The sequence below is a fragment of the Microcaecilia unicolor genome, chromosome 3 (assembly GCF_901765095.1).
Source record: "Microcaecilia unicolor chromosome 3, aMicUni1.1, whole genome shotgun sequence".
Lineage (NCBI taxonomy): Eukaryota > Metazoa > Chordata > Amphibia > Gymnophiona > Siphonopidae > Microcaecilia > Microcaecilia unicolor.
The window spans coordinates 372,607,661-372,724,215 of NC_044033.1; the positions used below are offsets into that span (position 1 = coordinate 372,607,661).

The 116,555-nt window shown below is 43.7% G+C and overlaps 1 protein-coding gene across 1 annotated transcript; it reads right to left on the reverse strand.

Annotated features, from left to right (window-relative positions):
- Positions 1-236: 236 nt before the first annotated feature.
- On the reverse strand, positions 237-94,302 carry EIF2B4 (eukaryotic translation initiation factor 2B subunit delta). The gene is given in 14 exon segments (XM_030198585.1): positions 237-3,232; positions 7,260-7,440; positions 9,291-9,468; positions 22,215-22,342; positions 26,618-26,721; positions 26,837-26,912; positions 27,684-27,787; positions 27,790-27,800; positions 30,660-30,751; positions 32,665-32,747; positions 40,205-40,411; positions 42,823-42,973; positions 65,607-65,647; positions 94,186-94,302. Coding segments are annotated over 14 exon segments (1,647 nt in total). The 5' UTR covers positions 94,277-94,302; the 3' UTR covers positions 237-3,032.
- Between the last annotated feature and the right edge of the window lie 22,253 nt (positions 94,303-116,555).

Here is a 116,555-nt window from a genome sequence, read left to right on the forward strand (position 1 = left end):
CAAATGCAATAAATAAATAAAATAAATAAATCATGCTAACATGATTTTGTGGGCTAGCAAATCTTTTTAAATATAAATTAAACCTCTTCTTACTGTTGAAGATCCAAGATTCCTTTTCCCCTTCTTGTGAAGGACCAGGAATTATTTTCCTATGTTAGTGGGAAAGACACTATGGTTTGGCACCCAGCCCACACTCTCCCCCATTTACTAAGCCGTGCTAGCAGTTGCTGTATGCTAATGCCGACACAGCCCATTCACACGGCTTAGTAAACAGAGTATTCTGTGTCTTGTGGCATTCTAACATCTCCTTTATAAAAATGTTCATTTTATTGAGACTGTAAACCACTGTGATTTTATCTTGAACAGATGTATATCAAGTGCAGAATAAACAATCCTGCAGAGACTATGAGGGATTAGCAGATACTAGCTTCTATAGAAGCTACCTTTTCATTGATCGAGAGTCAGATGTGCTGAATAATACCCAACAACAAACCCTAAACTTTCAAAGAAAATAATGTATTTAAAAGTTATTTCCATCTTTTCTTAACTTCCGAGGTTATATTTTACAGTTATACCTTCGGTTGGAATGCTGTGACTAACTGGATTGAAGTACACTTCTGTAACATCTCTGCAGCCACCAGGCTCCTCTAATAAGGACAGAAAAGAGGGTACCAATCTGCAGAGACTCCAAATTTAAAAATAAAGAATTTCATGTCACTTTGCAACATGAACTGTACCTCCTCACAGTCACCAATTACAAATTTATAAAGAACATAAGAACACAATAGAAGTGTTGGCCCTGTAGAGTTCAGATGTGTTTTCAGAACATAAGAATAGCCATACTGGGTCAGACCAATGGTCCATCTAGCCCAGTATCCTGCTTCCAACAGTGGCCAATCGAGGTCATAAGAAACCTAATTAGTAGCAACGTTTCATGCTACCAATACAAAGGCTTCCCCCATGCCTTCCCTTTTCCTATCATTTCTCCCTCCACCTCCCCCTTCATGTCTGTCCTTCCAGAGGAAAAGGCACCAGGTTATAGTAGATGGAATGGCGAGGAAAGGAAAAATATAAAATCTCCTTGGGTTTATGACGATAGGGATATAAACTTGGTAATGTTCTTATGACCAATGCAACTCGGTTTTGAAAGAAACAGACTAGATGGAAATACCCTTTTGAAAATTAAGTTGCATCTCTAAATTGTTTAAGGTCTATTTTGTGTCAAGAAGGGGATAGGGATTAGGAGAGTCAAAAAAACAACAACGGAATGTTAGGAATTATTAAGAAAGAAAAAGAGAATAAAACAGATTATTATCATGCCTCTGTACTGATCCAGTGGTGTGACCATATCTTGAGTACTATGTATAGTTCTGATTGCCCCATCTAAAAAAAAAAAAGAACGGTGCTAGAAAACGTTCAGAAAAGTGTGACAAAAAATCCCCACCTCTCTTATGAAGGGAGGCTAAACAGGTTAGGGCTCTTTGAATTAGAGAAAAGATCATTGACTGCAGATATAATGAAGGTTTCTAAAATCATGAGAGGGGTAGAATAAGTAAACGGGGAAAGTTATCTATGGGGAAGTTATATATTAATGTATGTAACTTTGTAAGTCTATGTGCTTTGAAAATGAACCTCAGTGTCATAGGATGTGATCAAGATGTCTAGCAGAGCTGGATACCAGAAGAGTCCAACAACAATTAGTTGGCAGAAGTGGAGAAAGCCACATCTTATACCTGAACCTCAAGAATAAGGAATGGATTTACTTTTGTGATATGATGGGATACAGAATGCTGGGCTTGGCAGTTATTTGGTCAAACCAGTGTGATTGTTATGTTATGCAGACATTCTAAAAATAGAGCACTCACAAGGCAGAGCAGGTTGAGGGGTTCATTGTAGGGTGGATGGTGTCCTGTTCACTGAAGGAAGGACCTCCAGACAAACTGTCACACAGGCAACCGTGGTAGAGTGCTTTTAAGCGTGAGCCTCAACCCTGCACACTATTACTGAATTGCATACCATCTGAATCTGTAATAAAGTACCATTGCTTTATGGACCACACTTAAAACTTAAACTCAACCCATGATAGCAAAAGGGAACTGGAAATTCCTCCAAGTCCCTCTGATCCATTATGCTCATGAGATCAAATGCTGTCATGTTTTAACTGCAGGTGGAAGACATGAGCAAAGTTAAACTAGAAAGAAAATAGGGTGGGGGGTTACAAAAAACTAAGACACAGACTGATGCCCTATCCCCTGTGTACCAGCAATCTGGCCTATACTTTGTGAGTCTGTCTGTTCTTTGTTCCCAGAACAGTATTATTGTCCCTTCTGGTTCTGGAAACAGTTCCTCACCTTTCCTTAGAATGTTTACACATATCACTGCAAATACAGTACATATTTTAGAAAACCCAACTTTAATCTTAGATGTTGTACTGTCGCCTATATTGCTGGCCCAAGCCATGTGCTCTAGCTGTAGAGAGGTTATTGGTATCTGGGACTTACTCCAAAAGGACAACAGATTTGAGTGTTAATCCCTGTTCTAAGAAAGCTTCTCTGTGTAGTCTTGGAAAACTGACTACATTTATCCAGCTTGATCCTTCTGAATGTAACAAAATAATAACAAGAACAAGGGAAGATCTAATATTTCAGAAGCTTTAAGACTGCTGACAGGTCATCTACCCTAGGCAAAATAGCAACAATGTGTGCTCCACAGGAGACTGCACAAAAGTTACCATATACATTCAATTTAAGCATCAATACCATAGGAAATTAGTTGTTCTACCCCTCAAGTGCCTAACTCACCTACCCAGCATGCTATGCTGTATATGCCAGCTGCAAGGAGTAGGGATATGCATGGCAAATACAAGCTCAGAGGGGGAAAGCAATCTCTCCAGTTGCAGCCAGTGTGGGCAGTTTGGGGCCCTGCTCTGAAAATACAAAGGGCATTCCTAACCAGTAATAATACAAGATAGTAGCAAACACACCATGGGTTTATTCAACTAGAGTACATATACAATCCCCCTCCCCTCCCCCCTACTGCTCCACATTCTTTACACGCAGGACCACAGGGACTGAGGTACATGGAATCATTCCCAGGTCTGTGATGACTAGATCCACAAGGTCAGGAGGTGTGACATCATACACCAGGTTTAAGAGACGCAGGGATGGGTTTTGATGCCAGTTTTCCAGCTGGGCCTTTCCCTTTCGGGTCACAATGAGGTCATCAGGATCATCTATATAACAGGGAAGAGGCAGTAAAAGAGGGATTAGTGACTATCTGAAGGGCAGTACTACTTTTCTGTTTCCTCAGATGCAGTATATTTCAGCACTGGGCTACCAATCAGTTCGGTTTTCAGGATCTCCCTAATGAATATGCATACCATCTCTACTTAATGAGTAAGTTATTTTCAATCTAGTTACAAAAATTAATACCACCCTAAAAAAAGTAACTACAAAACCTCTTTTCTATACAACTTTATTTGATTTAAAAATAAATAAATATATATACAGTGCACTCCATTTAAGTGCACATCGGATAAGTGCTTGCTCTGTTTAACTGCATGCCGTACTTCGGTTCTGTTTTTGGCGCCATCAGTTTCTATGGGGCCAAACTTCGGTTTAGCACACCACTGATAAGTGCAAGATTCGCTTATATGCATGGTTTAAGACCGCTCCTCTGCAGGAAAGACTCGGCATTAGCGCGCGCACGCACGGAATATGGAAGCAGATTGGCACATGACAAAGGGGCGATAAATTTTAAATCTCATTGGTTAACTGCCACAGGCAGAATAAGCGAAAGAAAGTTGTTAGAGTGTACACTGGAGTAGTCGTCGTCAACACGCAACTGTAAGACTTTAACACTGGCTGAACGAATAGAAGTTCTTACAAAATTAGAAAACAAAGTCAAGCATCTATTGCTAAAGAATATGGTGTCAATCCCAGTCAAATTTCACGTATCTTGAAGCAGAAAGACCAGCTTCTGGAAGACTGGAAAAACAATACAAATCCACACAGGAAACGTAAACGGGCGAGAAAAGCTGAGGATGTAGAAGATGCTCTTCTTCGGTGGTTTTCTCAAGTCAGGAGCAGATAGTTTCCTGTCAGTGGTCCACTGCTTATGGAGAAAGCTAATCAGCTAGCTGAAAGTCTTGGACTAACTGAATTCAAAGTCACTGTTGGATGGTTGGAAAGATGGAAGGAGAGGAACAACTAGGGTTGCCATATGGCTCCAGAAAAAGGAGGACAGATTGAGCCATTCTGGGTTTTACTTCCTTTGCTTTCAATGGAAGCAAAACCCGGACTGGCTCAATCTGTCCTCCTTTTTCTGGAGCCATATGGTAATCTTAGGAACAACATAAAATTCAAAAAAACGCATGGTGAAAAACAAGACGCTGATGACTTTGGTACTGAAAATTGGGTTGTTTAAGTTCTTCCTACCATCTTGAACGAGTTTGCACCTCGTGACATTTTCAATGCTGACGAAAATGGTCTCTACTGGCGAGCGATTCCTGATGGAACACTTGCATTCAAACAAGCCAAAACTACAGGAAGTAAAACATCGAAGGACCGACTGACGATCCTCCTTTGCTTCAATATGGATGGGAGTGAGAAGTTGGAACCACTCGTCATTGGAAAGAGCAAACAGCCCCGTTGCTTCAAGAATGTTAAGCGACTTCCTGTGTCATACGAGGCTAACGCAAATTCATGGATGACTGGGGAAATTTGGAAGCAGTGGCTAAAGAAGTTAGGCATAAAAGCGTCAGATTTCGTTGCTTTGTGATAATTGTGCTGCTCACAGTGATGACGTCAGGCTGTCTAACATCAAGGTGGTCTTCCTGTCACCAAACACTACCGCTCTGATCCAACCTATGGATCAGGGCATAATAGCCAATTAAAAAAAAAAACATTATTGGTCTCTTGTGCTACGTCGTCTGATGAGCGTTATGGATGACCAGACTGGCAAGGATAAACGTGCTGTTGAACTGGCTCGTAATCTAACACTGTTGGATTCCCTACATATGCAGAAAGAAGCCTGGAATCATGTTACACAGACAACCATTGTGAACTGCTACAAGCGGGCAAGCTTTGTTAAGGATGTGGAGAGGGACGAAACAGATGCAGCTGTTGCAAACGCGTCAGATGAACAGGCTATTGACATCCCAGCCAGTGTTACTGAAGAGGAGTTTCATCACTACGGAGCTGTTGATTACGATCTACAAACAGCTGACGACAGCACTGATGTCCAGATATGCGCCTACACACAGGCAACGGCTGATGATGAAACAGATGATGAAATGAGCAGTGAGGCACATGCTGACAAAATTCAACAACCTCCTGTCACTTTTGCAAGAGCACTGGAGAGTCTCAACACCGTGCGGGCCTATCTGGAGGCCACTGGATGTACTACTACTACTACTTGACATTTCTAAAGCGCTACTAGGGTTACGCAGCGCTGTACAATTTAACATAGAAGGACAGTCCCTGCTCAATGGAGCTTACAATCTAAAGGACAAATGTACAGTCAGTCAAATAGGGGCAGTCTAGATTTCCTGTGCTATGACAGTTTTTACCGTCTGGCAGACGTAGTCTATGGAACTCACAGACACAATAGTGTACAGAGGACTATGACTGATTACTTCAAGTAAGCCTAACGTCAATTAACGGAGACTGTATAACGTCAGTTAACGGAGACTGTATACTGTACATATGTTTATCAGATGTCAAGCTTCTTTGGGTCACAACGGTTAAGTGCATGCTCCGGTTAACTTCATGTATTTCTTTGGTCCCATACCCTTGCACTTAAGCGGATTGCACTGTATATATATATATATATATATATATATATATATATATATATATATATATATATTAATCCTTTATACATTAAATCCAATACAGTTTTCCCTTGCTTATTTTATCAAATACACACTTTCACAACCATTCACTCTCTACCAAACTAAAATGCTATCACACACATTCCCTTAAGTGATGATATGGACACAATTGTATATTACATTCACTATACATCAAAATAAATTTTTGCAGCATCATGCCTTAGCATCCAGTTCTCATAAGTGTCTCACATTTTTCATCTCTGCTTCGCACCGTGGTTGTGTGCCTCTTCTGTCTTTTTGCTCTCTATCTGGTACACACCTGAAACAAAGTTTTACCCACTGCTCTGTATTCCATGGGTATTCCATGTGCATAGCCGGTGCAAGGGCACAGTGCACCCTAGGCAAATCTTCAACTTTAGGTGCCCCCTCCCCCCACCCCAAGATTTTGATAATTAAACTCAACAATCTTAGCCATCCCAACCTAGCCCACCCACAACAATCCTGGAAACATGCATAATTGGGCACCATACTTTTAAATATTAAAACTTTTGCCTTGTATGCGTTGGTGTGCTCACTCTCCTTGCAGCTAAAAGTAATGGCTCCGAGTCTGTGTGGCTATCAGGATCTATTTTGCTTAAACTGTTCCCTACACAATGGCCTATAGTTTTGTTTAATGGATGGGTTGCCCCTGTCCATGTGGTGGTGACAAGCCCAATGTGCAAAGAAAGCCTCTTGTGACTTTCATAATGAGATTTGCCTCCTATTGATTTATTTAACCCACTAAAGAATATATTTTATACAGTAATATAAAGGTATACCTCCATACTCCTTGATACAAAGATTTGATTTTTTTTACTTCTAAAGAACAAAAATGAACTTTAGATTCACTGTGTGTAATCACTGCAGGGGTCAGGAGAATGTGCAATTTTGGTAACGTCCCTATTCATCTACAGAGGCAGATAAGTTTGTCATCAACAGTAGCCCCTCCAACCTTCTCCCCATGCTAGCCAAATTATAGCTGGCTTGACTGGGCTATGTAACCTTAGAAACTTAATTCCTTAGCTGCTTATTTTTTCTCTCTGCAGTACTCTCTCTTTCCCTTCCACCTCCTCTTCCCCAAGTTAGCACTTTTAATTTTGTTACTCTAAACTTGTAAACTGCTTTTCCCCCCTTCTCTATGTTCATATTTTTTAATTTTATTGTAAATCACTATGATACGCCTTCTGCTGTCATTAGAAGTGTATCAAGTTTTGCTAAATAAAATAAAATAAAATAAAATGACTAAACTTGCTACAATTCTACAACAACATAGCCCCTGTTCCATCGTATGAAGGCAATCCAAAACTTCTGATGTGCTCTGAGGAAGCAGGAGGGACAGTGTGCACCTCCTATGTCAGAGGCAGTCAGGGCAGCAAGTGGTCCTTACCCAGCTCATTCGAAACGAAGGAATCGGTCTGAACACGCTCACAAAACTTGTATGTCTCACAGCACACCAGGACTGGCACGTTATATGCTTTAGCCACCAGGGCGATCTGGGAAGTGCCCACCCGCGACATCACATAGCCATTGGCCAGCAGTGCATGGGCTCCCAAAAATACCTTGGAGACCTGTTAGTTAAGGAGACAAAAAAAGCATACCAGGATCTGCAGTTAATCACTGTGTCTGATCCTGGCAGTGAGGCCACACCACATACCCAGAGATTTAATGGCACATTCGTATGATGATCACATGACATAGCTCAGCCCGTCTCATTTACAGGAAGTTTAGTCTGTGCCCTTCATCAGAATATTGTATGTGTGTACTATCTCTCATCTCTATATCTCTTATATATCTAACATAACATAGTAGGTGACGGCAGAAAAAGACCTGTACGGTCCACCAAGTCTGCCCAACAAGATAAACTCATATGCGCTACTTTATATGTGTACCTGACTTTGATTTGTATCTACCATTTTCAGGGCACAGACCGTAGAAGTCTGCCCAGTACTAGCCCCGCCTCCCAACCACAGGTGCTGCCACCCAATCTCTGCTAAGCTTCTGAGAATCCATTCCTTCTGAACAGGTTTCCTTTATGTTTATCCCACACATTTTTGAATTCCGTTACCGTTTTTATCTCCAACACCTCCCGCGGGAGGGCATTCCAAGTATCCGCCACTCTCTCCATGAAAAAAAACTTCCTGACATTTTTCTTGAGTATATATAAACAATGGTATGGCAGCTGTGGGCTGTCTGTTGCTGAAGAGCAGTGTCACGTGAACTATCTGCACATACTGGGAGTAATTCTATGAGGGGCAGTAAGAATGCAATGCACTAATTCTAGTTTTTCATTTTAAAACAGTGTAGATGTTCAGACATGGTCTACCAGGCTCTGGTATTGATATGGGAAGAAAATATCTTTGGTAGAGAAAAGAGGTTTGGGGGGGGGGGGGGGGGGGGGGGAGGAGTTATGGTGCCTCGGTGAAAGCATGTTGCAAAATGAGAAAGTCGCACAGGATCTAGAAAAGGGCTTTAAAAGACTATACAGAACTCAATCAGGGCCGGCGCAACCCAGTGAGGTAAGCATGACAGGGGGGCGCCGACCTCCGGAGAGCGCCACAAGCCATGCTTACCGCCGTTTACCTCAACTCCCCGACAGCCCTCGTTTCGTTCCTATGCCGCCCTGGGGGGTTTAAAATCTTTGACCTCAGTCGCAGCGGCCGCGTCAGTGAAAGCACTGCTCGTCTTTAGCCTTCCCTTCGTTCCCTCTCAGTGTCCCGCCTTCTTCTGACGTAATTTTCTCTTTTCACGAGGGCGGGACACAGAGAGCATATATGTACATGTGGTAGAACCTTTTTTGGGAGGAGACTGGGAAAGAGCTGGGTAATACTTGGAAGAGTTTGGCAATTGGAACCTCTGCGGTGTCTCCTGGGGTGGACAAGTACTACTCATTATGACCAGTCTGTCAAACAAGAACTGCTTTCTTATTTAGCAGTTACCAATTGGAAATCAGATTCTCCTCCCACCCTAAATCAATGGAGGAGGAAACAGAGGAAATTAATTTGAATATTTAACCTTAGCACAACAAGACAAAAATAATAAGGCATGGGAACAATTGGCCCAATTACGGGATTTAATTACGAGCTGGGCAGGAAAGTGGGGGAGGAAGGGATATGGAGAGGGGGGGGGGGAGAATATGGACATAACTACAGAAATTTTGAACAAATGATTTGTGATACTTATATTGTTAAAAGAGGGGGGAATAAGCTGGATTACATACTATGTTTGAGAGTTTATATTTGGTTGCAGTGTATTACTAACTGGATAGGCTGCTTTCCTGTTTTGAAAAATCAATAACACACACACACACAAAAAAAAGATTAAGGCACATAACCCTCATGGAACAAAGGATCAGAACAAGGAAGTGGGGTCCCTCCCTCCACCATTTTTCCAGTTTCCTTCAAGCAGTCTCCTCACTCACCTCTCGTAACACATAGGATATTGCTGTAATCATAATGTAGGTGCAATGGATTCCTTTGCGCACCAGTCTGCGCAGTGTCTCGCGTCCCTCCAAGCGTGGCTGACTATCTGCTACAATCACACGGAACTTGCGGCCATTGGCATGGGCGTTGCATATTGTGTAGTTCACTAGAGAGGAGCTAATGCAAGACATATTTGTTAGAAACCTGTGCATATCTTGGGCAGCATTAATAACAATTTACCACACTGTCACACAGAGACAAACACTGGTCAAGTGCAGCAAGAACTGCTGGACAGGAAGTGAGTTAACTGGAGGTAGCACCCTCTGTCAACTCTATTAAGGAGAGCCAATGTGTCTCCTTGAGTTGGACATCTTTTATTCCTTCAGAGACCTGTCTTATGTACAACAGTGGTCAGACCAAATAAAGGTATCTGCACATTGTGAGAACAATTTTGAAACTGACTATAGGGCTTATACCCCCATGGCCGCAACCTCATTTTCAAAAGGGAAATGTGCCAAGATTCATTTTTATAAAACAAAATATATAAACAAGGAACAGAGAGAAAATAGTCAACAAGCCACATAGCCCAATCTGTGAAAAAAAAAAAAAAAAAAAAGGGCGGTAACCCCCATTTAAAAGATGGCAGAAAGACCTGGTGACAAATACATAAGCAGCAGAGGAACTAAGTCCCTGAAAAAAATCACCATCACAGGTCAGAAAAACTCCATCGATATATATATATTTTTTGTTACATTTAGCTGAGAGGACCCAAAAACTTCTCAAAAAGGATCAATGTAAACCAGTGACCAAATAATTTCACATAACAGTTGTAACACAGTTCTTATATACAATCACTTACGAGAAGTAAGTAATACACTAGCTCAAAAAGCCAAGGTGGCTCAACTGATAGGATCCCTCCATACATCATTTTCTCTTTTTGACCTAATGTATTTACTGCTTGTAAGTGATTGCATATAAGAACTGTGTAGAAAACAGCACACAGCAGTCCAGTAGATGTAGAAAACGTGTAATTTACTAAAAGCAGAGCAATCGACATGGCCACGTTTCGCCTTTGACAGGCTGTGTCAGGGGTAGGGCGGTTAATTTATAACATGCAATATTAAAAACTAACTTAAGTAAAAAAAGTACAAATTAAAATAAAATATGTCGTTCAAAATACAAAATAAAAACACATTACTTAAATTTACACAATATGTGATGTGCAGCGGTTCATAGTTAAAACAATATATAACAAACATATAAAAGTTTAAAATGAAATGATTCAACCAAAATATAGGTGTAAAAGGGGTCCCAAATAGTGTCATGGCAGGCAAACTGCATACATATTTAAAATGTTTTAAAGCAAACATGCATTTGGGTAAACAGCAAGCAGTTAGTGAAACACTCAAAATAACACATACCTAAAGGGGACTTGTGCACAACTTTCCCCAAAAGCCAAAATCAATCTCAACCTGAAGGAATCATTTGTGAAAATATGCTGCACTAACAATATCAAGGGTCCGATATTGAAAAAGAGTTACTTGCAGCACTTTCCAAACAAGGAAGCAGCACTTCTCCTTAACAGCAGTAATGCAGAATCTGCTATGCTATTTTCAGAGCTAGCTTTATTGTTCACAGCTGAGGTCAGAGGAGAGTTTAAAAAAAATCTGTAAAACATCTTAAAAAGTGCAGGGAAAGACTTGGGAATACAGCGAAATATTGCTAAAAGACAAGAAAATTCCTTCAGGGGTGGAAAACATTACAAGTAAGATATTTTTTAACACTTTAAAAATCGGGACAATAGCGATTTTATTTTTAAAGTTTATCTTTGAAGAACCAAACATAAAAACACAAAACATAGACTCTGCCCTCCTAGAATCTCTAATTAAAATAAAAAGAGCTACAAAAATGGCTTAAAAATTGCTAAAAAAAACGGTCATTTTTTAATGCGTTCCAGCAGCCACGTTTCTTGTGTTCCAGTAATACTGATGACATCGGTTCACAGCAAATGACATGGAAGAAAAAAAATAGAGAGAGTTGCTTAGCTATAACAGTAGCTCTCTGTGGACAGATCATCATCTAGCCACACAACTGAAGTGACGTCACAATGACATTGCTGACCAGGCCTTTCAAAGCTCAGAAAGCTCCAGAAGAGCTTTCGGCGTATGTTCCTGTGCTCCCGCCATACATACATACTGTACTTACTATATTACCCCGCCCTCTGCCTCAGTTAGTCCTGAAGCTGGCAGGCAACTCTGGCTGGGTTTGTGTGGCTAGATGACCTTCTGTCCTCGGAGAACCCCGTTATAGGTAAGTAACTCTTTTTTTCTCCATGGACAGTAAGATCATATAGCCACAAAACTGAAGATCCCAAGCTAGAACAGGAAACAGTCATCCAGTGTAGTGCAATCCTCCTTCATGCCTTCTATCAGATCTTTCACTTTGCCACCAAATAGATTCTTTCCAGTACAAGGGGTGTGTACCACCTTTTCATGAACATATTTTAGAGCTGATGCTCTCAGCCAGGCCATGTGTCTAGCTGCTATAGCAATAGTAGATCCCCGCACCACAGTATCATAACTGTCATTTGCCACCCTAATCATACCTTACAGCAATCTTCTAAGCTGTCCATTACAGAGCATAATAAACTAATGTTCTGCTCTGATAAGCCTTGTTCCAATTTACTAAGATCATCCGTAACTGTATAAAGATATTGAACATAATGGTAATTATGTTCTGCAATACAAGTTTGTCCCATAGAATTTTGATACACACGCTTTCCCATTAAATCCATGCATTTTAAGTCCTTTGTAGGAGAATGATTTGTACATTCCTTGGCTGTTTTGTTTTTCCACATAGCGGATTTGACCACCAGAGAATTGTGCGACAGTTGTTGAGTACTATGCCTCAGCGTATCTTGAACTCGGTACTTGTTGTCTAATCTAGGTATGGTAAGCCTAATGGAATAAAGAGTTAACCAGATTTGCTTGTGCTGCTCCTGCAGAATATCATCAGTTGGAAGCGCTACAGATTCTTTAGTAAGGTTCAAATATTTTAAAATTGTATGTCGGTAGTCCTTTGTAGAACTTTGTGAAGCTATAGGCAATAAAGGAGCTTCTGCCATCTTAGTAGAAATTTAGGGTAAGAAGAGCCTTCTTGTGGTGCTTGCACATTTTTCTGCTTAGGAGAGAACTCATGAGTAAATTGTTGAGTAGATTTTTGGGCTGATGAAATTTGTAGGTTGGCAAGACTGAGCAGGAGTACAGAGACCTCAGGATGGAAGATCTAGATCTTGAGAAGATGAGGTTCACACCGACCATGCCCACTTCCTTACTGATGATGCAGACTTGTGTGAATGTCTTGATTCATGTTTTGTTTCTGAGCACAAAGACACTGGCTCCTTAGGCAACTGCAGAGTATTGGAAGGAGCAGATGACATTTGGGGTAGAAAGTTGTAGCTATTGTTGCTTATCTTGAAGAAACTGAGCTAGTAACTGCAATATATAGGAAGACACATTGTCTGACTTGAGGATGTGAGTGTCCAGAATGCAGAGAAGACTCAGTGGTGAAGCAGAGCACTGATGAGACGGGGGTGGGGGGGGGGGGGGGGAACGGCCACACTTACTGGAATGTGTGGCCCTAGAAGATACCCAACAGGACAAGGAATGTCTTCAACAGCAGTGATGTGCATGGTGTGACTGATGTCGACTCCGTGAATAAGATTGCCTTCTAGAGCAACTGTGAGAGCTGACTGGAGATTTTAGAGGAAACAGGGGCTCTATTTCACTTCAGTGAAGGAGAATCTGACCTGGTGTTTAGCATCAAAGATCTGTCTGTATGCATTCGATTGACGTCATCCTGACTCATCTGCATGTCTTGTATAGGCATGTGCAAAAAGACATTGACAAGAGTCACGGTACCAAATGCTCCTTGCATGATATTGTGGTTGGGATCCTGACCCCCGAGTGGCATTGCATGGGAGAGAACAGGGTCCGTTGGAGCTGTGACTACAACAACAGTGGAAGCATCAGAACTCTGTTTCTCATGGATGAGTCTGAGTGTGGGAACGCTTCTTCTTGGAAGAGCCAGATGTAGATGACTGATCTGTAAGAGAATGTCGACTGAATAAAGTCTTTTAATTTTAAAGCGTGAATTTCAAGCGTTTTGGGAAACATTCTTTTGCAGTCTGGGCACTTTTCAACTAGATGTTGCTGCCCAAGACAGGCAAAGACACTCTCCATGAGGATCCATAATTAACATTTTATGAAGAAATACAGCGCTTAAAACCCAGTTTTCGACATCAGGAAAATTAAAGCGGTGTAAAATTAAATTCACTAATGATGACTAAATAAAATACAATAAATAAAAAATAGTAATGAGAAAACAGATATAAATAACTCATGAAGGGACTTAAAGGCTCAGCAGGTCTTACTGCTACCGCGGATTAAACGAAACTGAGGTGGATGGCAAGTAGGACAGTAAGTACAGTATGGTGGGAACACAGGGACATATGCAGAAAGCTCTTACAGGAGCTTTCCAAACTTTGAAAAGGCCGGGTCAGCACGTCACTGTGACATCACTTTAGTTGTGTGGCTACATGATCTTACTGTCCACGGAAACTGCTGATGCACAATGTGGTGAAAAACATAAAAAGATAAAACTGGCTTAAAAATGGGGTGGGGTGGGGGGGTAAGAGCTGACCTAATGGGGTTAACAATACTAATCAATCATATAAATTCAAATGCATACAAATGCCATTAGGAATAACTTCTCAATGAATATATGAATATAGATAAATAATTTAAAGGATAATTACATAAATAATGTATGAATAGAAACAACTCAAATATATGAATAATGACATACCGTAAGAAAATAGATAAATGTACAAATAGAAACAAATATCCATAGAGATCAATTAGTTAAATCATGCATATATACCGAAATATAGATAGCCATATGGTCATCTCTCAGTTATCATTGTTTGAGAGCTATTACAAAAAATCCCCCCAGAAAGGTCTGATTCTAAGTTCAGACTATTTGGAGTTTACAGTGTTATATCTAAATATAAATCTTGCTCCTCTTGTAATAATAGTCTGCTATCATCTCCTCCTCTCCAATGTCTTTCAATCTACCAGGAAACATAACTCATTAAAATTGTGGTGATAGGACACCAAGGGGCTCATTATCAAAGCACTTAGACTTAAAGTTCCATAGGTTACTATTGGGCTCATTTTGAAAGAGAAGGACGCCCATCTTTCGACATAAATCTGCACAAGGACGCCCTTCTCCCAGGGACGTCCAAAATCGGTATAATCAAAACCCAATTTACGACGTCTCCAACTGCACTCCGTCGCAAAGACGGCCAAAGTTCAAGAAGGCGTAGCGAAAGGCGGGACTTGAGCATGCCTAACACTGGGACATCCTTGAACCATAATCGAAAATAAACAAGGACGTCCCTGATGAACACTTGGACATTTTCACCCGGACCTGTTTTTATTACGACTAAGGCACAAAAAGGTGCCCGAAATGACCAGATGACCACCGGAGAAAATCGGGGATGACCTCCTGTTACTCCCCCAGTGGTCACTAAACCCCCCTCCCACCCTCAAAAAACATCTTTCAAAATATGTCGTGCCAGCCTCAGATGTGATACTCAGGTCCGTGACAGCGCACGCAGATCCCTGGAGCAGTTTAAGTGGTCCTGCAGTGCACTTCAGACAGGCGGACCCAGGCCCATACCCCCCTACCTGTTACATTTGTGAAGGAAACAGCGAGCCCTCCAAAACCCACCACAAACCCACTGTACCCACATTATAGGTGCCCCCCCTTCACCCGTAAGGGCTATGGTAGTGGTGTATAGTTGTGGGTTTTGGGGGGCTCAGCACACAAGGTAAGGGAGCTATGTACCTGGGAGCAACTTATGAAGGTTGGTTTAGGGGGTAAGATAAGAAGCTCAGTTTTGGTCATGTTTAGTTTCAGATGGCTGCGAGGACATCCAGGCAGCAATGTCAGATAGGCAGACTGATACTTTGGCCTGATTCCTGCTGAGATTTCTGGTGTAGAGAGCTTGTCCGAGAGTCATCAGCATAAAGGTGACACCGAAAACCATGGAATGAGATCAGAGTACCAAGGGAAGAAGTACAGATGTAGAAAAGAAGAAGTCCCAGGACAGAACCCTGAAGTACACCAATTGATAGTGGGATAGAAGTGGAGGAGGATCCACCAGAGTATACACTAAAAGATGGGAGAGATAAGAAGAAAACCAGGAAGAGCTCTGAAATCCAAGTGAGGACAGTGTATCAAGGAGTAGCTGTGATCAACAGTGTCAAAAACAGCAGATAGATTGAGAAGGATGAGGATAGAATAGAGACCTTTGGATCTGGCCACTATAGGTCGTTGAGATTTAGCAAGCGCTGTTTCAGTTGAATGAAGAGGGCGAAAGCCAGATTGAAGTGGATCAACAATAGCTTGAGATGAAGAAAGTGAAAAAGGGCGGTGAACAGCACGTTCAAGTATCTTGGATAGGAAAGGGAGGAGGGAGATGGGGCGATAGTTGGAAGAACAGGTAGAGTCCAATGAAGATTTAAGGAGTGGTGTGTCTACGGCATGTTTGAAGGCATCAGGAACAGTTGCAGTGGAAAGTGAAAGATTAAGGATATGAGAGATAAAAGGGATGACAGTAGGAGAGAGAGCGTGCTAAGCAGATGGGTGGGAATAGGATCAGAGGAACAGGTAGTTAGTTTCGAGGAGGAAAGAAGATATGCAGTTTCCTCTTCAGCGATTTCAGAAAGGAAGAAAAGGAGGCAGGGGTTGGATGGTTTGAAGAACGGACAAAGGGAAGGAGAGGTGAAGGTGACTTGGTTGAGAATTCAAGTTTAATCTTGTGAACCTTATCATGAAAGTACTCAGCCAGAGTCTGGGGGAAAGTGAAGGGGAAGGTGGAGGTGAAGGCACTTGAGGAGAGAGTTCAGTGTGGCAAAGAGACGTCGAGGGTTTGAGCCAAGAGAATTTGTCAACTGGATGTAGTAGTTCTGTTTGGCAAGTAAAAGAGCAGACTGAAAGGAGGTCAGCAAGAATTTGAAATGTATGAAGTCAGCATGGACATGGAATTTCAGCCAAAGGCGTTCATCAGAGCAGGCACAGGAACATAGGTATAGGATTCTAGAGGTCAGCCAAGGCTGGGGCTTGGTACAACTTACAGAATGGGGAATGGAGGAGCAAGAGTATCCGGAGAGGAGGAGAGAATAGGAACAGACAGCCTCATTAACAGACTTAGGTAACAGTAGTTGAGAAGAGATGTCAAACACTGGAGGACAGAGTAGAAGGGTCAATAGCCTGAAGATTCCTAAATGTATTGGTTGAAATTGGACAGGACTAGGGAGAAGGCTGTTTAAGTGTGAAAGTTATCAGACGATGGTCAGAAAGGGGGAAGAGCTGAGGCACAGAAACTGGAGAGTGAGCAGTTTGAGAAGATAAGATAAAGACAGTGGCCATTCTGGTGAGTGGAGGCAGTGGAGCACAGTTGAAGATTGAAAGAGGATGTTAAAGCAAGAAACTGAGAACCATAAGAGTCAGAGAGATCATTAGCATGAATGTTAAATCCCCAAGAATGAGGGAAGGAGATGAAGGTTCAAGAAAGAAGGAAAGCCAGGAGTCAAAGTCAGTGAGAAAGGAAGAAAGGGACTTACCAGGGGGTCGATAAATGACTGCTACTCGGAAAGGCAGAGGAGTGAAATAGACGGATGGAGTGCACTCACTCTACACTGTAGTTCCTCAATACCTCTCCACTCTTCTCTCTCCCTACACTCTTCCCCGGGAACTCCATTCATTGGGTAAATCTCTCTTATCTGTACCCTTCTCCTCCACTGCCAACACAGACTCTGGTCCTTTAATCTTGCTATCCATCTCTGGCCATTTTCAAATCTAGGCTAAAAGCCCACCTTTCTGATGCTGCTTTGAACTCCTAACTCTTTTCACTTGTACAGTACTCATGTCTGTTTTACCATTCCCACCCTTAATAATTCCCTTATCTCTTATTTGTCCTGTTTGTCCTGATTAGATTGTAAGCTCTTTCAAGCAGGGACTCTCTCTTTATGTTCAAGTGTACAGTGCTGTGTATGTCTAGTAACATTATAGAAATGACAAGTAGTAGTAGTAAAATTGTTTCTTATTCAGATAACCAGCTTGCTTCCCAAGCTTTAAGATAGAATCAGTTTTCTTTTTCAACGCATCTGTGGGGTCTTTCTTCCAGAAGTTTGTAAAAATTAACATCCTGAACTTGTCTGTCAATTTCCTTAATATAATCTTTCTTATTGAGAACTACAACTGCTGCTCCTTTATCTGCCTGCTTTATGACAATATTCGAATAATTTTTCAAAAAGTCAATAGCTTTCTTTTCCTCTCCTTTTAAACTGAAGAAATGGTTTTTATTTCTTTGTTCAATCTCCTCTACTTCTTTCAAGGCTAGTTTTTCAAAGGGTTAGAATTGCCTGGAGGATTCCAAGTACTGTGCTTCTTGACTATAGAGATGTCAACGGATGGAGCAGATTCGTGGAAAAATAATCAATTATCTTTAGTTTGTGTGTTAGTTTGAACAATCTATCCTGATGTTCAAAGCATACTTTGGAGTGGGCACAAAAGACATCCCTTTCTCAAGAACAGATATTTCTGACTTATTCAACACATAATCCGACAGGTTAATATTTCTTCCAAAGCTGTTGTGGGACTATAAGTTAGGCTCCTGTCTTGATTCCTGAATTGTTGTATCCTGGACCCCCCCCCCCCCCCCCAATCCTGTGAAGTAGGGTAACCTCCATTTCGGTGGTCTTTGGGATTTTGGTGTACCTGTGGTCGACCCTTCTTCCATAATTTCCCTAACTGACCCTTTCTTCCATACATCATTTTCTCTTTTGAGCATTTACTGCTCGTAAGTGATTGTACATAAGAACTGGGTTACAACTATTATCTGAAATTATTTGGTTGCTGGTTTCACTGGATCCTTTTGAGAAGCTTTTGGGTCCTCTCAGCTAATTCTGATGGAGTTTTCTGACCTATGATGATTTTTTTCATGGCTTAGTTCCTCTGCTGTTTATGTATTATGCAGACTACAGGGCGTGTGGCTGTCGGCTCTGTTGGTTCTCCTGCCCCGGAACTGGAAGTTGACATCAGAAGGGCAGAGGACCAGAAGAGTTGACAGAGTTGACTGCAGCTCCATGACTGCTCAATGCACCCTCTTACTGCTTGCACCCGGGGCGGACAGCACCATCACCCCACCCTTGGTACGCCACTTGCTAACGTTCAGTATGTGTATATATGGTAGCTGAAATGTGCAGCCTGGGTCCCACTAACCTGAATAAAAAGAGACCTTAAGGATCAAACAGTGCTGAGAAGGCTTTTATAAAACTGCATGGTTGTGTATACATAATACGTAGGAGCCCAAAACCTTCTTCATGGCTCACTTCATCACAGCATTGGGAGCGTGTTCCTTCGCTTCTGTCACTGTTCATTGCTCAACTTCGCCTGTCAGTAACATGGCAGGTTCAAAGCGCTCATCTTCTTGTGTTTCAAATCTATTGCACTGCCAGTAGCAGACGAAGCTGAGCAGAACAATAGTGGTAATGATGGAACAAGCTGCTGCCCTATGTCGAAGGTTCATGGTGATTCTGGGGCAGGTACAGGACGAGGCAGGTGCTAGAAGCTGGGAGAAGGGGCCGATTCTCATGCTGGGGGCTAAGACTGAGGCTGATATGCAGGAGAAGGTGGAGAGGGACAGATACAAGGGTAAAGAGGAGGAAAAGGGGGGGGGGATTCAGTGAATACGGGAGGATCAGTGAAAACTGGAGAAGTAGTAGGTGGACAGATGCTGGGAAATGGGAACAGGTATGAGGGGAAAGGTAGGTGCAATGGATGCTTAGGAAAGGGCAGAAAGGGACAGAAGGGCATCTACCCCTCTTTCTATAATCTTGCACACACAATTTCATGCTTAGAGTGAAAATTGTACTTGTAGATTATAGAATACTGCAAGTTATGTGGTAAATTAATTGGTAAATTGGGTGCTATTTGGTGCCATTACTGGGATAATTTGGAGTTAATTGGCTCTAATTGCAACTAATTTGCAGTTAGGCACTTAACTGCTCTTAATCGCTATTGTAGAAACTTAACACACAAATGCTATAGCAAGTAACAGCAATACAGCGTGCATGTGGGAGCGGCAAGGGCGGACCAGGGGACTGCCTATCACTTATGTACTAAGAAGATTCTAGAATACTGTCAGTTAATTATGGAACTGCAGCATTTAAAAGCCATTGACATGGTGTAAGCAGTTGCGCTTAAAATGGTGGTGTGTAACTGCCAAACTTATGCTAGTATTCCATAACAGCAATTATGTGCATAATTGCAGATACAGAATTTGCTCTTAGCATGTAACATCCCGACACTGAAATTCTGGTAACTTTTTCAGAATTACCCCGTACTGTATAGTTGGGTATGCGGAAGAGCAGAACATTAAGCTCTAGGCTGTCTGTCTTCTGGTTTTCCACCCAAATTCAGAATCTCTGCCTAAGACTGGTTGTGGATTGGGAGTATGAGCTGACACCCACGGTGTGCGTGGAATTGTGTGAGAGTGAGGAATGGGGATTGTGTAAGGTGAGAACTTAGGACTTAGAAAAGGGATAATGGGAGTTTAGATCGATCTGGGATTAAGGAAGACAGTGAGGACTAGGGACTGTATGGAGGGGTATGAGTAGGGTTGTGAGACTGAACATATAAAAAAGGAAAGTAAAGATGGTTTGAAAGACCTGAAGGGTTTGAGGAGGGGCTGCAAGGCAGCTGAAAGAACAGAGGGCTATGGAGAGGGTGTGAGAGAAAGGGAGAAAACAGATCTTCAAAAGGGTGAGGGGCTAGAAACGGGATACTGGTTAGGCGATAAGAAAGGGACTGAAGGTAGAGAGAGGATGAGTTAGGAAGGAGCTGGTGTGATGAGGAGATGAGAGGCAGAGAAAGGAAGATGAGGTGGCTGCGAAAGGGATAAACATAGAGGGTGAAATGGGAACCAGAAAGTGGGTGAAAGATGGAAGGGAGAGTAGGAGGATAGGGAAGAAATGAGCTAAAGATGGGGAATGGGGGGACTAAGAAAGTAAGAGCAAGAAATCAAAAGCTGGCAAATAGGTGAAAGGTGAAAAGAGGGAGACTGAAGACTGGAGAAAGGGACAAAGAAATAAATTTAGTTAAAGGCAAGATACAAAGATAGATGAGAGAATGGAGCAAAATTAAACAGAAGGAAGGATCAATGTATGAAAGAAAGGGAGAGGGAATAAATAGGAAAGGAAATTAAAAGAGGGAAATGGACGATAGAACAATGTTTACTACACTTTAGGCCACAGGGATTGCCACCATCATAATATCAATTGGCCACCACATTCCTGGTAGCAAGTAAAATAAATGTGGCGGCAGCATGGAGAAATCCAGTGGCCCCGCCAACGATAAAGGTGATACATAAAATGGATTACTTCTACCAGATGTCGAAATTGACAGCGATTCGAAATGGACAAATGAGCCAATTTATCAAGGTATGGGACAAATACAAAGCATGGAGAGCACAAACTGGGATAGAGCTTGATGCTCCTCAGCTAATTGTTCCTCGGATGTGAGGACCAAGGACTATGAGAAAAACATACTCCAGATCGGTAGAGACTCTAATTCTAACCAACCAGGATAACTGTGTTATAATATGAACAGCGAGGAACTCCTTTAAAGGAGATAGGGAGGAGGGAGGGAGGGGAGGGGGTACAAGGCGGGGTTGCAAGAAGGACAGGTTATTAGATATATTGAATGTTAAATGTTGGATTTGATGACTGTATTATGTTAAATATTTGACTTTTTGATGCTATGCTGTTATAATTCAAGGCATATATAAAATAAAAACAAAATATAAAAAAAAAAAAAAAAGAAAAAAAGAGGGAAATGGGATGGGACTTGATACATTTCTGTGGTTACAATCAAAGTAGTTTACATATTATATACAGGTACTTATTTTGTACCTGTATTAATGGAAAGTTAAGTGACCTGCCCAGTCACAAAGAATTGCAGCAGGAATTGAACACAGTTTTCTAGGTTCTCAGGCCACTGCACTAGCCATTAGGCTGCTACTCCACTCCTGGGAAAAGAACTTAGGAGAAAAACAATAAGAGGAAGTGGTAAAGAGAGACCAAACCACCAAATTGGAAAACTAAAAGTAGCTCTGTCTGTATTTTTAGATTGTAAGCTCTATCGAGCGGGGACTGTCTCTCTGTGTCAGGTGTTCAATGCTGCGTGCGTCTGGTAGCGCTATACAAATGTTAATAATAATAATAATTCATACCACAAGATTGGCCCCAGGATGGGGGCTCAAAAGCAAAAGCTGGCTCGGGATGCCACAAACTCTTGAGCCAGCTCGCTATTGTATGTAGACATTTTTAAGGGATTAGGAGCCAGCTTTGTGGGTCCAGTAAGTGCTGAGCACCCCCAATATTAAGCAAGCTCCTTCATTGTGTCTAGGGAGAGAGGATTTGTATTGCCATTTGGCACCCCCCAATCATTTTGAAATGCTGGCTCCTATCTCAGGGGGGAGGTTTGGGAGGCACGGCGCTGAAGTTGTGGCATACAGAATACACACACACATCTTTGGTACAGGGGTACATTGGTGCATTTGAATTTATATGCTATTAGGGCTTGTTCTAGGACCCTATTTTATAGTGGCATATAAGCGTCTGCACTGCCTTTATAAAATAGGCACCTTTTTTAATATCACACAGGTGCTCTCTCATAAAATAACACCTAGTGTGCACAACTCCGCCGTCAAACAGAAATTCAAAGCAAAGTAAACAGGCAGCACTCCACAAGCATGCACCAGCATTAGCCTTCCATCCAAGCTTTTCACGTACCATCCGTACACCAGGATGACGTCCTTGTCACTGATCTTCTCAGCAGCTGACTTGGAAATGGCCTGAGCTGCTAGGGTGATCTTTTCCCGAATGTATTTATCTATGGAGTCCAGAAGTGCCCCCTTCGCCTGCATATACAAAGGGCAAAAGGAAAAAAAAACTTCTCTCTTAGCAATGCTTGGAATTGTAAAGGAGTACCTAAAAAGCCTCCGCAGCAAAATGCCAACTCTCTCCCTCCAGCAAGAGAGAGCCAGCGACCTGCACAGTGTAGAAACATCTGTCTGTTGTGAACAGGGGAAAGTTTAGGTACCACAATATAATAGGATGATTAAGAAAGAAGGTAATATTTTCCTCCATCTTAAATCTTCTATCACCATCTATCAACAAAGAAATTTTTTTCTTTTTAAATACAATTTTCAGACCATATTTTATTATTTATGTTCCAATAAAATCATGAAAACAAATGAAACAAAAAATGCACATACTATGGAGGTGGTAACATCGCTTAGAGTATCTGGGTTTTAAAAAGGTTTGGACAAATTCCTGGAGGAAAAGTCCATAGTCTGCTATTGAGACAGACATGGGAAGCTTGCCCTGGGATTTTTAGTATGGAGTGTTGCCATGATTTGGGTTTCTGCCAGTACTTGTGACCTGGCTTGGCCACTGTTTGGAAAACAGGATACTGGCTAAATGGACCATTGGTCCTGACCCAGTATGGCTACTCTTATGTTCTTATGTACATCGATACAAACAAATATACAGTCAACCCAGATTTAATGGACTAATTAGGGGGGAGGAGGTGTCTGTTAAATCAAATTGTCCAGTAATCAAAATAACTGAAAAAATTTACATTTTATATAATCAGTTTTTATATTAAAACCACAAAGTTAGCTATATGCACCATTACCTATATCATGCATAAATACTGTACATACCTATAAATGAATTTTGTTTTGGAATTCTGCCACTTCTGAATTCTGAAATCTGGGCCATGACTGTTCCTAATGTCAGCACTGTCGTTATAATACACACATAACCACCAGCAATTTGTCCGTTAAAGCCAAAATCCATTAAACTGAGGGTTGACTGTACAAATCCAATTTTATTATCTTAACAAAGGGCACAATACCTCATCATGGATAGGATATCCTGCATGGCACTGAATAATTCACTGCATACATTGCCAGTTACAAAAACTTAATGCATGCTACCAAAAGCCTGAGAGAAAAATATTTTGACATTTCTTAAACTGCCCAGTATTGGATAACAACCTGAGATCAAGTAGAAGCCTATTTCCTTCCTGGGGTCCAGCAATGGAAATAGCCCAGGCTCTTGTTTCTGCAATATTTGTTTTCATCATAGCTTGAATGGTTAACCTGCAGCATCCCTTCTGATCCAAGGCCCTGATAGGTCTATAGATTTTTATCACTGTTGAAAATAAAAGTCTGCCATCATTTTGTAAGGCCTTGTGAATCAACATAGCATCTTAAACGATGCAGAATTAAATGAGTAACCAGTTTAGAAAGATATGGTGACACGGAAAGATATGGCAACTTCTATAATGTACAAGACATCAAATGTGCTGCAGCATTTGTCCCAGTTGCAGAGCTCTTAGTTGATTTTGTGCGAAGCCCAAGTATAATTAGCTTTAAGCATGCACATCATACATTTTTTCAGCATTTTTCCACTACCGCAAGGCCTATGTTCCTAACTTTCACATCTACCTGTTAATTCCTTTCTAACTCCAGGAAATCTGTACTAGCAAAGCACTCATGGAGGAGGGCAACTGTTCTAAGTATGTACATTACTTTTGTGCCTGATTTTATATTTCTTGTTGTTCGTTTCTGAATCATTGTAACCAGCCTTGTGTGTAATATTTGAATCTCTCATCTGTTTGGCTGTTAATAAAGATATTTAAAAAAAAAAAGGAATGGCATATATGCGTGTACACGTGCACATAGGTGCTTATATGCTAAAATTCACCTAAGTGCTACTCTGGTAAACACTCAGATTCTACAAGCAGGCATACACATAAGTGAGTCCAGGCAAGACTCACACTTATACACATAAACTTATAGAATACTATGAGTTACATGAGTATCGCTGGTGCTTAGTCACACGCACTTTATTTATTTATAACATTTGTATCCCACATTTTCCCACCTATTTGACATCACTTGGTATGTTCTAGTTGTTAAGAAACCTTTGATCCAGTTAAGTACGTTTCCTGTTATTCCAAAGTATTCTAAAATATTTAGCAGAATTTCATGATCAACTAAGTCGAAGGCACTGGACTGTCGAACTGTAGGAGAAGTATACTCTCTCCCTTTGATATTGCTGCTTAAATTTGGCTAGTAGTCAGTACAGTTTCTGTACTGTGATTAGATCGAAATCCTGACTGTGATTCATGTAAAATCATGAACTTTATTTAATAATCGGTAAGTTGCTTAGTCACCATTCCTTCCATCAGTCTGACTGCTAAAGGATGGATGCTACTGGACGGTAATTGCTTATATCATTTACTTTAGTCACCTGGCTGGCGTAGTGCTTGCACCAACTTACAAGGGATATTTTCACTGTATCAGATGTCCAGTTATAAATTCAGCATAATGCCCCTATTCCAGGGAGAATTATGAGTACAGAAAAAACCTTTTTGCTCTGCATACACATACACACTAATATTCAAAGCTAACTTATCCAGGTGGCAGATGATACATACATATATTGTGCCTATTTTACATGATGTGCATTCGTTAGCACACCTTAAAAATTTTGCCAATTTTTTTCAGAATTATCCCTATAACGTATAATTGGGAATGCGGGACAGCAGGCACTAAGACTTGGGTAGAGATTCTGAAACTGAGTGGGAGACAGACAGATTCTAAGATTGGCTGTGGACTGGGAGTATTAGCTGGGACTCAGGGCTTGCATGGGAATGTGTGTCAGTAAGGAATGGGGATTGGTTAGGGTGAGGATTTAGGGATTAGGAGGGTGGATAGTGGTAGATGAGACTGAGCAGGGATTAAGGAGGACAGTGGGGATTATGTGACTAGGTGGTAGGGTATGAGTAGGGCCGTGAGACTGAACATATAAAAAAAAAGGAGAGTAGAGACAGTTTGGAAGATCTGCAGGGATTTAATTGATTTAATTTATCTTACGTGCCGTTATAGCACAAAGTCTGACCATGGTTTTACGTAACCATAAATAATACATAATTGAGACATCAGAACACCCAACCACATCACCTGCTATCCTTTCCCATATGTAGACACAAACATCCATATCTTACAGTACCTATGGAAACATTCCCAACTCTCTCCAAAAGGCGTTGTTCAGAACTGATATAATATGCTCATGTAATTTTGTACCAGTAATCACTCTTTCAGCCATATTCTCAAGAAACTGTATTTTCCTCAACTGGTATTTAGGCAGGCCTATACAAAACGAATAATAATAATCAAGTCTTGAGGCAATCCATGCACGCACTCGAGAACAGTAAAGTCCACTATGAAATCGGTGGGCACTCTGTGTGGGACTCCGACAGTAATAATCTCCCTAAAGATATAAATGCCTACTTTCATAGTTATTGTGAAAAGGAAGCAATGGCAACAAAAGCCAGCAAAAGGGGAGAAGTTACTTGGGAAACCTATGACAATGAGATATATCAGGATCTAGCAGCAGCCACAATCAAACAGCATATACACCAATGAATACTGCTACTTCTTGAAGAACAGCCAACACCTTTGTTTGGCACCCCTTCTGATAAAGGTACACAAGAAAAATTAGTGGTTAAGTTCCTGGGTTATGCAAATTTGTCTTTCATATACTTCACCTCTTAGGCAAATTGGCCTTCTTCTGGAAAGACTGGCACATTATTGGGGGGGGGAGGGGGGGGATGTGTTTCTTGCCAACTTCCATATATGCCCCCAAAACCAGACTTTACCATCCTAACCTCCACCCCATTTCAAAGTCTATTGGATCACCTCCTAGGCTTGCAGGATTAGGCTCTCCTTTATCTGCAGGCTATGGTTCTCCTTCTGGAACCCTGCATACATGGACACTGAATCCGTGTACTAGATGTTACATGTAAGCAATCTCCTCCTCTACTCATGGGGGACTGTAAACAACCCCAACCCTAGTCAACCAGGGAGTGGAAGGACCAATGTGGGAATCAAACCAGGGACCATAGCACTTAGCAACTGAGCTCCTGGGCCAGCTTTTAATACTTATCTCCAAGCTTTACCTATAATGAAAGCGACCTACCATGGAAGTACATTGCAATATCACAGATACGTTGGCGATCACTGAGGCACAAAGAATAGGAACAACAGAGATGGACAGACTCGAATCTGCATAAACAAGGACATTCTCCCCTTGCCCTCAAAATCAGAAATCTCTCTCACCTCCTCTTCTTTCATATTGCTGGGTATGTTGGATATTTCCTTCTTCAAGTACTTGATGGCGTTGCTCATGCTGACAGAAAGCAGGCGGCAACTGATTCAGAAAGCTATACAGGGGACAAAGAAAAAGGAAAAATGGGCAAAACACACTGGTGTGTGTCTCAGCCTGGTCACAGTTCTGTTCCTGTCTGCACCATCCAAGAAAACAGATTCATCCCTCACCTGATGTAGGGTCCAGCTTGTTGACCAAGTCTCTCGAGAGTTCCTCATTTGGAGGAGTGGAATAGTCTTGGATAACCTGAGCCAGTAAAGAAAAGGAAAGCAAATTAGAAAAGAAAGATATTTCACCTGGAGACAGCAGGGAAAAAGAGACGCATAAAAAAATAATAAACAAATACCTAGACGGATGAGAGAGAGAGAGGCTCAGGAGGTGAGAGAAAATGGAACATTCAATGAGCTATCCACAGCATGTCAGAATGCAGGACAAGCAAAGAAGAAATGAGTTGACATTTGGACCATATTTAGATCCATTCTGATTCTAATCTGTTTTCTGGAGTTTTCTACACATTTTCTGTTTTAAATACAAGATCAAACCAAAAACACAATCCAAAACCCAGACTATGACCGGACTACACTGGCCACTGCTCATATCACAACCGTGACACGGCAGAGATGAAAGATCAGTCCCATCAATGCAGCAAAAGGAACATTAAGATTTTAAAAGGCCACAGCTTCAATTATGGATGCTTCCTTATTACCCTCTGGTACCTGCCTAAAGATTGAAAAGATGACATTTGCCCTCTATGTTCAGACTCGCTGTGGTACAATAATCGCCCCCTGCAAATTATCCTCAGGCATTCCGATAACCCATTATTGATTCTGCCAATATAGTCACTCTGGAATAACTTTATGCCAGACCTTCAATTACCTCTGGCACCAGTCTTTTTGCCCTCACTGTAAATTATTATTTCCTTACATTTTAAAATAAACATACTTGACTGATTCCATCCTCTGCTTTGCCCCTCAAGTGGAGGGGGAAAGTTGGCTCTCACAGACTGTTAAAGTGCACACACCTGTTGAGGGCACGCAGGAGGGCAATGCAGCGAGAGTTAGAACCAGTGATAATGCCTTCTGAGTACTGTAGACCAAGCTGCACCACAGCTGGGTGGATAACGTGCAGGGGATGCTGAGAAGATAGGGAGAAAAAACAGAGGACCGATTAGCAGCTGTTGTAGAACCAGACAATGAATGTATGTTCTGTTCCGATGGACTTGCTTAAAGGAAAGATGCTAACGGTTCAGGTAGGCCCCAGACATCACATTGCTGCATGCTTTATGTGAAAATTTGTTTTTTTAATTAAAGTTTATATGGAAGCATACATAAAGTAGTATTGTTGGGTTGTAATCTTCAGAACATACTATTTAATTAGATCAACATCAATAGCCATTTAAAACACTACCCCACTTCCCCCACCACCTCCCTATATATTATCTGATCCAGTTTCAAGTAGTCCGCACTTTTACAACACCTTGATAATTTTTCCCAGCAATCTCCCATCCTACACCTGCACATTCTTGTTATATACTCTCCTATTCCCTCCACTCAACTCCTCCACCAGACAAAAGGATGGGCCTCAGAGCGCACCATTAGAGGCTGAGCTAGAAGCCTGCCTGACACACTGAAGATTCAGGTTAGGTACTTCCTGGCTACAACCCTGCAGGTAACACATTCCTGCCTCTGACAGCTTCCCCTTCCACCTCAGCTAAACAGAGTAACTCTTTCAGATTTTCCTATAAATTCACCATCAAAGGTGCACATTTAAGACCAAGCTTCTGATCATTCATACTATGTCCCATGTGAGAAAAGAGTTCTGATAAGGGAAGGAGGGCAAAATGTCCCCAATTTCCAGGCCTATCCTCTTTAAGCAAATTAAAAAAAACTTCAGGATTTCTAAGGAGAAGAACCTGTGGAGATGAAGCTCTGTAGAGGGATGTGTTTGTAATACACATGAGCGTGGAAGGCAAAAGTAGAGGCTGACCAAAGACGAATCACCACTGGAGATAAGAATCCAACAGTCTTTATTGTTATACCTAATAATAATAATAATACTTGGTGAACATGATTTGCTAATGCTTCTAAAAGCTTCTGATCTTATTTTGAGCTGTACTTTAAACCTAATTGTTAACAGAAAAAAAACCCTCAACATTATGGCTGATACTTAAATCACATACACTATTAGCACCCAATAGTTTTTTTTTTTTTTTTGTTACATTTGTACCCCGCGCTTTCCCACTCATGGCAGGCTCAATGCGGCAGGCAATGGAGGGTTAAGTGACTTGCCCAGAGTCACAAGGAGCTGTCTGTGCCCGGAATCGAACTGAGTTCCTCAGGACCAAAGTCAAAAACACATAGGTGCTTTTGCTCAGAAATTCTATGGCAGTTAATGCATAAATTCTGGCCAGACAACTCGACAGTCAAACTTTTTTTGTATAACAGAAGCAGGGGACACAGGTTACTAGACAGCAACAACATTCAGCCTCTAGTCAGATAACATAGTAGGTGATGGCAGAAAAAGACCTGTATGGTCCATCCAGTCTGCCCAACAAGATAAACTCATATGCGCTACTTTATATGTATACCTGACCTTGATTTGTATCTACTATTTTCAGGGCACAGACCGTAGACGTCTGCCCAGTACTAGCCCCGCCTCCCAACCACTGGTGCTGCCACCCAATCTCCACTAAGCTTCTGAGAATCCACTCCTTCTGAACAGGATTCCTTTATGTTTATCCCACACATTTTTCAATTCTGTTACCGTTTTCATTTCCACCACCACCTCCCGCGGGAGGGCATTCCAACTATCCACCACTCTCTCTGTGAAAAAAATACTTCCTGACATTTTTCTTGAGTTTGCGGCCCCCTTCAACCTCATTTCATGTCCTCTAGTTCTACCGCCTTCCATAAATGGATAATTTATCTGTCATGTTTCGGATTCCATATTCAGCGGTCCTCCCTGTCATTGAATAGTAGGCAGAGAGGTAAGCAGATCTATCCTCCAATACCTTCCTGACACAATGGTGGGGGTAAATATTCCCTTACTATTTTTAGACAATCAGGAGTCCCTTAGTCCTAAGCACCTGCTATTTACATGCTTTGAGCTTAAAACTCAAATAATTCTAATTAACCCTTTGCATAAACACATCCACATTATTCTTAAACATCTCTAGCTCAATGCAAATGGCAAACTATTTCAGAGCTTTATCTCAAAAGTTGTTGAAAAAAAAAACATTCTAAAACTTCCTATGTAAAGTGAGATTCTATCAGTTTCAGGCTGTACACACAGCTTGTGTCTGGTTCATGTTTCCTACTTCCTGAACAGCTCATTCCTCACACAGAACTTTCAAGGACATACACTATATCATATTTTCTGCTCCCTGCTGCTATGCTCATCATACCAATCTGCCACTTCTCATTGTTCTGTCATCTTCCAGGGAATGATGCCATGTGCATATTACACTCATGATTAAAGCTGTTTGGGAAAACAAGCAGTGCACAGGTGCAGTAGGCATATGGGTCCTAGAGGAAACTGGATTCTTTGCAGGATCTGTGTGTGAGCAATCTCAAATGCTCATGTGCAACAGTTCTCCTGTTCATTGCTCCCTCTAAGCTGAGTGGGAGTCCTTCAGCTGCATTGCTGTGAGTGGGGGCTGGTGCTCAATATTGTGTTTTCAGTCACTAGGGACAGGCAGGAGCCCTGGAGTCCTGCAGAGCTTGCCTGTCCCTCACTATTAGAAATGTGATAGTGAAACAGAACTGCCAGGCCTGTAGGTGGAGGACTCCCACTCAGCTTAAATGGAACAGTGCTCCTGTTGGTTATGTAAAGATCACAGCCTGCAAAGAATCTAACAAGATGTGGGTGCAGTAATGCACTGTTCCTACAGCTCATCACCAACACAGCCTTAGTACATTAATTCGTAGTAAAACCAGTGAGACAAGGTCATGAGGAGAGATGAGACATATCCTGGAATGCATTTGGGGACCACACCTCATCTGCTGTGTTAGAGGGATCTTCCGACTGTACTGCTGCAAGTGAGAAAAGAGGTAGACTGTGGATCCATAACCAGGCCGGAGTGGTACCTGAAAAACACAGCAACCAAGCCACAGTAAATAGAAGCCATCAGCAGAAGCACAGCCTTGATACAGTAAGACTATAATACAAGGTCACAGTCCTAGATAACTAGTTTAAAAGAGGAATATGAACCAAAGACTTCTGAGAATAAAAGGCCTATTACTGCATTCTGAAATGGAGAACATTTAACTCTCAGGACCAGAGAGCACTACAGTTTGAACCTTGAACAAACATATGTGAAGCTAAACAAAGAACTTAGAAATATACACCTCAGCAATATTGAGCTTTCCCACCAAGAAAGGGGCTTTTAACAGGTAGTGCCCACACCCAGGTGCACAGAGAAGGGTCTTGAAATCTGAGGTAATCCATTGAAAAATTTTTCTAGACAGAGTGAAGACAGTTATTAGGACAGTTTTCAAAGGAATCTGCCCAGGACAGAAACAAAAACGGAATGCATGTCATTATATACTACTACTTATCATTTCTATAGCACTACAAGGCATAAGCAGCGCTGTACACCATACACAAAAGACAGTCCGTGCTCAGAGAGCTTACAATTATATGTGTGTTTGCTGTTGAAAACTGAACCACAGTTTCAAGATTGGTCAAGGGTAAATAGCAACAACTCTCTCACTAATGGCGATGTACATTTGGGGTTTTTTTAAAAAGTTTATTTGCACACTTTTCCAGATTACACAATCATGTCTTTGTGACAAAGGCTGTGACCTAATGACTAATATTTAATTGTTGTTTCAATGCTTATGAATGAAAGGTCTCCAAATACATATAATTTCTGAACAGACATTTTATTCAACAGTTACATACAATTTATATAGAACTGTATCTTTAAGGGTGACTTCTCTAGTAGTATAGCTGTGTACTATTGTAATTTTAGTGACATATGTTGTTGTCAGTAGTCACTAGTAGACACATGATTTAGGAAGGTGGTGTGAAGGTTTCATTGATCAGTTAAAGGGGTGCGAGAACAAAAAAAGGTTAAGAATCCCTGAACTAAGGCACTCTTAAAACACCTAGCCAGCTCCAAAGTAAACATAATCTGAGAGGAAACTGTTACCATCCACTCTTCCCAGCCCTACAAACAAGGCGGCTTGGAGGGGGGGGGGGTCCACATGTTATCCTCCCCATGCCGCAAGATCATCTGGAAATGATACAATTCAGCAGCACTAAGCAAGCCTCTATTACATGAATATTCTTTGGCCTTCTGAAGATCTGAATCCACATCTCTTAGGCTGTAGGTTGCTGCTGACTATGGAGGAGCAAATAGATAAAGTTCTGTCTGGGGTTGCGGAAAATGGTATGTGAGCTTTGGGCACTTCCAGTTTGGCACCGGCATTTCAGCACTGCTGTCGGGGCATAGAACTTTTGGACGCCCAAATGGCAGAATCCAAAAGTTCACCCCTCCCCCAACGCACTGACCTCTGGTGTTTGGGAGCAGAAGGGAGCTGCCACAAGTGGTGCCTGTGAGAAGGACAGCTCTACAGAAAAACTGTTCTGTCCTGCCTCACATACACCACCTGGGGCAGCACTCATTTCCATTCTGCTCAAGGACCTCTGTTGCAGCAATGAGCAGGCACGAGCCCTGCTCCTGAGTACCAGAGGTCAGTGGGTCATGGGGGGAACTTTTGAATGTTGTCATCTAGGTGTCTAAAATTATTGTGGCCAAAGGTTCTATGCTCTGACAGCAGAGCTGAAATGCTGGCACCAAAATGGCAACAATCAAAGTTCTGCTTTTTGCTGAAAAGTACATACAACAGAAGCTGAAGTGCAGAGAACTGGCAGCAGCTGGTCAGGGCATGCAAGACTGTGCTGTGACTTGCAGGGCTGCCATGGAGCAGCAGATGAGAAGGACTAAATCTGGGATCAATTGAAAGCCACTCCATCATTTCCTCTGCTCTCATACCTGCTGACCTTCAAGCTTCTTTGCTGATCTTTTCAGAATTGCAAGGTCATTGACTTGCACATGCTCGGGCAGCCGCTTGACCACTGTAATTAAAGAAGACTTCTCAGAATCAGAATGCAAAAGTTAGTTACACAGCAAGCACATTCAAGCTCATGCATGCCTTAGGGTCACGGTGCTCTGGGCTTCACACACTGCATGCAGACACATCCCTGATCGCAAGGCAGATCCACACCGAAGCAGAGCCCTCTGTAACATATCACCTCTTAACATAGTAACATAGTAAATGATGGCAGATGAAGACTTGTATGGTCCATCCAGTCTGCCCAACAAGATAAACTCATTTTACATGGTATGTGATACTTTATATGTATACCCGAGTTTCTCAGGGCACAGACTGTAGAAGTCTGTCCAGTACTGTCCTTGTACTAAATTCTAAAGCTAACGTTGAAGCCCCTTAAAATTTACACTCCAGCCCATCCCTAGCTATTCAGTCACGATCAGGGTGTGGACCGTAGAAATCTGCCCAGCTCCAGTTTTGTTTCCCAATTACCAGCGTCCCAATTACCTCTTGCTTCCTGCATTACAAGATAAGAAGGAGTTATATCAAAATTAAACTATATTAAATAGAATTAGCAAAGCAACCAATCATACCACAATAGAAACATAAATAAGTTGAATCTGGTCCATGTGAATTATTTTTCACTGATGAATTTGAAATTTTAGAAATAACAAGCAAGACGTGCTTATTTAGTAATGAAAAAATATTTAAATATAGCATTTTCATGCAGTGGTGAATAAATGCCGATTGCCTCAATTTGTTTTTAGATCATTTTCTTAAAGCTTTTCATTTGGAATCTGCTTTGGATTACTTACATTTCTTTTGTGGCATAATCAGTCCCCACAGTAATCTTGGTTAAAATAGTTTAATTTTGAAATAATCACTTCTTTATGATGTAGTTTGCAGTATTTTTTTCTTCTCTCTCTCCCCATTACGTTTGTTTATGGCTTCTTTCTCTGCAAGAGTCCTTCATGCAAGATGAAACATAGCATCATGTGTTTGTTTGGTGACAATTATTAAGCATGGCTTAATATGGCTGTCAGTTCTCAGATGTGGGTCCTGCATTCCAGACCAACATAGTCTTCAAAGGTTTAAAAAGAGGACAGCCATCAAACCCAAAAAATTACTCAAAGTACAATTAACAAGGTTTATTAACCCACATGAATATCAATATTTAGTCACAGGCAAAGCCATCTGTAGGTCTACAGAATTCACTGCAGTGCTATATATACACAGAAACATCTCCCAACAGAAGCTTATGTGCAAGTTGAAGACGTTATGTTCACAGCTTGACTTCAATATGTCAAACAGAAACCCTACGGACACCATAAGCCAAGTGAAAACTAACAGTACACATGGGGCAACTTCCTAACAGACTACAATAGTGAAAAGCATACACATACTTTTTACTCCGAGGACTTTCTACATAATTTTCAAAGTAAAAGGACACATTTATTTTCACTGTAAAAAAGATGTCAGGAAAAGCACGCACTCATTTAAACCAGACAATTTGTGTGAACACCTTTTGGAATTAAAAATATGTGCACACGACTGAAAATGCAAAATTATGCCAGAGTTCCAAAATTCCACCTACAGGAACACCTCCCCTGCAGTGGTGGAAAGAATGTGTGTACTTTGAAAATTAAGCTGACAAGTACCACAAACATTTATAGTTATGCTCATTGCTCACTAGTCTTCACTACAAATAGACGTGTTTTTGGTATCAGATGTCATCTCGCACTCAGAACAGGTTATGGCTGAACTGTGGATTTACCTCTTCCAGGCCCTGATACTCAGAACCTAACACTGGCGCTAGAGGCAATTAGTGCTGGCCTTGTGCCGGCGTTAATGTGCACAGAATGTTCAGACAGCACTAGCACAAGAAACAACATGCACACCAAAGATGGCCACAAACTGTATTTAAATGTAGCCAAATGGATATTAATAAGGTCATTTTGTATTCCCTCCCAGTAAGTGGCAGCTGTACCATTAGGCCAACTGAGGTGAGGGCCTCAGGCAGCACTCTTTATGGAGTGGCATCGCCCCCTTCCTTCCTCAACACCCCCCCAAGCCTACCTTCCTTTGAGAACGCAGCAGCAGCGATTTCCATGTACTGCCCTGCCACCAGCACCAGCTTTTTCTCTGTACTGTGGCCCACCTCCAAGGAAACAAAGTTATGTCAGAGAGGTGGGCTGCAGTATAGGGCAGCACATGGGAATTGCTGCTGCCACTGACTTTTGAAAGCAACCAAATAAAAAAGAAGGTAGGCATGGGGAAGGAGTTGGGAGAGAGTGTGGACTTGGGGGGCGGGGGGGGGGGAGCAATGCGGGAGGACTGGGGCACCATATCATCCCTGCTTCAGGCAGCAGATTGCTTTGGGCCGCACCTGCTCCCAATATTTTTTTTGTTACATTTGTACCCCGCGCTTTCCCACTCATGGCAGGCTCAATGCGGCTTACATGGGGCAATGGAGGGTTAAGTGACTTGCCCAGAGTCACAAGGAGCTGCCTGTGCCTGGAATTGAACTCAGTTCCTCAGTTCCCCAGGACCAAAGTCCACCACCCTAACCACTAGGCCACTCCTCCACTTCAGAGAACAGCGCACAAACAGCGCCCTTAATGCTGGAAACTTACTGCCAGGTCAAAAGGTGATGTAGAGTGGTTTGAAGCGAGAATTTCTTCTGGATTTTCTGTTTAAAATCTTTATTGAAAAGCTTATATTTAAAGGCACAGAAGAACGGTGTGTGCTTCACTTCCAGGTTTGACTGGAGATGTGCACAACAGCTGTGCTTACTGTGAAACTCTCGTGTGCAGACACCAGGCACAATCCTCCCCCTTCCTTTTCAGTTTCAAAGAACGCAGATAATATGCATCCATTAGCATTGAGCTTTGGGAGGCTATGTCTCTGCACTGTTCATGCAGTATGGGGTGGGTGCTGTTCGCTTTAGTGCTGGAGTTCCGAGCATCAACCCACCAATATCTGTATTTAAAATACAGCCCGACTTTGTGCATATTTGACAAAAATTGTTCTATGTATGAAAATGTTAAGGCACTTCACATTTTATAATAAATTACATTTTAACATTCTTATTTTAATCTTCTACTAAGGTACGGGTTTCATCTCCTTACTTCATACCATCTGAGCACACTGCTATGGACTTTGCTGCAGCATCAGGAGCGACTTGGCAGGTTTTTTTTTGTAATCCAGTGGCCCCTTTCAGCTACATATTCTGAATGGAGTTATTTAACATCCAGTGCATGACTCAAATTTGAAATCTGTGTCACAATAAAGATCTGACAATAAACGCTAAAGATAACACAACAGTAAATAACAGCAGATAAAAATGAAACAGCTTTATCTGTCCTGTAAGATGGGTTGAGCTGTAACTGATATTTGTGCGTGATACATAAACCATTTACTAACAGATTGTAACTGAATAAATGCTGGAATTTTTAGCTAATGTTTAGAGCACTGGATCTTTAGCAGTTGTTATTCTAGGAACCTACTTTTTATGAATATCTACAATTATTGCTAAGTTTTAATGGGGGGGGGGGGGGGGGGGGAGATTTTCATAACAAATTTCTCTCCACATTTTTAGGATCACCTGGCTTGAGATTCAGGGGCCGATGCACGAAAGTCACCGCAAAAAAAAACAGTTGCTTGTAGATCCCTGGTAAAAGTTTACAATTTAGAAATAGTGAGCAATGATGAAAGAAAATCCCATATAAATGAGATGTTCACAATTATAGTAAGCAGCGCTGTAGGGAAAGCACCAGCGCACGCATACAACAGCCACCTGCTAAGTACCGCATGCGAAGGACAGTCTAATCGCTAAGCGTGGTTGCTATGCGCATATCCATATCGGAATGTTCTATGGACGCTGCTTTTGCTATTAGCTTATCGACCCGTCTTTCCTGTCTCCGGTGCTGAGCTGCTTTCAAGATCTTGGCCAAGAAACAAAGCTGGAGCACCTAAGCAAACAGGACACAATCAAAAATCATGAAGGCAGCACCAATATCTACCTGGATAATGTAATCCTCAGAAGTAGGACTACACAAATAGTGGTTTGTTTTTTTTGCTACATTTATGCTGTAACTTGCCTCAAACCTTGGTGGCATTTATATGCCATAGTATTGCCTTTCTGCGACAAGCCTTACAAACTTTAGGTGACCTTGATACAATCTACTTTTCTCCAAGAACCATATAACAAAATAGCATAGGCTGAGCCAGTCCTGGATCGCTTTGCAAAAACAAACCAGCAATCTGCTCCACTGAGAAGCAGCCATCATGCTATGACAGCTGTGCTTTGCTCGGACTGCACATTTAAATAGAAATCAGCTACTTGTAGTAAATTTGCATGATTCTCAGTTTGCTCCTGCAAAATAAAAAGCATACAGAGCCACTTTGTGCATATCTCGCTGAACACTGTGCTTGCTAAACCTGCTCAAACCAGTCAAAAATCACACATCACTAGCCTGAAAAGTTTGTGCATTGGCTCTTCAAAGAACTTGTATGTTTAATGGCAGCTGCTAATGTACAAGTCTATTATCTGAATGGTACTGGCAAAAATTCCTCAACATTTGTGGCACTATTTGGATAGCACTGGGGCAGAATTAGGGCACAGTGACTAGATATACATTTAATGGTAATATTCAGTCACTATCTGAAGAGCTAAGTGATTTAGGGGGCTTTAGGATTTGGCATTATAATACAGATTTTAGCAGGCGTTAACTGCAAATCTAAAGCCTTTTTAAAGGTAATTTTTTTAACTCAGGACATGTGTTAATGTAGTGATTATCACATGGTAACTGCTAAGATTTAACGTGGGAGCACTTAGTTTGCTTATGAGAGGACAAAAGGCAGAAAGTGATACTGGTCGTGGTGTTTCCCTATTCGAAATATGAGATACTTCCTGTGACTGGGAAGTATCGATATTTAAGTATAGGCATCTTTCAAGTGCAGAGAGCACAGCTAATCCTGTTTCTGAATAATGGGGAGGAGGGTGTCCAGGGAAATCATCCTGAACTTTTCTGTGACAAGGAATTTGCTCAGGGCCCTTTAAGTCTAGGATGCTATGGGTTTCACCACATAGTCCTGAAGAAGGGCAGAGATTTCCTCTAGGCAAGTTGGTGGTTGTTGACACCAATGAAGCGTGTAACCGAGATGGACTATTTGAAGAACCCAGAGGTTACAAGGGGTCACCTCTAATGTAAAATTTCAGCCTCCCCCATACCGGAAGACCATCCAGGATGGTAACTTCAACTGCAGCTATGCTCTCATTGAGCCAAAAGCTCGTCCCTTGCTTTGACTGGGGAGATGGCTGGGGCTTCTGTGGACGGGACTGATGAAGGTGAGAACTTTAAGACTGGGACTGCTGGGCAGAGCGAGGTGGTGGAAGCCTACGCCTTTGGCAGTAGTAGTGCTGCTGCCTAGGCGCACTTGAAAATCTCCTAGTAGAGAAGGATGCAGCTGGAGGCTGCTGAGAAATGGACTGGATGGTTGGATGGTGTTGGTGTGCTTCTTAATGAGGTCAGAGACTTCCTACACCTTGTACTCAAAAAAGATTATCTTCTCAGCAAAGTACATTCACTAACCTCTCTTGAAACACTGGTTCTAGGTCAGAAACATGCAGCCATGAGAGTCTGTGTATCTCCACACCCATGGTAGAGAGTAGCCAATTACTATATAAATGTGCATTCCGAGCAATGTACAGCTGTCTACATCAAAAAGGACCTTCATCGTATCTAACTGCTCCAAATCACCTCCATTAAACTAATCACTGGAGCAAAAACTTTTGATGTCACACCTCTTCTCAAGGCTGCCCACTGGTTATCAATCCAACACAGGACAACCTATAAGATCTTGCTTCTTCTTTCTTGGCACACTTCTCAACACCGTATTCTCCGCCACAGGTTCTTCACTCATTGCAACAACACCTTCTAGACATACCCTCCTTTTGGCACATTAGATACGATACTACCCATAATTCTTTTTACCACTGTTAGTCCTACATTCTGGCATGCATTGCCCATCCAGCTTAGATTGCAAACCTCTTTGAAAAAATGTAAAACTGACCTCAAAAACATTACTCTTTGAAGACGCCTACGTCAACAAGTAGCGATCTTACCACATCTGGGACTATCCCCCAATATGAGCCTATTTATCACCTTAATACCCTTATCTATTCCTTCTAGGATCCACCTTGGGAGTCAGCACCCAAGAAAAAGATCTAGGTGTTGTTATAGATAATACACTGAAATCTTTTGCCCAGTGTGCGGCGGCAGCCAAAATAGCAAACAGGATGCTAGGAATTATTAGGAAAGGGATGGTAAATAAGGCCAAGAATACTATAATGCCTCTGTATCACTCTATGGTGCGACATCACCTTGAGTACTGCGCTGAGTTCTGGTCGTCGTATCTCAAAAAAAGATATAGCAGAATTAGAAAAGGTTCAAAAGAAGAGCGACCAAAATAAAAGGGATGGAACTCCTCTCATATGAGGAAAGGCTAAAGAGGTTAGGGCTCTTCAGTTTGGAAACGAGATGGCTGAGGGGAGATATGATTGAAGTCTACAAAATCCTGAGTGGTGTAGAATGAGTAGAAGTGAATCGATTTTTTACTCTTTCAAAAAGTATAGACTAGGGGACCCTCAAAGTTACATAGAAACACTTTTAAAACAAATAGGAGGAAATATATTTTCACTCAACGAATAATAGTTAAGCTCTGGAACTCTTTGCCGGAGGATGCAGCAACGGTGGTTAGCATATCTGGGTTCCTGGAGGAAAAGTCCATAGTCTGCTACTGAGAAAGACATGGGGAAGCCACTGCTTGCCCTTGGATTGGTAGCATGGAATGTTGCTACCATTTTGGTTTCTGCCAGGTACTTGTGACCTAGATTGGCCACTGTTAGAAACAGGATATGGGCTAGATGGACAATTGGTCTGATCTAGTATGGCTATTCTTATGTTCTGTATCCCCTTTTCATTTCAATAATCATAGTTTTGTTTTCTTTCCCCCCCCCCTTTTTTACTATCCTTTCCCCCTCTTTTTTTTCTCATTTTAATTTTCTTCCTATTTTAGATTTATAAGCCACTCCGATTTTTTATATGTTGTGCAGGATATTAAGCACTAAATAAACTTGGAGATGCAACGTCAAATGTCTCTTAAGTGCCCCTGGCCACTTTCTGCATTCCAGCTGTTTACTGGTGAGACTAAGCATACAGCGTAGCAAAGATGTTAAGCATTTTCTGTTACACTGGCTCTTATTTGCAAGTTTTGGAGATTAAATTTGGACACATTAATACGGCTAAATGCACAAGACACTAAGTAGAGAGCTTCACATGCAGTCCCTCCCTTAAGAAGCGTTATTTGTGGAAAGTATGTGCGTGTGAAACAAAATTAGAGCCAATAACAGAACACTGCATGACATATACCTGTACGAAGACAGGTTGTGTGTATTTCCACTAAACAGCAATCTCCTACCTGACTGCACCTCGATGGACACCGTTTTGGGCTTCACTAGGTTGGGCACTTGGCCAGGTTCCCTCTGCTTTCCTTGTTTAGCAGCCCTTTCAGCTTCCTGCTTTGCTCGTCGCTCTGCTCGCAGCTCTGCCTTGCTTTTCCCAGTTGCAGGTTTCTCACCACTGGCTGGAACAGTGCTGGGTGCTGAAGGCAACAGAGTCACTGGCACTGCACACAAAAAAAAAAAAAGTCACTGATCCTCCGGTAAAGCGGGTGCCTGTGGGGGTCCCAGCTCCTTTCTTCAGAAATCACCAGGAGACACACATCTTCAAAGTAATAGTTAACTAATAAGTCCATAACAAAGTTAACTAATAAAACAAAAATTATGAGAACAGTATAAGATATATAAAAGAAATCAATGTTCTCTCTTTTGTGGTTGATTTTTTAAAGCCAAAAGCACAAACATACTTCATTACTGCTCTAAGCGTTCATAAATGGCAGCAGCCTGGCAAAATGGGCTGTTCTCCAATCAAATGGCATATCAAGTAAATAAATTGCACTGATTGTTATAGTCTTTCAATAATTACATTGTAAATTGCTCACTAGAGTTTAGCACAAGCTTGTCTAACCTACAGCCCATAGGCCAGAATCTAGCCCACCAAGTGCTTTTTTTCTGGCCCCTCGGAAGCTTGGCAATTCTTGTGCCGCTTACAGGATTCCTGCCTCCCCATCATGAATCGGCTCTTTATACGCTTGAGCCACGCAGTGCCAGAAGAACAAATTGATATTGCAGTTTCAAGTCTCATGAGACCAACCCAAATTTCCAACACTATATATAGCTCAAGCTTGCAGGGAGCTTTGTTGCAGTGGAAAAGCAGGAATTTCGCTATTTCTTCTGCAGCTGAAGTTAGGTGAGGAGAAAGAGACAGGGTGAAGGCTAGGGAGGGGACAATGCACCATTGTATTTTGCTACTATTTGACGAAACATGCAGCAAAATATGATAATGCGTGTTTTGTCCCTCCAAATGTTACAAAATATAAAATAGAAATGCAAAACAGAAAATGGCTGGACAAGCCTGGTTAAGCGATTGCTTGCACACATAGCAAACAAACATTTGCAACCTCTCACCAAGGATAATTTCTATGATCTGTGCATACTGCTTATTTTACATAACATTACTTTCACATAGTTTCTAACATCTGCATGTGTTTTTCCCAGTTTCCTATTAGGTCTCTATTGTGTACTAGGCTGCGCATTTGGTTGCTATTCTCTAAACATCTTACGAAATATTACAAAATATTATAGAAAAATTGGACAGGAATTAGAGAATTAAAAGTCTTTTATTCTTACTCACCAGCACAGCATCAGCTTGCCTTCAAACATGCCGTAGTCACACCACTCCTTTAAAAAAAACCTTCATTGGACCCTACCTGTCCTTCCAACTATCGCCCCATCTCCCTCCTCACTTTCCTATCCAAGATACTTGAACATGCTGTTCACCGCCATTGCCTTGACTTTCTTTCATCTCAAGCTATTCTTGATCCACTTTAATCTGGCTTTCGCCCCTTCATTCAACTGAAACAGTGCTTGCTAAAGTCTCCAATGATCTGTTCCTGTCCAGATCCAAAGGTCTCTATTCTATCCTCATCCTTCTCTATCTATCTGCTGCTTCTGACACTGTTGATCACAGCCTACTCCTTGATACAATGTCCTCACTTGGATTTCAGGGCTCTGTTCTTTCCTGGTTTTCTTCTTATCTCGCCCAGCATACCTTTAGTGTACACTCTAGTGGATCCTCCTCTACTTCTATCCCACTGTCAGTTGGTGTACCTCAGGGATCTGTCCTGGGACCTCTTGTTTTCTCCATCTATATTTCTTCCCTTGGTACTCTGATCTCATCCCATGGTTTTCAGTATCATCTTTACGCTGATGACTCCCAGATCTACCGCTTCACACCAGAAATGTCAGCCGAAATCCAGGCCAAAGTATCAGCCTGCCTGTCTGACATTGCTGCCTGGATGTCTCAGCGCCATCTGAAAGTAAACATGACCAAGACTGAGCTTATCTTTCCCCCTAAACCAACCTCTCCTCCTCCCCCATTCTCTATTTCTGTGGATAACACTCTCATCCTTCCTGTCTCATCAGCTCGTAACCTTGGGGTCATCTTCGACTCCTCCCTCTCCTCTGCACATATTCAGCAGACTGCTAAAACCTGTCGTTTCTTTCTCTATATCACCAAAATTTGCCCTTTCCTTTCTGAGCACACTACCAGAACCCTCATCCACACTCTTATCACCTCTCGCTTAGACTATTGCAACTTGCTTCTCACAGGTCTCCCACTTAGCCATTTCTCTCCTCTTCAATCTGTTCAAAATTCTGCTGCACGACTAATATTCCGCCAGTGTTGTTATGCTCATATTATCCCTCTCCTCAAGTCACTTCACTGACTTCCTATCTGTTTCCGCATACAGTTCAAACTAGAGAGCTGCATGGGAACGGGGTTTGCGGGAATCCTGCGGAACCCAAAAATATGGACTAATCCTTTAGAGATGATAAGGAATGCAACTAGAAGGTGGAACTAGTTGGAACTCTGTTGGTCAAGTTGGTCCTCCTGCCACCAGCTTACAACTTTTCTCACCTTGCTTCTGATCCTCAGCATTTGTGACAGGAGGCGGTTTCTCAGGCTCTGAAATGACAAGCCCTTTGTCCTCTTTCTTGTGTTTTTTCTGCTGCTTCTTTTCTTTTCTCAGCCGTAGCTTCTCCTCTTTTGACAGCTCCTGGCCATCCATCTACCAAAATATAAAATCCCAGTTATTCACAGTTACAGAAGACTAAAGTGTTCCAGAAATGTGACTACACCTGCAAAAAGATTGTAGGCAACCTTCCTCTACCTCCCAAGCTGGCTGAAGTGCATATATGAGCTAGCTTACTCTGTAAAAAGGCTGCTGCTGCTGGGAGCTTCTTTCTTGTATATACAACATTAGAACACTGATGCAAGGAAACCCTCTCCTTTCTAAGTAGCAGAACCTTATGATATTATTGACTACACTACTGTTGACATAGGCTACTGGTGCCCAGCTGCAGTGATTCAGGGCACTCTAACAAATTTCAGAGTCCATGCCAATCTAAATCTGATCATAAAAATAGCAGCTTGGCAGTAAGCTGCTTTGAATATTGTAAATGGAATCTCATTTGGATTACATAAAACATATTTTAAATGTAGTTATCTTGTCAATGTGTAGGCATATGTATGTTATGCATCATCAGTATTTCTTTTCCATGATTTAAAAAACTTGGCTCCAATATTTAAAAGCATTTATGTGGCTGGAGCTGGTACCAACCATATAAGTGTTTTTTTGTTTGTTTTAAATCTATGCACTTAAGTACATAAGTATTGCCGCACTGGGACAGATCGAAGGTCGATCGAGCCCAGCATCCTGTTTCCAACAGTGGCCAATTCAGGTTACAAGTACCTAGCAAGATCCCAAAACAGTACAATGCATTTGTGCTGCTTATCCTAGAAATAAGCAGTGGATTTTCCCCAAGTCCATTTCAATAATGGCTTATGGACTTTTCTTTTAGGAAGCTATCCAAACATTTTTTAAATCCTGCTAAGCTAACTGCTTTTACTACATTCTCTAGCAATGAATTCCAGAGTTTAATTACATACTGAGTGAAGAAATATTTTCTCCGATTGTTTTAAATTTACTTGTAGCTTCATTGTGTGCCTCTTAGTCCTAGTATTTTTGGAAAGAGTAAACAAGCGATTCACATCTACCCGTTCCACTCCACTCATTATTTTGTAGACCTCTATCATATCTCCCCTCAGTCGTCTTTTCTCCAAGCTGAAAAGCCCTAGCTGCTTTAGCCTTTCCTCATAGGGAAGTCGTCCCATCCCCTTTTCTAATTCCACTACATCATTTTTGAGATGTGGCGACCAGAATTGAGCACAATATTCGAGGTGCGATCGCACCATGGAGCGATACAAGGGCAATATTAACATCCTCATTTTTGTTTTCCATTCCTTTCCTAATAATACCTAACATTCTATTTGCTTTCTTTGCCGCCGCAGCACACTGAGCAGAAGGTTTCAACGTATCATCAACGACGACACCTAGATCCCTTTCTTGGTCCGTGACTCCTAACGTGGAACCTTGCATGATGTACCTATAATTTCGGGTTCCTCTTTCCCACGTGCATCACTTTGCACTTGCTCACATTAAACGTCATCTGCCATTTAGACGTCCAGTCTCCCAGTCTCGTAAAGTCCTCTTGTAATTTTTCACAATACTCCCATGATTTAACGGCTTTGAATAGCTTTCTGTCGTCAGTAAAGCAAAGATACATACCTGTAGCAGGTATTCTCCGAGGACAGCAGGCTGATTGTTCTCACATATGGGTCAACGTCTGCGTCGGCCCAGGAATTGGCAATTTTGCAAGCAAAATATAAAAAACGTTTTGCCAGAGTCCGCGCATGCGCGACCGTCTTCCCGCCCATCGCATGAGCGTTCCCGATCAGTTTAATCAAAAAGCAAATAAACAACCAACAACTCCAAAGGGGATGTGGGCGGGTTTGTGAGAACAATCAGCCTGCTGTCCTCGGAGAATACCTGCCACAGGTATGTATCTTCGCTTTCTCAGAGGACAAGCAGGCTGCTTGTTCTCACATGTGGGGTATCACTAGCACCCAGGCTCACTCAAAACAATGAACATTGGTCAATTGGGCCTCGCAACGGCGAGGACGTAACATAGATTGAACTGAAACCATAAACAACTAACTGAGAGTGAAGCCTGGAACAGAACAAAATGGGTCTAGAGGGGTGGAGTTGGATTCTAAACCCCGAACTGATTCTGCAGCACTGACTGCCCAAACTGTCGCGTCGGGTATCCTGCTGAAGACAGTAGTGAGATGTGAATGTGTGGACTGATGACCACGTTGCAGCCTTGCAAATCTCCTCAATGGAGGCCGACTTTAAGTGAGCCACTGACGCAGACATGTCTCTAACATTATGAGCCGTGACATGGCCCTCCAGAGGCAGCCCAGCTTGGGCGTAAGTGAAGGAAATGCAATCTGCTAGCCAATTGGAAATGGTGCATTTCCCGACAGCAACTCCCCTTCTGTTGGGATCAAAAGAAAAACAACTGGGTGAACTGCCTAAAGGGCTTTGTCTGCTCCACGTAAAAGGCCAATGCTCTCTTGCATTCCAAGGTGTGCAAACTGCTTTCGCCAGGGCGGGTATGAGGACGAGAAAAGAATGTTGGCAAGACAATTGACTGGTTCAGATGGAACTCCGACACCACCTTTGGCAGGAACTTAGGGTGCGTGCAGAAGACTACTCTGTTGTGATGAAACATAATATAAGGTGCATGTGCTACCAAGGCCTGAAGCTCACTGACCCTACGAGCTGAGTAACAGCCACCAAGAAAATGACCCTCCAGGTCAAGTACTTCAGATGGCAGGAATTCAGTGGCTCAAAAGGAGCTCTCATCAGCTGGGAGAGAACGATGTTGAGATCTCATGACACTGGTGGAGGTTTGACAGGGGGCATTGACAAAAGCAAACCTCTCATGAATCGAACAACTAAAGGCTGTCCAGAAATAGGCTTACCCTCTACACGGCAGTGATAAGCACTAATTGCACTAAGGTGAACCCTTACTGAGATGGTCTTGAGACCAGACTCTGACAAGTGTAGAAGGTATTCAAGCAGGGTCTGTGTAGGACAAGAAAGAGGATCTATGGCCTTGCTGTCACACCAGACAGCAAACCTCCTCCATTTAAAAGAGTTACACCTCTGTGGAATCTTTCTTAGAAGCAAGCAAGACTCGGGAGACATCCTCTGAAAGACCTAAGGAGGCGAATTCTAAGCTCTCAACATCCAGGCTGTGAGAGCCAGAGACTGGAGGTTGGGATGTAGAAGCGACCCCTCGTTCTGAAGTGTTGGAAAACACTCCAATCCCCATGGTTCTTCGGAGGACAACTCCAGAAGAAGAGGGAAAGAGATCTGACGGGGCCAGAAAGGTGCAATCAGGATCATGGTTTCGCAGTCTTGCTTGAATTTCAGCAAAGTCTTCACTACTAGAGGTACAGGAGGATACGAATACAGGAGGCCTGTCCCCCAATGTAGGAGAAAGGCATCTGACGCTAGCCTGTCGTGGGCCTGAAGCCTGGAACAGAACTGAGGGACCTTGTGATTGATCTGAGTGGCAAAAAGATCCACCGAGGGGGTGCCCATGTTCAGTGACCACTCGTGAGGTTGCATTATCCTGCTCAGTCTGTCAGCCAGACTGTTGTTTACACCTGTCAGATAAGTGGTTTGGAAAAACATGCCATGACAGCGTGCCCAAAGCCACATCTGGATGGCTTCCTGACACAGACGGCGAGATCCAGTGCTTGTTGGTGTAGTACATGGCAACCTGATTGACTGTCTGAATTAAGATGACATGGTTGGACAGCCGATCTCTGAAAGCCTTTAGAGCGTTCCAGATTGCTCTTAATTCCAGGAGGTTGATCTGCAGACCTGTTTCCTGAAAGGACCAGGCTCCCTGAGTGTGGAGCCCATCTACATGAGCTCCCCACCTCAGAAGAGATGCATCCATCGTCAGCACTTTCTGTGGCTGAGGAACTTGGAATGGGCGCCCCATGGTCAAATTGAATCGAATCTCCCACCACTGAAAAGAATTCCAAAAACTGATGGACAGTTGGACTACATCTTCTACATCCCCCGCAGCTTGAAACCACTGGGAAGCTAGGGTTCATTGAGCTGATCTCATATGTAAACATGGGAGTTACATGAACTGTAGAGGCCATGTGCCCCAGAAGTCTCAACATCTGCCGAGCCGTGACCTGTTGGGACGCTCGAACCATGGACACCAGGAATAGAAGGTTGTTCCCCTTGCCTCGGGAAGATAAGCTCGAGCTGTCTGAGTGTTCAACAGGGCTCCAATGAATTCCAATTTTTGTACTGGGGTGAGTTGGGACTTGGGATAATTTATGACGAACCCCAGTAGCTCTAGCACCCGAATAGTCATTCGCATAGACTCCAGAGCACCCTCCTTTGAGGTGCTCTTCACCAGCCAATCGTTGAGATCAGGAACACATGCACTCTGTCACGATTGTGGTCGTGAACCCTCTCAGGCTCACCTTATTTCCGGCGGTCAGTTTCTGAGCTAGCTTCTGTCTGTTCTTCCTGAGTTAGTTATGTCTCTGTGTGCTGGCTGCTTCCAGCATGGCTCTGATTACTCCACTATACTGCACCTGTGTGTGTTAAGCCTCTCTGTGATTCAGTATGCTTTCTGCCTATGTTTTGGTTTGTGTTCCTCTTGCCCTCTGGTGGCCAGACCTGGTGGCTGCATTGGATTGTCTGTGTGCTGTTTCCCGTTCCAGACTTCAGCCCAGTCCAGTCCGGATCTTGCGGCCTTCCAGACTTGCTTGTCCTGTTTGAGCCTGCACAGCACCCATAGCTGCCTGGTGATTGCTGCAGCTAAATCTCAGCTGCAGCTGGACTCATTAGCCATTTGGAAACTCTCTGCTTTGCCTTTGCATCATCTAAGGTCCCTGGTTTGTTGGTGCTTTGTTGCACTTCTGCCTAGTCTGGTTTCTTGTTTAGCTCCTTGTCTGTTGCTAGTTATCTGTGTTTAGTTTAGCTTAGGTTTATTTGTTTACTTCCTTAGAGGCAGATGCAGCAACCAAACGTAAAAAAAATCTAAATCGTTAAAGTCCCTAACGATTTTAAAATAACGAAAAATGCACCAAAAAAAAAAGTCACACATGCTGGAATCGGTATTGAAACGTACAATGTATCAAAGAATCACAATACACATCGTTAATCGGCCCCCAAATCATGCACAGAGCAGCCAAGCGTTATGTTAGCTGCTCTGCGCATGCCACAAACAGTCAAATCACAAGCACATGGCAAATTGAATTGACACATAAAAAAATAAAACTAAAAAAAGGATCGGGAGGGGGCAAGGGCGCTCATCAGGAGCGTCCTGTACGGACGGCCTTGCCCCCCCCCCCCCGCCGCTGCTCCCCACTTTCCGCCGCTCCCCCCACCCCGAAAAAGCAAAATTGTAGCAGCCCCTGCCCCCCTCCCTTCCTCACTACTCTCAGCTCCGCCTCCCGACATCCTCCGTCTGTGCCCCGCCCCCTTTGGGGGTCGTCGCCGCCATTCCCCTTCTCCATCGGGCCCCCCTCCCTCTTACCGGGCCCGTGCAGCGCCTCTCTCCTCTGTCCGAAGGCGCTGCACGGGCAAGAAGAACGCTGAATCAGCTGATGCCTGCCTTCGCGATAGAGCGTCTTTCTCCTCCTGGGCCCGCCCCTGTCTGACGTCAGTAACACTGACGTCAGACAGGGGCGGGCGCAGCAGGAGAAAGACGCGCCATCGCGAAGGCAGGCATCAGCTGATTCAGCGTTCTTCTTGCCCGTGCAGCGCCTTCGGACAGAGGAGAGAGGCGCTGCACGGGCCCGGTAAGAGGGAGGGGGGCCCGATGGAGAAGGGGAATGGCGGCGACGACCCCCAAAGGGGGCGGGGCACAGACGGAGGATGTCGGGAGGCGGAGCTGAGAGGAGTGAGGAAGGGAGGGGGGCAGGGGCTGCTACAATTTTGCTTTTTCGGAATGGGGGGAGCGGCGGAAAGTGGGGAGCAGCGGCGGGGGGGGGGGCAAGGCCGTCCGTACAGGACGCTCCTGATGAGCGCCCTTGCCCCCTCCCGATCCTTTTTTTAGTTTTATTTTTTTATGTGTTTTCTGAGGTCCTTTGGACCAATCACAGCGCTTTTAGCTCTGCTAATGCGCTGGGATTGGCTCAAAGTTTGTTTATTTTTTCACTTAACACTTTTTCCTGGCACAGAGCTGTCCTAACGAGAGGTCCAGACCTCTCGTTAGTTTTCCTGCCTTTTTCCTGCGTAAAGGCAATCGGAAAAGGTTAGTGCATGTCGTTTCAATGGGGTTTTCACACTAATTGCTCATCTCCATTCCGTTTTCGTTAGCTGCTACTGTCGTCGGAAAATAGGCTTAAGTGCATGGAAAGGATCGGAAATTCTTCCCCGAGGGCTCATTTAACGATGAAAAACGTTTAGTGCATCTGCCTCTTAGTCTTGTTTCTGGTCTGTATTCCTTGTCTAGTTTCTGTTCGTCTGTGTCTCTTGCTTAGTGGCTGCTCTGCAGCTTTCAGTCCTGTCTCTTGTCTGTCAGTATTTGTTCCCTGTTTTAGTGGCTGCTCTGCAGTTTTCAGTCCTGTCTCTTGTCTGTCAGTATTTGTACCCTGTTTCAGTGGCTGCGTGGCAGCTTTCAGTTCCTGTCCTTTAGCTTGTCCATTTCCTGCTTTGTGTGGTATTGTCTGTCTGTGAGTCCTGGCCCAGTTTCCTGCCTTGCTGCCCATGTCTATTCCTTTCCCCTCTGACCCTCAGTCCCTGTTCAGCCTAGTTGGTATCCAGTGCCTGCCCTGTCCGGTAAGTCCTGCCGGCCACCTGCACCCAGGGGCTCAACTCCTGGGGAAGGGCGGTCAAGCGCAGGTGAAGTCTAGCTGTTTCTGTCAGAGTTCTGCCTTGTCTCTGGTGTGGGGTGGTTTTGCCTACCACTGCTGCTCCATGGCAGTGGCCCAAGGGCTCACGAACCTAGTTTCTGCCTTGAAAGCCTGACACACTCCCAGTCTGTGTAGTGACGCTGCAACTACAGCTAGGCATTTGGTAAACACTCTGGGCGCAGACGCTAGGCCAAAGGGCAGTACACGGTACTGAAAGTGCTGTGTTCCTAGCTGAAATCGAAGATACTTCCTGTGAGCTGGGAGTATCAAGATGTGGGTGTAAGCATCCTTTAAGTCCTGAGAGCATAGCCAATCGTTTTCCTGAATCATGGGAAGAAGGGTGCCCAGGGAAACCATCCTGAACTTTTCTCGGACTAGAAATTTGTTCAGGGCCCATAGGTCTAGGATGGGACGCATCCCCCCTGTTTTCTTTTGCATAAGGAAGTACCTGGAATAGAATCCCAGCCCTTCTTCCCCTGGTGGAACGGGTTCAACCACTTGGGCTTGTAGAAGGGCGGAGAGTTCCTCTGCAAGTACCAGTTTGTGCTGGGAACTGTAAGAATGAGCTCCCGGTGGACAATTTGGAGGTCTGGACTCCAGACTGAGGGTGTATCCTGACCGGACTATTTGAAGAACCCACCTTTGGTGAAAAAATATCAACCTCCCCCCCGACCAGCAAGTCGTCCGGTACGGACACTTTTTCTGAGGCTATGCTGAACTGGAGCCAGTCAAAAGCCCGTCCCTTGCTTTTGCTGGAGACCACAGAGGCCTTAGGCGCACACTGTTGACGAGAACGAGCGTGCTGGGACTGAGCCTGGACAGGCTGCCGAGAAGCAGGAGTGTACCTACGCCTAGCATAGGAATAGGGAGCACTCCTCTTCCCTCCAAAAAACCTCCTAGATGAGGAGGTAGTAGCAAAAGACGCCCGGTGGGAGAGAGAATCCATAGCATCATTGTGCTTTTTGAGCTGGTCAACCAGATCCTCTACTTTCTCACCAAAAAGGTTCTCTCCCCCCCGGCAAGGAACATCCACCATTCGCTGCTAGACCGAATGATCCAGGTCAGAAACGCACAGCCATGAGAGTCTGCGCATCACTATACCTTGAGCAGCGATTCTGGATGCTACATCAAAAGTGTCGAACGTACCCCTGGCCAGGAATTTTCAACACACCTTCTGCTGCCTGACCACCTGGCGAAAAGGCTTGGCCTGATCCGGAGGGAGCACATCAACCAAGCTAGACAGTTGCCTCACCGAGTTACGCAAATGGATGCTCGTGAAGAGCTGGTATGTTTGGATTTTGGCAGAGAGCATAGCGGCCTGATATGTCTTCCTCCCAAAAGAGTCCAAGGTTCTAGATTCTCTGCCTGGGGGCGCCGAGGCATAGTCCCTAGTACTCTTGGCTCTTTTGAGAGCGGAGTCCACCACCATGGAGCTGTGAGGTAGCTGAGACTTCATCAATCAAGGTTCCCTGTGGATCTGTTATTAGGATTCTGTTCTCTTCGGGATCACGGGGGTTAGACAGAGGGAACGACCAGTTTCGCATAAGGACTTCCTTCAGTACATTATGCAAAGGAGCCGTTGCAGCCTCTCTAGGTGAAGAAGGATAATCCAGGACCTCGAGCATCTCAGCCCTGGGCTCATCCTCAACTTCCATAGGGAAGGGAATAGCCGCAGCCATTTCCCGGAAAAAGGAGGTAAAGACTCTCTGGTGGAGACAGTCTCCTTTCTAGTGGAGGGGAAGATTCAGATGGAATCCCATAGGACTGACGCGGGAAGAGAAGGATCCCCGGTACTTTTCTTCTAAGCACCTGGGATCCTCCTCTTCCTCCCACGAATGCTCATCTTCAGTATCGGACAAGAGATCTCTCAGAAAAGTCCGAAACTGAGCCTGCCTCGACGCCGAGGAACAACGTCCTCGATGGCAGTGCCGAGAAGTCGACGCCCGCCTAGACTCCGGTGAAGCTTCCTCCACCGACGTTGAGCGAGAGTCGACCTGGGTGGCAGGCGGCACCAAGGTCGGGGACCTCACCACAGGTGAAGGACCAGAGACTGCTGTAGCCGACGGTACAGAAGGCGCAAGCACCCCCGACACTGAAGCAGACTGGCGCAGTAACCCTTCCAGAAGCTCTGTAAGCAGGGCCCTGATGCGCTCGTCGAGAGCCGCCGTCGGACAAGGCTACAGGGTCGGCATAGGAGCTGGTGGCAGAATCTGTCGAGGCTCGGGAGCAGGTACTGGGCTGCTATACCGACGCATCGGCACCTCCTGAATAGAGGGAGAGCGATCCTCTCGGCACCGACGCTTCTCGGGTGCCACATCCCTCAATGCCCTGGAGTTCCCAGCACCGTGTGTCGAAGGAGAATGATGACTGAGCTTCTTTGTCTTCGCTCGACACCGGTCATCGAGACTCCTCAGTACCAATGAGGAAGACATGGAATCCTCACGTCTCCTCGGGGCCGGGTCCGACGAAGGTCGGTCCTGGGGGCCCTGCATAACAGGAGGCCTCGAGACAGGTGGAGACCCACTCAATACCTCACTGCTCCCAGCATGAGTAGGTTGTTCCGCAGCCAATACCTTCGCTCCCGACGTCGATGCGTCCCTCAATGTCAAAGCCGCCGACCTCGGTACCGATGTCGAAGGACTGGACTGAGCCCCGAAAAGCTTGTCTCGTTGCGCCTCTCGAGACGCTTGGATCCGTTTCTTCATGCGAAGACACAGACTACAAGCGGATGGGCTGTGGTTAGGCCCAAGGCACTGGATACTCCAAGCGTGGGTATCGGTACCCAAGATAGTCCGGTTGCATCGAGTACAACATTTGATGCCACTGGGTGTCTTCTATTACATGGAAGAAAATACGGCTTTGGCGAAATCAAAAGATGCGATCGTGCCTGTTAAAAGAAAAAAGGGCACGAAAAGAAAGGAGCAAGCCGGCCGCGACGAAAAAGAAAGGAAACTTGAAATGGGGCAAAAAGTAAAGAAAACTACGGGAGTTTTTTTTTTTAAACAGTAAATCATAAAAACAAAAAAGAAAGAAAGAAATCCACACAGAAAACTCTTTCACGGGCCTGCGAGGAGCAGGGAAAAATTTGACTGCACCTCACCGCAGAGAAAAAATAACAGCAGGACCACTCACGCGACGGGCAGGAAGACTGCCACACATGCGCGGTGTGCGCACGCCAGAAAAATCTGGCAAAACTTTTTTTACATTTTGCTTGCAAAATTGCCGATTCCCGGGCCAACGCAAACCCACATGTGAGAACAAGCTGCCTGCTTGTCCTCAGAGAAATTTAATTACCTCACTAGTTACTCCCATCTCTAGGTCATTTATAATATGTTAAAAAGCAGCAGTCCCAGCACAGACCCCTGAGGAACCCCGCTAACCACCCTTCTCCTTTGAGAATACTCACCATTTAACTCCACTCTCGGTTTTCTATCTTTTAACCAGTTTTTAATCCACAATAGGACACTACCTCCTATCCCATAACTATCCAATTTCCTCTGGAGTCTTTCATGAGGTACTTTGTCAAATGCCTTCTGAAAATCCAGATACACAATATCAACTGGCTCACCTTTATCCATGTTTGTTCACCCCTTCAAAGAAATGTAATAGATTGGTGAGGCAAGATTTCCCTTCACTAAATCCATGTTGACTTTGTCTCATTAATCCATGCTTTTGAATATGCTCTGTAATTTTGTTTTTTATAATAGCTCCACTTTTCTTCGCTTGGCAATTGATCTTCAGTGGAGAGGTTACCTTCTGTTGGTGTTGGCTTATAATAGTCTCTACCATATTGCCTGGCACCGTCAGACTCACCAGTCTATAATTTCCCGGATCTCTCCTGGAATCTTTTTTTAAGGATTGTTCCACGTTTACTTTAAAATCTCCTTCAATAAAAGAGGAAATTGACACAAAAGGATCCTGCATAAAAATTGCGTCAAACCGCATACATAGCAATTTTATGAGCCTCCCTGCCAACCATAAGAGAATGGCTAGCTGTATCATTTCTTATTTTACAAACCAAAGACTTGAGTGCTAGGGAGAACAAAAGAAGCAAAAAAGAAGACAGCTCTACCTCATCCCCCTCTAACACCACCAGCTCAGACATCCTCCCATTAACCACGACTCATGCCTGAGTGTTACAGTAAAGCACCTGCACCCACTTCACAAAGTTATTGCCCAGTCCAAGTTTTTTCAATACTGTCTAAAGCAAACCCACCACCTACTCCTTTTGCACATGTTGTATCAAATTTATCACTCTCCTCCATTATCTGCCAACTGCCCTCCATTAACTAACCCCATCTGATCGGGGTACATAAGTACATAACTATGGCCATACTGGGAAAGACCAAAGGTCCATCAAGCCCAGCATCCTGTTTCCAACTGTGGCCAATCCAGGTAACAAATACCTGGCGAGAGCCCAAAAAGGTACAAAACATTTTATACTGCTTATCCCAGAAATAGTGGATTTTCCCCCAAGTCCATTTAATAATGGTCTATGGACTTAGGAAACCGTCCAAACCTTTTTAAAACTCTGCTAAGCTAACCGCCTTTACCACATTCTCTGGAAACGAATTCCAGAGCCCTCTGTAACATATCACCTCTTAACATAGTAACATAGTAAATGATGGCAGATAAAGACTTGTATGGTCCATCCAGTCTGCCCAACAAGATAAACTCATTTTACATGGTATGTGATACTTTATATGTATACCCGAGTTTGATTTGTCCTTGCCTTTCTCAGGGCACAGACTATAGAAGTCTGCCCAGTACTGTTCTTGTACTAAGTTCTGAAGCTAACATCAAAGCCCCTTAAAATTTACACTTCAGCCCATCCCTATCTATTCAGTCACGATCAGGGCGTAGACCATAGAAGTCTGCCCAGCTCCCGTTTTGTTTCCAATTACCAGCGTCACCACCCAATCTCCGCTAAGATTCCACAGAACCAATCCTCCTAAACAGGATTCCTTTGTGTTTATCCCACACATGTTTGAATTCCGTTACCATTTTCATCTCCACCACCTCCCGTGGGAGGGTATTCCACATATCCACCACCCTCTCCGTGAAAAAATACTTTCTGACATTAGTCCTGAGTCTGCCCCCCTTCAACCTCAATTCATGTCCTCTAGTTCTACCGCCTTCCCGTCTACGGAAAAGGTTCCGTTTGCGGATTAATTCCTTTTCAAATATTTGCCTGCATCATATCACCCCCGTTTCTCCTTTCGTCCAAGGTATACATGTTCAGGTCAAAAAGTCTCTCCTCGTATTGTTTGTAACGCAAATCCCATACCATTTTTGTAGTTTTTCTTTGCACCGCTTCCAGTCTTTTTACATCTTTAGCAAGATATGGCCTCCAAAATTGAACACAATACTCCAAGTGGGGCCTCACCAACAACTTGTAGAGGGGCATCAACACCTCCTTTCTTCTACTGGTTATGACCTGATCTGGAACTCGCTTCATTCTCTGAACTGGAAAATTTTGAGAATGCTGAGAAGAATTCTATCCCATCTCTCCTCTTTCTCCCCCACTCATGCTAAGTAGCTTTTTCATTTTTTCACTAACAATTATACTAATTGTTATACTAGTTATACTATATAGAAGTTATACTAATAGAGAGTGGAGGTAGGGTGTGCGATGATGATGGTATGGTTACACATCTCAAGTCTTCGGGTCTTATGTAATACACCAAAAAAACTGAGCACAAGTTATTAATATAAACGTTTATTTTTATTTTTGTGGTTTAGGTATTTGATATTTTGTTTGTTTTTTGGTTCATTGTTGATTTATTTGGTTTCTGTTTTAGTTTATAGTTTACTGATTGGAAACAGAAATTTTCATTAAAACCTAGAATATTTAGTGAGATTAAATTTTAACTGCCAGACCCTCGACCATTCTTCTAATGTTCGGAGATCCCTTCTCATCGTTTCTACTCCCTCCGGGGTATCCACTCTACTGGCTATTTTCGTGTCATCCGCAAAAAGGCACACCTTTCCTTCCAACCCTTCAGCAATATCTCCCACAAATATATTAAAACAGAATAGGCCCCAGCACCGACCCCTGAGGAACTCCACTGCTCACCTTCTTTTCCTCCGAGCAGATTCCATTTACCATCACCCTCTGCCACCTGTCGGTCAACCAGTTTCTTATCCAGTTCACCACTTCGGTCCCAAGTTCAACCCTTTCAGCTTATTCATGAGTCTTCTGTGGGGGACCGTATCAAAGGCTTTGCTGAAGTCCAAGTAGATTACATCTAGTGCACATCCCTCATCCACTTCTTTGGTCACCCAGTCAAAAAAGTCAATAAGATTCGTTTGGCAGGATTTTCCTTTGGTAAAGCCACGTTGCCTTGGGTCCTGTAACCCGTCGGTTTCTAGAAAGCTAACTATCCTTTCAGCGACTCCATTATTTTTCCTACCACCAACGGTCTGTAGTTTCTCACTTCTTCCCTGTCTCCACTTTTGTGAAGAGGGACCACATCCGCTTGGCTCCAATCTCGCGGAACCTCTCCCGTCTCTAAAGATCTATTAAATAAACCTTTAAGAGGTCCCACCAGTACCTCTCTGAGCTCCTTCAGTATCCTGGGATGTATCCCACCTGGACCCATAGCTTTGTTCACCTTCAGATTCTCCAGCTGTTTATAAACTCTTTCTGCCATAAACGGCGCAGTATCCACTCCATTCCCAGACGTTCCCTCAGCAGCCAACCACGGTCCTTCTCCAGGATTTTCCTCCGTGAACACCGAAGACAAATAATTGTTTAGCACGTTTGCTTCATCACTCTCCACATAGCCATTCTCAGTCTCGCAATTCCACTCCTATCTCTTCTCCTTTCTCCAATATATCTGAAAATGGTCTTGTCACCTCTCTTTACATATTTAACCATTTTTTCTTCCGTTCGCGCTTTCACTAGCCGTATTTCCCTTTTTGCTTCTTTCAGTTTAATCCGATAATCTTTTCCGTGATCCTCTAGTTGCGTTCTTTTGTATTTCTTGAACAAAGCCTCTTTTGCTCTTATTTTTTCAGCTACTTGTTTGGAGAACCATATAGGCTTCCTGCTTCTCTTGTTTTTGTTTACTTTCCTCACAAAAAGATCAGTCACCATATTTATAGCAGCCTTTAGCTTGGACAACTGTTTTGCCATTTCTCCTATGCCTTCCCACTCCAACAGCTCCTTCTTCCGGTATTCCCCCATTTTTCCAAAATCAGTACGTCTGAAGTCCAGTACTTTGAGTTTTGTGCATCCGCACTCTGCCTTCGCCCTTATATCAAACCATACGATGTGATGATCACTATTACATAGGTGGGCACCCACCCGGATATCGGAAACACTACCTCCATTAGTGAGTACTAGATCCAGCATCGACCCTTCCCTCGTGGGTTCCGTCATCATTTGTCTGAGCAAGGCACTTTGACAGGCATCCACTGTCTCTCAACTCCTTTCAGATTCCGCAGACGGGACGTTCCAATCCACGTCAGACAAATTGAAATCTCCGAACAGTAGCACCTCCCCTTTCATACCAATCTTTTGAATATCTTCTATCAGATCCTTGTCCAACTTCTCTGTTTGCACAGGAGGTCTGAAGATAACTCCTGTGTGGATACAGGTTCCGTCTTCTCTTTCCAGGATGATCCATAAAGCTTCTTCTTTTCCCCAGGTTCCCCAAATTTCAGCCGCTCTGATATTCTCTCTCACATACAGAGCCACTCCTCCACCTCTTTGGCCCTCTCTATCCTTCCTAAAAAGATTATAGCCCAGTACGGTCACATCCCATTCATGAGAATCACTGAACCACGTCTCCATAATAGCAACAATATCCAAGTTTTCTTCAAATATCAGGGCTTGCAAGTCTTGAACCTTTTTACTTAGACTACGAGCATTTGTGCACATAGCTTTCCATGTGTTTTGTGAGTTTGGGTGGGTTTTTTTAATATTTACATGACCTTTCCCTCTGCCATCATGTTTATTTCTGAAATCGCCTGTTTCCTTTTGTCACCCCCACCGTCTAAATGTCTAGAAACATACTGCCTGAATTTCTCCCCAAGGATCCTTTTTCCCATCACAGAAAGATGTAGCCCATCATTACAGTACAGCCTGTTATTTTTCCACGTATTACCTCATTCTCCTATGTATCTAAAACAATCTTCTTCACACCAAGACTCAAGCCACTTATTGAATTCCTCTGTTTTGCGTAATCTTTCCTCTCCCCTCCCCAACGTAGGAATTACTTCAGAAAAAGCCACAAACCGAACCACTCATTATTTTATAGAAGTCTATTATATCACCCCTCAGCCACCTTTTCTCCAAGCTGAAGAACGCTAGCCGCTTTAGGCTTTCCTCATAGGGAAGTCGTCCCATTCCCGTCATCATTTTCGTCGCCCTTCTCTGGACCTTTTCTAATTCCACTATCAGGCTTATTTTCGAAAGAGAAGGACGCCCATCTTTCAACACAAATCACAAGATGGGCGTCCTTCTCCCAGGGTCGCCCAAATCGGCATAATCGAAGGCCGATTTTGGGCATCCCCAACTGCTTTCCATCGCGAAGACGACCAAAGTTCCTGGGGGCGTGTCGGAGGCGTAGCGAAGGCAGGACTTGGGCTTGCCTAACACATGGGCGTCCTCAACCCATAATAAAAAAAAAAAAAAAAAGAAAGGCGTCCCTGACGAGCATTTGGACGACTTTACTTGGTCCTTTTTTAGTTATGACCAAGCCACGAAAAGGTGCCCAAACTGACCAGATGACCACCGGAGGGAATTGGGGATGACCTCCCCTTACTCCCCCAGTGTTCACTAACCCCCTCCCACCCTCAAAAAAAAATTCTTTAAAAATATTTTTTGCCAGCCTCTATGCCAGCCTCAAATGTCATACTCGGGCCCATCGCAGCAGTATGCAGGTCCCTGGAGCAGTTTTAGTGGGTGTAGTGCAGTTCAGACAGGCGGAACCAGGCCCATCCCCCCCACCTGTTACACTTGTGGTGGTAAATGTGAGCCCTCCAAAACCCACCAGAAACCCACTGTGCCCCCATCTAGGTGCCCCCTTCACCCATAAGGGCTATGGTAGTGGCGTACAGTTGTGGGTAGTGGGTTTGGGGGGGGGGGGGGGTTGGGGGGGCTCAACACATGGTAAGGGAGCTATGCATCTGGAAGCAATTTCTGAAGTCCACTGCAGTGCCCCCTAGGGTGCCCGGTTGGTGTCCTGGCATGTGAGGGGGACCAGTGCACTAAGAATGCTGGCTCCTCGCATGACCAAAGGGCTTGGATTTGGTCGCTTCTGAGATGGGCGTCCTCAGTTTCCATTTTCGCCAAAAATCAGAAACGACCAAGTCTAAGGACGACCATCTCTAAGGTTGACCTAAATTTCCAGATTTGGACGTCCCCAACCGTATTATCGAAACAAAAGATGGACGTCCATCTTGTTTCAATATTACGGGTTTCCCCACCCCTTCATGAGGATGTCCTCTGAAAAACTTGTGCGTCCCTCTCGATTACGCCCCTCTATATCTTTTTGTGAGATGCGGTGACCAGAATTGAACACATTATTTGAGGTGCGGTCGCACCATGGAGCAATACAAAGGCATTATAACGTCCTCTGTTTTGTTTTCCATTCCTTTCCCTATAATACCTAACATTCTATTTGCTTTCTTAGCCGCAGCAGCACGCTGAGCAGAAGGTTTCAACGTATCATCAACGATGACACCTAGATCCCTTTCTTGTTCAGTGACTCCTAATGTGGAACCTTGAATGACTTAGCTATAATTCAGGTTCCTCTTTCCCACATACATCACTTTGCATTTGCTCACATTAAATGTCATCTGCCATTTAGACGCCCAGTCTCCCAGTCTCGTAAGGTCCTCTTAGGTACAGTCTCCAACCGATTCATTAAACCTTTCACCTAAATTTTTACATCATTATTTAAAAGTGAAACATGATAATACATTTCTACACTGGTGAGTTGGCTTCCCTTCTTTATGGGAAATGATCAATGTAACACTGTACATGTATTGGGCAAAAGCATAGGCGGTCGGTGGCCCAACTGTTTGGGGAGGCTAAAGGGGGCGGGGTTAGGGGTGGGCCAGGGGCGGAGCTTACCTCCATAAGTGTTTGACAACACAGAAAAAAAATAAGTAAAAATAAAAGTCACAGTTAATACCTTTTATTAAATTTAGATATTAGATATGTATCATATGTCAAAGAATAAAGTGGTTGCTCAAAGCATATACTAAACACAATCGCTCAACTGCAAAACACTATGCACAACTTTGTGCAAAAACACACTCAGAACCTTACTGTACCATAAATATTACACTGGGAAGACCCTAATACACCAATATACCACCATACGGAACATGCAGACCGTCAACAATATGAAACAAGGGATCATGATACGTGTAGAGCCAAAAAACACCCTTTTAGGGTGGCTAGTGTTCACAATGAGCTCCTTTTATTAACGACCATATGTAGATCCTTCAAGAGGTAGTGTACACCCTTTCTGATGTTTTACGCTGTACACCCTTTCTGATGTTTTGGTGCCACCTCAGTAAGGTCAACACACAATCTCTCCACTGCAAAACACTATATACAAACTTGTGCAAAACACACACATAGCCTTACCAAACCATAACAGCACTAATTCCAAGGACAGGACGAGGTACAACCTTTATGTGTGGAACAGGGGCGTAGCTACGGGTGGGCCTGGGTGGGCACAGGCCCACCCAATTTCAGCCCAGGCCCGCCCGGCGCCAGCCCCAGCTCCCATTGCCAGTCACTGCTGCTTTTCCTGATGAGCAGCAGGGCTGGCGCTACAAAAAGAAGAAGCGCTCAGCTGACTGAGCTGAGCGCCAATGCTAACGACGACTCGACGAGAAAAATGTTTTTTTTTTTAAACGTGGCACCACAGGCAGCCTCCGTCTCTTACGTCACTGGGGCAGTTTTCTACCTTTGCTGTCAGAGCATTTAGTTTTTCTATTAGCTTTGGTTCCAGTGTCTTCTTTCCATTTGATATTTTTTTCTCTCACCATGTCCACCATCTTTCTGTGTCCTTATGCGTCCTGTCTACCACCCTATCCTTTCTCCAGTTTCAACATCTGCCCTCAAAGTGTTCCAATCCAGCCTTTAAATTCAGCAATTTCCCCTCCATCCATATAAAGCATTTCTCCTCTCTCTCTCCCTTCCACTCCATCCGTGTGCATCTCCTTCCTTAATCTTTCCTCCCCCCCCCCCATCCTTGTCCAACATTTCTCCTCTCTTCCCTGCCCTCCACTCCATCCATGTCCAGCATTTCTCCTCTCTTCCCTCCCCTCCATCCATGTGCATCTCCTTCCTGACGTCCCTCCCCTCCATCCATCCATGTCCAACAACTCTCCATTCTCCCCTTCCCTCTCCTCCATCCATCCACCCACCCATATCCTGCAAATTTCCTCTCTCCCCTGTCCCCATTCATCCATCCATGTCCAGAATTCTCCTCTCTCCCTTGCCCTCCCCTCCATCCATCCATCCATGTCCAGGAACTCTCCGTTCTCCCCTGCCCTCTCCTCCATCCATCTCCAGAAAATTTCCTCTGTCCCCTGTCCCCATTCATCCATCCATGTCCAGAATTCTCCTCTCTCCCTTGCCCTCCCCCTCCATCCATCCATCCATGTCCAGGAACTCTCCGTTCTCCCCGGCCCTCTCCTCCATCTATCTCCAGAAAATTTCCTCTCCCCTGTCCCTTCAATCTATGCCCAGCAATCCTCCTCTCTCCCCTGCCCTCCCCTCCATCCATGTCAGCAATTCTCCTCTCCTCTCCTCTGCTCTGCCCTCTCCCCTCCTGTCCAGTGATTTCTTCTCTCTCCCTGCCCTGCATCAATACATGGCCAACAATTCTCCTCTCCCCTGCCCTCCCCTCCTCTCCCCTACATGTGGCAGCATTTTTGAGAGGCAGCTCTGGCTCTCCCTCCTTCCTTCCTTGGTTCCCGCTCTGGCTCCCCGATCAGCAGCCCCCCCCCCCCCGCGTGTTTTAACCTTTACTCTCAGACGTGGCAGCGATGTCAATCAATGAAGAACGCACAACAGACTCGCTTCCAGCTTCTCTCTTCACACAGTGTCCCGCCCTCGCGGGTACAGGAAATGCATCATCGCTGACGCTGAAGGCAGGACACTGTGTGAAGAGAGAAGCTGGAAGCAAGTCTGTTGTGCGTTCTTCATTGATTGACATCGCTGCCACGTCGGAGAGTAAAGGTTAAAACACGCGGGGCGGGCAGGGGCTGCTGATCGGGGAGCCAGATCGGGAACCAAGGAAGGAGGGAGAGCCAGAGCTGCCTCGCAAAAGCGCTGCGCTTGTGAGGGCAGCAGGGAAGTCGGAAGTCCACGATTGGGCTGGGGAGGCTTAGCCTCCCCAAGCCTCTTATACGGGGCGCCTATGGGCAAAAGACCTGTAGCTAATGCTTCATTAAACACTTCTGTAGTACAGGTGCAACCTGTTCTCTCATTTTTTTTGTTTTTACATTTTTATTTATGACTAAGCAATAAAAATATATGGAACCAGTTGAGTGTAAATCATTGCAACAATCATATATTATCTCATAATAGCAGAATAGTATGATCCGTCAAACTTTTATAAGGGTATTCCCTTTACTTACCCAAAAATATATATTTTTTATAACATTCCATTCCAAAGCCATCCTTTCTAGATGACAACTGTTTAATTGCCAATTCTACTTCTGTTTGTGCGATAAGTTTATTAAGTAAGGGATGATCCTCCTCCCCAATACACCCCAACCTGGCATTCTCCAAAAACCTATCAACAGCTTCTTCTCCACGCTTAACTTCCAACATGTACAAAGAAATTTGAATGCCCCACAAATTTTCAATTACTAAGCATCCTACCCCCACCTCTACCATCTTCTGTTTCCGCTATCATCCTTTCCTTCCGCTTCCGTCTCACTTGCCAGGCCAACATCTTACCTGCTTTATCCTGTGCTCTACAAAATGCCATTTAGCTAATTTCAGCTACAGCGCCATCTTTTCAATTTCTAGCATTTCTATCCTAACTCAGATAAGTTAACTTTTTCAACACCTTCCCACCTCCCCTCTTCTTGTGCTCCTTCTGCAACTCCTCAAGCTGAAGCTATAGCTCCTGCAATTCAGCATCCCGCTTCCTATTGAGCTGGGATGCCAGATGAATCAACCTACCCCGTAACCCTGGATTTCTCCACCTCCTATAATAGACTTGATGAGATCACATCATTATTATTCTATTCCAGATACTCCTCCCACTGTTTAATTAGACTGGCCAATATATCATCCATATTCATCTGTAAGGGCAAAGGGCCCCTGCATAAAGCACTATATACAGCACTATATGTCCCTAAATATGTGGGATTATAATACATGGCACTATTCAGCGTTTCCAACCTGATTTTAAATACAGACTTTGGCTAACTTTATCTTTCACTGTTAAGGCCTGTGTGGGTGTGTGGGCACCGTCAGCAAAGACATTGCAGACCTCATCAAAAACTGCAGGCCAGCCCCAAGATGGCGGATGTGTGACCGCGTCTGGGAAGAGAGCTCTTTGCCTGCACGAGTGGAACAGATTTTTCTTACCGCAAAATGCCGCATACAAAGCGGAAAGGAGCTGTGAGGCTTCCTCCGCGACCCACAGCTGCTTCCTCTCCACTTCAAGGCAGCATCGAGCCCTTCCTTTCGCGTTTGTCTCATAGAATAGAGACGGAGACGCCTGCTTTAGGGGAATTCGGTGGAGCGGCTCCCCTATTGGGCCTTGAAACATCGTTGTCTCCGCCTCCAGAATCAAGTTGCCCTCCGTGCCCGGCGTCTGCGATGGTGGGGGGAGCAAGCACCCGAGACCCTATGGAGGTGATCAAGGAGGCTGCGAGCGGAGACCCCACACCACAAGAAAGAAGCCGAGAAAGAGGAGCCCCTGTGTCTGAAGGACCCGGAACAACTCAGGAGGTCAATCTGGAAAGGATATGGCTGATGCTGGGAAAAATCGATTCAACTATTCAAAATACCTCTGAAAAGGTAAATATTTTATCCCTGAAATTTGAAGACATGGTGAAAAATCTAGAAATGGTGAAAGAAGAGCTGACTACACAAGTTAAAGATTTAAAAAAAGATGTTGTTCAATTACAAGAATTTAAAATCACGGTAATGAAAAATCAGTTGGCAATGCACAAAAAAATCGAACAAATTGAGAATTTCAATAGAAGATTAAATCTCCGAGTACTAAATTTTCCTAAAATTCCTGGTAAAACACCTATTGACTTATTTAAAAAATACTTGTTGGAAAATCTAAAAATTCCTCAAGAACTTATTCCCCCTATAAATAAAATATACTACATGCCAACAAGACTTGGTGGAAAAGAAGGAAATAAAGATGGCCTCGGAGTAGAAGGAGTTGACTTCAACAATTTATCAGCAATTTTAGAACAATCTATTGAAATTGCTCCGGAAAGGGCTACCCTCCTGGTCTCCCTAGTATTTGAACAGGACTTTAACACAATACTAAAGCTGTATTTTAAATATTCAAAAGAACTGTTCTTTGGTAATAAATTGTGGATATTTCCCGATGTTACTAAGGTAACCCAGGAACGGAGAAAATTATTCTTAGTGATGAAACAAGATGTTATTAAATTAGGGGGCTCATTTTTGTTAGCATACCTTTGTAAATGTTTGATTAAGCTCAGTGGGATAAAATATGTATTTTTCGACCCAGAACAGCTGAAATCCTTTCTGGATATGAAACAACTACATGTAAACATAGTAAAATGATGTGAGACGAAATAGTACACATAAACCGCATTACGTATAATTTAGTAATAATGCCTTTAAATCTCCACTGATTATGTAATTTCCCCCCCCCCCTTAATTGAGGTCTAAGAAAGCTGTTAAACTTATTCCTGTTTAAATTTTTTTTCCTTTGTCTTGGAAATTGATTTGGCTGTTTTTTCTGTAACAAGTATTGTACTTGTAAGAAATTAAAAATTTATAAATAAAAAAAATAAAAAAAAAAAAACTGCAGGCCAGCCAAGGACAACTGGAAATTCCCTTGGTGACTGATCTGACATAATGGCTGGAGAGACAGAATATCAAAACATGCTATTTCCTGGTAACATGCACTACACGGTCAGAGTGGCTCCGATACATTATGAATGTGATGTAGTGGTTGGATCTATAAGCCACAATGATGGAAAGTCCCAGGCCTGTTGTCTCAGACACATGGTGGCACAGTTGTATCTCAGGAGGGTGCTTTCCTCCCTGAAACACTGACTTCTTGTGTCCTTCATTGTGCTGCCGATGGGACAGCATTGTAGCCCTTAAGTCATAACAATCTGTAACAAACAAGGTTGTTTCATAGAATACTTGGGGTCCAGGCCAAGCCAGGAGCGACATCACCACATCAGCTGGAGCTGGCTTTTTCTTCTATAAGGAATATAAACGAAGACAAGGGGCTGACATTCTATCTGAGCAGCCCTTGCTTTGCAATTGACTGCCATCTGAGGAACACTCTGCCACCTGCATCAGGTTGTACAGCTGCCATGTATAGATGTTTTATAAGTACTGTGGGTTTGGAGTGGCAGACTAAATTATAAGTCTGTACATATGTCCTTATGAATGTTATATCAAGTAAGATTGTAGGTATGATATGTGTCCTAGCAGCAAGTGTTTAACTGTGCTCCAAAGCAGGAGCTGAAATGCTAAAACATGCTGTCCAACCATTTAGATGCTACAATTGATATGAAACAACGATTCACACTGAAATCAGAGGTTGCTCTTCTAATAAAGTTGTATACATCTAGAGACCCTGGTTGGTCTGTGGTGCTGTTCTGAGAACTGAAAATTTTCCACATGCTAAACAATGCACAAAAAGGCTGCAGCCCACCAGCTCATCTCACCCATGCAAGTTTACCTTAGCATGCTGTAGGTCTCGTGTCTTTCCTTTGCCTCCATCTAAAACAAACACACAATAAAATAATCAACCTTCATGAAATACAAAAAAAGGTCAAAAATGGGAGAAGAAAAATATTTTAAAAGATGGGGAGGGGAGAGAATGTTAGACAAGACAAAACTTAAATTCTTACACATCATGAGCTGAATGGTATAAGCCAAGAGCAGGACTCGAGCCCTCATCATCAAACCAAAGAATGGACATATGCGTTTATAAGACTAGCACTACCTAAAACACCAAAAGATCATTATCACTGCAAGACTATGTAAGATGAGGCTCTAAGACAGTCCCGATCCCATCCATACCACAGGAGGCTCTGTGAAGCAGAGGCAGATCAGGAGCAAATGGAAAACAACCTAAGGGAATACTGATTGTATAAACTACCTCTGTTGGTGGGTGAGCAAGATCTGTGAGTACTGGTTTTGGTGGAAAAGTGTATGCTTTAAAAATTTACGAAAGCAGGACAAAACCTCTACGTCAGGAAGTGTAAGCAAACAGGAGCAGAGGCTGACCAAAAGATGAATCCAACAAAGGAGATACTATGAAGAAATATTTTAATGTTGCTGATACAAAAGGACCCGCCATGGTCCGTGTTTCGTTGTCACAAAACGCCTACATCAGGGGTCTTGTATGTTTTCCTAGGGATGTACTGTGTACTTCAAACCAGTCAAGGAAATCGGCTAAAAACTGTAGCAGACCCCATCGGGGAAAGCAGTGTTTGTATCTTTTCTCGAGCACAAGTTTGCTTGCTGTTTTGGTTGCACTACAGTTCTTTTAGCTGATTCCCTTGACTGCTTTGAAGTACACAATACATCCAAAGGAATACGTACAAGATCCCTGATTGGTGTTCTGTGACGCCGAAACACGGACCATGTCGGGTCCTTTTTGTATGCAACATTAAAGTATTTCCTCATCTTTTGGTCAGCCTCTACTCCTGTTTGCTTGATTTAAAAATTTAACAGGGAGAAAAAGAAATTTATTCTGTATTTTTCAGAGTCCCCGTCACCACTTTTGTTTTCTATGGCACTGAATGCAACAAATACTTTTATTAACTCTTTGTACTACGAATGTAGGCTTAATCTCAATGATCCACATACCCCAGATAGTCATACATGGGCAATACTGCAGAAAGAAGGATTTTAAGGTATATCCAGTGAAAGGAATAGCAAATGGGACAGTGCAATCTGCCTTTCGACACTCTCAGATGGCAGCAGATATCAGCTGATAGGAGGCTAAAATGAATTTCCAAAAGCCCAGCTCCCTAATTTAGGCCCAGATCAAAAGCAAACACAGGTGCTAGAGGTCACTAACACTGGACTAGCGCCCACATTTACCTGTGCCCCAGGATCAAAGCCAGCGAGCGCGTAAAACAATGTGTTCACCATCTTTGACTGCTAATTGAATGAAAATACATGCAAACGAGGGTCTCCCACATTCCTCCCTTATGATCAGCGGGTAGTGTGCCAACAAGGGCGCTGCTCCCACTGAAAACCTTCTGCCAGCTTGGAGCAGCGTTAGGGGTTGTCAGCATGGGGAGGAAAGGGGGAGAACAACAGAAGAGGTTCGACAGATCCAGGATTTTCTCCCAGACCTGATGAACCTAAGGCCCCCCCCCCCCCCAAACACACACACTAAAAAGACCTAGTGGTCCAGTGGGACCTGTAGCCTCCACCTCCAACAGTAACAACAACCCTGGTAGTCCAGTGAAACCACTAGCCCTCTACACCTGCACCGGCAACCCCCCTCCCCCCACTGGCAGCTTACTTCAAAGCTGGAGGAGGGAGGGACTAGCACTCCCTCCCCTCCTCTTCAGGTGCCTCAAAATGGCAGCGCCCTGCACATTCTGGGATGATCCCAGGATGCACCGGGCAGGGCAAGGCTCTGCCATTTTGAGGAGGCGCCTGAAAAGGAGGGAGGGAGTGCTAGGCTTAAATGCAGCAAGTATTGGTTAGATTTTTTGGGATATACTACTTTTGTATAGGCGTAGTCAAATGGTTAGTACAGCGGCCTGAGTACCAGAGGAACCAGGTTCAATTCCCACTACAGCTAATTGTGACTCTGGGCAAGTCACTTAACACTCCATTGCCCCAGGTACAAAATAAGTACTTGTATATAATATGTAAATTGCTTTGACTGCAACCACAGAAAGGCAGCATATCAAATCCTATCCCACTTTATACATTGCACAATCCGGAGTACTTCCTCTCAAAAGGAATGACATTTCAGACATGCCCACCAAATACGATACATATTCACCCAAGGGTCGATAATCCCTCCAAAAAACACCTGTACTGCTGTTAAACATTTTTAATAGTCTTATTGTTATATAGTACCATCTATACAAGATTTTATAACCATTTTCTATCAAATTACTAGCAATAAATACTTTTATTAAAGTACCAAAAACCGTTTTCCCAGGTCTGCATTTCACACAGTGATATAAACTATCACAAGGGAACAACTTTGTTAACTATTCCACCAACTATGTAATACAGAACCTTATAAGAATAGATATAATTTTAATTTTAGCAAAATCCACTCTCTATTAATTTTTTACTCCATCATTATTTAAAATGTGAATTAGAATGTTGAAATTAATAGATATGAGACTGATGGTGTAACATGTATTTACAGCCATTGCAGTTGTTATATATATACAATGGATGAATCAGAGTGATATATCGCTGTGCTAATGCGATGTTTAAACAGCTCCTGAGGACGCCGTTGGTGAAACACAGCACTGTGTAGAGCTGCAAGAAAGGACTTTTTTTGTATAAAGAACTGATGGACAATGAGCTAAAATAGCTTTAATTTATGATACTGACTTTTGAAAGAACATGAATACAACTGGAATGGACAATGTAAAATGTGGATTTTAAATAATGATGGAGTAAAAAATTAATAAAGAGTGGATTTTGCTAAAATTAAAATTATATCTATTCTTATAAGGTTCTGTATTTCACACAAAGTGCCCAGGTCAGCTTCCCATCTAGCAATGTGTTTCTCTAGTGGGGTATTTTGTACCAGGAGTGCGTTGTACATGCAGGAAATGCACCCCCTCCCACCAATGCCTGTTCTAAAAGTGTTTCCTTTAGTCTTTTATTTGCCTATATTGAATTTCATCTTAATAATGGATACCATATTCCTACTCTAATTCTGTAAAGGGTAGGATCTCTCTCTCTCTCTTCCCAAACTTGCCTTAGGGCATAAAAACCCTGGGCCTCCCACCAGTGAAACGCTGTGTCCACCCTCCCTGGCTGAAAGCCAGGAGCCCATCAGAGAGCTGTTTGTGTTAAGTATTGTCTGTCTGGAAAAGGTTTATTGTGGATTGCATATCATGTCAATAAAGGAAACCCTATTCCCCTTGGGACTTTTTTCGCTATAATCAAAAGATTTGATTTTGGTAGCAATGGTATAGACCAATTTATCTGAATGAATAAGTCATTCAGCTGTATCTCTCAGCTAGGCCGCTTTATGGGAGAGATTAAAATCTGGCACTCCCATTCCTCCTTTGAGCTTTGATTGACACAACAACTCCTGAAAGACCATTGGCAGACAGTTTCTTCCATATGTAGGAGAACATTTTCCATTTAAGTTTCACAAAAAAGTGTTTGGGAAGGGATATATGTAGGGCCAGGGCCAGGTAGAGTAGATTAGCATTTCAACAGCATGAACCAAACGTAGACAGAATATAATGCCCCCCCCCCCCTTGACTAAGCTTCTCCAAGAGTTCTTGCACTTTGGGGAGGGGGGGGGAGTTCACTATGTACAAATCTTCTTAACGTACCTATCAGGTTAACCCCTAAGTACTGAATATAATGCTGGGCTCAACAAAATAAGTACTGATCTTTTAGAGGCCACCTCCAAGGTCTCGGAAATATTTAAATCTCAGATTTAGTCACATTGACAAATCCAGAGACAAGCAGTATACGGGTCACTCAGGCAAGGGATTCTCTAGGCTTGGTCAGAGTAAGCAGTATGTCATCTGCAAAGCGCATGGTTTTGTGTTCCTTTTCCCCATGCTTTATTCCCTTAATTTTAGGCTGCACCCTAATGGCTTGGACTAGTAGTTCTATAGTGACTGCAAATAATAGGTGGGACAGTGCACATCCCTGGCATGTTCCCCCAGTGGATTCTGAAGGTTTGTATATAAAAGACATTGATTTTCAAGCAAGCTTGGGGTTTTTTGTATAACAGATGAAGACAAGTAAGATACCACCCTGACAGCCCTAGTTTGGCTAGCACATACAACATAAATAGACAATACACCCTATCAAATGCCTTTTCTGTGTCTACTAAAAGCATGATTGTGGGTGTACTGTCCATCTGGATCTGCTGTATCAGATGAAGTACTCTACATTTGTTATCAAAGGTTTGTCTCCTGGCAATAAATCCAGCTTGGTCTTCATGGACTGTAGAGGGCACCATCCATTGTAGATAGCACGCTAGTATTTTTGTAAATATTTCCCAGAAGGGAAATCGGCCTTTATGAGCTGCAGACAGAGTGGTCCTTCCCAGGTTTTGGGAGAACTGTCACCACCGCCAATTGCCAAGAATAAGGGAGTTTTTCCAGTCTCTCAAGTGCACTGAAAACTTTAAGAAGCAGGGACGACGATATCCTCCCAAAGCTTTCATAAAATCAGTTACTAAATCTGTTGGGTCCAGGGGCCTTGCCATGAGGCAAACATTGATAGAATTAGATGGCGTTCAGTGGGCCATTGGTCTGGAGAAGCAGATCACTTCAGCTTCTGATAGTGAAGGGAGCTTCACTGCATCTAGATGTTGGAAAATTCCATCCCGTGTGGGTATGGCTTCTGGACTATATGATGCAGTATAATATCACATAAAGGTTTCCTGCATCTCCCCTGTGTCAGAGGGAAAAATTCCCTCTTCATTGGTAATAGAAAAACTTTTTTATCGCGCTGTGCCTGTTTTTCTTCTTCTTCAATTTATTAGCTAATAAAAGGCTAGCTCGATCACTGAATTCAAAATGTTCTCGGTGTTTTTTGTAGATTGCTTGCTATCTCAGTCAATTGTGTTGCATTGAGCTCTAGAAGTAGAGCATGCAGATGTTCTTCTATTTGGGGGGGGGGGGGGGGGGATTGTGTTCTTCACGCAATTTTTTTCTCTAGGGCACAAATTTGACTGCATAATGCTCTTCCCTGGCTGTACAAGTCTTGCAGAAGTGGGCCTGTAAACCTATAATATTTCCTCATATAACTGCTTTAAGTCCTTTCCATAGGGTCAGTGGGTCTGTTTCTGGGATATCATTACGCTTACTTTATTCCAACATTTCCTTTTTAAGTTCTGCCACATCTTTAGGATCTAGCAACATAGTGCCATCAAGGCATCAGAATTTCATTCCTACTCTTTCAGGGTGTTGAAAATTTTAAGCAATACTGGCACATGATCTGACCAGGTTCTCATTTGTATGGTGACAGAAAACAGGGACTACAAGACAAAGGAATCACCAAGCCACAGTTCTCACCAGTAGTGGCTTAAAGCAGGTAACAGAGAAAAAAAGGGGAAAAAAACGTAAAATCACTGGAAGAAAATATAAGTATTGCTTAGTCAAATACCTTTTTTTTTTAATATGTATTCAAATTCCTATGAAAAGAAAAAAAAAATGAGCGCAGAACAGAAAGCACGCAACTATGGAATGCACTACCTCCTGTAGGTGTTGGATACAAATGCAACAAATAAATAAATAAATAAATAAGGGATAACCAGAAGCGAGGACCTGATAATAAAAGGAATCCTCCAACATTCTTTTAAACTTAATGCCCCAAAAAGAAGGCAAGAATAATCAAAATGGATCTCTAGTTCATAAGACACGACAGACAGGCAGGATAAGGTAATAGTACAGGATATTAAAGACTGTATTGATGAATATTTGCAATTAAAGAGGAAACAGTAAGCTTGGACAACCTGTGGGATGAACTGAAAGCTGTTGTGTGGAAGTGGTTTATCAAGTGGACATCTAAAAAGAAAAAGCAACAAAAAGAAAAAAAGGACGATGAGCTGTTTGAGAAGATCATCAGGCCTGAAATGGAGCATAAAAGGATAGGGTTGAGGCAGTGCTCAAACAGAACTGGCAAAGAGAAAAATTAAGAGATCTGCAATTAGATGAAATAAGACTACACTGCACACGGCTTAAAAACATTTTTGAATATTTATTTGCTGCATTTGTATCCCACATTTTCCCACCTATTTGCAGGCTCAATGTGGCTTACATTATGTAGCATAGTAATAAGATGGATAAATTATTAACCCACAGCCTGAAAGTGAGGGTGACACAGAATGTGATTCTGCAGATAAGGGGGAGGAATATGTAGATTAGAAATTAGAAAATGAAGGAGCAATTTATAACTTTTTTTTCAAACATTACACACACAGACTCCAATAGGAGGGAACTGCTGCTTTTTTAGCAGGAGCTATGCAAGATGATAGAAATCCTCAGTGTTATTAAAGCACTGTTAATACATAAATCCCCATGCTATGGTACCACAGGTAGTTCCTTACAGGCCAGAATATTCAGTACCAAAATAGAAGAAATGCTTTTGCTACAGTCAATGAGTATGGTGGGAATGTCTGTAAACCGAAAATCTGATGATTATATTCAGCCATATCTGAGTTACACAACAGTCCCTCTGAGAGCTGACTTGTGGTGGCATATTATGAGAGCTTCTCCATTGTCATATTATTTCATTGACACTCTGGTTATTTACATAAGGATTTGTAACATTGATGAGAACTTCTATAAAATGATTACAACACCTGCAGCATAAAAACAATAATTCACAGTACCACAGCAATTATTGAACTGCACATCCTCCTCTCCTGATCAGACACAGAGAATCAACACACACACTACATATACTAACACTACCACTCACACACGCCCGCACACACACAGGGCTGCCAAGTTACACAGTTCCAGGAAGGAGATGTTAGGCCTGTCCTGGATTTCTGACAGCCCTGTGATGATGCATTAAGGGATCTGAAGCATTGATTTCAATGGGTAGAACTATAAATACCGACTGCACTGGAGATGAAAGTGCAGAAGCAGGCCTTGCCAAAATGTCTCCCTCCTGGAGCTGGATATCTCGGCAGCTCTGCATGCATGCATCTGCCCACAAATACAGAGACATGGTAGCCCATAAACAACACATGCACACACAAGACATGTATACTCACACACACACAGGAGTTGGAAAGAATTCCATGAGCCATGCTCTGTCTGCTTCTCCACTTATTAAAATATCTATAAATCATCTGGAAAATGGAGAGATAGCGGAGGCAATCAAATCTGTAGATGACATAATTATTCAGAGTTTATTTATTTCATTTGTATCCCACATTTTCCCACCTATTTGCAGGCTCAATGTGGCTTACATAATACCGTAAAGGCATTCGCCTAGCCTGGTAGAAAAACAAATACAGGGTGATAGAGTCGATTATAGATACATGTGGATAGGTACAATGGGGATAGAGGAGAGGAAGGTTAAATACCTGCTTATTTTCAAAGGAGATCGCAGGCCATCTTCAGACACAAATTGGGAGATGGCCGGCCATCTCCTGAAGCGAAGTCAATTTTGGCCAGCTCCAACTGCTTTCCATCGTAGAGCCGGCCAAAGATAAAGGGGGAATTTCTGCAGGGTATGGAAGGCAGGATGGGGGCGTTGTTAAGACATGGCCGGCTTCAGCCGTTATTGGAAAAAAAGAAGGCCGGCTCCGAGAAGCATTTCGTCGGCTTCACTTGGTCCATTTATTTTTAGGACCAAGTCTCAAAAACGTGCCCCAATTGACCAGATGACCACCGGAGGGAATCGGGGATCACTTCCCCTTACTCCCCCCAGTGGTCACCAACCCCCTCCCACCCAAAAAAAAAAATTTTGCCAGCCTGAAATGTTATACCCAGCTCCCTGACAGCAGTATGCAGGTCCCTGGAGCAGTTTTTAGTGGGTGCAGTGCACTTCAGGCAGGTGGACCCAGGTCCATCCCCCCCCCCCCTACCTGTTACAGTTGTGGTGGTAAGTGTTGAGCCTTCCAACCCTCCCCCCCCAAAAAAAAAAACCTCACCGTACCCACATGTAGGTGCCCCCTTCACCCATAAGGGCTATGGTAATGGTGTAGAGTTGTGGGGAGTGGGTTTGGGGGGGGGGGGATTTTGGGGGGCTCAGCACACAAGGGAAGGGAGGTATGCACCTGGGAGCAATTTTTGAAGTCCACCGCAGTGCCCCCTAGGGTGCCCAGTTGGTGTCCTGGCATGTCAGGGGGACCAGTGCACTACAAATGCTGGCCCTTCCCACGACCAAATGCCTTGGATTTGGTTGGGTTTGAGATGGCCGGCATCGGTTTCCATTATCGGCGAAAAACGATGCAAGCCATCTCAAACCCGGCCATCTCTGACATTTGGCCGGCCCCAACCGTATTATCGAAACGAAAGATAGCCGGCCATCTTTTTTGATAATACGGTTCGGGACTGCTCTTTGCGGCGCCGGCCATATAGATGGCCTGCACCATTCGATTATGCCCCTCATAGTGTCCATTATTATGGGGATCAAGGAGAGGAGATTGTGTAGTGTCCAATACGATCTTTGGTTTTGATGTTTTGCAGTGTGTAAATGTGGGTCGGTGGGGAATGCCTTTTTGAACAGGTTGGTTTTTAATGCTTTCCTGAAGTTTAGGTGGTCCTATGTGGTTTTCACAGCTTTTGGTAGTGCGTTCCATAGTTGTGTGCTTAAGTAGGAGAGGTTGGATTCATAGGCTGCTTTGTATTTAAGTCCTTTGCAGTTTGGGTAGTAAAGGTTTAGGTATGTTCGGGATGATCTGGTTATGTTTCTGAGTGGAAGGTCTATAAGGTCTGTCATGTAACCTGGGACTTAGCCATAGATGATTTTGTGGACCAGGGTGCAGATTTTGAAAGTGATGCGCTCTTTGATTGGAAGCCAGTGCAGTTTTTCTTGGAGGGATTTGGCACTGTCGAATCGTGATTTGCCAAATATCAGTCTGGCTGCTGTGTTCTGGGCGGTCTGCAGTTTCTTTGTGAGTTGTTCTTTGCATCCCGCATAGATTCCGTTGCAGTAGTCTGCGTGGCTTAGTACCATTGATTATATTAGGTTACGGAATGAGACCCTCGGGAGGAACAGTTTTACTTGTTTAAGTTTCCACATTGAGTGGAACATTTTCTTTATTATGGAGTTCACTTGGCTTTCGAGCGTAAGATTGCTGTCGATTTTGACGCCGAGTATTTTCAAGTTGTCTGATATAGGGAGAGTATGTTCTGGAGTGGTTAAGGTTGTGGGTTTGTACGTATTGTGTTGAGATGAGAGGATGAGGCAGTGTGTTTTTTCTGTGTTCATGAGTAATTTGTGAAGATCTAGTGAGACTAGGAAACTTACAATACTTTTTTAAATCATATTACAGGACACACAGAGCAATGTACAGTGTGATAAGCATTCAGGTACAATATTCTCCCACCCTAGAGAGTTTATACTCTAAAGTGGGTACTGAAGGAAATGAGACAAAGTGATTTGCTCAAGATCACAAAGTCTCAGTGGAAGAAGTGTGATTCTGACCCTGGCTTCCCTGGTTCTCAGTCCTCTGCCATAACTGCTATGCCACTTACTATAAATGGCAGATGAAATTCAACATGAATAAGTGCGAAGTGATGTACATAGGGGAAAATAATCCCAACCATACTGAAGGTACATGATGCTGGGTCCATATTAGGAGTTACTACCCAGGAAAAGGATCTTGGCGTCATTGTGAACAATATGTTGAAATCCTCGGTTCAATGTGTGGCAAGCAAACCAAGTAAATAGAATATTAGGAATTATTTTTGGAAAGGAATGAAGAACAAAACAGAGAAGGCAATGTTTTCTATAAACAGCAGGACTGATAAAGCACACAAGTGTATGAAGTCATTGGACAGGGGCAGAAGGGAACTGCTTTCCAAGGGCATAGAATTTAGCGCAAGATTCTTAGCTTGAGCAGCCCTTCCTGCATGCAGCCGTCTACTCAGATGGTATTAAAATTCTCCACAAACAACTCTCGAGGGAGGAGGGAGGGATTGCATGCCTTATCAATCCTGCTTTCCATGGAAAAGACCCGCTTATCGTGAACATTGCATTTTTCCACTGACAAACAGAACTGAGTCAGACACACATGTGAGTGACTGCTAAGCTTACAGCTGCTCAAAAATGTATTGGCTTAGTCCTCATACCAGCCTGTAAAATCAAATGCAAGACTTAGATGACAAGGACAGGTTGGCCAGCACTGCTCGACTTGACTGAAGGCACTGTTCTGTTCTGAATCCTGGATCAAGCAATAGCGTGCAGTGAAAGTATGAGCCCTTCTGAGCAAAAGCGGGCCACCTCCACTTTTAGAATTATTTCAGTTATGAACCGATTCATAGCCTCTATGGCCTACAACCTTAGAAGAAAAACTGGGTCAAGATAGCAGAATTGGCTAGCTATGTACATGACTTCTAAGGCTTAGATGGCGACTCTGGCTGTGATGAACTAGGGCTGATACCAGGAGACCTGTATGGTCTCTGTCTCATATATGGCAATCTGGTTTAGGATGGGCTAGAAAGGGTTTATGTGAGAAGAAATCCGCCGAGAGACAGAGAACTCAGAACGCCCCACGGTAAATACAACAGTACAACAAAAAAAAGTGGGAGAGCGACCAAGGATACCAAAGACTGGAAGATGTATGTAGATAAAGGTGTTTATTGAAGCATGGAGACTCGACACAACGTTGTGTTTTGGCCATTAGGCCTGCATCAGGAGTCTATGAAAATGTATATATATGATCAAAACAAATCAAATGCAAAATAATATACACATAGAATACGCACATATAGGTATATATTTAAAAACATAATAAAATGTATATAAATGGGAGATCTTGCCTCGACCAAAGGAGATGCCTATTGCCGGAGATGGGCACCGTTCTGGGACTCTTTGACCCCTGTAGCACGTAGTAGGATTTTAAACTCTTGAGCATTACTTCATGGTACCAATGGGGGGGGGGGGGGGGGGGGGGTAGGGAGGCTGTGGGTTGGAGGGGGGTTTAGATTAAGTTGGTTCCTGCGGGTGTGTTGACTAATATTTGACTTATTTTCCTGGGCTGTTTGTAGGTTTACAGTTTAAACGAATTTCCTTATGTTATTTGATCCTCAGGGCCTTGGGGGATTGTATCGCTATGAAGCCTGACCGGGGCATTTTACAGCCTTTTGTGCATTTGGTTGTATTTGGCCCATTAGTAGGACCGAGCTCACGTCAACTACCGGGACCAGATGTCATCTATTGTATTGTATTAGATGGTATACTTTTTATGTTATAACCGAAGCTGTTTTAATGATGTCAGGTAACCTACAGTATACTTGTCTTGGGTGATCTAATGGTCTGTAGGGAGCTATAAGAAACAAAGCTTCCGGCAGCATACTTGGAACTTACTGTATGGTTATTATCGCATTTAATGGCTTCAGGGATGTTTATTGTTAAATATTTTTGGAAAAATTTCAATAAACAGATTTAAACATAAAAAATGTATATAAATGTGTTGATAAAACATGATGCCCTTTCTAAATTTGCCTCTAAATAGTGGAACCAGAAAAGATACAGACAAGCGCAACCAAAATAAGGGGGGGGCACAATGGTTTCTATAAAATCATGAGTGGGATTCAACAGGTAAGTAGGTCTTTATGAAAGGGTAAACAACTATTCCCTAAGACTAGAGGACACTCCATGAAGCCAACCGGTAACACATTTAACACAAACCGGAGAAAGTTTTTTTTTCACTCAATGTATAATTAAGCTGTGGAATTTGCTGCTGGAAGTTAGGGCAGCTAGCACAGCTAGGATTAAAATGGGTTTAGACAAGTTCCTGGAGGAAAAAGTCATAAACCATTATTAGCCATGTGTGCTTGGGAAAGCCACTGCTTAGTTCTGGGAATGAGCAATAACGGAGCACATCTGCTGCTTGGGATCTTGTCAGGTACATGAAATCTGGTCTGGCCACAGTTTGAGAGAGGATGCTGGGACTGGTGCACCTTTACTCGACCCAGTATGACAGTTATGTTCTTCGCCAAAAATAAAGTACAACAAATAAACCAATGTCTGAGACAATAGTAATAAACCAGACTTTCCCAGAACTTTTGTTAAACTCTCTCTTACAGAGATGAATAAAGACTATCCAAGTTACATTTTGTGTGTTGCCCTTTATCCTAATATATGCAGAAAGAACAGCAGCCCCATTCTATTACATGAAACAAGGAGCCTACACTGAGAAACACTGGAGCATAAAATAAGGCAGCAATGGTTCCTACTAACCCAAACAAAATATTTGTGGTGTCAAGAGAAACCTTGAAGGTCGCATAAAAAATGAGCCTCTTTCAGCAAAATTCCTTGATAGCATGACACCCATGGTGGTGGTGGGGGGGGGGGGGGGGGAGGCAGTAAAAGCCCAGAACTTATCATGGGATATGCTTCAAGAAAAGAGGATGAAGAATTCTCCTCAAACTCTTGGGATGGCGAAATCCAATCAATCAGCTTTGACTGCTGGGCTCCACCAGTGAGTGAATACTAATGAAAAACCAAGCTATGGGTTTCTGAACTTGGTGAACCAGTTAGATTGCTCAGGGGCACAGGCCAGGCCCTACTTTCTCTCTTTCACCCTGGTCCCGTCACTCCTCACAGCAGAAAATGGCAAAAACTGCAGGTTATATTCTGAAAGTTCTGCTCACATAGTTCTGATCAAAAACGTACAGCAGTCCATCTCACAGAACAGCATGTGCACACACACACACACACAGGCAGCAATAAGTAATAGCTACTACATTCCACTTCTGGGAACCCAGCCACCAGCTAGGGTGATGTAACCATTCATAATACAACATTGCATCATTATCCCACAAGAATGCCAACATCCACAGATAAACACAAAGACATCCACAGTAAGTAAGGATTTACCAACAGAAAGTTTGAATTTCATATACAAGTCTCCAGATTACATATCTGACCCCGTGCCATTCTACCAGGGCCGGCCCTACCATTGAACAGATGTGTATTTCACATGTGGCAAACAAAAAAGCAAACACTGGGCCTTCAGGATTGAGAAAAATGTAGTCCTTTAATATAACAAAGGCCCGACACGGGCCGTGTTTCGGCGTACAACCGCCTGCATCAGGCTGAGTGCCTTTTGCAGCACAGGAGTTCTCCTTGATTGTTTTACTTACCTCTTGCGCAATAGTCCGCAAGTTGACCAATAGGATTTTATTGACCCCTGATGCAGGCGGTTGTACGCCGAAACACGGCCCTTGTCGGGTCTTTGTTATATTAAAGGACTACATTTTTCTCAATCCTGAAGGCCCAGTGTTTGCTTTTTTGTTTGCCTGGTTGTATTTGTATGCTGTTTTCCCTCTCTTCTGTGACTGTATATTTCACATGTGGCCCGGCATCCCTCTCAGGCATTCTGCTTCTTGTTGGGGCCTGTCTACTAAACATTTTCCTGCAATAAACATGAATGAGAAAGTCTTTTGTACACGGGGCACTTTATTGATCTCATAGGAATTAGGAAACACGGCATCACCATTAAATTCCTCCTGAGCACCTTTGAAGATGGTGTTCAACCATCTCCACTAGCTGCAGGAAGCAAAATTTCCCATCTTTTGCACAGGGCCTGGTGTTTGTACATTTCCACTGATACACTAACAGGAGTGAAACACAAAACGTGAGAAGTTGATGTTATGATGCGACTGCGGGCTTCTATTATTATTATATTATTAACATTTGTATAGCGCTACCAGACGCACGCAGCGCTGAACACCTGACATAGAGAGCCAGTCCCTGCTCAATAGAGCTTACATCTTAAAATCAGCGAGTTACTGCTTATGTTCTGCCACTGACAAGGCATAGCTAGTTTTTACAGCAAATTCTTGTGGGCCGTGGAGCATACTGGGGCTGTACAATTAAGCAGGAGCCACAACTGTTGTTTGGTTCTTATACTTACACCACGGTCTGTCCGGCGGGCGATTTTTTACAGCTGACAGTACTGTTTGGACTAAAAGCAATTTTGATGACGTGGCTGGCAGATACTGGCCCAGCTGTTCAACACTGGTGACCACTGTTGTTGACACAATTATGCTTAAAAAGACATAGGATTACGACTTAGAAGGATGGCCTGGGTAACCAGAGGACCGAAGCTATGTGTTACATTTTTTATATGAGTATAAATATTGGCAGATGGGGGAGCTGGGGTGGGGGGAAGGGGTAGTAGGTGAAGGAGTTAAGCTAGGGAATTTTATTTATTGCATTTGTATCCCACATTTTCCAGCCTATTGGTAGATTCAATGTGGCTTAAATGAAACTAGAATAAATTGGTTACAAATTGTAGCAAACAAGGTTACTATTTATGTTCAATAGTGACAGTCTGAAGTAGATTCGAAGCAGTTTGAATAAACAAGGTAGAAATTGTTTAGACCAATGAGATTAGCAGGTTAATGAGTTTGAATTTTGTTTCAGGTAGACGCGTTACATGTTTGTGGCGAGTTGAGCAACGGAAGTTTGTGCCTTTCCTGCCCAATGGTATATTTATTAGTGGTGTAAAACGGTGGACTGGACAGATTATTTTGGTTCAGTGGGGTATGAACATCCTGAAAAGGTGGGCCTTCAGATATTTTCGGAAGATGAGGTAATTATCCTTGAGTTTTAGGTATTTTGGTCATGCGTTCCAAATCTTGTTATTCAAGTTCCATATAAGTGACACAGCTGTGCTCGGTTATGAATGTCTGTACTTTTTTTGGAACTTTAATAAAAATAGTTGAACACATAAATGACACGAGTTATTCTACTCAGGTACAGTTTCCAAACAAAAATATAGGGGCCCTTTTACTAAGCTGCGTTAGGTGCTAACGTGTGTCTAGTGCAACAAAAACATCCTGCATTAGTTTTGCCAAGTGCACAGTATATTTTTTTTGAGGAGGTGGGACATGGAAGGAGAGTGGATGTGGAAGTGGTAGCCAGTTAGTGTATGCATATTAGTGCCTTACCACCTCCTGAACAGGTAAGGGCTCCCTTGTTACATTTTTTACATAGCAGTGCAATAATGGTAATATTAGCACATGATCATAAACGAACATAATGCCAAAAAAAAGGCTGTTTAAAGGCCACTCTAGAAATGGACTTAGCACATGGGAAAAACCCGCATAAGGGAGCACTCAGTCCATTTATATTTAAACATTTTTATTGATGAAACAAAATAACTACATCCAATATCTGGCATAAACACAAATGCCACCGTCAAACTTTCAAAATAGAAATACAATGATAAAGTCCATCATCAAAACTTTTTAACAGTTTCTCCCATCCCCCCCTAACCCTTCCTCCTTCCCCTCTGCATAATTTCAAACGTTTTTTATTGACATTGTATCAGCACCAACATTGTCATGCCAGCTCTGTTTCAGTCTATATATACAACAATTGCTAACTAGCATACAGCATTTGTAAATTTTTTGCCAACATTATTATCCCATCAATCATACCAGTCCTCCCCCCGCCCTCTCCCATTCCCTCCCTTCCCCCCCCATTTTACCCCAGACCTGGATAACCATTCAGTTCAGCCCGTAGAGTTCACCTTGTATTTAAAAGCAAACTACGGCCTCTAGGGCTTAGACTTTGCAAATAAGGGCCCCAGATAGCCAGAAATGTAACTCTCTTTTTCTGCGAGAGCCTAGATTCCCCCGCCTCCCACGATACCAGCTGATGTAGCTGATTTCTCCAGTGCCAGTAAGCCGGAGGATCTTTGACCGTCCAGTATTGTAAAATACATTTCCTGGCCAAGAGGCTCATCTTACGGAGCATCAATGTTTCAAAACGATTCTGCCCTCTAAAGGACCCCGGGATGTCTAAAATCAGTTGCTCAACTGTCCCCAAAATCCGCTGCCCTAACCGCTCCTCCCAAAATCCTCGAACTCGAGCCCAGAACCTTTTTAAAATTGGGCAGCTCCAAAACATGTGCAGCATTGTGCCAGGATGTCTTCCACATTTAAGACAGTCCGGGCTTCGATTTCCTCCCATATGTGCTAATTGAGCTGTAGTTACATATCCCCTATGGATGCAGCGATAAGCACATTCTCTCAAACGAGCATCCGATACTAACAGGGGTATTCGTGCTATTGATTTAGTGATGTCCCAGGAGGTCACTGCAACTCCCAATTCCTTTTCCCAAGCACTCCTTAGCTGTCTATAGTCCCTGGGGGGCAGCCATCCTGATATTGTTTTATAAAGCGAGGATATTGTGATTCCTCCCTCACCAAAGGAGTGAAAAAATTCTCGTATCCTTTCCCCCAACCGAGTTCTCAAGGGATCTGTCGGTAAAGAAGTGAGGTAATGTCGCACCTGACATATTGCAAATCTATTCCCCCAGGAGTCGCCTACCTTTCCCAATAGCTCCTCATCGGTAAGAGGCTGCCCATCTTCGCCCACCAGGTGTTCCAATTTAAAAACTCCCCGTCTAGCCCATTCAACAAAATGTCGGCTTGACAATCCTGGTAAAAATGCACTGTTCCCACGTATGGTTATCAAATCTGTTACTGTTGGGTCTCCCCCCAGTTGGCGAGTAAGCACTCCCCACACCTCTCGGAGAGATCGCAACAACACACCTCCACTGAATCCCTCCGGTAAATCTCGTGTTTTGTGGTGTAAAAGCGAAAAAAGATGGTGCGGTTCCCAAAGCGCCGCCTCCAACGCCGTAGGAGTATATTGTTGCGTGTCTAAACACCAATCTCCCAGATATCTCAAGTGACATGCTTTATTGTATAATTCTAAATTTGGCATGCCCATTCCTCCTCGACTCCAACTCCCCACTAATCGTGAGAAGCGAACCCGCGGCTTCTTGCCTCTCCAGCAGAACTTTGATGCAAGCTTGTAAAAACTTTTTAGGTCTTTCCGTCGGAGCCAAATTGGGATGGTCTGCATCACATAAAGCCATTTGGGGAACAACACCATTTTAATCATGTTTACTCTCCCTAACACTGATAACGGCAAATCCATCCATCCTTGTAGCACCTGCTGGGTCTCCTCTAACAGCCAAGTAATATTCAGATCATACAACCGCGAGAGATCCATAGGCATCAAGATTCCGAGATACCTAAAGGAGTTTTGTGCTTTTCTCAGAGGGAACTCGCCTCTCCACCGCCTCCACACGTCCTCTGAGGAGGCCAAGGCCTCTGATTTTTCTAAGTTCAAACTGAGGCCCGCATAGTCTCCGTATTCGGAGAATATCTCTAATAGAGCGTTCAGAGATTCTTGTGGGTCTGTTAAATGGACCAAGATGTCATCTGCGAAAGCCGCTACCTTAAAGACCTCGCTTCCTATCTTTACCCCTGCCACCGCTTTCTGTTCCTCAATTTCTCTCAATAAGGGGTCCAGTGATAGCACAAACAATAACGGTGACAGAGGGCAACCTTGGCGTGTTCCCCGGCCTATTTCAAAATCTTGTGTCTCAATCCCATTTACCGATATTCTAGCCCTTGGCGCTGAATACAATGCTTTGATCCCTGATAGAAATCGATCCGTGAAGCCATATTTCTGAAGAACAGCATATAGGAAATTCCATTTTACTTTATCAAAAGCTTTTTCAGCGTCAAAGCTGATTAACAAAGAATTTTCCTTCCCTCGACGTCTGGCTTCTAATGAGGCCAGCACCTTACAAACATTCTTAGTGACTTTCCGTCCCCTCACAAACCCCACCTGGGAGTCGTGTATAAGGTTCGGCAAAATTCTCGCTAATCTGTTCGCTAAGATCTTAGCCATCAATTTCACTTCGTAATTTAACAGCGAAATGGGCCTGTATGATTCAACTAGTTCCGGATCCTTCCCTTTCTTGGGGAGTACTATAATACAGGCTATATTTAAATTCGGAGGCATCCTTTCCTGCTCTATTAATATATTAAACATTGCAGCTAAGGGCTCAGTGATCTCTTCTCCCATGATCTTGTAAAACTCCGCCCGGTAGCCGTCTACTCCCGGCGCCTTAAGCAGTACACTTTGATTAATCGCCAGGAACACCTCGTCTGGTGTAATAGGAGTATTCAGTTGTTGTGCCTCCTGGGGGGATAGCGTTGGTAAACCCATCTGATCTAAATAGGAGTCTCCCGTCAGGCCATCATCTGGCGGGGCCTCATATAATTTTTTGTAATATTGGTAGAAACCCTCGCTAATTTCCTTGTCCGTGTGGACTCGCTCTCCTTGCCTCTTCTTCATAGTCAAAATCCTGGTTTTCCCCTGTTTGGTTGCAATCAGGCGCGCCATCAAACGACCACACTTGTTCCCATGCTTATATAATTGGTATTTATAGTAAATTTGCGATTTAACTGCTTTGTGATGAAGTATTTCATTTAATTTAGTCTGCAAGAGCATCAAATGTTGTCTATTCTCAGTGGAGGCCCGTTGCCCATATCTTCTCCGAGCCTGGCATACTAGTTGACTCACCCTCAGTATCTCTCTATTCCGAGCTTTACGTTTGTGAGCCATATAGCTAATGATGTCCCCTCGAAGTACTGCCTTAGCCGCCTCCCAGTACAGAACCGGGTCTTCAACATGCAATGCATTGTGTGTTTTATAATCCCGCCAACTCTGGTGTATGGAGGCCCTGAAATCTTGATCTCGATATAGCTCTGTGGGGAATACCCATCTCTGTGCCCCTCCCCTCTCTTCCCGAGGCGTCCAGCTCATTTCCACCCAAGCATGATCCGATATCACATCTGCTCCTATTGCAGATGCCATCACTGAATTGAACATCGGTTCTGAAATCAACAGATAATCAATTCTAGCCTGTGTGCCGTGCGCCCTCGAGAGATGTGTGTAGTCTCTCCCCTGTGGGTTGAGAGTCCTCCAGACATCCACTAGCCCCACCTGTCGGCAAAGATTAGGCAGCCCCCGCGACTCCTGTCTGAGCTCATTCCTCCTAGCCCCAGTACTGTCAATCCAGGGGTCCATCACCATATTAAAGTCTCCCCCTGTTATTATGGGCAAAGATTTGCTCATTAACAGTCGTGAAGTGATCATCTTATAGAACTTCCGATCATATTGGTTCGGAGCATATACATTGCCAAACAATATAATTTGGCGTTGCACATGGGCCTCACACAGCAGAAATCTACCCCCTGGGTCTGTGAAGTTCACTTCCACCTTATCCACTATTCCTTTTCGAAACAGGATGGCAACCCCCCCTTTCTTTCCTTGTGCCGCTGCCGATACACAATCCCCCACCCACCAGGTTCGCAATTTAGCATGTTCCCCAGCCGATAGATGGGTTTCTTGGAGGAAGGCTATATCTACTTTATGTCTTTGTAAATGTTGCAAAATTTTTGAGCGTTTAATTGGGGACGAGATCCCTCCCACGTTCCATGTAACTATTTTTAGTGGACCCAGGTCCCATAAAAAATCTGATCACAAGATGTATACCATTTATTCATAGAAGAGGGATGTCCCAGCCTCCACCCCTCCTCATGCTCTATCCTTAGCCATTTTAGTTTATTCTCAAGCCCCAGTCGCCGTCTCTTCCAGGTCTCAATCCCCCCCATCCCCCAATTCCCCCCTCTTCCCCTTTTGGAGCCCCAACTATCCCTTTAAACCCCAACTTCCCTTCTTCTAAACCCAGGCCTCTAAAAGAGACCATCACGTTTAACACCTCCTACCCCCCTCCCTCTCGTATACCATCTAACACAAAATGTTTCCCCTCGACTTCCTCTCCTCAGTATAACTCTAATTTATGATTATGTAACTTTTCCAGTTTGTCCAGAAAAAAAGAAAAAAACAACATTTAACAAACTACACAAAACCTTATTCCAGAGTTCTCAGGCTGTCTCTCTGATCTGTAGGGAGAATCCTCCGCAGCCCTCTACGAGAATATCCCCAGGTCAGCCTCCTGTAGTGTCCTTCTGGTATTAATCCAGGCCGCTTTGGCAAAAATCGCTTCAATTCTTCGGTACAGTGATTGTGCTTCGATGCTCTGTAGTATTCTATGCAATAATCCCAGACTTCTGCTCAAGCCATTCTGCAGCGCGTGCCCAAGGAATTCTAGTTGCCTAGTATGTTCTCCCAGGCTGCCTCCTGTGGCCACAATCTCATCGATCCATCATCTCCGCCCATCAAATTGGGTCTGAACATCCTCCAACTCTAATTAACTATTTGTAATCCAACATATTTTATCCATGTGCCCCTCGATCTCATCTTCCATCAGATCTCCTCTGAGCTTCAATTTAACCTCTCTATCAGCGGTGTTCCACAGAGTTCAAAAAAGCTTGTGCTTGTTCAGTCGTTGTGTAGACCTGTGTGACCGCTTGGTAGGTGACTCTTAATTTAGCTGGATATTGCAGTGCGAATCGAATTTTCTTTTCAAAAAGTTTAGTGCATATAGGCGAGAACTTCCTTCTCTGCATCGCCACCGCCGCCGAGTAATCCTGGAAGCATAAGATCTTTTTGTTCCCATATTGCAGCTCCTGATCTTTCCTTAAAGCTTACAGTATTGCCTCTTTGTGCGCAAAGTTTAAGATGCGGCAGATCACCACTCTCGGGCGTGTAGCTTCCACAGGCTTGGGCCCCACTCGATGAGCTCTCTCTATCTGGAGAATTCCCAGGGCTTCTGGGAGTTGTAGTTGTTCTGGCAGCCATTTTTCCAAAAATACCCGCAGGTTTACAGTCTCCAAAGCCTCAGGCAGACCCACCAATCTTAAGTTATTCCTCCTTGATCTGTTCTCGAGGTCTTCTAGCTTTCCTTCATAGCTTTCCACCATGGTTTTAAGCTTAATATTTTCCTCCTCCATTTTGTGCACTCTGTCTTCGAGAGCTCCATGACGTTGCTGATACTCCGCTAGTTCTTTAGTAAGCTGTCCCAAGTTTTCCTGGACCAACGTTATTTTGCTGTCGATGGGCCCCAGTCGTCGATCCAGCAGAGGCTCCATGGCGGCCGCCACCTCCGCTACCCACACGGAGCTCAAGGCCGTCGCAGCCGGGCTCGCCGGCGCCGCCATTTTTTCCTCGCCGGCCCGCGTCTTTTCTTTGTCTCGGCGGACACTTTTCGCCGCCATGGATTTTCCCGTGAGTAGCGTCGATTTAATTACCTTCCCTTCTTCTTGCGGGTTAAGGTGTCTGGCGGTTCTTTACTGGGGCGTTTCCCTTGATTTTGAGGGTTAAGTGGGTAAGCTGGCCGGAGCGGAGGTTTCAGCAACCGCTCCTGGTCATGGCGTCACGTGATCTCCACTCAGTCCATTTATTAGCACAGTTTAGAAAAAGGGCCCCATAAAGTCTTATCTGGAGTACAGAAATTCAAGACAGCTGGTGGGGGGAGGGGGGGAATAGGGGGAAGATACTGATGTGTGCCAAAAAGGAAACAGATCTCAGGGTGGTCACCATCTGATTTAAATTAATTTCAGTTTTTATATTCATTAAAATCATTAAAGACTTACCATTTCAACAAGACTTATCATAATAATCAATAATAGGATTTCTAACACACCGCTAGTCACTCGATATTCTGACTGTTTTCTTGTGTACTGGATTATATCCACTATGTTGCACTTGTTCTATATGTAATTAATTGTGTATCTACTCTTGAATGACGCTTGACATGATGCAATATTGTAAGCCACATTGAGCCTGCAAATAGGTGGGAAAATGTGGGATACAAATGCAGCAAATAAATAAATAAATAAAATATTCTGCTTTTTGTCCCAATAAATTTAGGGGCCCATTTACTAAGCTGCAGTAAGCAATAACACATGCTTACCAGAGGGTAAAAAGCACTATCACGGGGTGTCCCATGGTAGTTTTTGCATGTGTGTGCCCTACCCACGTGATAAAAAAAATAGCATTTATTTCTTAGCGTTGATGTGGATCTCGGGGTGGAGAGTAGGCATCTTCTGCTCTAATCAGTTAGCACAGTTACACTACCACACACTAATCGATTAAAGTGTGGTTTGTGCGTGAGTCCTTACCGCCTAGAAAATAGGTGTAGCTAAGGGCTCACATGCTATGGCCACACGCTAATGGGAAAATTAGCGTGCAACCACTATTGGCAAAATAGAAAAATCGGCCATTTCCTAGCAGCACTAAAAGTGGCCTTAGTGGGCGGAAAAGACCCATGCTGGTGATAAAGCAGACCACTTTTTAGCACTGCTTAGTAAAAGGACTCAGAGTAGATCACAAATAAGATCGTAATATAAAATAAAAAATAAAATAATGTAAAATTATAAGCTTAGGGCCCTATTTACTAAGCCACACTGTAGGCACGCAAACCTTTTAGCTTGCGCTAACGCTAGAGACACCCATGGTAATATAAAGGGTGTCTATCATTAGCGTGCGATAATTGTAAACAGAGACCTTAGTAAATTAAGGGGTATGTTTACTACAGTGCGTAAATTTAAGGCACGTTAAACGCTAACGCACCTATACATTTCTATGGGCGCATTAGCGTTTAACAAGTATACATCATTTACATGCGTTAAAAATGCTAACGCGCCCATAACGCTGCTTAGTAAACCTAACCCTAAGATACAAATGCTCAAAAAGTTACAATTCAATTATATAAAATTAGTGAAATATTAGAATCAAATGCAAAGACTATATAATCAAAATTTACACAAAATCAAAAAATAAAATGAAAATAAAGTTTCAAAAAGATCTTTTAAAGAAAACAGTTTTTATAGAATTTTTAAAATGCAAATAGGAATGATCTTCCATACCTCAAATGGAAGATTATTCCATCCAGAACCTCTTTTCCTATCTGGCTACGTAAGAAACACTTTCGCAAATTAATACTTTAACCCAAATGAAGAGACCTATACTATGATCTATATAAGCAAGCATTAATCCATTCAGGATCTTACATACTAACCATAATTTAAAAATTATTTGTGCTTGAACTGGCAACCAATCTAATAAATATGATAGAGCCTCTCTTCTTTGGGGTCCAATTTACCAAGCTGCAGTAGGGCTAACGCACGGGTAGCCTGTGCTAAATCGACACTACTGCCAGGGTAGCACAGGCACCCTGCGGTAATTCCAAAGTTGGCAAGCACTGTTTCTCGTGGTAGAAACTAATTTTCTATTTTCTACCGCGGGGGCGTTCCGGTGGTAACTGGCAGTGTGGCCACATTGGCACACGCTGTCTGATTACCACACAAGTAGCTTGTGAACCCTTTCCACCAAGTAAATAGGTGGCATTAAGAGCTCAAGCAGTAAATAGCCATGCACAGCCATTTACTGCCTCATTTTTTTTTTAAGTCCTTTTCCCAGCTGTGGTAAAAAAAAAAAAATGGCCCAGCGCGCACCAATTTCATGCATCCAAATTAGCACAGGCCACTTTTTACCGCAACTTAGTAAAAGGACTCCTTTGTTTTTTAATTTTCATGTCATCTGATGATCTCAAGGATGCAAAGCAACATGACAAGGAAGCAGCTATGACCAGAAGGTTCAGGGCACAGAGATACCTGTCACCAGTAGAAAAAAAAGAGATGATAATGCTTCTGTACAAGTCACTTCGGGGCCCTTTTACAACTCCACAATAGAGCTGCCGCAGCTTTGACGTGCACCAATCCAGCACTACCGCCAGCCTACCATGGGAACCAGCAGTAGTGCCACCCCCAGTGCAACAGAACAATTTTTTTTTTTCTGCAGCAGGGCCTTACCTGGCAGAGTGGCTTAGTGGTTAGAGCACCGGTCTTGCAATCCAGAGGTGGCCGGTTCAAATCCCACTGCTGCATCTTGTGATCTTGGGCAAGTCACTTAACCCTCCATTTCCTCAGGTACAAGCTTAGATTGTGAGCCCTCCTGGGACAGAGAAATATTCAGCGTACCTGAATGTAACTCACCTTGAGCTACTACTGAAAAAGGTGTCAGCAAACCTACCGGACTGGCAAATGCCTCTACGGTACTATGTAAGCCACATTGAGCTTGCAAATAGGTGGGAAAAGGTGTCAGCAAACCCAAATAAATAAATAAATAAATAAGCAGCAGCGCACCACCAGGTTTGTGCATGAGCCCTTAGCGCCTCCTAAATAGGTGGCAGTAAGGGCTCCCCCCAGAAAGGACTGCATGGCAAATTGTGAACTTACCACATAGCCAATTCCTTTATTTTGCCTTTTACAGCAGCTTGGTAAAAGGGGCCCTTAACCCTCCACTGCTTCCGGTTCAAAAATAGATTTACGCTCTCTGGGACCTAGCATAGCTGAATATAACGTCAGTGAAACCTATCTAAATCAATATTATTCTCCATTTATTTATTATCAACCTGTCAATATAATCTCAGTGCAGCATATAATAAATTAAATAAAATTACCATCAAGCAATAAACAACAAAAAAAAGACAAAACAACCTTTGTGACCGTTTTACTAAAAGACCATTTTTAATGCAGCTGTAAAATAGGGCTTTTTTTTTTTTCAGTTTTTGTGGGTCTCATGTTAAGTTTTCCATTAGCATGTGAAGTATGCAACTATATTAATGCAGGAGCACTTACCATCTCCTATTTAGGAGATACAAGGTGCTCCCAAATTAAGTCTGCATTAGCCAGTTAGCCCATGCTAATGCAAGCGCAGTAGCTGAATAACGCTTCCACTCCCATTCTCTGCCCATGACATGCTCCCAGTTAAAAAATCATTTTTAAAAATACATACCCTGTGAATGTTAGCATGTGCATGTACAAACAGGTACATTAGTGCAAAACATTTTAAATTTTGCAATAAGCTTTCCTCGTGCATTTGGGTTTAGTGCACTTAGTAAAAGGGCCCCTTAATGAAATATAGTCAAATATTGATGATAAACAACGTAAGGGGTTCTTGTACTAAACCACACTAAGGGCCCTGTTTTACTTTGTGCCGTAAGCGTGCTAACTTTTTAGCACACGCTAAAAATTAGCATGCACTAACACTAGAGACACACCCATAGGAATATATGGGTGTCTAGCATTAGCACGTGCTAAAACGTTAGCATGCGGCTTAGTAAACAGGGCCCTAAACACTTAATGCATGTTTACCACATAGTAGCTGCTAGTGCACACCGGGTTAAGGGGCTTTGCAGTATTTTTGCAGTTACTGCGTGGTAACTGTACATTAAATGATTCTGTGTTAGGGGGCATGTCATGGGTGAAGAATGAACACAGAAGGCATTTTCACGGCAATTCTATAAACTGGCACCCTGAGATAGGCACACTGAAGTATACAAGTGGTGCGTAACTGCAAAGGGAGCATACCTGTGGATGGAGCATGAGCATGGGCATTGGCTGCCAATCAAAGAACGTATTACTTTCAAAATCTGCACCCTGGTCCACAAAATTATCTATGGCCAAGTCCCAGGATATATGACAGAACTTATAGACCTACACTCGAACATACCTAAACCTCCACAAAATACAAAACAACCTATGCGTCCAGCTTCTCCTATACAAGCACACAATTATGGAACGCACTGCCAAAAGTTGTGAAGACAACCTACGACCACCTAAACTTAAGGAAATCGTTAAAGACCTACCTGTTCAAAAAGGCATACCCCGCCGACCCAACATACATGCCTGCACTCTGCAACACAACATAACCAAAGCTTGTACTGGACATTAAATAATCTTTCCTCTCCTTGATTCCCATTGTAACTGAAACATATGTTCCTTATTCAAACATAATACCACCCATATTTGTTTCTTTACCGGACTGGCAAATGCCTCTATGGTACTATGTAAGCCAAATTGAGCCTGCAAATAGGTGGGAAAATGTGGGATACAAATGTAACAAACAAAATATCTCCAAGTTACAAACGTAATTTATAAAATATTATAAATTGTGTGCATCACCTGGCATACTTAGGCACACTACCTTATGCTGCCATTGACATGAGTGTGCCAATGCCGACATATGCTAGTACTAGCCATTGAGCCCGTGAAAACAGGCTACTTTTGGAATGGGGGGGGGTTCCAAGCCCCCCCCCCGGAGTCGCTGCCGCCGCCGCCCCTCCACCCGGCCCGAGCAGCACTGTAAACTTACATCAGCAAAGCTGCCGTCGGGGCGGGCTTCCTTCTCTGCCTGTGTCCCGCCCTCGTGTGACGTAATGTCGGCGAGGGGGGGACAAAGGCAGAGAAGGAAGCCCGACGGCAGCTTTGCTGATGTGCCTGCTGCTGCGTGCTGACGTAAGTTCACAGTGCTCGGGCCAGATGGAGGGGCGCCGGCGACTCCGGGGGAGCGGTTCCGACGTCTGCAGCATGCCAGTAGACTTCCCTCTCTGTCCCGCCCCCATCATCACGTATTGAAGCGGGGGCGGGGCAGAGAGGGAAGTCTCTACTTCGCATTTGCGAGTGAGTACGGTCACTCGCCGTTTATATGTTTGATTCTATAACACCATCCCAATTCTATCAGCAAACTGGCTTCACTGCCGCCAGGCATTCAACCACAGCAGAGCACTTCTGCAAATGACAGAATCAAATGAAAGCCACCCAAAACCTCCAAACATTTCAGCCAGCTAGAAAAACAACCTTTGATGTGCTGGACCTCTCCAGCCGAAGAAAAGAACAGAAACAACAAACGGGACTTTCTTTCAAGCATACCTAATAAATCCCAAAGTTTCTCCACAACAGCTGAGGCGAGCTTCACAAAAAAACATAGGGATGACAGTAAGACAAAACACTGACTTCCAAGCCCTCACCAGGGGAAATGGATAACAGAGGGGCTTCAATCCCATCCAGGCACACTGCTCTGTCAGACAAAGTAAAAAAAAAAAAAAAGCAGAAAAAAAAGTATACTTGCTGTTTCCTGAAAGCAAACGTTTCAGCAGCAAGAGGGTGGTGTTGGGAGAGGAAGGAAGGATCTTGGAGACAGGCTCCATGCATTTCCAGTTCCAAACTCCCCATACTTAACTGAAATTGAGTTCACAAACTGTTCTAGAAGCTGGCCTCAGACAAACTGTGCCCATCCTGAAGAGGCACCTCAACCTCAAGAAGCGCCTCCCAGAACAGGGGGAGGGGGAGAGCGAGAGGAAAGGGACTTAATTCCCATGAAAATATCTGGGGGGGGTTATTTAGATGGGTTCACCAGGCCTTTCCACCCCACAATCTACATGGAGGCATATTTTCAAAGCACTTAGCCTTCCAAAGTTGCATAGGTTTCTATGGAACTTTGGAAGGCTAAGTGCTTTGAAAATATGCCTCATGGTGTACCATCCGCTGGAAACAGAAAAATACTGAGTATCTGAGAATGCTTAGTCTCTTCTGTGAGCTGCCTAGAACTGGTCTTGATAATGGTGGGTTAAAAATGTAACCTAATGTAATGAAGTAGGTAAAAACCTGGGAAACTGGGTTAATTCCCACTGCAGCTCCTTGTGACCCTGGGCAAGTCATTTAACCCTCCACTGGCCCACGTACAAAAACTTAGCTTGTGAGCCTGCTAGAGACAAATACCTGCACATAATAATAAATGAAAATGTCTTTGGTTGTACCACAGAAAGGCAGTATTTCAAATCATGACATCTTGTGGTGTCAGCCTTAAGAAACTTAGGTTTGGTGGGATAAACACAAGGCTGATTTGCCTAGGGCACCCAGTACCCTTGCATCCGCCCTACCAGGACCAAAGGAATGCATGCTCCACGGAGGCCCTGTGGTGTGATTCTGTCTATGGATGGACCACTGGGCAACTGCCCCTTACTTCTTAAAGTAGCAGAGACCGTTTACAAGCAGAGAAAACAGATACAGAAATTCTAAAGAGATACCCTTCCAGTCTGAAGATAGTTACCATTATGCACTACCCATTTAAAAAAAAAAAAAAAAAGACACTGACTAGTCACCAGTCTAGCAGCTTATACTTCCTTCAGTCACAAATAAACTCACGCACATGGATCTGATGGCTCACGTCACGTCGCACAGCACACAACCATCCTCTTCCCGCAAGATGAAATCCTTTTCCATTCCCAAACACGCCTTGCTTAGACAGAAGTAAATCTGCTTACACGCGTTAATCAGCCATTCGTTCAACTTTCCAATTAATGTGGGAGAGATCAAGCTGCCTAGGCTATAACTACATAATGCTAAGATTTTGTTTTAATAAACAACAAAAGCACTCAGTAGTTCTGTACTCTATCTTGTACTTTAAAAATTGATCAGGGGTGTTAAACAAACAAACAAAAAAAAGTACCCCTCACTGGACACAGTGAATGAATTTACCCAATATTGGGGTGCAAGCGCCCACAGCACTAGCACCTATGCCTAGTACCATTCTGTGGGACTCGCTTCATTCCTCTCCCCAGCCACCCCCACTTTTCAAGGCCCCGATCTGGCCTCGCCCTCTGCACTAACTGCCCACACCCGAAGTGGGCGCTGTAGAGTCTCTGAATCCCCAGCGCCTGACAGCCAGGAGCTCCCCATCATAGAACCGGTGAGGTGCCAGCTGTAAAATGCAAACAGAGATGAGATCTCCCTTTAAAAAAAAAAAAAAAAACCCGCCTATGGAGGAAAACCCGAGCCTCGGCGTAAACCGTCGCTCCAGTCCTAGCTCACCCTGTACACCACCGCCGCCACCTCGCTCCCCAGGATTCTGGGTTGCGGGCGCCGAGGTACCCGGTTGTCTCTCCGCCATGCTTCGCTTCATCAGACTCACCGTGTTTAGCCTGCAGCGCCCGCGCTGGCCAGGAGGAGGAATGCGCGTTGCGCGACTGTATTTCACTTCCGCCCCGCAGTCGTAATCAGCACCGTGCCTTTCCGCTGGCCACGCCTCCCTCCCTCCTTTAGCACTGGTGGATAAGGTGCCACCGGTTTAGGAATGGTTGTGTTGGTCCCAAACTAACATCCTGTAGCTGTACAACTACTACTACTATAAATCATTTCTATAGCGCTACCAGTCGTACGCAGCGTTTCACAATTGAACATGCTGTAGGTAGATTGAGGGAATTGCCGCTGATCTAAAAACATGGAATTTTCTTAGTATTATTTAGAAATGTACTTGTTTATAATTTCTACACATTGAAATAAAAATAATAAGTGGAAAAATAGTTTGGGACCATGCCTCTTGGAACTTCTTCCAACACCACTATATGTACATCTGTTACCTCTGGTTTGATGGCTGTGGGGTATATGTGCATTCCTTGAGTTTGGGAATGTATGTGTTTGTGTGCGGAGGGGTGAGTTTGGGCAGGGGGTAGTTTTAGGGGTGTTGGGGCACTTTGAGGGGGTATGTTAGGAGGATGTGAGCAGTTTAGGAGTCGAGGAGAGCAGAGAACAGAAGAGCCTGAAGTGACTAGGTGGGCAATAGCCCCCCCCCCCCTTCCCCAATCAAAATTATCTTAGTTATTGGGGATTCCCCATCTGGGACACCTAAAGCGTAACTGTTAGTGGTTCAAAAAGCTGCCACTAATGCACTCACCATAAAAAAAAATGCTTATTAGGTTATCTGGGGCAGCTCCACATTTCTACTGGTAGCTACAGAAAGATGCATCCAGCTGCTGGGTGGGCATGAGGCAAAGTGGATAGATACAAGGAAGGCGGAAGCCCAGGCCCACTGTGTCTGCTCACCTGGTTTAAAAGGAGCTAATTTTCGAGAGAAGAGGACATTTCTCTGGTAAGTGACCGCTATTTTGCTTTGTGCTTTGGAAACTTAAAGATTGGGGTTTAAAGGAGGAATTGTAGGTTAGTGTTAGGCAACATCCTATATAATAAAACGCACCTCCAACATTCTGAAGCTGACTGCGTGGACATAAGCCTTGAGGCATTCGTGCTTCTGTATCCATCTCCTGAAATAACGACGTCTCCCACTTCCGGGTGCGTCAGCAGCAACTGTGCCCAATCACAACATAGCAGCGCAAGCCAACTCCGTTGTGTACCTGTGCTGACGGGGGACCCCAGCCCCCGAAGTCCTCTTCTCGGTTGCCGCAGCATTGCGTGCTGAATGATCTGATCAAGTTTCTGTGCGTGCGTCTGACATCAGACGCACGCACAGAAACTTGATCAGACCATTCAGCAAGCAATGCTGGCACAGATGAGAAGAGGACTTCGGCTGTCGGGGGTTGGGGTCCCCCGTCAGCACAGGTACGCGATGGCGGCGGGGGAGGGTTTTCGGCAGAAAGGAGGGGTCGAGAGGGTCGCGGCAGGGGGGTCCAGGGGTCAGTAACACAGAGGGGGGGTGAAATTGGAGGGAGGGGGGAGTCTGTAACTCGGTGGGAGGGGCGTGAGGGGGCCTTGAACTGGAAGGGAGGGGGGTCTGGAACTCGGAAGGAAGAAAGGAAGGGAGGGAGGGAGACGTGGGTCTCGGAGAGGACACAGCGAGACAGCAAGGGAAGGTGGGGAATTACCTTGCTAGCGCCTGTTTCATTGCCTACCGAAACGGGCCTTTTTTACTAGTAAATATATAAAAAGCAAATTTTATCAACTAATCTCCATAGTCTTTTCCACTTAGTTTTAAAAATTTTGTACCACAGCATTAACAGATAGACTCTAGCAGGTACTGCAGGATCTAGTTTAGTATTAAGGGAGAATAAAAAGGGAGAGAGAGGGGGAAAAGCAAGCAGGACCTAGTTTAGTATTAAGGGGGGAATAAAAAGAGAGAGAGAGAGGGATCACGTGACGTCATGAACAGGAGCGGTTGCTGAATCTCCCGCTCCTGCCAGCTTACCCGCTAAGCCCTCAAAATCTGGTGAATTAATCAGTAGCGAACCCCCCAATTTCACGGATCCAGAATCGGAAATCAAGGTGCAGCATCTAAGCCGATCAAACGCTAAATTATGGCAGCGAAAAGCATTCGTAGCGCCAAAGACAAGATGCGTGGCGGCGAGGACAAAATGGCGGCCCCGCCAAGTCCGCCCGTGCACACGGTGAGTTCGGCTTGGGTGGCAGAGGTGGTAGCGGAGGTGACGAGCGCCATGGAGCCGCTGCTGGATAGGCGTCTGGGACCTATCGATAATAAATTAGATCTGGTCCAGGAAAACTTGGGGCAACTTAACAAAGATCTGGCGGAGTTCCAGCAACGCCAGGGGGCCCTGGAGGATAAAGTGCTGAAAATGGAGGAAGAAAACGTGAAACTTAGAACCCAATTAGAGGCCTATGAAGAGAAGTTGGAAGATCTTGAAAACAGATCTCGTAGAAATAATTTGAGATTCGTGGGGCTGCCTGAGGCGTTAGAAACAACTAACTTGAGAGTCTTCATAGAAACCTGGCTAACGGAACAATTGCAACTGCCTACTGACCTGGGAACCCTCCGGGTGAAAAGGGCGCACCGGGTGGGACCCAGGCACTCAGATAGCGCGGGGTCACGAGTGGTGATCTGTCGCCTACTAAACTCCGCACATAAAGAGGCTATATTGCAGGCTCTAAGGAAAGATCAAGAGCTGCGCTATGGAAACAAGAAAGTTTTATGCTTCCAGGATTACTCCGCGGCAGTGGCAATGCAAAGGAGGAAGTTCTCCCCGATTTGCACGAAATTATTTGAAAAGAAAATCCGATTTGCCTTGCAATATCCTGCGAAACTACGGGTCACCTATCAGGCGGAGACAAAAATCTACACCTCTGTGGAAAAAGCGCAGGCCTTTCTGAGTTCCGTTGAGGAGCGCTGATCGTAAGGGGGACACGAGGTGCTGGGAATATGGTGGATGCGGTGATGACGGCTCTGCAGCCCTAACAAGCATGGATTACAAATTATTAATTTAAAAACCTGGATCACTATTGTTTATTTCAGTGGCGGAGTTTTGCCTGTTAACTGTTGGATTTGGAATGGAGACGAGGCAGCTGATTATATATGGTATAAGAGAGTGCAGCTGAGCCATTGAAGACAAAACCCACTATGGGCTGCTTTTGATGAGAGCCCGCAGGGTAGCAGGGAGATCTGAGATGCACAGAAACGAACGCAGCCCGAGAGAATTGCAAATCAGTTTTTTGTTGTTTTTTTTTGTGGGGATCAGTGGAGATGTCTACTGTTCAAGTTGTTCAAGGTCAGCTGGAAGTGTATATTTGGTAGAGCTGCCGGAATTCCAAGGACGCTGGAGGAGATGGTTACAGCTCAGCAAAGCAGTGAAGAAATGTGAAGGACTCAATGGTAGAGTTGCTGATGTATATAAGTTGTTAATGTGCAGAGGTTTTTGATGCAACCTGTAATAACCTTATGTTACTGTTATAATGATTGTGGGGGGATTGGTTTACAAGAGGGTGGGGGGTAAGGGACGTTATACGTGATGGTCCCGTTTTGGGGCTGGGGGAATTTACAAGGGGGGTTAGGGTTAGTTGGGGGGGAGGGGGGTAGTAGGGTGGAGGGAGGGGGGTTAGGGGGTGGGGGGACGCAGAGACCTTGAGGATACGTCTCATAAAGGTTTGGAAGGGAAGTTCATGGAGCAAGTTGAAAAAGGGAGGGGGGGTGGCTGGGACGCCCCTCTTCAAAGCAAGAATGGTATAGATCGCAGGGAAGGGGATCTAATAGGAGTGGGGTTCCCTGAAAGTTGTTACATGGAATGTAGGAGGGATTACATCCCCCATTAAACGCTCCAAAATCCTACAGCATTTACAACGACACAAAGTAGATATAGCCCTATTGCAAGAAACCCACTTATCAGACGTGGAACATGCGAAGTTGCGCACTTGGTGGGTGGGGGAGTGCGTCTCTGCAGCGGCTAGGGGGAAGAAAGGAGGGGTTGCCATCTTGTTCAGAAAGGGGATTGTAGATAAATTGGAGAATAGATATACTGACCCGGGGGGGAGATTTTTGATCTGTGAGGTTACTATAAACCGTCAGACAGTGCTGTTTGGGAATATATATGCCTCGAACCAATACAATAGGAGGTTTTATAAGATGATTACATTGAAATTGCTACGACAGCATCCTCTACCCATAATACTTGGTGGGGATTTCAATACAGTAATGGACCCTCTGATGGATTGTACTGGGCCCCGGAGGCAGGTTTCCGGACAGGAGAACCGGGGGCTGCCTAATCTCTGTCGACAGATGGGGCTGGTGGATGTTTGGCGGACTCTCGATCCGCAAGGGAGGGATTACACACATCTGTCTCGAGCGCATGGCACGCAAGCGCGAATTGACTATTTGTTGGTTTCGGAGCAGCTTTTTGGCTCAGTGCCAAGTGCAGCTATAGGTGCCACAGTAATCTCAGATCATGCATGGATGGAAATGTGCTGGTTGCCTAAGAAGGAACAGGGAGGACATGGCAGATGGACATTCCCTGTGGAGCTCTATCGAGACCCAGTTTTTAAGGCCTCTATACTGCGTAGTTGGAGCGATTATAAACTACATAATGGGCCGCATGCTGATCGCCCAATCCTCTATTGGGAGGCGGCTAAAGCGGTGTTTCGGGGTGAAATTATAAGCTATATGGCCCATAAACGTAAAGCCCGGCTTCAGGAAATACTGCGATTGAGCCAATTAGTGAGCAAAGCGAGGAGGCGTTATGGTCGGCAGCCCTCCCTAGAGAGTAAACAGCATTTATTATCCTTGCAGACAGCGTTAAATGAACTCCTCCACCAAAAAGCTGTGAAAACACAAAATTATTATAAGTATCAGCTTTATAAGCATGGCAATAAAGGGGGGCGATTGATGGCACGTTTAATTGCGGCTAAGCAAGGGAAAACTAGGATACTGACCATGAAAAACGAGCAAGATAAACGAATCTCCACAGATCAAGGAATTAGCGAAATCTTTTATAACTATTATAGAAGGTTGTATGAGAGCCCACTGGACGAAGGTCTGTCGGGAGACTCATATTTGGAGCAGTTAAAGTTACCAAGTCTCTCCTCGCAAGATGAGCAGAGGCTTAATAATTCAATTACGACAGAGGAGGTGTCGTTGGCCATTAATCAAAGCCAATTGTTTAAAGCTCCCGGGGTGGACGGTTACAGAGCAGAATTTTACAAACTAATGGGGGAAGAGATAATAGAACCCTTAACCTTAATGTTTAATGCCTTGGTAGAGCAAGAACAGGTGCCCCCCGATTTAAACACTGCATGTATTATTGTAATCCCTAAGAAAGGGAAAGACCCGGAATCGGCAGCATCATATCGGCCGATTTCGCTCTTAAATTTTGAGGTTAAGCTGTTGGCTAAGATCATGGCAAATAGATTAGCGAAAATTTTGCCAAAACTAATACATGATTCCCAAGTAGGGTTTGTAAAGGGTCGAACAATTGCTAAAAACGTCCGTAAATTCCTGACCTCCTTAGAAGCTAGCAGTAGAGGGAATAAAAAATCTCTATTAAAAGCTTTGACGCGGAAAAAGCTTTTGATCGGGTCCACTGGGAATTCTTGTATGCGGTCCTTCGGAAATATGGATTTTCGGGTAGATTTTTGTCAGGGATAAAAGCATTATACTCGAACCCGAGGGCCCGCATCTCGGTTAATGGGCTTGTAACACCAGACTTTGACATAGGTAGGGGAACGCGACAGGGCTGCCCTCTATCACCTCTATTGTTCGTGCTAACGTTAGATCCTTTATTGAGAGACATAATGGAGCAGCCGGACATAGCTGGCATGAAGATAGGGAGAGAGGTGTTTAAGGTGGTTGCATTTGCCGATGATATTTTGGTTCATTTGACGAATCCGCAGGACTCATTGGATGCATTGTTGGAGATTTTTTCAGAATATGGAGATTATGCGGGTTTCCGGTTGAATCGTGAGAAGTCGGAAGCTTTGGCCTCCTCAGAGGAGGTATGGAGAGATTGGAGAGGTGAGTTTCCTCTGCGACAGGCGCAAAACTCTTTTAAGTACTTAGGAATCTTGCTGCCTATGGACACTTCTCGCCTATATGATCTCAATATTACTTGGCTGTTGAAGGAGACCCGGAACGCGCTACAAGGCTGGATGGATTTACCGTTATCGTTGTTGGGTAGAATTAATCTGATAAAGATGGTACTGTTCCCTAAGTGGCTTTATGTTTTGCAGACAATACCAATCTGGTTACGTGGGAAGGATCTGCAGAAATTTTATACATTGGCATCTAAGTTTTATTGGAAGGGTAGGAAACCACGAATTCGGTTTTCCTGCTTGGTCGGTAACTGGAGACAAGGCGGGGTTGGAATGCCGGATCTAGCGCTATATAACCAGGCATGCCAGTTACGCCACTTGGGAGACTGGTTTTTAGGAACACAACGCTACACCCCTATAGAGTTGGAGACGGCATACTTGGAACCTTATCGGCTTTTCTCATTGCTACATCACAAAATAGGTAACTTACCAGAGGGATTGCGTAAAAGCGTGTTGGTGCGGCCGCTAAGGGAGGTGTGGAGAAAGCTTGTGCGCCAGCTTGGGGGAGATCCAACAGTGTCAGACCAGCTTACAATATGCGGGAATTGTGAGTTTTTACCTGGGATGTCGAGCCGGCATTTTGTTGACTGGGCGAGTCGAGGAATTATATGCTTGGCTGATCTGCTGGATGGAGATGGGCGGCCCCTATCAGCTGGGGACTTGTTGAGTAAGGTGGGGGATTCCTGGGGTAACAGATTTGCTATAAGGCAAATGCAGCATTATGTGGCGTCATTGCTGGAAGCCTCCTTGACCGGACAAGTGGGGGGTAAGTTACGAGATATTTTTCACTCAATGGGTGAGGGCGAAATTACTGTCTCCTTGCTTTGTAAGGCATTAACTAGATGGCAACCCCCTAGAGATTATGGGCCACTGAGACGCGCGTGGGAAAGAGAATTGGGCTTTGAATTGGTGGCATGGGATGTACCGAGAGTAGTGGCGCACATACCCCTGCTGGTAACAGATGCTCGTTTGAGAAAATGTGCATATCGATGTATCCACAGAGGGTATGTGGCAGCGACACAATTAGCACACATGGGAGGGGGTCGTAGCCCAAATTGTCTTAAATGTGGAACGAGTCCAGGTACGTTATTACATATGTTTTGGAGCTGCCCTCTAGTGAAAAGATTTTGGACTTAGGTTCGAGGCTTTTGGGAAAGGAGATTGGGTATTAAGGCCCGGGGAACAGTTGAACAATTAATCTTAGATCTTCCGGAATCCTTTCGAGGGCAGAATCGTTTTGAAGTACTGTTACTTCGTAAGATGTGCTTACTGGCTAGGAAATGTATTCTACAGTGCTGGACAGTTAAAGACCCCCCTGCATACTGGCATTGGAGGAACCAGTTGCATCAGCTGGTTTCCTGGGAGGCTGGCGAGATTAGATTCTCTCAGAGAAAGAGAATTGCGTTTCTGGCCCTCTGGGGTCCCTACTTACGCATTCTAAGCCCTAGAGGCCGGAGTTTACTTCTTAATGCAGGGTGAACTTCCTATGTTGATTTGGTAAAGTTCCTTCAGGTTGGGAAAGGGGGGGAGGGAGGGAGGTTGGGGGGATGGGGAGAGAAGGTTAAGTTGGGGGGGGGAGGGGGGAAGATACAGAAGGGGTTGGGGGTTTCGAGAGGGAGGGAGGGACTTTATTGCAGGGCAACTTAATGTTGATTATATCTGGAATTTTGTTCTCTAAATGGGTACAGATTGTACTTGTTGACACTATGCGAGTTCCTTCCTGTAAGGGGGGTATTATGACTGGATGACATTGTGTATGTTACAGGAGCGCTCTAGATATGTGTAGTGGATGTATTTGGGATTCTGCTGGATGATTGCTCAATTATTATACTGTTCGTCATCAATAATAATAAAAATTGTTGAAACATAAAAAGAGAGAGAGAGAAAAGCAAGCATCATTAGTTGCCGTGGAGGGGCATAATCGAACGGGGCCAGACATCTATATGGGCGGCCATCTTCAAGGCCTGCCCCGTAAAACGGCGTCCCGACCGTATTATTGAAACAAGATGGCCGGCCATCTTTCGATAATACGGTCGGAGCCGGCCAAATCTCAACATTTGGGCTGGCTTTAGAGATGGCTGGCATTGGTTTTCAGCGATAATGGAAACTAATGGCGGCCACCTCAAACCCGGCCAAATCCAAGGCATTTGGCCATGGGACGACCGATGCAGTGGACTTCAAAATAGCTCCCAGGTGCATACCTCCCTTACCTTGTGTGCTGAGCCCCCCAAATCCCCCAAAAACCCACTCCCCACAACTGTACACCACTACCATAGCCCTTACGGGTGAAGGGGGGCACCTACATGTGGGTACTGGGGGTTTTGGAGGGCTTCCATTTACCACCACAAGTGTAACAGGTGGAGGGGATGGGCCTGGGTCCACCTGTCTTAAATGCACTGCACCCACTAAAAACTGCTTCCAGGGACCTGCATACTGCTGTCACTGGGTATGACATTTGAGGCTGGCATAGAGGCGGGCAAAAAAATGATTTTTAATTTATTTTTGGGTGGGAGGGGGTTGGTGACCACTGGAAGAGTAAGGGGAGGTCATCCCCGATTCCCTCCGGTGGTCATCTGGTCATTTGCGGCACTTTTTGGAGACTTGGTCCTAAAAATAAATGGACCAAGTGAAGCCGGCCAAGTGCTTGTCAGAGCCGGCTTTCTTTTTTCTATTATCGGCCAAAGCCAGCCATCTTGTAACTACGCCTCCGTCCCGCCTTCCATACCCTGCCGAAACGCCCCCTTTAACTTTGGCCGGCCCTGCGACAGAAAGCAGTTGAAGCTGGCGAAAATCGGCTTTCAATTATACCGATTTCACCAGCTTCAGGAGATGGCCGGATAGTGTACAAACCCTCTTCCCATAGTTTTAAACTGAAATTTTCTCTAGAAATAGGCATTTTTCCCATGGTTTTAAACTGAAACCTTTTCTAGAGGTAGAAACTAAACAGCCAAAAACTCTTGTTCTAAAAGGCAGTTATTTTCTGTTCCTTGGCTGCTGGAGTGGTAGCTCATCCAGCGACCTCAATTAAGTGTTAATTAAGGTGTGGGGAAGTAGAATACTTGCATAGGTTGCTGAGTCAGCTTCAAAGAGCCTGTTTTAAAAAGGCCCCTTAGATTCAAAACTATATGAAGAGGAAAGGTCCCACTGAACTTTCTTTCTGAGAAGTTCTGAGAGAAGAGGACATTTCTCTGGTAAGTGAATGCTATTTTGCTTTGTGCTTTGGGAACTTAAAGATTGGAGTTTAAAGGAGGAATTGTAGGTTAGTGTTAGGCAAAATAAAAATATAAAAAGCAAATTTTATCAACTAATCTCCATAGTCTTTTCCACTTCGTTTTAAAAACTTTGTATCACAGCATTAACAGAATCTAGCAGGCACTGCAGGATCTAGTTTAGTATTAAGGGGGAATAAAAAGAGAGAGAGAGAGGGAAAAGCAAGCAGGACCTAGTTTAGCATTAAGGGGAAAATAAAAAGAGAGAGAGAGAGAGAGAGAAAAGCAAGCATCATTAACTAGTTGCTGTGGAGGGGCATAATCGAAAGGGGAGCTCAAGTTTACCTGAGGATGTCCTCGCAGGACGTCCCGGCGAAGGGGCGGGGAAACCTGTATTATCGAAACTAGATGGGCATTCATCTTTCGTTTCGATAATACGGTCAGGGACACCCAAATCGCAAAATTTAGGTCGATCTTAGAGTAGGGTTAAATGGTCAGTATTCTCAATGGAGAAGGGTAGTTAGTGGGGTTCCCCAGGGGTCTGTGCTGGGACCCCTGCTTTTTTTTTTGCTTTTTTTTTAAATTCTTTATTTAAATGTTTTCAGTTTACATCCAAAGACATAAATGAAGAAATTCAGAAACACACAGTGAGGAATATTTCCCTGCTAAGAAAAAAAAATCTAATAAATTTGACCACCACTTTAAAATTAAAGGTTAAAGGTGGATCAAGATACTAGGAAAAAAAAATATATATATATATATACATAGCAATTCAAACTATTATTAACAGAAGGGTAGAGCAGAGTACCGCAGCCAACGTAACAGCGTTCCTATCATTAGGACGGTACTTCAGGAGGAATACCACTCTCTTTCATTTTAAGAAATTCTAACAATTTATCAGGGGTAAAGAATATATAATTAACTGTTTGAAAAGTAACATAACACTTGCAAGGAAACCTCAGTAAGAAAGTAGCACCTATCTTTAACACTCTAGATTTAATCAACAAAAATTCCTTTCTCCTTTTTTGAGTGTTCCTTGCCAAGTCAGGAAAAATTCTTATCTTTTGCCCCATAAATAAATCATTTAAGTGGCGAAAATAGAGTTTCAGAATGTTGTTTCTATCCATTTCAAGGGCAAATGTGATAATCATGGTAGTTCTTTCTGTGACCAGGTCCAAGGAATTCTCCAAGAACTCAGTCAAATTCAAGTTTGGAGTCACCTGAGGTTGATCACTAGCCAGTTTCTTTATTCCCGAAATATATTGGGTCCTAGTGATCGGGGGATACCCTTCCACAGGGACCCCCAATACCTCTCCCAAATACTTTCTAAACATCTCTAAAGCAGTTATTAACGGAGATTTGGGGAAATTCAATATCCTCAGGTTATTTTTTCGCCCTATGTTATCCAGAAATTCTAGTCTCCTATTATGAATTTCTTTGTCTTTAATCAGGGTCCCCACGGTATTTTGCAAGTTCTTAATCTCATTTTCCATTGTTTGTAATTTCACTTTCTGTTCTTGGAAACCTTGATTCAAAATCTCATTATTTTGTCTCAGATCCTTTATTTCGCCCTTAAAAGTTGAATTAAGCTGAAGAAGAGTCTTATTTACCTCATGGATCGCGTCCCAAAGTGAGTTCATCGTTACTTGCTGAGGTCTTATCAGTCCACCACTGCCTTCGGAAATGGGACCTCGGGAAACAGGGGCAACGGAATCCCGTTGACCCTGATTTGCTGTTATTCCTACCGGGGTTGATGTTATCGGAGGTCCTCCTCCCACAGCGCCAAGGAATTCCACCTCTTGCTGCAGCCCTTCCGATAATAATACATTTCCGGGTTGCGGGGGAGCAGTATAGGAAGGGGGGCTCAACGTAGCCTCCTCAGCGCTGCGCTCCACACCCAAGGGCGAGCCCGTCGAAGCGGGAACCTGCTCACCAATAACCGCGATTCCATAGGCTTCGAGCGTTCCCTGACGGTTGCCTGGCGTAGATACTGGAACCGTGGAGGTAGGAGGCTGTATTTTCACCTTTCTTTTCCCCATACTTAGGGTCAGAAATGCAGTCGCAGGTTAGCTATTGAGACCGCAGGAGCTCGCGGTTATGTGACTGTTGTAGACGCCATCTTGATCTAAAAAAAAAAAAGGACCCCTGCTTTTTAACATATTTATAAATGACTTAGAGATGGGAGTAACTAGTGAGGTAATTACATTTGCTGATGACACAAAGTTATTCAAAGTGGTTGTTGCAACCCTACCTTTTTCTTCTGGCAGCGACCACATTGGAAGGATCATCTGAGCAGCAACCATCTTGGGAAGATCAACTGAAGGGCAGCCATCTTGGAAGGATCATTTGAGGAGCAGCCATCTTAGGTAGCTCACTAGGAGGCAGCCATCTTGAGAGCTCTTGCCTCACAGCTGAGACCAGGACCCTCTGATTGGAGGCCTGTTTAAGAGCTGGCCTGAGCCACCATCTTTGCTTCGGCTTCTATGATTATAGAGGTTTGGTGCTCACATCGTGTGTTTCACTGCTTACTTGTGTGCTGATACCTGACTACTTGGACTGGACCTGACTACCCGCTGTGTTGCTGCCTGCCTTGACCTTTGGACCGGACCTGACTACCCACTGTGTTGCTGCCTGCCGTGACCTTTGGACCGGACCTGATTATCCACTGTATTGCTGCCTGCCTTGATCTTTGGACTGTACCTGATTACCCGCTGAGTTACGCCAGCCTTTATCACTACTGCCCAACCCCGTCCAGATCCCGAAGTCCTGGTGCCCACCTGCACCTGGGGGCTCAACTCCTGGGGAATGGTGGTCACTTCCCAGGTGAAGCTAGGGGTTGTCTGGCTGCCTGACCGAGTACGGCGCTGCTCTTCACCCACCGTGCTCAGTTGTGGCACAAGGGCTCACTACTCAAGTCCTAACAGTCATTAAATCATGGGAGGATTGTAAAAAATTACAAGAGGACCTTACGAGACTGGGAGACTGGGCGTCTAAATGGCAGATGACGTTTAATGTGAGCAAGTGCAAAGTGATGCATGTGGGAAAGAGGAACCCGAATTATAGCTACGTCATGCAAGGTTCCACGTTAAGAGTCACAGACCAAGAAAGGGATCTAGGTGTCGTCGTTGATGATACGTTGAAACCTTCTGCTCAGTGTACTGCTGCGGCTAAGAAAGCAAATAGAATGTTAGGTATTATTAGGAAAGGGATGGAAAACAAAACTTGAGGATGTTATAATGCCTTTGTATCGCTCCATGGTGCGACCGCACCTCGAATATTGTGTTCAATTCTGGTCGCCGCATCTCAAAAAAGATATAGTGAAATTAGAAATGGTGCAGAGAAGGGCGACGAAAATGATAAAGGGAATGGGACGACTTCCCTATGAGGAAAGGCTAAAGCAGCTAGGGCTCTTCAGCTTGGAGAAAAGGCGGCTGAGGGGAGATATGATAGAGGTCTATAAAATAATGAGTGGAGTTGAATGGGTAGATGTGAAGCGTCTGTTTACGCTTTCCAAAAATACTAGGACTAGGGGGCATGCGATGAAGCTACAATGTAGTAAATTTAAAACGAATCGGAGAAGATATTTCTTCACTCAACGTGTAATTAAACTCTGGAATTTGTTGCCAGAGAATGTGGTAAAGGCGGTTAGCTTAGTGGAGTTTTAAAAAGGTTTGGACGGCTTCCTAAAGGAAAAGTCCATAGACCATTATTAAATGGACTTGGGGAAAATCCACTATTTCTGGGATAAGCAGTATAAAATGTTTTGTACTTTTTGGGGATCTTGCCAGGTATTTGTAACCTGGATTGGCCACTGTTGGAAACAGGATGCTGGGCTTGATGGACCTTTAGTCTTTTCCAGTATGGCAATAATTATGTAATTATGCTATCTTACATGAAGAGGGGCATTTTCGATATGACGTCCAAATGGTGAAATAAACACTTATCGGAAAATATTTAAAAACTGAAGTCCATTATGGAACAAATACTAATGCTCTGGTTTACTAAGCAGCTCTAGTGGCTGTCCATGCACTATTGATGACACTACCCATTCAGTGTCAGCACTAGCGCATGGACAACCACTAGCACTGCATCATTAACAGACCTCTAAATGTTTTCCGATATTTGAAAATACACTTTAAAAAAAACGTTTTGAAAGAGGACATACTGAAAACTTCCTAGACATCCAGAGATAAACATTTCCACCAATTGAAAATACACTATGCAAAATGTGCAACGGCGGTACTGGTCCCCACGTTGAAAAAACATCCGCATCAATGGCAGGCAGGGTATTCCCTCCACATGCAAAACATGCATATATACCTCTACACATGGAGGAATGTTCCTCAGTTGCCATAAACATGTCTCTGCGCAGGAAGCCAAATCACAGCATTGCTGCCCCGAGTCGGAAAATGCCCTTTTACCTGCTGCTAGTACAAGAAATTGAATAATGACTGTTCAGAACATCATCTCAACCATCTGGAAATATTCCATGCAATTGTTCATGGGTCCAGTAAAGTGAAGTTGCTCACCTGTAACAGATGTTCTCAAAGGATGGCAGGCCAGGTATTCTCACATCTGGGTATCATCATTTGACAGAGCCTGGTACGGACGCTGTCGGGCGTATTCAGCAAGTGGAAAATTCTAGCAGCATTCCACTGCGCATGCACGGGTCCCTTCACACCTGATGCGTGAGCGTGGGTCCCTCAGTTAATCTAGCTAAAGGAATACAACTAGGGGAGGTGGGAAGGTATGTGAGAATACCTGGCCTGCTGTCCTCGGAGAACACTTGCTATAGGTGAATAACAAAGAGGTACATAGAGGAGGCCTATAGAAACAATGTAGAGAAGTCCCACTTCCAGTCTGGCAGCCCCTGTGCTGCCTTGGAGGAGGGAAGTCTCCTAGAAGGAGAGTATCACACTGGTGAAATAGGCAGTTATCCTGTAGCCAGGATCTGCCCACCAGGAGATACAGTATCCTCTTGCACTGAGGATGTGTCTCCAGGAGCTTCTGCACAAGAGGGAAGGGATAGGACAACTGTTGTAGTTGGTAATTCGATTATCAGGCATGTAGATAGCTGGGTGGTTGGTGAGCATGAGGATCGCCTGGTGACTTGCCTGCCTGGTGTGAAGGTGGTGGACCTCATGTGTCACCTAGATAAGATTTTAGATAGTGCTGGGGAGGAGCCTGCTGTCTTGGTACATGTGGGTACTAATGACATAGGAAAATATGGGAGGGAGGTTCTGGAAGCCAAATTTAGGCTTTTAGGTAGAAAGCTGAAATCTAGATCCTCTAAGGTAGCATTTTCAGAAATGCTCCCCATTCCATGAGCAAGACCCAAACAGGCAGCTAGTGCTCTACAGTCTCAATGTGTGGTTAAGACGAAGGTGCAAGGATGAGGGATTGTTAGGAACTGGGGAAGGGGGGAGCCTGTTCTGAAAGGATGGACTCCACTTTAACCAGGATGGAATAAGGCTGCTGGCATTAACTTTTAAAAAGGAGATAGAGCAGATTTTAAACTAAAGTTGGGGGTGGGGGGTGGAGAGAAGCCAACAGTCGCCCAGGAGCGCATGGTTCAGTGTGGAATATCATCAAAGAATACTATTGAAACAGGACATTTAGGGAATCCCATTAGGGAGGTTTGGAGTGGAGGAGTGGCCTAGTGGTTAGAGCACTGGTCTTGAAATCCAGAGGTGGCCAGTTCAAATCCCACTGCTGCTCCTTGTGATCTTGGGCAATTCACTTAACCCTCCATTGCCTCAGGTGCAAGCTTAGATTGTGAGCCCACCTGGGACAGATAAATATCCAGTGTACCTGAATGTACCTCACCTTGAGCTACTACTGAAACAGGTGTGAGTACAATCTAAATAAATACATAAATAATGATGAAAGAAAGCCAGGAGTGTTTAATGGGAGAACAGAGTAAAGGATGTAAATTATCCCTGACAACTTCAAAGCAGTTTATAGATGCTAGAAAAAAAAACACAATTTGAAATGTACCTAAAAAATAAGATGTTGGACTATATAGCACTAAATGAAGAGGTAGATATAATAGGCATCTCAGAGACCTAGTGGAAGGAGGACAATCAATGGGATACTGTGTTATCAGGGTACCAATGATAGAGTGGATCAAACTGGAGTGGGTGGGGGGGAGGGGGGTTGCACTATATATTAAAGAGGGAATTGACTCAAACAAAATAAATATTCTGCATGAAAAATAGCAGTGTGGAATCCTTCTGGATACAAATTCCAAGTGTGAAGGGAAAGAGTATACTGGTAGGGTTGTATTACAGTCCGTCAGGACAGGACAGATGAACAAATGTTTACAGAAATTAGGAAAGCAGGCAAATTGGGCAACATTATAATAATGGGTGATTTTTTTTTTTTTTGTTACATTTGTACCCCACTTTTTCCCACTCATGGCAGGCTCAATGCAGCAGGCGATGGAGGGTTAAGTGACTTGCCCAGAGTCACAAGGAGCTGCCTGTGCCAGGAATTGAACTCAGTTCCCCAGGACCAAAGCCCACCACCCTAACCACTAGGCCACTCCTCCACTCAGTTACCACAACTACTAGGAACAGGTAGAACTATAATAATCACCAAAATATAGAAAATTCTACTACATAATCTGTATTGTAAAGAATCCAAAAACAACAAGATTAAATTCTAACAGTAGAAAAAGAAACACATCCATAATAAGGCAAAAAAAAAAAAAATTAACATAGTAAATTACGGCAGATAAAGACCTGTATGGTCCATCCAGTCTGCCTAACAAGAAACTAATTATACATGATATGCAATACTTGATATGTATACCAGAGTTTGATTTGTCCTTGCCATTTTCAGGGTACAGACAGGAAGCACATCTCTCCAACATTAGTACTGTTCCTGTCTGCTCAACCAACAGATCACAGGAGGTGGCAGAAGTAGCAGCGCCTAAGGGAAATTGTCCTGACTCTCAATCCCCCTGTGCTTGCTTTTGCTGTGGCTTCAGCTCCAGAATAAACTATAGCATGACAGGAAGCTTAGGGGCAGGGGAGGACAGATGGTAAGAGAAACTGGGGGAAGAAAGGGTGGGGCTCAGCAGAATGAAGCATGAGCAAACCTGAGGCAATTAAAAGAAGCTAATCATTGGTCATTAAAAAAAAACTCCACAAAATACAAAATGCTTATGCATGGAAATTCACCAACAATACAAGAAATGAAAGAATTTAAGAAAAATATCCTAAAGAACAATGTCCAGTCCAAAAATAGTCCAAACACATTAACAAAATTACTTGATCAAACCAGTACTTATCTCAATACATCCATCATATTTCCTAACAGGGGTTCCCTGTTTTGCTGCTTCTAACTGTGGAATATATAAAAAGAATCAATATTAAGTGTCACCAGAAGTACATTTGAAAATTCTCCATCAGATTTATTCAGAAAATTGATCATATGTCCGGAATATCTTAATGTATGAATCAATCTTAGGGACCATGGAGTGGAGAAAAAAATCCACAAAAATAGAGGCTCAAGAACTGATCCCTTACCGCTAGATATTGATTTCTTTATGCAAACATTCCAAAGTTAGAAGCACTTCGGATCATTGAGACAGCCCTATATAATCACCTCTAATCGTCGCATTCCCAAATGATTCATTATTACACTTGTAACCGTAGCTTTGACCAAGAATTGTTTTTGTTTTCTAGATCAATTTTACCTCCAGATCTGTGGCACCACCATGGGGGCAGCAATGGCCCCTGATTATAGCCAATCTGTATATAGCACACTTTGAAGATGTACATCTACAAGAACATCCGTATAAGCAGAACATCATCTACTATAATAAAACTCACCCTCAACATTCTGAAGACAACGTTCTGAAGTCACTCAGTTACTCCCTGAAGGGTTTGTCAGTTCATGGTGGTGAAGCCACAACACTGACCATGTCTCTCTTCCCCGCCCTCGCATGACGGACCAATCAGAAAAAACACCCTCAACGTTCTGAAACACAAAGGACCATCACAAAACCGTTCCCAGGCAACACTAGGCAACGTAAGACGGACCTATCAGAGGAAACTATGTGGCAATAAGGGAGGAGCATTCACCAGCAGAATGGCTCATTATCTGTGCAGCACGGAGAGCACAGAACCAACGCTTGAACGAGAAAAGAATATTCCTGCTGTGGGTATGTGCAAAAATAGACCGGGGGGGGGGGGGGGGGATTTTTAAATGCCTAATGCCAGTACTGAAGAGTGCCGGAGGGCCTATAGCACAGACTATATTTGGGTTCGCTTGACGTGGAGTCGGTGGAGCTTGAGAACAGCATGCCCCTCACCATCTGGGACGTGGGTGAACAGGACAAGCTGTGGCCCAGCTGGAAGGATTACCCGCGACCCAGCCAGCAGCAAACAGCGACCAAGGAAGGGGGAGGAGTAGGGAAACACGCGGAGCGTGTTTCCCTACTCCTTCCCTGCCTAGGAATCGATGGAGACTGGCTGACAAACTAACGAAACAACCGCACACCGACACACCACCTCCATCATTCGAAAGGCATCCACTCTTTCTTCAACAGAAATGCAAACTAATAATACAAAATAAACAAAGAATACCCGGTTTCTCACGTGGCTGCAGGTAACTCCTCACCCCCTTCCTCTTCCCCTTTTGCCGAAGCGGCCAAGGACGTGCCCAACCATCCCCAGCCTCAGGCAAGCCGTCTCCCACCTCGGGGATTCCCCGAGCACCCCGAAAAAGACAGCGCTGCTTCCCGCAGCGCATAAATGTTCCAGCATTCCCCTGCAGCCGGCCTGAAATGGACCGAACATACCGGATCACCCCCCCGATGGCCCGAGACCATGCTCCTCTCCCTTCCTCCAACTTAAAACAACCATCCCCGTCCTCAGGCAAGCCGTCTCCCACCTCCAGGATGCCCAGAACCCCAGCCCAACGGAAAAAGACGACGCTGCTTCCCACAGCACATTTCTCTTCCAGCGTTCCCCTACAGCAGCCCTGAAATGGCCAAAAAATACTACAGACCAAGAACGTGCTCCTCTACCTTCCGCCCATCTAAAACAACACTGCTGCCTCAGCACAACACAAAAAAAAACCCCCCGGAAAAAACAAACCACCACTCAGCAAAAGCTGACCCCCCTACAACCACATTTACATTTCACCAACAGAAAGACCCCCCTCCACAAACCTCCTTGACAGACAAAACCACACACAATACAACAGAAACACACCCTCAAAGCCACACACCAATCCATCCCACTTTGCCAGCACAGCACAGCACAGCACAGCAATCCCCCAACCCCCCAAGCAAAAAACAAAACAAAAAAAAAAGACACACATCAACAACCTGCACACACACCCCACCCTCACACACTCACACTCACATCCACACACACACACACACACACACACACACACACAATAACTCTGTGACACATACACACAAAAAAAAGCCACATGCTAGCGCCCGTTTCATTGGTTTCAGAAACGGGCCTTTTTTACTAGTTTTTTATAAAAGCTATATTGATTACATTTTTTTTTGGTGTGGTGAGGAGACAGATTTTGGAGGAGTTTTTCAGCTGGCTTAATGAAAGAGATCCTCCACCTTACATTAAAATTACAGTATGATACAAATCGGATCAGTTTTTTAGGATTTTAAAACTGCAAAAAGGATTATGGTTTTGAAACTACTCTTTACCATAAACCAACAGATCAAAATGCAATCTTACAGTTCAGTTTCCACAATCCATCACGCACGAGGAACCTGACATTTTGTCAATTTCTCCGCCTCAAGAAGATATGATCAGAATTTGAAGAGTTTGAACATCAATCTATGATCATGAAGATGTTTGTTCAAAGAGGATATCCGAATAAGTGTATTGAGAATGGCTATGTTAAAGCAAGCATGCAATCCAGTAAAGATGAATTGATACAACAAAATACACGAAAGGCTCCAGATATTGTTTGCACTTTGAGATAGTCACACATTGCAAGTCAGATCCAGAAGATTATCAGGAAACATTGTTGTACACATCTTATTTATTTATTTATTTATTTATTTATTACATTTGTATCCCGCGCTTTCCCACTCAAAGCAGGTTCAATGTGGCTTAAATAGTAATAGGGAATACAGAATATTGTTGGAGAAAGTAAAGGTTAAATATACCAGAATGACAGAAGAGATGAGTAGGTAGAGATAGGCAATGGAGAAGGGAGTAAGGTAGGAGATACAGTCTAGGTCAGTGTCGTTAGGTAGATGGGTTCATAAGATTAGTCTGGGTCATTAGGATAGGCTTGCTTGAATAAATGGGTCTTCAGTGCTTTCCGGAAGGGCAAATAGTCATAGATTGATTGGATAGGTCTGGGGAGAGCATTCCAGAGTTGGCTGCCTAGGAAGGAGAAGTTGGATCCATAATAGGTTTTGTATTTGATTCCTTTGCAATTGGGGTAATGCAGATTGAGGTAATTTCACGAAGATTCAGACATGTTTCTGGTAGGAAGGTCAATCAGATTAAGCATATAGTCTGGAGATTCACCGTGGATAATCTTGTGAAATAATGTGTGGATCTTGAAGTTGATTCGCTCTTTGATAGGGAGCCAGTGAAGTTTTGCACGAAGAGGAGTTGCGCACTCAAAACGTGGTTTGCCGAAAATGAGTCTCGCTGCTGTATGTTGGGCAGTCTGAAGTTTTTTTCAGGATATGGGCCTTGCAGCCTAAGAAGATACTACTACAGTAGTCGACATGGGTAAGTACCGTGGATTGCACCAAATTCCGGAATGTTTTCTGGGGGAGATAGGGTTTTACGCGTTTCAGTAACCACATCATATTGAACATTTTCTTTGTGGTGGATTTAGCGTGATTTTCCAGCTGGATGAATTTCTTCAAAAGACGGTATATAAATCCTAATTCATAAATAATAAATAAATTGGGTAATTCTTTGATTCATGTGTGCACATGGATGCTCACTTCTGGAAAGTAAGCTCCTGTTGTTCAGTGTGAACTTTTGTTTTCAGTTTTAATCCAACATGTTCCTTGATTGCCCACTAGAGGTCAGCACATACCGGAGATACATTTGTTTACAAGGCTCTGTTAAAATAAGTTTAGAAAGATAATTGCCTGTGAGTTACTGAATTCAGCTGAAGGTGAGAGTTCACAACACAGGTCACAGTCAGATCTTATCGTCTTGTAGGATCAGTTAAAGTTAGCTTGTGCAATTGTTTGCTTTTAAATTAACACAAGTATTGATTGGAATATCAAGTGTAAAATTGTCTCTATGCCCAGTGGGAGGATGAAGAGAACGGGAAACATTAGCTTACTAAAATATCAATCCATTGGCAATCTGAGCGCTGATTTGCTATGGATGGCCTTTCTGGATCTGCTAAAGCAAGGGTTGTAAATAACCCAGCTGGTTGGAGGAATGTTTGTAAAGCCTTCTTTGTCTAGTTGCAGTAAAACTCAGTATCAAATGCATTGGCTATTTTAACCTATCTGACAAGAGGATGAAGGCTTGTAGTATTAGAGCAGAGAACTGCCTTGTTCAAAGCAGATCTGGCTTAAGAGAAGGGTAACAAGGGCAACATCCTAAGGGTCTCAGCTTTCTGGAAGCCCCACAGAGATCTTCCATTCTATTCGTTTCACAGTGGAGTCTGTACTGCAATCACATTCACTGATTAGTTTCTTCATAGAAGCACATCTATCACATTCACTTGGGGCTAAAATAATATTTTCCTACTGCTGTCTTGTTCTGTGACCTTTATGTTGCTTCTCTTGGTAAATGGAAAACGGGGGATGCCTGCAGTTTTGTTGGAACCTTTCCAATGTGAATGCAGCTCTGATGCAGAGCTGGCTGTCTCTCAGTTCCTGCTCACCCTACTGTGGCTATACATTCCTTAAAGTTTCTACCCATAGCTGTACTGAGTGATGTTGATATTCTTGGATGTCTCTCTGCAAACAAGCTCATTAAGATTCCCTGTTTCGGATTTCTATTTCAGGACTGAAGAGAGATCAATGTTGAGCGTTTTTCAAAGTGCCTTCTGACCTAAAGTCATAATTTAAGTTAATCTGGACACTGCTATGCTATGCCTCATCAGAGCACTATCAAGGCCTCAGTTCAACACATCATGGGTGAACACTGCACGACAAGCTGGTTAGTGGATTCTAGGAAAGGAGAAATGTAAAGTGTGTCTGTCTTTTCTCTAATTTTAATGAAAAGCAAAAATAAATTCATGAGATTAAACAACAATAATAACAATAAAATAAAAATATGGAGGACTCTGGTTAACCAAATCAGAGGATGACAAATTAAACAAACGATCAGTGCAATCAACATTAAAATGTATTATTACAAAATACCAAGGACCCAATTTGGGTACGCTTTGGAGAGTGCCTGCATCAGGGGTGTAAGAGGCGATTTATAACTTGATGCTTTGATTTAGATGCTATAATGGGTCACGTTTGGTGCCAGTTCTATATTGGTACTTAGGCATGCCAAAGTTGTTATAGAATACTAGCACAAACCCATATTGGTGTGTCAAAACCTAGACATGAGCTCTTATGCCATGCCAATGGCAGGTATAAATGGTCACACTGATGTGCGTAGCTGATAGCATTCTGTAAGTTTTGCGTGTCACTTGGTGCCACACTCATGGTCTGCCTATACTCCTAAACATGTTTATGCCCACCTTGGAGTTACAAGCTACAGCACTTAGGTACTACTTTATAGAATACCACAGTTATTTATTTATTTCAAATTTCTATTCTGCAATTCTTATACAATTGTCCTGATAGTAAAATATGAAAACATATACACATATACAAAAGAAGATATATTATAACAAACTATAGATACAATACAAATATTAAAACCTAAACAAGTGAGAAACACCATTGGTGAATTTTTTTGTCTCTTTCACTTGGACTTTTCTCTAACTTTGCAATTC